Source organism: Orcinus orca, chromosome 3 (genome assembly GCF_937001465.1).
Source record: "Orcinus orca chromosome 3, mOrcOrc1.1, whole genome shotgun sequence".
In the NCBI taxonomy this organism is placed as follows: Eukaryota; Metazoa; Chordata; class Mammalia; order Artiodactyla; family Delphinidae; genus Orcinus; species Orcinus orca.
In genome coordinates, this window is record NC_064561.1 from 151,228,632 (window position 1) to 151,372,810 (window position 144,179).

A 144,179-nucleotide genomic window follows, 5' to 3' on the forward strand; every position below is an offset into this window, starting at 1 on the left:
ACGAATCATCCCAAACTGAGGAGGTGGACTTTGAGAGCAAGATTTATGATTTTTTCCCCTTTTCCTCTTTTTGTGAGTGTGTATGTGTATGCTTCTGTGTGAGATTTTGTGTGTATAGCTTTGCTTCCACCATTTGTCCTACGGTCCTATCCATCCATTTTGGGGGGGGGGGTTGTTTTTTTTTTTATTATTTTTTTCTTTTTTCTCTTAATAATTATTTTTTTATTTTAATAACTTTATTATATTTTACCTTACTTTATTTTATTTTACTCTATCTCCTTTCTTTTTTTCCTTCCTTCCCTCCTTCCTTCCTTCGTCCCTCCCTACTAATTCTTTCTTTCTACTTTTTCTCCCTTTATTCTGAGCTGTGTAGATGAAAGGCTGTTGGTGCTGCAGCCAGGAGTCAGTACTATGCCTCTGAGGTGGGAGAGCCAACTTAAGGACACTGGTCCACAAGAGACCTCCCAGCTCCACATAATATCAAACAGTGAAAATCTCCCAGAGATCTCCATCTCAACACCAGCACCCAGCTTCACTCAACGACCAGCAAGCTACAGTGCTGGACATCCTATGCCAAACAACTAGCAAGACAGGAACGCAACCCCACCCATTAGCAGAGAGGCTGCCTAAAATCATAATAAGTCCACAGACACCCCAAAACACACCACCAGACATGGACCGGCTCAAGAGAAAGACAAAATCCAGCCTCATCCACCAGAACATAGGCACTAGTTGCCTCCACCAGGAAGCCTACACAACCCACTGAACCAACCTTAGCCACTGGGGACAGACACCATAAACAACGAGAACAACGAACCTGCAGCCTGCAAAACGGATACCCCAAACACAGTAAGATAAGCAAAATGAGAAGACAGAAAAACACAGAGCAGATGAAGGAGCAAGATAAAAACCCACCAGACCTAACAAATGAAGAGGAAATAGGCAGTCTACATGAAAAAGAATTCAGAATAATGATAGTAAAGATGATCCAAAATCTTGGAAATAGAATAGACAAAATTCAAGAAACGTTTAACAAGGACCTAGAAGAACTAAAGATGAAAAAAACAATGATGAACCACACAATAAATGAAATGAAAAATACTCTACATGGGATCAATAGCAGAATAACTGAGGCAGAAGAACGGATAAGTGACCTGGAAGATAAAATAGTGGAAATAACTACTGCAGAACAGAATAAAGAAAAAAGAATGAAAAGAACTGAGGACAGTCTCAGAGACCTCTGGGACAACATTAAGTGCACCCACATTTGAATTATAGCGGTTCCAGAAGAAGAAGATAAAAAGAAAGGGACTGAGAAAATATATGAAGAGATTATAGTTGAAAACTTCCCTAATATGGGAAAGGAAATAGTTAATCAAGTCCAGGAGCACAGAGAGTCCCATACAGGATTAATCCAAGGAGAAATATGCCAAGACACATATTAATCAAACTGTCAAAAATTAAATACAAAGAAAACATATTAAAAGCAGCAGGGAAAAACAGCAAATAACACACAAGGGAATCCCCATAAGGTTAACAGCTGATCTTTCAGCAGAAACTCTGCAAGCCAGAAGGGACTGGCAGGACATATTTAAAGTGATGAAGGAGAAAAACCTGCAACCAAGATTACTCTACCCAGCAAGGATCTCATTCAGATTTGATGGAGTAATTAAAACCTTTACAGACAAGCAAAAGCTGAGAGAGTTCAGCACGACCAAACCAGCTTTACAACAACTGCTAAATGAACTTCTCTAGGCAAGAAACACAAGAGAAGGAAAAGCCCTACAATAACAAACCCAAAACAATTTAGAAAATGGGAATAGGAACATACATATCGATAATTACCTTAAATGTAAATGGACTAAATGCTCCCACCAAAAGACACAGATTGGTTGAATGGATACAAAACAAGACCCATATATTTGCCATCTAAAAGAGACCCACTTCAGACCTAGAGACACATACAGACTGAAAGTAAGGGGATGGAAAAACATATTTCATGCAAATGGAAACCAAAAGAAAGTTGGAGTAGCAATTCTCATATCAGACAAAATAGACTCTAAAATAAAGACTATTAGAAGAGACAAAGAAGGACACTACATAATGATCAAGGGATCGATCCAAGAAGAAGATATAACAATTGTAAATATTTATGAACCCAACATAGGAGCACCTCAATTCATAAGGCAAATACTAACAGCCATAAAAGGGAAAATCGACAGTAACATGTTCATAGTAGGGGACTTTAACACCCCATTTTCACCAATGGACAGATCATCCAAAGTGAAAATAAATAAGGAAACACAAGCTTTAAATGATACATTAAACAAGATGGATTTAACTGATATTTATAGGACATTCCATCCAAAAACAACAGAATACACATTCTTCTCAAGTGCTCATGGAACATTATCCAGGATAGATCATATCTTGGGTCACAAATCAAGCCTTGGTAAATTTAAGAAAATTGAAATTCTATCAAGTATCTTTTCCAACCACAACGCTATGAGACTAGATATCACTTACAGGAAAAGATCTGTAAAAAATACAAACACATGGAGGCTAAACAATACACTACTTAATAACGAAGTGATCACTGAAGAAATCAAAGAGGAAACCAAAAAATACCTAGAAACAAATGACAATGGAGACACAACGACCCAAAATCTATGGGATGCAGCAAAAGCAGTTCTAAGAGGGAAGTTTATAGCAATACAATCCTACCTTAAAAAACAGGAAACATCTCGAATAAACAACCTAACGTGGCACCTAAAGGAATTAGAGAAAAAAGAACAAAAAAAACCCAAAGTTAGTAGAAGGAAAGAAATCATAAAGATCAGATTAGAAATAAATGAAAAAGAAATGAAGGAAAATATACCAAAGATCAATAAAACTAAAAGCTGGTTCTTTGAGAAGATAATCAAAATTGATAAACTATTAGCCAGACTCATCAAGAAAAAAAGGAAGACTCAAATCAATAGAATTAGAAATGAAAGAGAAGTAACAACTGACACTGCAGAAATAAAAAAGATCATGAGAGATTACTACAAGCAACTCTATGCCAATAAAATGGACAACCTGGAAGAAATGGACAAATTCTTAGAAATGGACAACGTGCTAAGACTGAATCAGGAGGAAATACAAAATATGAACAGACCAAACACAAGCACTGAAATTGAAACTGTGATTAAAAATCTTCCAACAAACAAAAGCCCAGGACCAGATGGCTTCACAGGTGAATTCTATCAAACATTTAGAGAAGAGCTAACACCTATCCTTCTCAAACTCTTCCAAAATATAGCAGAGAGAGGAACAGTCCTAAACTCATTCTACGAGGCCACTATCACCCTGATACCAAAACCAGACAAGGATGTCACAAAGAAATAAAACTGCAGGCCAATATCACTGATGAAGATAAATGCAAAAATCCTCAACAAAATACTAGCAAACAGAATCCAACAGCACATTAAAAGGATCATACACCATGATCAAGTGGGGTTTATTCCAGAAATGCAAGGATTCTTCAATATACGCAAATCAATCAACGTGATATACCATATTAACAAATTGAAGGAGAAAAACCATATGATCATCTCAATAGATGCAGAGAAAGCTTTCGACAAAATTCAACACCCATTTATGATAAAAACCTTGCAGAAAGTAGGCATAGAGGGAACTTTCCTCAACATAATAAAGGCCATGTATGACAAACCCACAGCCAACATTGTCCTCAATGGTGAAAAACTGAAACCATTTCCACTAAGATCAGGAACAAGACAAGGTTGCCCACTCTCACCACTCTTATTCAACATAGTTTTGGAAGTTTTAGCCACAGCAATCAGAGAAGAAAAGGAAATAAAAGGAATCCAAATCGGAAAAGAAGAAGGAAAGCTGTCACTGTTTGCAGATGACATGATGCTATACATAGAGAATCCTAAAGATTCTACCAGAAAACTACTAGAGCTAATCAATGAATTTGGTAAAGTAGCAGGATACAAAATTAATGCACAGAAATCTCTGGCATTCCTATACACTAATGATGAAAAGTCTGAAAGTGAAATCAAGAAAACACTCCCATTTACCATTGCAACAGAAAGAATAAAATATCTAGGAATAAACCTACCTAAGGAGACAAACGACCTGTATGCAGAAAATTATAAGACACTGATGAAAGAAATTAAAGATGATACAAATAGATGGAGAGATATACCATGTTCTTGGATTGGAAGAATCAACATTGTGAAAGTGACTCTATTACCCAAAGCAATCTACAGATTCAGTGCAATCCCTATCAAACTACCACTGGCATTTTTCACAGAACTAGAACAAAAAATTTCACAATTTGTATGGAAACACAAAAGACCCCGAAGAGCCAAAGCAATCTTGAGAACAAAAGACGGAGCTAGAAGAATCAGGCTCCCTGACTTCAGACTATACTACAAAGCTACAGTAATCAAGACAGTATGGTACTGGCACGAAAACAGAAAGATAGATCAATAGAACAGGATAGAAAGCCCAGAGATAAACCCACACACATATGGTCACCTTATCTTTGATAAAGGAGGCAGGAATATACAGTGGAGAAAGGACAGCCTCTTCAATAAGTGGTGGTGGGAAAACTGGACAGGTACATGTAAAAGTATGAGATTAGAACACTCCCTAACACCGTACACAAAAATAAGCTCAAAATGGATTAAAGACCTAAATGTAAGGTCAGAAACTATCAAACTCTTAGAGGAAAACATAGGCAGAACACTCTATGACATAAATCGCAGCAAGATCCTTTTTGACCCACCTCCTAGAGAAATGGAAATAAAAATAAACAAAGGGAACCTAATGAAACTTCAAACTTTTGCACAGCAAAGGAAACCATAAACAAGACCAAAAGACAACCCTCAGAATGGGAGAAAATATTTGCCAATGAAGCAACTGACAAAGGATTAATCTCCAAAATTTATAAGCAGCTCATGCAGCTCAATAACAAAAAACAAACAACCAAATCCAAAAATGGGCAGAAGACCTAAACAGACACTTCTTCAAAGAAGATATACAGACTGCCAACAAACACATGAAAGAATGCTCAACATCATTAATCATTAGAGAAATGCAAATCAAAACTACAATGAGATATCATCTCACACCAGTCAGAATGGCCATCATGAAAATATCTAGAAACAACAAATGCTGGAGAGGGTGTGGAGAAAAGGGAACCCTCTTGCACTGTTGGTGGGAATGTAAATTGATACAGTCACTATGGAGAACAGTATGGAGGTTCCTTAAAAAACTACAAATAGAACTACCATATGACCCAGCAATCCCACTACTGGGCACATACCCTGAGAAAACCATAATTCAGAAAGAGTCATGTACCAAAATGTTCTTTGCAGCTCTATTTACAATAGCACAGAGATGGAAACAACCTAAGTGCCCATCATCGGATGAATGGATAAAGAAGATGTGGCACATATATACAATGGAATATTACTCAGCCAAAAAAAAAATGAAATTGAGCTCTTTGTAATGAGGTGGATAGACCTAGAGTCTGTCATACAGAGTGAAGTAAGTCAGAAAGAGAAAGACAAATACCGTATGCTAACACATATATATGGAATTTAAGAAAAAAAAGTCATGAAGACCCTAGGGGTAAGACAGGAATAAGACACAGACCTACTAGAGAATGGACTTGAGGATATGGGGAGGGGGAAAGGTATGCTGTGACAAAGCGAGAGAGAGGCATGGACATATAAACACTAGCAAACGTAAGGTAGATAGCTAGTGGGAAGCAGCCGCATAGCACAGGGAGATCAGCTCAGTGCTTTGTGACTGCCTGGAGGGGTGGGATAGGGAGGGTGGGAGGGAGGGAGACCCAAGAGGGAAGAGATATGGGAACATATGTATATGTATAACTGATTCACTTTGTTATAAAGCAGAAACTAACACACCATTGTAAAGCAATTATACTCCAATAAAGATGTAAATATATATATATATATGCTGTCACAAAATTATATATCATGTTATATATATATATATATATATATACACACACACATTCCTTTGAATGTGTATACTTACACAGACACATACACATACGTATTATATGACTGGAAGTATTTACTCCAAATATCAATAGTGGTTTTGTTTGTTTATAAAAAATGATTTTACTTTTCCTCTTCATACTTTTCCCCATGTTCTAAATCTTTCTCAATAAATATTATATAATTAGAAAAAAATCTATATTTTTTAAATTAAATGGACAAATTCCTAAAGGGGGAAGGCAATTTTAAATAATTTATTCTAAAAGTTTTTCGAAATGAAGTCAGAAAGTTTTCAGTAGCAATACCCATTACAATATTACTTGAATGGGAAAATCATTGAAAAATCAGGACCCTGTGCAATATCTCACTCTGAAGAGTTGCAGGGTTACTGCTGATTTAAGTGATCATTTGCAAAGTCCAGAGTTTCTAGGGAATGTTTATTTTAACAGCACTCTAGGTGTTGTTAGATCTCTGGGACATGACCTTGTGTTAGTTAGCAATGGGGAAAAAAGACTTGTTTGGATTGTCTTATAAACCCTTTTCACTGTGAGTACCTATTGTTTCCTTAGCCATTGCAGATTAGTTCCCTGGATACCACAAACTCTGTTTAAGGTGAGTGACATAATGATCTCCTTTGTATTCTTAATATTTCAAAATCATATATCATGTTTCTAACAAACTTACCCTTTCATGCATGAAAAAACATAAGAGCTTACAGCCATTTGTCTTTCTTTTAATATAAGATGTAACTATTTTGCTTAATTCTCAAAAGAACCAAAATATTTATATTTCTTAAAGAAGTGTCCTTCCAGAGAGCTGCCTTGGTGAAATCAAGTTTTTCTATGAGCTAATCTACAGTTAAAAGTAAAACAAACATACCGTTTAGCCAAAGACTAGTCATGTGCCAGAACGCCCCAGCCTGCCCTAGCAGTGGTAAATATAATTTCTTGAGCTTCCAGGGCATGTGTGGAAGGAAAAAATAAGAAATAAGAGATTCAAGACATTTACAAGAAGATGGAAAGTAAGAACCTGCAGTTGGGGGCAAACTAGAGCATCCTCAGAACCTGTCGGGTAAGACGTGCTGAACTGCCTTAGGGACAAATCATTCATGTAAGTCAAGGACGTGGGAAGGTGACAGGTCAGAATAAAATGGATTTCATCCTGTGCTAGAATTCCCCAAGTGCTCACAAAAGCCATCTTCAATGGTTCAATGGGATCACTAATTTTTAGAGTTCAAGAGGGGATGACAATTATGAGAAAACTGCAGACTGCTGCTCTTCTACTATGTTACTGCAGTGGAAGATTTTTCATAACTATCTTCCTCTATTCACTGAACATTCTTTTTGTTCCATGTTTATAAGAAAATTGTATGGTAATGGGTATAATGCCTGCATGAAATTTTGGATATCTCCAAAATGCCTAGAGATGTTGAAAATTAATAAATAAGGAAGCATTTGATATTAGATGCTGGGCTATGCTAATAAAAAAATAAGAGAAATAATTCTCTTTATTTGAATGAAAATTATCATTTTAACATAAAACAATTTTTCCTTATAACAATAAAATGTTATAAAAAGAGAACCTACTAATTAGCTCTTTTATTAGCATCTCCTCAAATAAGAAGCTTTGGCATTACCATCTTCATTTTAGCATTTTCCAAATTGTCTCAGAATACTATAGCCAAAGAAGAGATCAGAATATTTTACATGAGTTCTGTTCTTGCAGTTTTTGATTATAATTGGAATAAAATCCACCTATATTTTTCAAGCTTTTGGAAGTTAAAACAGATAGCATCTGCTGAGAATTGAGAACTGGTAATCTCTTGTAATTCAACTTCTACCTATTGTTTACATGCTGATTCCAAAAAATACTTTAAGAATTTGTTTTCTCTACAATTGAATTTTTCTGGAAAATATCTATCTGTTCAAAATTTAATAAGAAAAACAAACAACAACAAAAACCCCTCTTTTACGTTTCCTTGCTGAAGCAGTTTCTATATGAGAAGATCCCAATTTGGGGGTGGGGGGATGGGGTGGTGGTCTGTCTAGTGATTAACAGGGAAACTTCACATTGTTTAGGAGCCTCAGCTCCCAAGGGCCCTGAAGACAGTTGAAAACCAATCTCAACTTGGGTCTGATGTATAGGGTATAGGACTCATACTATGTATTTGGTCTGATCACAGCCTAATTTCTGGACACTCTTGTCCCAAAGTCTATGGTTCTGTGCTGCTGAAGAAAACCAGAAAAGGTGAGTTACATACCAGTGAAATAAAATTGGCAGGCAAGTGCAGTGGTCTTTAAAGGAGCCTCTCTTTTTTATGATTGAAATAGCTTAGGGCCGTAGCAGCTTATCTATGAGTTGGATAAAAAAGCTTGGATAAAAATCATGGGGAGCATCTTCAGTTTCTCTCTACCCTCCCCAGACAATGATAATGAATTCTATTTCTTTTTATCTCACTCAATGGATACTCAAATGTGTGTCAATTCCATTTTAAATTGAAGGGTATATTCAGCCATATGTCAGGGGATTTAGTTGCTTTTATTCTAGCAGTTTTCTCTGAGCTTGTAAGACAGTTTAAAAATGCTTACTGACTTTCATACTAAGTGAAGTAAGTCAGAAAGAGAAAGACAAATACCCTATGATATCACTTATATGTGGAATCTAAAATATGATACAAATGAACTTATTTACAAAACAAAAACAAACTTACAGACATAGAAAACAAACTTATGGTTACCCAAGGGGAAAAAGGGTAGGTGAGGGATAAATTAGGAAATTGGGATTAGCAGATACAAACTACTATATATAAAGTAGATAAACAACAAGGTCATACTGTATAGCCCAGGCAACTATACTCAATATCCTGTAATAAACCATAATGGAAAAGAATCTGAAAAAGAGTAAAAAAAAAAAATATATATATATATATATTCAGTTATGTATGTATAACTGAATCACTTTGCTGTATGCCAGAAACTAACACAACATTGTAGTTCAACTATACTTCAATTAAAAATTTTAAAAAATTTTAAATTCTTACTGATTCATTATGAAGAAATGCTCTAACTTCTGAGCATATTGGAGAAAAATTTTTTTTTGTGGGGAAACAATTCTTATATCTGATCTCAAACTCTTGGCTTGAATGAAGATTTATAAAATGAGGAGACTCATTTTTTTAACTGAAGTATCCTTTCATCCAAATAAAAAAACATAAAGTAAACACATTAAAATATAATTTTAACTCATCCTCTGAGACTTTTGAGGGAGCCATATTTCAGTAGGGCAATTTGGCAAAATCTATCAACATTTAAAAATTTATATCATTTGACTGAGCCATTCTACTGCTAGGAATATTTGTTGGTCCCATGGATATACTACAAAAGTATGCTAAAATATAAAGATGTTTATTGCATTATGTATGTATACTAAAAGTCTACAGTTAGAATAATGGTTAAGTTCAGTATAATACATCTATACAGTATAAAACTATGCAGTCATTAAAAATAATGAAGTAGGGCTTCCCTGGTGGCGCAGTGGTTGAGAGTCCGCCTGCCGATGTAGGGGACACGGGTTCATGCCCCGGTCCGGGAAGATCCCACATGCCGCAGAGCAAGCTGGGCTCGTGAGCCATGGCCACTGGGCCTGCGCGTCCGGAGCCTGTGCTCCGCAACAGGAGAGGCCACAACAGTGAGAGGCCTGCGTATCGCAAAAAATAATAATAATAATAATGAAGTAGATAGGACTTCCCTGGTGGCACAGTGGTTAAGAATATGCCTGCCAGGGCTTCCCTGGTGGTGCAGTGGCTGAGAATCTGCCTGCTAATGCAGGGGACATGGGTTCGAGCCCTGGTCTGGGAGGATCCCACATGCCGTGGAGCAACTAGGCCTGTGAGCCACAACTACTGAGCCTGCGTGTCTGGAGCCTATGCTCCGCAACAAGAGAGGCCGCGATAGTGAGAGGCCCATGCACCGCGATGAAGAGTGGCCCCCGCTTGCCACAACTAGAGAAAGCCCTTGCACAGAAACGAAGACCCAACACAGCAAAAATAAATTGATTAATTAATAAACTCCTACCCCCAACATCTAAAAAAAAAAAAAGAATATGCCTGCCAATGCACGGTACATGGGTTCAATCCCTGGTCCAGGAAGATTCCCACATGCCATGGAGCAACTAAGCCCCTGCACCACAACTACTGAGCCTGTGCTCTAGAGCCTGTGAGCCACCACTACTGAGCCCATGTGCCACAACTACTGAGCCCACAAACCGCAACTACTGAAGCCCGTGCACTCTAGGGCTCACAGGCAGCAACTATTGAAGCTCGCATGCCTAGAGCCCGTGCTCTGCAACAAGAGAAGCCACCGCAATGGGAAGACCATGCACTGAAACAAAGAGTAGCCCCTGTTCGCCGCAACTAGAGAAAGCCCAAGTGCAGCAACAAAGACCCAGTACAGCCAAATAAATAAAATTTTTAAAAAAAGAATGCTAGGGGGATTCCCTGTGGCGCAGTGGTTGAGAGTCTGCCTGCCGATGCAGGGGACATGGGTTCGTGCCCCGGTCCGGGAAGATTCCACATGCCGCGGAGCGCCTGGGCCCATGAGCCATGGCCGCTGAGCCTGCGCGTCCGGAGCCTGTGCTACGCAACGGGAGCGGCCACAACAGTGAGAGGCCCGCGTACCGCAAAAAAAAAAAAAAAAAAAAGAATGCTAAGGGAAAAAATTGAAGTAGATATACATCTATTAATATGGAAATATCTTTAAAGTATACTGTGAAGTGAAAAACAAAGTACAGAGTAATATACATCATACTTCTTTTTTGTGTATATATTTAAAGAACATGCATACATGTATATGTGTAAGGGAATGTGTGGAAGAATTTTCCCTCCATTTTCTACCTATAAAAAGAGAAAAGTGATTATGTGTAGGAAGAGGTTCTGGCTATAGGTAGAAGAGACCTCAGGTGTTACATTTTTCTTTCTGTTCTTTTTAAACTTTTCAAATGCAGGCATATCTTATATGTATTTTTTAAATGTCAGCAGAATTTTTCTGGTTATATAATAAATCATCTTAATTTTCTTCTTCATGCATTTCTATATATTTTAGAACACAATAAATATTATCAAATAAATAAGAGGCAGACTAACGTAATATATTATGGTGTTCTAAAAATAAATTTGAATCTCAAGAGATCTAGTTTTTTATTTCAATCAACTATTACAACAAACTAGAAATAAACCAGTTATGCTACAAACTATCACTCTTGCTGAAACAATGGGTGACAACTGAACAGACAAATTCATTTCTAGTCTATGAAATATACTTAATCTGGCAGAAATTTTGAGAATAATATTACAGAAGTGGCTGTAATTATGGACTTAAATTACATTATTCATATTTCATCAAAACCCGTTTCTAAACTGTTTCCTAGACTCAATTCTACAACATTTATTCTTTGCGTGGTATGCTTGCTCTCATTCTTCTAAATGCTGAAATGAAAAAACAGACAAAAAAGATCAACTGTCATGGTGTTCATATTTTAGTGAAGAAGGAGAAAGGAAAGAGGAGATATTTATTTAAATTACATAGTACTTTATATATTAGGAAGGTATGAATAACAGAGAAAAATAAAGCAGTGAAGGAGGATAGGAAACACTGGTGGGAAATTGTAATTTCAAAAAAGATGGTCAGGGATCTGATTTTATTTGTAAGCTGAAAAGTAACTAAAGCCGTATTTCTAAATCATGTTAAACATGAATAGTCTTATTTAACATCAAAACATATTTTCAATTTTCACAAGATTCTTGCTGTAATTTTAGAAGCCCATTATTTTGAAAAATTCATGACCGATAGCTACAATTAACTTTGAAACACTCAAGTGTTACTACTCTTTTGAAAAACTAATATTTATTGAGTGATGATTCTATACCAAGGATTGTTCTAAGCACTTTACATGAATTTTCTTCTTACTGAATCCTAACAAAAGTCTTATGAAGAAGGTAAAAGTATTATCCCTATTTTATGGATAATAAAACTGAGACACAGAGAAATTAGGTGAATGGCATTCTATTAATATTTCTTTAAATGGAAGTTACTATACTAATTACAGCAGCATTTTCTGTACATATTTAACCATGTTGTGTGTTTTGTTAGAGATACAAAAATCAAAATGGCAATATTGGGACGGCAGATAACGGTTTTGCAATTTCCATCCAATAACACACAGATCCTCAAGGCTCCACAGCACATGAGGAACCACTGGTCCAAGTTTCGTCTGGCATTCAGCCACATCTGAATAAACCCTCTTGTGTTCTGGGTAGTGGAGTTCCAAGCATCTAGATGCTCCAGGAACACTAGTTAGCGTTATTAGAAATTCAATGAAGGAATGCATCTCATCCAAGAATGAGGAGTCTTGGGCTGTTACTTGTCATGTAGTCTCAACCTTACCGTTCCTGCTTAAGCCTCCATCTCATCATCCATAAAATGAGGGAGTTTAATCTGAAGGTTTCAAAGATCCGTTCCAGCTCTAACTTCTATGACTCTAAAACTAGAGATAGTTGGACAGTGAACTCTCTTTAACAAGCTTCCAAGGTGCCAGAAAAGTAAATAGAGCTTCAAAAAGAAGGGTTCCAAAGTCCTTCCCCAGGCCCAGAAAAGTATGAAAAACTGAAAGGTAGTACTAGGTAGTACTTGAGGGCACTGTCCACACACAATAAGCAGCTATTTTGAAAAGTATAAGACTACATAAAAATTTCCATTTAGGAATGAAATGAGATACAAATATATACTACATAGTTTGTCTTGTAGCCTATCACTGACAGTTCAGAGAAACTTACTAGTACTGGGGTTTGTAACTATGGGAATGTCCACCTTAAAAATCTTTAGAAATAACATTTATACTCATAAGCATGTGAATTTACAGGTGTTACTTTGCCTTAAGGAAGGCAAGATGTTTTCTAAGATCATATTTGAGGTTGTAACTGAGAATGACCTATAAAGTTTTACCTCACAGATGTTTGGTATGTTTTATATCATTTCTTTTCAGGGTCTGGAGGCTCTCCAGGCATGGCCAGACACTCCATCTTATATTTCATCCTGCTGAGTGCTCTGATTGACAAGGGCCAAGCCTGTTTCTGTGATCATTACCCATGGACTCAGTGGTCCAGCTGCTCAAAAACCTGCAATTCTGGAACCCAGACCAGACAGAGGTGGGTGTGGACTTTGTAGCTTTTCTTTGTGCCCTGTGAAACCTCAAGGACAGGGTTAGCAAAATCAAAAGTGCCACACTAAGTGATGGGAAAAAAATATATCTAAAAGTATAACTTTTGCAGACTATAACCCACAATTTTTTTTTTAATTCTGAAAAGAATTCATGAATTTGGATGGAATTTGAGGTCTTTTCCACATAAGGTTGAAATGGAGTCTACTTTTGTTCTCCACGAAAATTGAGGTGTTTCAAAGAAATTTAATTAAGAATCTGTGCAATATTTTCAGTTGACTAACTTACTTAGAATCACTACTCAGGCTTTTTTCCAATCAGCACATAACTCTGCTTGCCTGCAGTTAGAGAGTTAATTATAGAGAATTTTCTACTCATTCAACTGAGTCTAACAGGACCTCAATTGATCAGCACTGCTACCTATTAGCTTGATTGTTGTCATGGACCAGCAGGCAAGAAACTGTGTTTACTTGATAACATTTAATAATTCAGCCTTTTCAACAATTCAGACTACTCATCCCCCACAGTTTCTTTAAATCTGTTAGATATTTCTAGTCCATGAAGATGCACACATGACTTGGAGGAGAAAGGCATATATTTAATGTGTTTTAACTGTTATAGCACTTTTTTGAGATCTATGTTAGAAAACTATTTTTACATATGTAGTGTGAGTGTCATTAAATCACCAACTGACTGCCCCAATAAACCATCCATGAAGGATGTAAGAACAGATTTGTTTATAATACTTCTCTACTCAAGAGTCCCTCAGTAGCTCTCTACTGCCTACCAAATAAAGTACCACAATATATTCCATCCCTCTCAATTATGCAATTCTCAGGTCCGTCCCACAAGTCCCTTCACGGACGTGTCATACTCTCCACCTCTAATCTTTGCACATGATCTTCCTTCTGAATGCCCTTCCCTTTCTTGCCTGGGAAATTCACATGAATTTTTCAAAATGTATCTCTCATGTCACTTTCTCCCTTACTCTTTGGGCCCACGGCACTCTGGCTCTATCACAATCATTGTATTTATCACCCTGTGTTGTCATCTTTTAAGCAATTTGCAGAAACTTTCTTCTTCCTTTTCTTTCCCTTTCAGTCCCTTCCAGGAATTCAGTCAGGGCCAGCTTCATGGACGTGTGACCTGTGCAGTCACACAGGACCGCACACTGAGAAGGGCTCTGTGCTTGGCTTAATGCTCTGCAGTCATTTTCTTGAAATTCTTAATAAGCTTTGAACATGAGGCACCCCCCGTTTCCATTTTGCACAGCGCCCAACAAATTATGGACCCAGTGCTGAGTTCCAGTAAGTGGTAAGAATTGCACATATGCCACACTGCCTGATTTTCCATGAAAACCTTCTTTCCTTGTATTCACTGTAATTGAGTCAATGATCTTTTTCTTATGGAGCTGGAGCCACAATGAATACACTCATTCTAAGCAGCTTTTTCCTCACTGTTACAGATACATCGTTGTGAATCAGTACTATCTGGAAAACTTTTGCGACCAGCTTTGCACCAAGCAGGAGACCAGAGAATGTAACTGGCAAACTTGTCCGATCAATTGCCTCCTGGGAGATTATGGACCGTGGTCAGACTGTGACCCTTGTGTTGAAAAACAGGTAGGTGATATGTGGGTGTATTCAGGAAGTCGGAATCACAGTAAAATTCTCGAATTCCCTGACAGACTCAACAGTCATAGAAATGCTGAATTTCTTCAATATTTGAAAATGAACTGTCCCAGCTTCCACTGAAAGAAAATTCCATTTAGCAACATGTTGGGGGGGAAGGAAGATTCATTTTGCATGGTTTATTGTCATGTGAACACCAAAAACAATGTTCTACCCCCTAGAATTGGTATTGCACTCGCCCAGCTCTGAATTCCACTGCCTGTGCCCTCTGAGAGCTCACAAGGCAAAAACAAGTGCTAAAAAATGGGGATTTCAGTCCAAGGTTTAAAATCAGACAGAAATGAGGGGCATTAATTAAAATGACTCCTTGCCTTTCCTCTAACATCCCTCTCCCCGTGGGAAAGTCCCTCTATTTGTTTATTGTTCCCAGCTGCAATATTTACCCATCTCAAGCTCATTCCTGTAAGGACACTGGCCCATGTGAACCCCAGTCAGGTCAGGGGCTAAGCATTCAGACATTAGGGAAGTAGACAGAACTCATTATTGGAGCACCCGCTCTCTGAGAGAAATTGTTCTATGCCCTTTACACATATCACCTTATTCAAACTTCATATCACATTGTTTTTCTACCCATTTTATAGATGAGGAAGTGACAGCTCATTAGGGGTTAAGTAATTTGCCCAAGAATACACCACTAATGAATAGAAGACTACATTTCGAACTTGGATTTTTCTGACTTCAAAGTCAGTACTTTTTAATCCTGTCCTATTTCTTTCCCTCTCTGACTCTTTGTTTTACTACTGCCTGTTTAAAATCTTCTAAAGTGTGGAGAATGTGTCAGCCCTGGTTTCCATGGTGACTTCCTTATGCAAAAGAGCCCCCAAATCCTTTCACATTTATCACGTCACACTATCTTTGAGGAATAAAAGAGCTACTGTTATTACCTGGAAGATTTATTGCACTCAGGACACGCTCAGTAAATATGTGTGCATTTGATTTCTATTCAATTTAGAATCATATGATTTCAGAGTTAGAAATCTTAACAAATCTTTTGTCCCAGTTCCTTATTTTACAGGTTGGAAAAGTGAGACCCAAAAAGTATTGACTTCCCTAAGGACACACAATAATAGAACTGGAAAAAGTCATTATTTAATTCAGCAAACGCCACTATAGGAAAAATCACTACTGTGATTGAGAAGCCCAGTTTTCTTAGATAGTTTTTGGCTTTGACCCAGCCTCAGTTACTCACCTTTCTCTCCTTTTCTTTCAGTTTAAAGTTAGGTCCATCTTGCGCCCCAGTCAGTTTGGAGGACAACCATGTACTGAGCCCCTCATGACCTTTCAACCATGCATCCCTTCTAAGCTCTGCAAAATTGAAGAGGTTGACTGCAAGAATAAGTTCCGCTGTGACAGTGGTAATGTACTTTTGGAAAATGTTCAGTCTTCATTAAAAATGACTAAATAAATTTATTCCAATTGTCTCTCAGTGAAAGTCATGATAGAGAAGTCCCACCATATTTTAAGCCTGTGGGGACAGGGGTGTTATGCTACCAATTACATGCTATTCATGTGTAAAATTACAGCTTTCAAGCTATAATCATCTTGACCACTTACTTGATTCATTTGCTCATCAAGTACGACTCCCAGGTTCCTACACTGTGATACAGCAGTAAGAAGAGAATGAGGAGAAGGAAACGGAGGAAGAGGCAGATACTTTTAAAAATTGGCTAGGGCTTCCCTGGTGGCGCAGTGGTTGAGAATCCGCCTGCCGATGCAGGGGACACGGGTTCGTGTCCCGGTCCGGGAGGATCCCACATGCCGCGGAGCGGCTGGGACCGTGAGCCATGGCCACTGAGCCTGCACGTCCGGAGCCTGTGCTCCGCGACGGGAGAGGCCACAACAGTGAGAGGCCCGCGTGCCGCAAAAAAAAAAAAAAAAAAATTGGTTATTAAGAAGCACAAATCTAGAATAAGCAATTGAAAAGAGGTGACAGAGTTTTAAAATTTTAATATAGTTTATTAAGATAAGAATATTAAAGCTAAGATAGTATGTCAAGGGGATGACTAGAGATGATGTGACAAATTTTCTGGTGTGGTCCATTGAATGACTCCAAAGGTAATTGTCAGAAGAGGAGGTTGAAAATTATTTAAATGGTGGCAACCATTTCAAACTTCAAACTTTTTAAACTTCAAGTACAATTCTCATTCAGAAAATTGTAAATTTTTAAATTTAAGTATCATTAGATTATAATCAAATTTTGAATATACCACTTAATCTATGTATTCTCTTGCTAATTAATGGCTCTCCAAAGCTCAACACTTTGAACAGTCTAGATGAGATTTCTACACACTGTTTCAGGAAAGGTCCAGATGCCAAATATTTTAGGCTTTGCTGGCCATACGGTCTATGCAGCAGCTGTTCAACTCTGGCATCTTAGCATCAAAGCTGCCATAGACAGTAGATAAACAATTGAGCATGGCTGTGTTCCAATAGAATTTTATTTACAAGAGCAAGTGGCAGGTCAGTTTTCATCCATGGGCCATAGTTCACTGATTTCTTATATAAATAGTCAATTTAAAGTTAAAATTAGAGTTCAGATGAATAAAATCCCATCATTTCTGTGTACTCTGAGATACACTGAAAAGTATTTAGAACTAAATAGCAGATTTCAAATTCCTATAGAAAACTGACCCCAGACCTGGGTCTAATGTTTCTCTCTTTTTACTCCTTGCTTGCTGCCTTCAGCTTTGCCAATCTTTTCTGAATGTCAGGCAGGAATGCTGGTGTCAGTGTTTTCCCTCTGTACCTCATCCCCCAAGCCTGAGATGTGAGGGTGGGACATGGGTCGGGAGATAGACATTATGCCTACAAAAATAAGGTCATGTCACATATTGACAAAAGAGGGAATATAAGAAAAATCTTGATGGCAATGGCTCAGGGGAATGCAGACCTTAACATTAGAACCAGAATATTAAGATAAAAATTTAGAACTGAAGCACAACTATTTGAACCATGAAGGGTAGTTTTTAGAACAGATTACCAGGAAGAACTCTTTTATTCAATAGATGATAAATCTATGAGATTTATTACAAAAGAGCTTTGTTTAGGCCAGAAATATACACAAGTTTGAGAAGGCTTTAGATACATCCATGAGCTAACAATTCATAATGAGGGAGTTCAGGAAAGTTAGTGGTATAGGCACAGCTGATCTCTAGTTCATCAGCAATATGTCCATAACTAGTGATAGAAACTGAACTGTTGAAATACATCTGTAATAGTGGGTAAGCAGCTGCTACCCTGAGGTCTCTTAGTGACCTCTGCCCTACTGTCCAGATCCCTTGACCAAGAATCTCTAGATCTTCCTAGGATCCAACCATTAACCAGCTAATCCCTGGCACAAATATGGTTGGAATCCATTCTGACTGAGTTGTACCATGGCCTATTGGTTGTTAAATATTCCACTGAAGATGGTATACCACTGTGCTCTCCTAGAAACATCCACTAATGCCACTCTGAAAGGGAATACAATGTTGAATGGACCATTATTTGTCTGACTCAGGATATTCAGAATGATGTTTGGCTCAATTAACAACAACATCAAAAAATGTCTATCTTTCCTTTCCTCTTTCATGATTGCATCTTCAGAGTCCCCCAAGACTGAATATATTACTTTAATGTATACATGGATCTTCGAGAAGTACCCATGAGGATAATCCCCATGCACTATGCCAACTCCTCTCTCAAAGTTGTAACTTTAAGCATAAAGATGAGAATTTGCAGCTAGTTATAAAAATAATATACCATTGTAGTAACACAAATCAGTTCAAGTAAATAGGAAAATCATGTACCATTCAAATGACTACATAGTTCCAGGTGTAAGTATATATATGCATGTGCTGGCTAAAGCATGCTGACTTCTACAAATCCTGTACTATCCAAATTTCCCTTCATTTTTCCCATTCCTTCTTTGGTATAGGGTATATTTATGGCTTACAATCTCTCTCCCCTTGTGCTTCCTATTCCATTGTGTTTCCAAGGTCTGGAATCATTCTCAGCTGTGTCCCATCACAGACCTATATCACTCCTGCCACCCATTCCTAAACATCACTGAAGAGAATTCCTCTTGCTTTCATCCCTACCCTTGTTAATAAATCCTCTCTAATATCCCTGGAAGTACCAAATGAATAATTGAATTCCTAACATATCTGGTACCCTGCTCACAAACCTAGGTCAATGAGAACTGTACCTTACATGTGTACCCCTATCTCCACCTGATAAAATGGGATACTTTTTAATGTAACTGTATCAAAAATTAGCTTTTGTTCAAATTTGTGAGTGCTAGGTTCAAAACTTTTAAAAACTGTCATATTTGTCCTTTCTTTTTCTTTAGGAAAATCATCTCTATTGCATACTAAATTACCCATTCTGCTCTGCCCTAAGAAAAGCAAACAGAAAAACTAGAGATGTGCTGTTTTAAAAACAGAGCGTCTTTCAGGTTATATCTTGGGAATGACAGGAATTCAATTCCCTCTGTATTTTCAGTCTTGTATGTTTATGATGCTCAGAACTATAATAATGGTCTCGATACAAGATTCTGAATAATCAAAGGAGGACTTAATTACTTTCATTACATTCTACCTTCTTCCTGAATGTTATTAACCAAAAAACTAAGTACTTTCTGGGGAACTCCCTATTAGTACAAAAATTTAATTCAATAGAATACCCAATTTCCCCAAGCATTTCAGTTAGTCCAAATAGTCATGCATAGCTGTAGTGAGATGTTGATCACAATTTAAAATAGGTAACCAGATACTCCAGAGTAAAACATTTAATCATTGTCAGTGAGACCTGTACGTAATGGTACAGATGCCAGCATCCCTGACTATAGGCAAGAGGCTGAGGGGCAGGAGGCGGGCTATCTGTCATTGTACATAAACCATTTCAAGTTCAGTAATATATAGGCACATACTAATTCCTAGGATCCTTATGAAATTCATCAAGTTTAAAAAGGAAGGGAATTGTCTGGGTATATGGAGTTGGTACTATTATCTAAATTCACTCAAACTGCTACCTAATACTGTAGTACCTAGGCATTTAATTTGTCCAAATAAAATAATTAGATATAGTAAATTATATGCAGTGAAACAATTATTAACAGTAATCATAAACAGTGAATATCTACATTAAAATATGTAATAATTATGTATAGTAAAATACACTGATAGTAAGTGTGCAATTTGATTTTGACAAATATATACACCCATGAAAACAATCCCCAATCAAGGTACAGAAAATCTCCATAAACCCAAAAAGTTCCTGCTTTCCTCTTTCCAGTTAATCTCTCTCCTTGTTGAACATCAGATAAAGGATTCAAACGGCGTGACTCTTCTGTGTCGGGCTTATTTCACCCAACGTAAAATTTCAGACATTCAGCCACGTTGTTATGTGTACCAGTAGACGTGTGTGTGTGAAATTATAGTTTTTTTGAAAAAAACAGTGACCTTGAGTCTGTTATCCTGAATCAAAAAAAATTCTGAGCCTATTGTTAATTTTCTCCTACAGAAGATGATTTCTGCAGCAAGCTCACTGTAATGGTAATGGGATTCTAGAATTATTTCCCTTATTTAAGACAATGAGCTCAACAGTGACTAAATAATTATATCCTGACTCTTGTAATCCTAAAAAATAAGGGAAAACATCAGTTTGTCATTCCATTTCCATATTTCCTAATTTTTTATCAAAAATAATGAAAACTTGCCTTCAACCTTCCCTTGAAATTTAAAGTACTCATGTTTCAAATCACCAAATACTTTCTTAAATGATCATTTGTTGTCAATGTTGCTGTTTCTTGACTAGGTCGCTGCATTGCGAGCAAGTTGGAATGCAATGGAGAAAATGATTGTGGAGACAATTCAGATGAAAGGGATTGTGGGAGAAAAAAATCAGTATGCTCACGGCAGTATAATCCCATCCCTAGTGTACAGCTGATGGGCACTGGGTATGTATCATCTTTTTATCATTTGGGAAGTAGGACCATCTCAGAACTAATGAGTTGGAAGCAACAATGAAGCAATGAGACCCACCATTGTCTACATTCCTCATGAATGTCTTACTCCTCTCACCAGCCCTGTCCCGGACACTAGGCTACCACGCTCAAGCAGCTCACGCAGGCCATAATCCTCATTCCTAAGGAATAAAAGAATTTAGCATTTTCATATTTAGTTCATAGCGGACAATGCTGTGAGTACTTCATAAACATAGTTTGTTTTAATTCTTATATAGCCTTCTGACAGCTCTGGAGGGGATCGGGGGAAACTGGTGGGAGGCCAGCCAAGCTGGGAGGTACCAGGGTGGATTCCCGGGACTATATCTTGAAAGGGTGAGGACCCACTCAGAAATGTGCAGTCTCCACATCTGTATGTTGGAAGACTACAAACTGATTTGAGGTTAGGTCCTAAAATTTCCTAATTAGAGTTGATTTCAATGAGAGTGCTTCAACAGCATCTTCTTATCAATGTGCAGAAATCGTTTCCTTCTTCTCCATTCCCTGGAAGAAAACCTCAGCCAAAAATGCCTACTGACAATGGAGAAAAAGGGTATCAAAAAGTACGCCTGTGAGTGTACTGAAAGTGAAAACACTAAAGAAGCAAAACCATTCTTCAAGCATGAGAGGGAAGCCCTGAGCCAATAGTGGAGACAGAGCCAGAAGGAAAGGAGTCAGGCAAACACAGAAAAAATAGGGTGATCAAAAAACAATGATGTGAAAAAGTAGGGGAGTAAGAGGAGATGTGAACATGGCGAGGGCATCCAAAACTTCCTCTTACATGGACTATGTGATGTATGGGTAGGTCAGTACAGTTTAAAGGCAGAAGGTCAGACCTGCATTACCATCTGGTTCTACTTGCCCAACTTACAAACCAGGAAAAGGAGCCTCAGAGAGATTAACTAACCTGTCCAAGTTTAACAACTAGTAAATGGAGGAACAGGATTCAAACCCAGCCTCCAAGACCTGGGTTATTTCTACCATTTCATTCTGATTTGGGACAATATCCACCTTAGAGATGAGAACGTAATGGAAGAAACCTCGGTGGGCCACGCAACCCTCCTCCTGATCTTTAAATAATGCTCAGAAATTCTAATGTTCCTCTTTTAGGTCATGAGGACATTGGAGGTTTGGCAAGGGATTCTAAATTCATTAGACTGAGACAGTGTCTGAGAAAACTTGAGGAAATACAAGAAAAATTGAAAACAAGAGCTAAGCCTTAGTTGGAAGCATAAGAAAACCCAGTAATCTCTTGTACTCTCCTTTTCTCATGGTAAAGAATTCTTCTTTCAATTTTTGCCCAGAAAGCAAATAGTTTGCTACAAACTTTTATTGCTTTGTAGTGGGGTTTTTTTTGTCTTTACTTGTATGGCCAGACTTGCATAAAATGAAACCTTGAGGCACCAAAGACAAACAACAGAAATTGCAAATACAACCTCATTTGATTAGAATAAAAACTAGAAGCTATTGAAACAAACTCAAGGACAGCAGTACAATGGAACAGCCATTAGTCTGGAAATAAGGGGAGCCGTGTTCTAGACCTACTTCTGTATTAATTCACTAGATCATGACCAAGTAACTGAATATCTCTGGGCTGTAGTTCCCTCATCTGTATGTTGGATGACTACAGACTGATTTGAGGTTCTGTCCTAAGAACTCCTCATTAGAGTTGATTTCATCGAGAATGTTTCAACAGCATCTTATCAGGGTACAGAAATGGTTTCTTTTTTTCCTTTCTTTGGAAGAAAAACTCAGCCAGAAACTCCCACTGATCATCACATTTTCTAATGTTCTGATTGATTAGGGATGACATTACAAACTCACCTCTTGTTCAGTTGGTCGAGACTCTCGAGTTACAGCTGGGGAGGACCACATGCTCTGTGTACTTTGGCAGAAGGACCGTGTGGGCCCCTGCCAACCAGAGCTGTTGTCCCAAGAGTTCTCAGAAATGAGCAAAACCTACTGGCTCAGGGACAGCCAGTCCTCTCCCCGCCTCCCCAGGGATTGAGAGTTTTGAGAGCTGCTTACTGGAATCTCTCTAACCTGCTGGCCTTAGAATCTCTGCCTCCCTCCAACACATTTCTACCCAAAATAAGAAGTTTCCGGGGTAGCTATCCCTCTTTTTAAATGGCATCTCTCCAAGAAGGAATTTAATAAGACATACCAACATTGCTACTTTGTCAACATCAGTCACAAGGTCTGAAATCTGAAGCAAGAATCAGGCGATAGTAGTATGCTGTTTGTTTTTTCTCAGGCTCATCCAAAGTACAAACGCGTACACATACACACACACACACACACGTATAATACATGAACACACATGCATATTTATGTATCTGTATATATGAAAATTTTAATTAAATTCAAAAAGTTACAAAATATAACATTAAAGCCAAATTAGATAAAGCACTTTAGAAACCTAAAATATTAAAAGCCACAATGTATTTGAAACACCAAAATATTTAAAGTCAACTTAAATGCCACAGAGGGGAGGAGAAAGAATAGAGCTCAAAATGGCTGCATAGTTGGCTTCACTCCTAAAAGTTTCCTCAGACGCACTCTGACAGAGTCACCTCCACAGAAATCCTACCTTCAGGCTCTCTGCCAGCAGCTGCTACCTTCATAGATTCCTCATGACCTGGGAACCATTCTTCTCAAGCCCTTTCTTGTTTGTGACAAATTTATAGTACATGGTATAAGGCAAAGGTAAACAATTCTTTTTTCCTCATTGATCCCTCTTAACTCAGAAAATGAAAGAGTCTTAAATACGTGTGTTTGTCATGCAAATTTAAGTACTTTGGAAAGTTCTTTCCAGACCAGCTCCTCTTATTTCCTCTCTCAAATACCCATTGGTACAAATTCAATAAGGGTGAGAATTTGACTAAGAGATACAAGTTACAGAACCCACAAGGCATCACTCTTTTTTTAAAAAACAGCTTTACTGAGATCTGATTCACATATGGCTCCTCCTGCTGTGTACCTCATTTATTCTCACACGACTGCCACACTCACGACACTTCTGATGCCAGATGTGGGGTAGGTTTCCCCCAACCAAGCAATTCTCTGTGTCACCAGCCAGGAGCCCTACAGTTTAACAGAATTTTGACCCAATCTACTTGGAGATAGTGTCAGATCCCATAGGTTAGGGGCTCAGTCCTGGAAAACTCCCCCTGCCCCCTGCAATGTCAGATGCCAACTGCAAGTTCAGGTTCTCACCTGTGCCTCTGACACATCGAAGATTTCCAAGAGCTCATCCTTGGGTTTGATTAATTTGCAAAAGCTGCTCACAGAAATCAGTAAAATAACTTACTTATATTTACCAGTTTACTATAAAAGGATATGATAAAGGATACAGATGAACATCCTACTGGGAGAGATGGGTAGGGCAAGGATGTGGGAAGGGGAAGGAGCTCCCATACCCTGGTTAGGTACCACTCCCCCACACCTCCATATGCTCACCAAGCCAGAAGCTCTCTGAACCCCATACTTTGGGTATTTTTATGGCGGCTTCATTACATACGTGTGATAGATCATTACTCCTATTTCTAGCCTCTTTCCCCTCTTTGGAGAATGGAGGGTAGGGCAAAAAATTCCAAGCCTTGAATCATGGCATGATCTTTCTGGTGACCAGCCCCCATCCAGGAGCCCACCAAGAGTCACCTCATTGGAACAAAAGACACTGCTGTCACACAAGAAATTCCAAGGGATTTAGGAGCTCTGTGTCAAAAACTGGGGTCAAAGAACAAATACTAGAAGAAAAGATGCTGTTAGTGTTCTCATCATTCAGGAAATTGCAAGGGTTTTGAGAGCTCTGGTCCAGGAAATGGGGGGCAGAGACCAGTATATATATTTTCTATTATCTCATCTTATGTAATCCAGCATTATCAAATTTTTGACACAAAACTTTTTTTTTCACAGAATACATATTAATATCTATAAGAACTTGGAAAACAATCAGCATTCTGAAAAAGTTTTCATCTACCACAAAACAATTTCTTAAATACTTGATTTGTACTAAGCTAATTAAACTCTCTATGCTTCAATTTCCTCATTTGTAAAATAGGTATAATAATTATATCTATATCACATGGTTATAATAAATATTAAGTAAATATAATAATATTAAATACAGATCAAACAGTACTAGACTTATAGTAAATATTATGTAAGCATTTGTTAAACAAATTTTAAATATCATTATAGTTATTAATAAAAACAATACTAATATGATTACAATTCTATTAAAATATTGCTATTACTATTTCATTATTAGCTGTCTATAAGAATTCTTTTACTGTATCATACTGAAGGAAGTGAACCCAGATTGGCATTAATTATGTAATAATTTATTTCATAATCTACTTCCAAAGTTAGTACTGGTTCTGTAACTCATGAAATAATTATAAACGCAAATTTTATGTCATGATGAAAGCCTAGAACAATTAAATAAATGGAATAGGGAGAACCTAACAGAGCCAGAGGGGCTGAGTTTGGCTTCCAGCCCTTTTTGGATACCTCACCATAAACTATAAAAAATGGGCTTTCTTTCAAGCCATTTGTCATGGGTCAAAAACATCTAAGAGAATAATTTCTTTCATATACAGTAAATTTTAAAGATTGCTCTACATCTATTGAATTCTTAAAAATTACTTTGTTTATAGGTTTCATTTTCTGGCAGGAGAAGCCAGAGGAGAAGTCCTTGATAACTCTTTCACTGGAGGAATATGTAAAACTGTCAAAAGCAGTAGAGCAAGTAATCCATACCGTTTCCCTGCCAATCTGGAAAATGTCAACTTCGAGGTACGACAGCTTATCATGGGGCACTCCAAGTGCCAATGGTGATTATAAGCTAAATTTCCAATGAAAAATGAGTCATGAAGGAAGGGACAGAATAAAAAGGTAATGAATATTTTTCATCACCTTTTATGTGTTGGTGTTTAATCCTTCCACAACCCAGTAAGGTCAGTGTTATTATCATCAATTTACAGATGGAAAATAAGGAAACTAATTTGTTCAAAGTTAAACAGCTAGTAAGTAGTGGATTAGAGATTTAAGCACAACTTTTCCAAATTCCAGAGTTCATGCTTTCTCCCGTGAACAAATAGCTGTAACATGTCCCCACTCAGATAAATGACTTGGTTTATTCAGAATTTTCTTCTACCATAGTTAGTTCTCTCGGATAACCAAAAATTTAGACATAAAAGAGGGCCTGGCTTCCAAAAAAAAATTAAGATGAATTTAAGTGTAATGGGGGTACTTCTGCCTACCTTCCACCCCATTTTATTAGTTGGTTTGGTTTTCTGTTTGTTTTCCTGAGAGGTAACAAGCAGCATACTATATATTCTCAGAATCTAGCCCAGTGCCTTACACATGATAAGTACTCCATACTTGCTGAACTAAACAATTTGTTTCTTTTAATTTATAAGAGAAACAGGAAAGACATGACTTTAATGGCTACATCCATGCATACAAATTTGACATACTAGAGAGAATTTCAGAAAATCTAATGATTTCTGAGACCACTTTACAGATAGTATGTGTTCAGCAAAATTCATTCAATCTCTTTTAAAAAATTAAAAAAATTTTTTATATTCATATAAATACAGGCATTTGACAAACTCAATTTAAAAACCATCTAATATATGTTAATGGGTGTGGGGAAATGTCCTTGGGGTCCAACTGCCAAATTCAAACACCTTTGGGGAGACTTACCCTGAGAAGTCCCATCCCTGCCTGGAGGTAGATGCGACAAGGGTAACACGTGACTCTGACCAGGTGAAGAGAATACTCACTATCTCCCCACAGATCCAGAAGATGCTAACCCCAGAGGGTCCACCACTACCAAGGGAGGTAGAAAAGGTTTTGCTGGTATGCTGAATAGGAACTCAAAAGAGACCTTTTTCCAAAGAAAAAATAACATCAAAGTCTGTCAATGATGGAAGATGTATTCTATTCTTAACGATGTATTGAGTAGGCTTTGTAGACAGAGCTAAAACCCAGACATTTACATATAATATCATTATGTTGGAGGATGCTTTCTAACTCCTAAACAATCAATCCATAAGCTTACTTTCAAAATACAATAATTTCCAAAGAAACATACTGCCTATATTCTCTGCAAGCATCCCTTTTATACAGTTTTACAAGTGACAAATGTTAATTAAGCTCAGCACAAGAGAGCAAGCACGGGCTTAGATAACACTTTACACTTATATGATTCTATGCCCTTGAGGTTACTTACATCTATTGTATCTTAAAAATACTATATAATAATTTGCAGGACAAAACACTTAACCATCAAAGCCAACTGTCAGTCCTTGCTAAACGTTATAAACCATTAGTTGTCCCACCAAAAAATTACTAATAATTTGCTACTGTGCATCTCTTCCCAAGTTTGAATTCAGGGGCATCATATAGGTAGCTTGAAATCAGCTATAGTAGGAATATTTATGGCACAAGAAAAGGCAAACGCTGTAGTAAATCACAGATTTTTTTTTTCCCTCTCAGAGAATTGGTTGTTAAACATTTACCAGCAGAATGTTGGATCCACCCATATAATTTAGTAACCCAAGCGTGTATGGCAAGTTATATCAGGAAATACAGCCTGAAAAATCCTCATTCAGAAGAAAGTAGATTCATTTTGTTATCTGTGTAGTTCTGAAACTTGTCCAACCTTAAGAAGCTGCCTGAGCTGATCTTTAACTATACATCATTGAATTTTAGATAATATTCAATTATTGAGGAAGGTCATGGTGATATTTCTTCAAACAAAGATTTGGAAAAGAACAGACCCAAGGTCACAGCTATTGGTTTACTTTCCACTGATCTCTTTATTACTTTGTTCATACCGTTAACAGGCAGCTGTGCAAATCTAAGCTATTCCTTATTGAAAACAGTAGAAGAAGAGAAATTCAGCAGGCATCTGACTTCCTTTCTTCTACAGTATCGGAGCTTATTGAGACAGATGAAATCATGGGCTGGCTGGCACACAAAGATTAGAGGGGGCTCCTGAAAGGAAGACAATTGGACAGGAAGTCGGAATGGAAGACCATAGGAAGAATTCTGTCCCTCAGGGATCTTCCAAACGCTAAATGCAGAGCTAAATACCATAAGATCCCTGCACCAGTCCCCAGAGTTGTATCAGTGTCTCAGGAATCCTCCTCTCGTTTCTTTGGAGCTGCTGCTCGCTACTGGGTGTACGCTAAAGCACTTGCTCTCACCAGCAAACTACAGAGTGCAGTTACCACTAGACTTTTGATTCTTACCAATATACTGACCTACCTAGACAAGGTCTCTTGCTATATCCCAAAGACTCAAGCCTTCATAGATCTGCAATGCCCCCAAGGCCTCCCTAAATCCCTTGTGAAATTCACAACTTCAGGTTCTGTCTCTAACCCTCACACCACAGAAAGTAGGTGTCACCCTGTCCCCTCCATTCCCCAAGTCTCTCTTAACTCTCTTCTGCCCCTCCCTACAAACCCAGCTCCTTTCTTCAAACACAAAGGTGAAAGTGTCAACACATATCGAGAACCAGGAGGTCATCAGCCCACAAGATCCACAGGTAGTCAGGAGGGCTAAGAATAAGATGTAAAATGAGGATTAAACCTTTTCCCCAGAGTTTGCTTAACATCTCTTCCTGGGAAAAGCTAGGAAGATGGAGCTAATCAGAGCCCACCAGCTGCTCCTTACACCTCACGAAAAGAGCTCATCTTCCTTCTTTCAAATGTTGTCTTGGCTTTCCATATTCCCATTCATGAAACAGCATTCCCATTCATTCACTCATTCTCTCTCTCTCTCTCTCTCTCCCACACACACACACACACATACACATTTACTTGGTCAAAAACTTCTGTTGACTTACCTCCTAAATATCTGTCAAATCCACCACTTTCTCTCTACCCAACCACCATTCCCCTATACCTGGCCATTCTCCTGAATCACTTGGCTGATTGCAACAGTTTTTTAAACTGCTCTCCTTGCCTCTACTTTAGTTATCTGTAGTTAACATGATCTTTGCAAAACAAATGTGATGACAACATTCTCAAGTTTTCAGTCACTCAAATAATATTTTTAAAGAACTTATCAGATGCAAAATCTTGCATTTAGACGTCAATTCAAATGCTTTAGCAGGGCATACAAGGCCAGGCCCCAGTTTCCCAGTTCAATCTAATTTTCCAGCACTGCTCATCTATAAAACTGCCTTCCCACCAAGCCAATATAGGTGGTCAGATTTTCTCTGAGTTTCTGCCCAGGATACCCAATGCCCCTACCTTACGTGCAAATATTTTAGGCTGACACATCTTTTCTTGTGTGAGAGTTAATTTATAAAATAAAATATTTGTAGTCTGAATTATTTTAGGCAACTGGTAAAGCGATGTCAGCAACTACATTTAAATATGGTGGTACTGCTTTGTTAACAGATGAGCCTCATTTGTGGACATTTTAAATGCTAACTAGCAGGCCCTGCAATGTCTCAAAGGAACACTGAACTTTTGACTGTATTTTACTGTTGAGCAAGATTCTCTTACAGCTGGGTTATTTCTTCCCTTGACTAATTGTGCAAGCTATTTCATTGTGACATGTGGTTTGCCTCACAGTGCATTTTAATATTGAATATTTTAAAACAAGGGATTTTTCCATTGCACACCAGACAAGCATTTTTTTAATTAGAATATAGTTGATTTATAATGTTGTGTTAGTTTCAGATGTACAGACAAGCATTTTTAACATAAAGAAGTACTCTTCAATCAATTTACTTTGCAACTTTAAAAAATTTGTCCATTGTTCTCCTCTTACCAGCATAACCATAACAAAGATTTACCTTGGACTTGGCAAATACCTGCTCCACTCATAATTCAAGTCCCACTGGCTTTTTTTTTCTTCTTCCCAGACCCAGTCAGGTGAAAACTGATAACCACCCACCAGGCAGAACCAATGGATTATTTGATTATTTGTCCTCTGTCTTGCAGACTTAGCCAGTGGAGTGCTAATGCCCAACATATGAATGAGACTAAAGGGCTGGTGATGGAGCCAGAGCAGGGTAGGACAGGATCTGCCCTCCCCTTTTCTAGGCCTCACTTTTCTGAAAGATACCTTCCATTAGCTTGCAAATGGCATCAAATTCACAGGCAGATTAAAAATAACTCTCTATTCCTGTCACCTCACTAAATCTCAGTTATGGAGTCATTTCCTTGACAGAGGTTTCCCTGGTATTGCCTCTCTGAGTTTTATAGTTATTTGTGGCACTCCCCTTGGCAACACAACACTACCCACATTGAATTAAGTGTCTGTGATTATCTTTCTTCCTCACTAAACTTTGACTCCCTGAAGACAGGGACTAACACTATACCTCGTTCTCTAGCAAGATGGGTCTTCAACAAACCATTTACTGAATGCATAAATGAATGAATGATCATTGCATTAAGTGTTCACAAGTAACTCCAATATTTCCTAAATTATGTCTTACTTCATATGGATTTTTCTCCAGGTACAAACTGAAGAAGATGATCTGGAAACAGATTTCTATGAGGATTTAATTTCTCTTGATGATAATAAAGATCAACAAAGTTTAGCTATAGGCCAAGAGAAGAGCTCTTTTCATGTACCAATTTTTTATTCCTCAAAGAGAAAGCGAAGCAGCACCCATAATTCTGCCTTCAAACAAGCCATTCAAGCCTCCTACAAAAAGGTAAAGAAATGGTTCCTGATCTTTTTATTCTTTCCTGAAAATTAACACCAATTCCAGCAATCATTCAAGGAGAAGGAGAGAGTTTTTAATATCAAATGAATAGGATTTCTAACACAGATTTAAATAGACTTACTTTTTTGTGGTTATATCCCACTTCAAAAGTTATAGAGATAATATGTATAATAATGCTTCTTTTTTGCATGCATTTGGCTGTGTTTATGGTTATGTTCTCTTTAACATTTTTCTCATTATTTTAGGTGTATTTCTTATAAATCACATGCCACAAAATGTTCCTTTTTAAATGTGATCTGACAGTCTAGGGTCTTTGCTAGAGAAATTCAGCCAACTTATATTTAGTATATTCCCTGAAATATTTGATCATATTTCTTCCATCTTTAATTTTTTGTACTCAACTTTATTGCTGGGTTCCTATTTCTTTACTTTTGTGTTGTCTGGTCACATTTCTGTTTACTCCTTTTTGTCCTTTTGGTTATTTTGGAAGTTCTACTAAACTTTTAAATTCTGCTGGTAGTTACCTTTCTCTAGTTAACAAGCATAATTAAACATATGTTTTTCTTTTATCCCTTGAAGTAATATCTGTAGCCTCCCAAAGGATGTTTTATTTACCTATTCTCCACATCCCATTCCAAAGATCTCCTTGAAAACATATTTGCTTGTCTTTTTCCCAACACTATAATAACAGGGCTCCAAAACCTCAGTTTTATTGAGGTAGTTCAAAATCTTTGTATTTCAAGTTATTCCTAGGATTCCTAGGGATTGTTTTGTATTCATTTATATATTATATATGTTCATTTGTAATTTATTCTGGTTCTTGTCTTCCCAATGAACAATTCCTCACATAACACTTATAAATTCCAAGTTCATAATCTGTATTTTATATTTGCATTATATTTTATATATGTGTGTATATGCATGTGTATATATATATATATATGTATATGTATATATCCATCCCATATACTCATTACTGTTTCCTCTTCTTTCATCTTCCCTTTCTTGAGATCCTGTTCTCATTCAATAGCCATATTTTTAGTATTTTCTTCAGGTAGGATACATGCAAAGTATATACCCTAAATCCTTATGTATTTACAAATGCCTACCTTTTTACTGAGCAATAAAGATAAAGAACATCATGGCTGGATGAAGGAATCTTGGAACATTGTCTTCTTTTCTTGATAGTTGGTGGATGTTATTCCACTATCTTCTAATTTCTATTGTTACATAGGAAAAATTACATGTAAGTTGATCTTTCTTTTGTTTTCTCTCTGGAAATTTACAATATTTTTGTACTCTAAGTATTGGACTTTTTCCACTAATCTTGCCAGAAACTAATGGAACTCTTTCAATATATAAAAATGCATCTTCATCCATTAATTTTTCCTCATCTGTTCCTGTTTCTTTTATTATTTGCTTATAAAATCTCCTAGATATGTATTCCAACTCTTAAGTGATTTAGGGGATAGACATTTTCTATTAGACATTTTGAGACATTTACAAGTGTCTTTTAAAATGGTATCTGTTCCTCATTACAACCACCACTCTAAGTAGGATTTGTTCTTTTGAAAGAGATGAATGGGGAGACTGAGCCCTGAATCATAGAACCTGAGGGGTGAGGTGAAAAGAATAGACAGAGGTACCAACACCAGAACCAATGGCACCAAAACTGGAGAGAACCATTTTATGGCTCCTCCTGTTTTTACCGTAGTGCCCCTCATATTTTTTATTTATTAATCCATACATTTATGTAAATATAAGAACTTATAGCACTACACAGATAATCTTTCCAAGCATTTCATTTATCTTCAAAAGAACCCTAAAAGGTAATAGTGAATTTATTTTTGCTTTATTTTTATAATTGAAGTATAGTTGATTTACAATATTGTGTTAGTTTCCGGTGTACAGCAAAGTGATTCAGTTATATATATATATATATATATATACACATACATATACACATGTATATATTCTTTTTTGGATTCTTTTCCATTATAGGTTACTACAACATATTGAATATAGTTCCTTGTGCTGTATGGTAGGACCTTTTTGATTGTCTATTTTATATATAGTAGTGTGTATCTCTTAATCACAAACTCCTAATTTATCCCTCCCCCTACCTTTCCCCTTTGGCAACCATAAGTTTGTTTTCGGAGTCTGTGAATCTGTTTCTGTTCTGTAAATAAGTTCATTTGTACTGTTTTTTTTTTTAGATTCCACATATAAGCAACATCATATGATATTTGGCTTTTTCTGACTTACTTCTGTCTGACATACTTCACTTGGTATGATAATTTCTAGGTCCATCCATGTTTCTGGATAATAATTTTTTGATGTACTGTAGAGTCCAGTTGTGTCACTGGTGAAGTCAACTTGATACCAGTGTTCTTCAAATGGGAGACTGATCACTGTTTTGCTGAAATCCAAATGTACCACATCCATAGCAGAGGTTCAACCTCCAAGTGGAGGAATGCAGGACTTAGTTCCTGGCCTCTTCTCTCTAGCTGTCTCAGGCCCTTGGAGATGCCAACCAGACTCACAGCTTCAAATACTATCTATATGTTGATGAAGCCAAAATTTATGTTTCCAGCACTGTCAGTTGAACTCTATTCCAACTGCTTGTTCAACATTTCAACTTGGATTTTAATAAGCAACTCAAAGACAGCATGTCCAAAACTGGGCTCTTGACTTTTCTTCCTGCTGTAACTTGTCCTTTTCCCAGTCTTCTCCATCTTGGGAAAGGCAATTCTAACTGTGCAAGTGGCTGTGAGTAAAGACCTTGAGGACATGATTCCTTTCTTTTCTTCACATCCCTATATACAATCGATCAGCAAATCCTACTGGCTCTGCCTTAAAAATACATCCAAATTCAGACCATGTTCTATCACCTCCACAGCTATCATACATGGCTCAAGACACTATGGCCTGGATAATACCAATAGATATCCAAGGGGTCTTCTTCCTTCCTCTTTAACTGTCTTTCAGTCTATTTTCAACAGAGCAGCCAGAGTGATACTGACTGGATACTGGCTATAAATCATACCATTCCGCTGCTCAAACCCTCGAAGATTAAAAGCTTAAGTCTGTCCACTGACCTACAAGACCCCTCATTATTTTTCTGCCTTCATCCCCCATTATTCTCCCCTGTCCTCATTCAATTCAGCTCATAATGCCTCCTCACTGTTCCTCAAACACAGGCTGGCCACACTCTTACCCCAGGACCTTTGCACAAGCTGTTCCATCTACAAGCTTTCCCCCAAGATTTCTGCTTGCCTTCCTTTCATTTTTTTTTGGAACTGGAGTATAGTTGGTTTACGCTGCTATGTCAGTTTCTGCTGTACAGCAAAGTGAATCAGTCATACGTATACATATATCCCCTCTTTTTTGGATCTCCTTCCCATTTAGGTCACACAGAGCACCAAATAGAGTTTCCTATGCTATACAGTAGGTTCCCATTAGTTATCTATTTTATGCATAGTAGTGTATATATGTCAATTCCAATCTGCCAATTCATCTCACCCCCCGTTTCCCCCTTGGTATCCATACCTTTGTTCTCTACATCTCTGTCTCTATTACTGCTTTGCAAATAAGATCATCATTACCATTTTTCTAGATTCCACAAATATGCATTAATATACCATATTTGTTTTCTCTTTCTGACTTACTTCATTCTGTATGACAGTCTCTGGGTCCATCCACATGGCTGATGTAATATTTTATGGCTGAGTAATATTCCATTGTATATATGTACCATATCTTCTTTATCCATTGCTCTGTTGATGGACATTCAGGTTGCTTCCATGACCTGGCTATTGTAAATAGTGCTGCAATGAACATTGGGGTGCATGTGTCTTTTTAAATTATGGTTTTCTCTGGGTATATGCCCAGCAGTGGGATTGCTGTATCATATGGTAGTTCTATGTTTAGTTGTTTAAGGAACGATACTGTTCTCCACAGTGGCTATATCAATTTACATTCCCACCAACAGTGTAAGAGAGCTCCCTTTTCTCCACACCCTCTCCAACATTTGCTGTTTGTACGTATTTTTGATGATGGCCATCCTGACTGGCATGAGGTGATACCTCATTGTAGTTTTGATTTTCATTTCTCTAATGATTAGTGATGCTGAGCAACTTATCATGTATCTCTTGGCCATCTGTATGTCTTCTTTGGAGAAATGTCTATTTAGGTCTTCTGCCCATTTTTTGATTGGATTGTTTGTTTTTTTTGATATTGAGGTACATGAGCTTTTTCTATACATTGGAGATTAATCCCTTGTCAGTTGCTTCATTTGCAAATATTGTCTCCCATTCTGAGGGGTGTCTTTTCATCTTGCTTATGGTTTCCTTTGCTGTGCAAAAGATTTTAACTTTCATTAGGTCTCATTAGTTTATGTTTGTTTTTTATTTTCATTACTCTAGGAGGTGGGTCACAAAAGATCTTACTGTGATTTATGTCAAAAAGTGCTCTATTTTTCCTCTAAGAGTTTTACAGTGTCTGGCCTTACATTTAGGTCTTTAATCCATTTTGAGTTTATTTTTGTGTATGGTGTTGCATTCTTTTACATGTAGCTGTCCAGTTTTCCCAGCACCTCTTATTGAAGAGACTGTCTTTTCTTCCTTGTATAGTCTTGCCTCGTTTTTCATAGATTGGGTGACCATAGGTGGTGGGTTCCACAGATATATATTTCTGTTTTTGTGCCAGTGCCATACTGTCTTGATTACAGTAGCTTTTTAGTATAGTCTGAAACCAGGGAGTCTTATTCCTCCAGCTCCATTTTTCTTTCTCAAGATTGCTTTGGCTATTCAGGGTTTTTTGTGTTTCCAAACAAATAGTAAAATTTTTTGTTCTGCTTCTGTGAAAAATGCCATTGGTAATTTGATAGGGATTGCACTGAATCTGTAGATTGCTTTGGGTAGTATAGTCATTTTCACAGTATTGATTCTTCCAATCCAAGAACATGGTATATCTCTCCATCTGTTTGTGTCATCTTTAATTTCTTTCATCAGTGTCTTATAGTTTTCTGCATACAGGTCTTTTGCCTCCTTAGGTACGTTTATTCCTAGGTATTTTATTCTTTTTGTTGCAGTGGTAAATGGGAGTGTTTCCTTAATTTCTTTTTCTGATCTTTCATTGTTAGTGTATAGGAATGCAAGGGATTACTGTGTATTAATTTTGTATCCTGCAACTTTACTAAATTCATTGATTAGCTCTAGTAGTTTTCTGGTGGCATCTTTAGCATTCTCTATGTATAGTATCATGTCATCTGCAAACGGTGACAGTTTTACTTCTTCTTTTCCAATTTGGATTCCTTTTATTTCTTTTTCTTCTCTGATTGCTGTGGCTAAAACTTCCAAAACTATGTTGAATAATAGTGGTAAGAGTGGACACCCTTGTTTGTTTCTGATCTTAGAGGAAACGGTTTCAGTTTTTCACCATTGAGAATGATGTTTGCTGTGGGTTTGTTGTATATGGCCTTTATTATGTTGAGGTAGTTTCCCTCTATGCTCACTTTCTGGAGAGTTTTTTATCATAAATGGGAGTTGAATTTGTCAAAAGCTTTTTCTGCATTTATTGTGATGATCATATGGTTTTTATCCTTCAATTTGTTAATATGGTGTATCACATCGATTGATTTGCGTATATTGAAGAATTGTTGCATCCCTGGGATAAACCCTACTTGATCATGGTGTATGATCCTTTTAATGTGTTGTTGGATTCTGTTTGCTAGTATTTTGTTGAGGATTTTTGTGTCTATGTTCATCAGTGATATTGGCCTGTAATTTTCTTTTTTGTGATATCTTTGCCTGGTTTTGGTATCAGGGTGATGGCAGCCTTATAGAATGAGCTTAGGAGTGTTCCTCCCTCTGTGATTTTTTGGAAGAGTTTGAGAAGGATAGGTGTTAGCTCTTCTCTAAAAGTGTCATAGAATTTGCCTGTGAAGCCATCTGGTCCTGGACTTTTATTTGTTGGAAGATTTAACCACAGTTTCAATTTCATTACTTGTGATTGGTCTATTCATCTTTTCTATTTCTTCCTGGTTCAGTCTTGGAATGCTGTACTTTTCTAAGAATTTGTCCAATTTTTCCAGGTCATCCATTTTATTGGCATATAGTTGCTTGTAGTAGTTTTTTATGATCCTTTGTATTTCTGCAGTGTCAGTTGTAACTTCTCCTTTTTCATTCCTAATTTTATGGATTTGAGTCCTCTCCCTTTTTTTCTTGATGTGTCTGGCTAAAGACTCAATTTTGTTTGTCTTCTCAATGAAGCAGCTTTTAGTTTTATTGATCTTTACTATTGTTTTCTTCATTTCTATTTCATTTATTTCTGCTCTGATCTTTATGATTTCTTTCCTTATACTAACTTTAGGGGTTTTTGTTGTTGTTCTTCTTCTTCTTCTTCTTTCCTTAGTTGCTTTAGGTGTAAGGTTATGTTGTTTATTTGAGATATTTCTTGTTCCTTGAGGTAGGATTGTATTGCTATAAACTTCCCTCTTAGAACTTCTCTTGCTGCATCCCATAGGTTTTGGATCATCGTGTTTTCATTGTCATTTGTCTCTAGGTGTTTTTTGATTTGCTCTTTGATTTCTTCAGTGATCTTTTCATTAATTAGTAACGTATTGTTTAGCCTCCATGTGTTTGTGTTTTTTACAGTTTTTTTCTGTAATTTATTTTAATTTCATAGTGTTGTGGTTGGAAAAGATGTTTGCTATAATTGCAATTTTCTTACATTTATTGAGGCTTCATTTGTGACCCACGATATGATGTATCTCGGAGAATGTTCCATGTTCACTTGAGAAGAAAGTGTATACTTTTGTTTTTGGATGGAATGTCCTGTAAATTTAAATTAAGTCCATCTGGGCTAATGTGTCATTTAAAGCTTGTGTTTCCTTATTAATTTCCTGTCTGGATGATCTGTCCATTGTTGAAAGTGGGGTGTTAAAGTCCCCTACTATAATAGTGTTACTGTCAATTTCCCCTTTTATGGCTGTTAACATTTGCCTTATGTATTGAGGTGCTCCTAAGTTAGGTGCATAAATATTTACAATTGTTATACCTTCTTCTTGTATTGATCCCTTGATCATTATGTAGTGTCCTTCCTTGTCTCTTGTAACATTCTTTATTTTAATGTCCATTTTATCTAATATGAGTATGGCTACTCCAGCTTTCTTTTGATTTCCATTTGCATGGAATATCTTTTTCCATCCCCTCACTTTCAGTCTGTATGTGTCCCTAGGTCTGAAGTGGGTCTCTTGTAGACAGCATATATATGGGTCTTGTTTTTATATCCATTCAGCCAGTGTATGTCTTTTGGTTCGAGCACTTAATCCATTTACATTTAAGGTAATTATCAATATGTTTGTTCCTATTACCATTTTCTTAATTGTTTTGGGTTTGTTTTTGTGGGTCTTTTTCTTCTCTTGTGTTTTCCACCTAGAGAAGTTCCTTTAACATTTATTGTAAAGCTGGTTTGGTGGTGTTGAATTCTCATAGCTTTTGCTTGTCTGTAAAGCTTTTGATTTCTCTGTCAAATCTGAATGAGATCCTTGCTAGGTAGAGTAATCTTGATTGTAAGTTTTTCCTTTTCATCACTTTAAATATATCCTGCCATTCACTTCTGGCTTGCAGAGTTTCTGCTGAAGAATCTGCTGATAACCTTCTGGAGATTCTCTTGTATGTTATTTGTTGCTTTTCCCTTGCTACTCTTAATATTTTTTCTTTGTATTTAATTTTTGTTAATTTTATTAATATGTGTCTAGGCGTTTTTCTTCTTGGTTTATCCTGTATGGGACTTTCTTCACTTCCTGGACTTGGGTGACTATTTCCTCTCCCATGTTACGGAAGTTTTCAACTATAATGTCTTCAAATATTTTCTCAGACCCTTATCTTTCTCTTCTTCTGGAACCCCTATAATTCAAATGTTGGTGCATTTAATGTTGTCCCAGAGATCTCTGAGACTCTCCTCATTTCTTTTCATTCTTTTTTCTTTATTCTGCTCTGCAGCAGTGAATTTCACCATTCTGTCTTCCAGCTCACTTACCCATCTTCTGCCTCAGTTATTCTGCTACTGATTACTCTAATGTATTTTTCATCTCTGTTATTGTGTTCTTCATCACTGATTGTTCTTTAGTTCTTCTAGGTCCTTGTTAAACATTTCTTGTATCTTCTCAATCCATGCCTCCATTCTATTTCCGAGATCTTGAATCATATTTACTATCATTACTCTGAATTCTTTTTTAGGTAGATTGCCTATTTCCTCTTCATTTATTTGGTCTTGTGGGTTTTTAACTTGCTCCTTTGTCTGCAACATATTTCAATGTCATTTTGTTTTGTCTAACGTACTGTGTTTGTGGTCTCCTTTCAGCAGGCTACAGTGTTGTAGTTCCTCTTGCTTCTGTTGTCTGCTCCCTGGTGGATGAAGTTGGTCCAGGTGCTTGTGTAGGCTTCCTGGTGGGAGGGACTGGTGCCTGTGCTTTGGTGAGTGGAGCTTAGTCTTTTCCTTCTGATAGACTGGACCACATCAGTTGGTGTGTTTTGGTGTTTCTGTGAGCTTAGTACAACTTTTGGCAGCCTGTCCACTGATAGGTGGGGTTGTGTTCCTGTCTTGCTGGTTGTTTGGTGTGAGGTGTCCAGCACTGGAGCCTGCATGCAGTTTGGTGGAGCTGGGTCTTGGTGTCAAGATGGTTATCTCCAGGAGAGCACACACCGATTAATATTTCCTGGTACTAGGAATTCTCTGGTGGTCCAGCATCCTGGACTTGGCACTCCCACCCTGGATGCCTAGGCCTGATCCCTGGCAGGAAACCAAGAGCCCACAAGCTGCACAGTGTGTCCAGAGAAAAAAGGAAAAAAAGGGAAAAGAAAACAAACAGATAAACAAAACCCAATACAAATGACAAAAACAAACAACACAAAAAAAGGAAAAAAGAAAACAGACAAAACCCAAAACAAACAATAAAAACAAAAACAAACAAATAAAAAAAGACAAAGAAAACAAAAAAACAGGAGAACAAACAAAAGAGCTCAAAAATGAAAACCATCAAAGACTAATTTAACAAAAATAAAAAACTAAACAAAAAAAGAAAGCAAACTAAATAAAAGGCAAAGAAACTATAAAACAAACACACAAAATGACCAAAAAAGAACAAAAACAGAAAAATAAACACAAACCAACAAAAAAGTAAAGTAAAAATAGAAAAAAATTTTTAAATATTAAAAAATAAAAACAACAAAAACTGAACAAAATGAAACAAACAAAAAAGAATAGTGATAAGAATATTTTTCTGGGGACTCTGCTGTCAGTGTCCTTGCTCCCAGAGTGAGCCACAGCCCAAATCCACCTCCCCAGGAGGCCCTCCAATACCTCTATGTAGGTCTCAACCCTCTGTGGGCTCTGTAGGGGCAGCTCAGACTCCAACCTGGCCCGGCTTCCATGTGTACTTGCCCCCAAAGTCCACTGCTTTTAAAGCTAGACAGGTCTCTGTTGTGGGAACACTCATTGTCTATTCAGGTATTCCACAGATGCGGGATTTACCAAGCTGATAATGCGGGTTTAATCCACGGCTTGTACAGCTGCGTGGAGTGATTTCCTCCTCCTTAGTCACACCACCACTGAGGGTCAGCTTTGGCTTTGGCCCCACCTCTGCATGTGTGCCCCCCTCCAGCATCTGTTCCCTGCCAAGGCAAGAGGGAGCAAAAGCCACACTTGATTGGAGCATACTTATTCTATCAGGCCAGGGAGGAGTATGGCAGCCACAACTGGGGTGTGTGTGAAGTGTCTGTGCCAGCAGAGACCAACAGGCAGTTGCAACAGACTGGGATGCACTCACTCTGGTGGGAGTCCTTCCCAGTGCCGCAGAGGCAGGGGCTGGCATGTGGGGGCAGTGGCGGCCCTGCCCCTTGAACACCACTCAAAGATGGCACTTTGTTTCCTAGGCAGACCACAATTCCTCTAGGGGCATTCCTGGCCTCAGAGCCCCTCACTCCTGTCCCCTGTTGTATCCGTGCAGCCAACAGTGGTCCTTTCCCCAGATATTCTCTCTTAACCCCACACTTTAGCACTCAGCCCCTGCCAGCACTGGCAGATTCCCATCTCAGGCAGGAGCACCCAGGGCTGATTCCCAAGGAGGCTTTGGCATGGGCAATGCTCAGGAACCTGGAGCCTATGCAGGGAGAGGAGGCCTTGGATTGAGGGGCAGGTGAGCCTGCTCAGATGGGTGCTCCTCCCAGTGCCCATGGAGGCCAAAACAGTTGGGTGGGGAAGGAGGTTACAATGGTGGCCCCACCCCTTGTGTGCCACTCAACAATGACGTCTTGCTTCCATGGTGTCTCAGGCTTCTGCAAATTTTTCCGGTTGTGGATCTCCTTACTCCTGTCCCTTTCACAGCCAACAGCTGTCCCCTCCCTGGGTCCATGCTCCAAACCCCACTTTCCAGCACCCAGCCCCCCTCTGCACCAGGAGACACACGACTCAGGCTGGGATGTGCAGAGCTGTGTTGTAGACCATGCGCACAGCTCTTACTTTGTCCTGCCTTCCACAGACGGTCTGCTGCATTCCCCTTTGATCCTCTGAAGGTCCCTTTCTGTCCCAGCTGATTTCCCCACCATGAGGGGGTTTTACTGAGTGCAGGAACCTCTCCTCACCTTTGGCTTCCTACCAGGGGTACTGGTCCTTTTTTTGATTCCTCTTTTCTTTTGTCTTACCCAGTCGTGAGGGGATTTTTCTTGTCCTTTTAGGTGTCCGAAGTCTTCCGCTAATGTTCAGCAGGTGCTCTGTGAGAATTCTTCCATTTGTAGATGTATTCTATTTTTTTTTTAATTGGGATATAGTTGCTTTACAATGTTGTGTTAGTTTCTGCTGTACAATAAAGTGAATCAACTATATGTATACATATATCCCCTCCCTCTTGATGTACTTGTGAGGAGAGATGAATTTAGCATCCTCCTATTCTGCCATCTTGACTCCTCCCCCTCAGTAGTAGATGTTTTTAACACCATTTTGCAGATGAGTAAATTGAAGTCCATATATTTATTTTTAATTCAACAGAATTCATCAAATACCTACCATGTGTCAGGCACTACACTAAAGTCCAAGAAGTCAAGTCACTCCCATGATCTTACTATGAGTAAATGCCAGAGTTGGGAATTAAAATCAATTGTCTAATTTTTTCCCACTATCACATCTACCACATTATATCTCAAGCTACTTGCTTATTCATTCATTCCTTTATTCATCATTTCACCAAACTCTGGAAAGAGTATAGCTCTGGTGATATGAGCATGTTGAAAAAGAATAAAATAAATTCCTTTTATAACACAGATTGTTAGTTCACTTTTGAATGGACTCTGGGTCATATTGTTCCCCTCACACTTACCAAATTATATTCTTAAGACAAGTTAGTGTCAGAATTACCAGGAGGTAAAAAGACACCTCCCCAGACCCTTCTTTTAATTTATTGATTCAGCATGTCTGGGATTGGGCGTGTGAGTCTGGCTTTTTTTCAATAAGTCCCCCAGCTTGCTCTGAAGCAAATCTATTATTTATAAATATATACCAGCCTCAAAATTAAGGTTTGCTTCACAGAATTTGTTTATAAATGTTTCAAACATGCTAGAGAACACTTGTAAAACCCTTATCTGTAGGTAAACAGCTGTTATTTTATCTCTAATAGTCTGAGCCAAAGTGGAAACATTTCAGGCTATTCACAGTATCAGGGTTGAACATATGAAACTGCTGATATTCAACCATTTTTGACTTACAAGATTGTCAACTTTGTGTGGTTCAACCCAACATCTTTGATTATAGATCTGAGCAGAATAAGGATATCTCAGGTTAAGGAGAAAATGCTACTGCAACCTCTCTTAATCTTCAAATAGATAAAATAACATCCCACAAACTTGAAAATCAATCCAAGCCCTTAAGTGGAGTTTAATGCTTTATTTATCTTGTCACTAAAAGATCTGACTAAACATTTGTTGGGCAGATAGTCTGTTTCAAGTCAAAATACCAGTTATCTCAGCAAGATTCAGTGCTTTTTTGAATTTTTTTACAAAATTGAACCAACAAAAAGATGGTTAAAATAAAGCAAGCTCTCACAGAATGTTGAAATAGACCACACATGGTTAATAACATACTGTCACATAATTTTTTAGTCCAGAATAGCCAGTTCTAGCCACCAGGCACTGACAAGTGGGGCACCAAGGAGGTGCTTGTGCTAAGTCGAGTTACCAAAATTTCACTTGTATTTTCCACAATTTCATTTTTTAAAGCAACCTGGAAATTTTTAACAACCCATTTCAATGCGCATATCCAAACAGGCACGTTTCAGTTATTCAGGAAGTTAAGTGTGCTTCTTTCTAAAAGCACAATGTCCCTCTACTTTTCCAAAGCCACACCTCCATGACAAAATTCAAGTATTAAACTTAGAATTAATGGACTCTTAAAATGTAAGCTCCATAAAGACCTGAATTTTTTCTTCCTTGTTCACATCTATGTCCACTGCATATGAGATAGCTGAGAGATAAATGTATTGAAGGTAAGCAGATAGGAAAGAGTAAGGAAAGGGACAGAAGGAGGGAGGAAGAGAGAGGAAAAGAGAGAGAGAGGTAGATGAATATTGACTCTTCCTCAAGCCTTGTGAGGTTTTTCTTCTTTTGTGTTAATAGTCATTTTGTTCCATAATTATAGCACACAGAAAGATAGCTGTTTAATAATTTACAGCTATAATAATTTAATTAATAAATTTAACAATTTAACTAATAAAGACCTTTGGCTAAAATATGCCCCTCTCTCTTTTTATTAAACTTTACAATTTGCTAAAATTGAGAAATCAGTTACAGTATATAAATTTTTTTTAAAAGAACCGTATACATGGATACACACATAAAACAGTGGCTATGGAGAAGGACAGTATAATGAAATGAAATTTGGGGCATAATACCAATCACCTAATCCTAAATTAATTTGACATAACAAAAGACAATTAAAGAAAAAAGAACCTCCAAACAAATATTTCTGTTTACGGATAGAGGAGAGAGAATACAAACAATTTTGTTTAATTTTACTCCTTACATAATTTTAAGTCATAACATTTTGGAGTTGAAAAGGGTGTGAAATGTCACAGATGAAGGCTGTGCAGCAGGTGACATTTCCCAGACAACTGAGGCCCAGAGAATTGACATGCTTTTCCTGAGTCTATGACAAAGTTATGACTTGAATCTCACTGGGTAACTTCCAGTTGAAAATTTACACAATCTTTGTTCAATTATTTGCATTAGCTAGGCTTTCTAAATAATAACGTGGTAGGGGTGCACCCACAATTGACCATCAAGAAAGAAAGATTTACTTTTTGATACTTGATCTCTTTTTGGTAGAGAGCACATGCCTCAGGCACACAGTTTACATGATTGAGGTCATCTTAATCTGTTTACCATTTTGAACATCTGAGGAAGAGGTACTGGAAAAAAATAAAATGAAAATTATCATTTTGTCTGTGGGAACATGCAATGGAGAGTTAACAATTGTTGTAATGCTGTGGTTAGAATGAAGCTGATGGTAAACATTTAATGCTTGATTCCTCAAGCTTTCATTACCTTTAATAATCTTTTTTTTTAATCCTTTCTCCTCTTCCATTTAGGATTCCAGTTTTATTAGGATCCATAAAGTGATAAAAGTCTTAAATTTCACAATGAAAACTAAAGATCTGCAGCTTTCTGATGTCTTTTTGAAAGCACTTAACCATCTGCCTCTAGAATACAACTCTGCTTTATACAGCCGGATATTTGATGACTTCGGGACTCACTATTTCACCTCTGGCTCCCTGGGAGGCGTGTATGATCTCCTCTATCAGTTTAGCAAGGAAGAACTAAAGAACTCAGGTTCGCTTTCTTCAACCTTCATTTTTAACTGATAAGATAGTGTGCAATACATTTTTCTCTTTCTCTATCCTTTTAGTTCTTCTTTATTGACTTTATTTCGACCCTGCTTTATTTCCAAAATGATATGAAGAAAAACCAAAAAGTACACACTCAAGGAAATAAAATAGAAATAGAAAATTCAGACAAAAAGAAGAAGGAAAAATAAATAGGCTTCACCTCTTTGGGCATCAGATTTGACCCAGAATTTCCTGACATTAAGAATATCATAAGCTACTTAGTAGTGGTAAACTAAAGAGAGATGCATGCCATCACCTCAAGGAAAACAAAATTTTTCTTGGAACTAAACTCTAAAAGATAATTTACTTATAGCAATTTTATAGGAGATAATAATTTTATAAAACTGTAATTACAGCAAATCCACTGGCAGTCTTTTTTCTTTCTTTCTTTCTTTTCTTTTTTTTTCTTGGCCAAGCAGCTTTTGGAATCTTAGTTCCCTGACTAGGGATTGAACCCAGGCCCTCAATAGTGAAAGCGCAAAGTCCTAGCCACTGGACTAATTCTTTTTCTTTTAATGATTTTAACCGAAAGTCAAGGGCAAAGGATGAAAAGCAATTAAGGACTTGACAAGGGACTAAGTTAATATGGGCCAGATATGCACCTACTGGTGACAAAACTTGAAACCAGATGGGAAGCACTTTCATTTGAGGAAAGATTGCAATTTTATATCTTGGGATATAATCAGTGATATTTTTCTGCTTACATATAAAATAACAATATAAACCTTCGTTTAAAAAATAAATCTTGGGGCTTCCCTGGTGGTGCAGTGGTTGACAGTCCGCCTGCTGATGCAGGGGACACGGGTTCATGCCCTGGTCCGGGACGATCCCACATGCCGCGGAGCGGCTGGGCCCGTGAGCCATGGCCGCTGAGCCTGCGCGTCCGGAGTCTGTGCTCCACAACGGGAGAGGCCACAACAATGACAGGCCCGCGTACCGCAAAAAAAAAAATTAAAAAAATAAAAAATAAATCTTGCTTTCTTATTATCCTAGATTGCCAATATTAATTACTATTACTTAAGTACCTTTGTATAAATTTTTCAGGCTCCTGTGTGAAATTTTTCAGGCTCCTGTGTGAAATGACACAGCATCCTTGTGCTGCTTCTATCTTGAGAACATGGTTAGGAAATTGTATAATAACCAGAACCCAACTGACAGATTCCCCTAAATAAATCAGAATTCTTGATCATTTAACTTTTTTTTTTTTGCAGTACGCGGGCCTCTCACTGTTGTGGCCTCTCGCGTTGCGGAGCACAGGCTCCGGACGTGCAGGCTCAGCGGCCATGGCTCACGGGCCCAGCCGCTCTGCGGCATGTGGGATCTTCCCGGACCGGGGCACGAACCCGTGTCCCCTGCATCGGCAGGCGGACTCTCAACCACTGTGCCACCAGGGAAGCCCTGATCATTTAACTTTTATACAAAAGAAATTAAGAATTTATTTTAAAAAACACCAAGCCAACTCTGAGGTCAATAGAGTTTCAATCCTTCTGTTCTTATATCTCATTATGGCAAATGGTAATGTTTAATGGGGCTTCCCTGAGTCCTTCTAAACCTTAATTGATCAGATGTCCATCATGATCTGCTTTTTAAGAAAGGAAATGGGATAAATGTCTTTGAGAAAGATTTTCAGTAAGAAGGTCTTCAAAATTTTTTGCCTGACAGAGTTACTGAAATCCAAAAGACTTATGCGGTGATGGGCTTTCCACACTGCCTGCCTCTTATGTTTCCTTACAGTTATCCTTTCCACTGGAGCAATGTTTGCTTGATGAATTTAATCAACATTTATGATGAGCAAAAATCGTTTAGGGAAGTCTCTGGCCCTTGACTTGGCTTCATCTCACCCTTGGGATAAAATTATTCTGGTCACTGCTGCTGTAGCCAAGAATAATTTCTCACTTGATAAGCTATACTCATCATGCATTCACAGCAAAGCCTCTAAAGGCTTAGAGTTCAGGTCAGTTAAAGAACTATGTGAATCTTTAATCAACCATCCAGCATTTTAATAGTTGAAGCCCCATAACAAAAATGAAGAGTGATGAGCTATACTTCCTGAAATATTCTCACCTTCCATCTTTTTCTCTTTAAATAAAAATAGAGACTTCAGACACAGAGCCACACATAATAAGAGAAAGAAAGGGAGTTTGAGATATGATATAAAACTGGAAATATATAACCATACACACCTATGTGTACACACACACACACACTATATATATACATAGTATTTATAGTATGTGTATATATATTTAATATATTAAGATATATATCCTTATATTCAATATTTTTATATGTAATATATATTCTTATAGTCATTAAATATGTGCATTTCCATGTATATATATACTTCTCTGAGTCACAATAATAATATTGGAGCTCAATTTTAATTGTGGTTAAGATGAAGCTCACTCAGACAGAAACAAATCTCAATAAAATGGAATTCTCCAGTAGGTGTGCTTACCTGTTTTTGCCCACTCTTCAGATGAATACATATTCTGGCCTCCTCCCTTTTCCCTCTTTTAGTCCTTCTCCCCTTACTTCTCAATAATGTAGAGTTAGAGTTTAGGCTTAGTTTTTATTTGCTCTATTCAATAATTATTTGCTTTATTCAATAAGAATTATATCCCTTGTCATTATTTTTTTAAATGACTTGAATACTTCATAGTACTTTCTCTAGTGCAAGAAGAATAAAACAAAATTAAATTGCTTTTTATTTGCATCCCTTGATTTATTCCTCTACTGCACAGTGTCCCATAGTCAATTTAAAACCTTGAATAAAAGTTGGAATTGCTTCAGCGTGCAAGGTGAAAAGAATTTCAGGAATACAGAGACAACATTAAACAATTAAAATATCATGTTATACAAGATGGGAATTTTAAAGTCCTTTGACTGGGAAGTCATTTTCTGCTCTGAATTAGAGGAGAAAAACTATACACCCCACTATTTATCAGTATGACTTTTTTTTTTTTTTTTTTGGTACGCGGGCCTCTCACCGTTGTGGCCTCTCCCGCCGCAGAGCACAGGCTCCGGACGCGCAGGCTCAGCGGCCATGGCTCACGGGCCCAGCCGCTCCGCGGCATGTGGGATCTTCCCAGACCGGGGCACGAACCCGTGTCCCCTGCATCAGCAGGTGGACTCTCAACCACTGCGCCACCAGGGAAGCCCCTATCAGTATGACATTTTTGATTGACACTGTTGACCTTTGCCCAGTCAGAGTAGCTGAGGACATTTCTGAAATACTCATCTCTGTGTCACATCAGAGGGACACTCAGGCTTGAGAGGGCAAGTGCTTTAGCATCAAGAAACTCCTGTGTCAGTGTGGATATGGGTCAGGCACAAGCTATAGGACATCTTGTGAAGAAGAAAAGGCCGGCACAGAAATTCACTGATAAAGCCTTGATATTTTGATCACTGCATGACCAACACGATGACTCATAAGAGAGATTAATCATTCAAATCTTTAAGCATTCTCCTATAACCCTCAGCAAATGTAATTAACTTTACAGTTAATTATGTTATAATTAGTGAATTGGTCACATAAAATTTAATTTTCACTTATAAATCATAGAAACCTAATGAAAGGATAAGAGTTGTGCACCACAGACGTATTAACTTCCTCACGTGCCCTAAACATTTGCCTGACCCACTTATAAGAACAATACTACCAGAAGAAAAATGAGTTGTGTTTATTCAGTCTGACCAAAACAACCATCAAACCAAGAATTCTTTACTCCAACCTGTAATACATCTCTTTGAATGGGTCAAACTATTGAAAGAACGGTGAAGTAGGAAGCCACATCCCCATCTACTCAGCCTCATTCCTCGTTGATCTGCGCCCTCAGGTTTAAATTTCAGCATCATACTCACATGACACATCCAGCTCTGAAAACATTCTTCCCTGCCTCTTGGAACCTGCAACCCTAAGAATCAGTATCTGATAAACTACTTTGCTTTAAGTTGCTTAAGAGCTCACGTAACAGCTCTATCTCTCATGAGCTTGTATTTTTCAAGGCAATTTTTAACTAAACATCAAAAAAACTGGATTCTAGTTTAGGTGTTTTGGGTACCAGGTCAGGTGACTTGGGGGAAAAAAAAAAAAAAAAGGAAACATTTATTCTTCTCAATTACCCCAGATAAGCAGTACAACTTAGCCTCCAAACAGCCAGACCTGTTTCTCTGTGCTCTGTCCCACTCAATCCCTGACATCCCCATCGGTTTTGAAGTCATTAAGAATAATGGCTAGCATTGGGGTGGAAAAGACTGATTCAGATACCAAAATCTTTAACAAATGATGCTTTGAAGTTTGTTAAAAGATAAGAACAATGAAGACCAAAGGAATTAGAATTGGATGTCCTGAGCTTCAGAGCAACAAGACTTTTAGAAGAGTTATAAAACTGTGGAGTGTCATCCTATGAAAGCAGCACTGGGAAACTAGGAAGATATCAAGCCCAGCTCCAACTCCTAAAGAGGCTGGGAATGAGGCAGCATCAACCTCCCTTGGAGACAACGGTGGAAATATATCAAGTATAGGCTTGAATTAAGATGAGGAGAAAGAGTGAACAGTCATCGAGGACATAAAAGAAGAGTTCATGAGTCAGGAAGTCAGAATTTCTGATAGTAAAATGAAAGGGTTTTGGAGGTAGAAGTGGAGTGAGCAGCTAAGTCAGGGAGAGGAAGCATAGCCAAGTATGAGAATGAGCGTTCCGGGAAAGAGAGGTGACCAATGAGATCTACATTTTAGGTGGTGAACAGGGGAAGAAGTGATATGGACTCAGTTCTCACAGAATCAGCTGTGGTCCCAAAAGAAGGCCTGTCAGCGGGGCACCAAACAGAGCATGTGTTTATCTCTTGACTTGTGGGGCTATACAAGGTCAGTGGCCAGCAGGACAGGAAAGCTTAGAGATTTATTGTGTGTAGGCAACATGGAGACGCCAACATGATCCCCATGGGGGAGACGGCAGGGACTCATATATACCTCTTCTCTTCAGCACATCCCAGGGCCTGTGAAGGACTGCCTCTGTAGTAAAAGCCATTAATCATTTGAGCTCACGGGAACTGGAGGAGTTGTGTGCTGATATGGAGTACCTGTAGCTCCCCCAAGTGCCCAGAGCCTCATGTTCCTCTTCCCTGAATTCTCCATGGTACATTCTCAGGGTTTTTTGCTTGTATTCCATTTCCTAGGTCTAACGAAGGCAGAAGCCCAAAACTGCATCTGGGTTGAAACAAAGAAACGCTTCCTTTTTTTTACGAAAACAAAAGTGGAAGACCGGTGCACCACTAACAAGCTGTCAGAGAAATATGGAGGTAACAATGCTTTCTCTTAGCAGCTTACCCAGTGCGTCCTCCCTGGCCATAATTTAAGTACCATATTGCACATGATTGTGACTACACTATTTTTCACTTTTCATTAGTTTCATTTGTTTGCCTCAGAGCCCTATGTGTGGTGGGGGAAGGGAGCAAATCAAATATTAGTACTACTTAAAAGGGGACATGGTTAAGATTTTCTTTATCTCCTATTTAGTTTGTTTAACTGAATGCACATTTATTGATTCTTCCTATCGGCCAAACTCAGTATTAAGCATTGTAAAGTACAGATGGGCATGAACTAGGTCTTCCAGTCAAGGAACTTACAAAGTAAGGATACATATAGACAACCATTAAAAATACAGAAGATGTAGTACATATATACAATGGAATACTACTCAGCCATAAAAAAGAATGAAATAATGCCATTTGCATCAATGTGGATGGACCTAGACATTATTATACTAAGTGAAGTAAGTCAAATACCATATGATATCACTTCTATGTAGAATCTAAAATATGATACAAGTGAACTTATTATAAAACAGAAACAGACTCATAGACATATTATAGAAAACAAATTTATGGTTATCAAATGAGAAGGGGGGTAGAGATAAATTAGGAGTTTTGGATTAGAAGACACAAACTACTATATATAAAATAGATAAGCAAGGTCTTATTCTATAGCACAGGGAACTATACTCAGTATCTTGTAATAAACCATAAAGGAAAAGAATATGAAAAAGAATTATATATGTGTGTGTGTATATATATCCATATATATGAAAAATTGAATCACTCTGCTGTACACCAGAGACTAACAAAACATTGTAAATCAACTATACTTCAATTTAAAAAAAAAAAGACAAATAAGTTGTAAGAGAAGTACATTAAAAAAAGCTCAGGCAACAAAGCCAGAAACCTGAGTGCTCTCTTTGATTTCTCCCTCCCTCTTTCTAGCCTCTACATCCAATAAGTAGTCATTCCTCCTCCTTAATATTTCTCCCAGTTCTCCCCAGCTCTTCATTTCCATAGACATGCCTTCCATTCATCATTTCCAACCTGGATTACCACAGAGGCCTCCCAACTCATTCCCTTGCCTCTGGTCTTGCCTTCTTCCAATCTATTCTACACATTTTCTGTTAAAGGAATATTCTCCAAGGCAAATCTTACCATGAAACACCCATGCCTTAAACTTGTCATGGTTTCACACAGCCTTGAAGATAGGTTCCTGCCTCTCTCCCTGCCTAGCTAAACTTTATGCAGTCTCTTAAATAAGTCATGCTCTCTTCTGTGCCTTGCCATTATAAATAGCTCCTTCCTCTGTGTAAAATTTTCTTATTTCCTTACTCTTCCTGACTGATTGCTACTTCTGCTCAGAACAAAGGAAATCAGAACCACAAAAACTCCCAAAATATGAAATTTATATGGTCATGGGAGGACAGCCAAGGAACAGATAATAATATCATATTTACTATAATAATAAATAGGTAGTTTTAAATATCAGAGCCTATCAATGGTCTACATGTGGATGCCCATGTTGAGCATAAGCAAAATGAGAGCTGACATGACAACTACACATTTGTATTATACCCCCCAAAAAAGAACAGTATGCAAACAATCAACCTAGTAATATAAACCAAACAATGTACAGATTCTATACCAGTTTGTCTTGCAATAGAATAATTTAATAAGAATGTGAATTCAGTAAATCAAAAGCTCAGAGATGAAAACATTAAATATAAGAATTAATTGAAAAGGAAGATTTCAAAGCTAAGATACAAAGACAGCAAATATTGAAAAGTATTGCCATTATAGTTATAAATAGACACTGCAACTTCAAAATATAATTGTCTGAAGATAAAATTAATAAAGAAAAATCTAAAGTAATTCATAATGAATACAGAGAAAAAATCCAGATGTTAACCATTATTAAAGAATATCTAATGGAAATGGAATGACAAATGTAATTCTATAGATGGGAATTAGTGTTCCTGAAATAGAGAGCCCAAGAAATGAAACAGAAAAACTATTTTTAAAAATATATATAAATAAATATACATATATATATATATATATATATAGCCCCTGAAATAAAGGAAGAAATTTGTCTTCATTATTTGTATCAGAAATATTGTTCAAATATACAATTTCAAGACAAATTCTAGTTAATTAACTAAATACAAAGATTTTTAAAATGAATTCAAGTATCCTAGCTGAAAGAACAAGTTCCCTACAGAATAACAACAAAATCTGGCTGGCGTCAGACTTCTTGACAAAATGCAAGGCTACAAGATGATAGAGGAATGTCCACAAATTTCTAAAAGAGAAAAGAAAATGTGTTCATATGTAGAGGTAACAGAAAGATGTCTCAAAACATGAGAGAATTCTGGTAATATTCATTCTTGAATACTTACTGAAAAAAAACTACTCGACTATAAAATCCATCCAACATAGAGATGAGAAAATGTCAAATATGAATTCTAGTTTTCAGCTTGTAGGGACACTGCAAAATCAGAGACTATTGCAATAGTCTCCAAACTGGTTAATCAACTATCAATCCTGCCCAGCTGACACACTGCTAATATTCCTGAATTGTATCAACTCCCCAACCTAAGTTTTTAGTGCCTGGCTTATAGCAGATTCTCAACTAATGCTTATTAATCACACTGACAATTTGCCTAAAAACAGAGACACATTTATGTTGTTTTCTAAAAGCAAAGCACACTTAAGAACATAGATTTGGATGGACTGGTTCAAGATGGCAGAGTAGAAGGATATGTGCTCACTCCCTCTTGCGAGAGCACAGGAATCAAAACTAACTGTGAAAAATCATTGACAGGAAGACACTGGAACTCACCAAAAAAGATACCCCACATCCAAACTCAAAGGAGAAGCCACAATGAAACAGTAAGAGGGGCGCAATCACAATACAATCAAATCCCATAACTCCTAGGTGGGTGACTCACAAACTGGAGAACAATTATACCACAGAAGTCCACCCACTAGAGTGAAGGTTCTGAGCCCCATGTCAGGCTTCCCAACCTGGGGGTCTGGCAACAGGAGGAGGAATTTCCAGAGAATCAGACTTTGAAGGCTAGTGGGATTTGATTGCAGCACTTCAACAGGACTAGGAGAAACAGAGACTCCACTCTTGGAAGACACACACAAAGTAGTGTGCACATCAGGACCCAGGGGGAAGGAGAAGTGACCCCACAGGAGACTGAACCAGACCTACTTGCTAGTCTTGGAGGGTCTCCCGCAGAGGTGGGGGGCAGCTATGGCTCACCATGGGGACAAGGACACAGGTGGTGGAAGTTCTGGGAAGCACTCCTTGGTGGGAGTCCTCCCAGATTAGCCCCACCAAAGAGCCTCTAGGCTCCAGTGCTTGGTTGCCTCAGGCCAAGCAACCAACAGGGAGGGAACTCAGCTCCACCCATCAGCAGACAAGCGGATTAAAGTTTTACTGAGCTATGCCCACCAGCTCAACACCCAGCTCTACCCACCACCAGTCCCTCCCATCAGGAAGCTTGCACAAGCCTCTTAGATAGCCTCATTCAACAGAAGACAGACAGCAGAAGCAAGAAGAACAACAATCCTGCAGCCTGTGGAACAAAAACTACATGGACACAAAGATAGACAAAATGAAAGGGCAGGGGCTTCCCTGGTGGCACAGTGATTAAGAATCCACCTGCCATGATATACTTAAAGTGATGAAAGGAAAAAACCTACAACCAAGTTTACTCTACCCGGCAAGGATCTCATTCAGATTCGATGGAGAAATCAAAAGCTTTACAGACAAGCAAAAGCTAAGAGAATTCAGCAACACCAAACCAGCTCTACAACAAATGCTAAAGGAATTTCTCTAAGTGGGAAACACAGAGAAGAAAAGGACCTACAAAAACAAACCCCCCAAAAATAAGAAAATGGTAATAGGAGCATATATATCAATAATTACCTTAAACGTGAATGGATTAAATGCTCCAACCAAAAGACACAGGCTTGCTAAATGGATACAAAAACAAGACCCATATATATGCTGTCTACAGGAGACCCACTTCAGACCTAGGGACACATACAGACTGAAAGTGAGGGGATGGAAAAAGATATTCCATGCAAACAGAAATCAGAAGAAAGCTGGAGTAGCAATACTCATATCAGACAAAATAGACTTTATAATAAAGAATGTTACAAGAAGTAAGGAAGGACACTATGTAATGATCAAGGGATCAATCTAAGAAGACGATATAACAATTATAAATAAATATGCACCCAACATAGGAGCACCTCAATACATAAGGTAACTGCTAACAGCTATAAAAGAGGAAACCAACAGTAACACAATAATAGTGGAGAACTTTAACACCTCACTTACACCAATGGACAGATCATCCAAACAGAAAATTAATAAGGAAACACAAGCTTTAAATGACACAATAGACCAGGTAGATTTAATTGATATTTATAGGACATTCCACCCCAAAACAGCAGATTACATTTTCTTTTCAAGTGCACATGGAACATTCTCCAGGATAGATCACATCTTGGGTCACAAATCAAGCCTCAGTAAATTTAAGAAAATTGAAATCATATCAAGCATCTTTTCTGACCACAACACTATGAGATTAGACATCAATTACAGAGAGAAAAGCATAAAAAACACAAACACACGGAGACTAAACAGTATGCTACTAAATAACCAAGAGATCACTGAAGAAATCAAAGAGGAAATAAAAAAATACCTAGAGACAAATGTCAATGAAAACAGGATGATCCAAAACCTATGGGATGCAGCAAAAGCAGTTCTAAGAGGGAAGTTTATAGCTATACAGGTCTACCTCAAGAAACAAGAAAAATCTCAAATAAACAACCTAACGTTACACCAAAAGGAACCAGAGAAAGAAAAACAAACAAAACCCAAAGTTAGCAGAAGGAAAGAAATCATATAGATCAGAGCAGAAATAAATGAAATAGAAACAAAGAAAACAATACCAAAGATCAATAAAACTAAAAGCTGGTTCTTTGAAAGGATAAACTAAATTGATAAACCTTTAGCCAGACTCATCAAGAAAAAGAGGGAGAGTACTCAAATCAATAAAATTAGAAACGAAAAAGGAGAAGTTACAATGGACATGGCAGAAATACAAAGCATCCTATGAGACTACTACAAGCAACTCTATGACAATAAAGAGGACAGCCTGGAAGAAATGGACAAACTCTTAGAAAAGTATAACTTTCCAAGACTGAACCAGGAAGAAATAGAAAATATGAACAGACTAATCACAAAGAATGAAATTGAAACTGTGATTAAAAACCTTGCAACGAAAAAAGTCCAGGACCAGATGGCTTCACAGGTGAATTCTATCAAATATTTAGAGAAGAGCTAACACCCATCCTTCTCAAACGCTTCCAAACAATTGCAGAGGAAGGAACACTCCCAAACTCACTCTACGAGGCCACCATCACCCTGATACCAAAACCAGACAAAGATACTACAAAAAAAGAAAATTACAGACCACTGATGAATATAGATGCAAAAATCCTCAGCAAAATACTAGCAAACAGAATCTAACAATACATTAAAAGGATCATAGACCATGATCAAATGGAATTTATCCCAGGGATGCATGGATTCTTCAATATATGCAAATCAATCAATGTGATACACCATGTTAACAAATTGAAGGATAAAAACCATATGATCATCTCAGTAGACGCAGAAAAAAACTTTTGACAAAATTCAACACCCATTTATGATAGAAACTCTCCAGAAGCTGGGCATAGAGGGAAACTATCTCAACATAATAAAGGCCATATATGACAAACACACAGCAAACATCATTCTCAAGGGTGAAAAACTGAAAGCATTTCCTCTAAGATCAGGAACAAGACAAGGATGTCCACTCTTGCCACTATTATTCAACATAGGTTTGGAAGTCCTAGCCACGGCAATCAGAGAAAAAAAAGAAATAAAAGTAATACAAATTGGAAAAGAAGTAAAATTGTCACTGTTTGCAGATGACATCATACTATACATACATAGATAATCCAAATGATGCCACTAGAAAACTACTAGAGCTAATCAATGAATTTGTTAAAGTTGCAGGACACAAAATTAATGCACAGAAATCTCTTGCATTCCTATACATTAACAATGAAAGATCAGAAAGAGAAATTAAGGAAACAATCCCATTCACCATTGCAACAAAAATAATAAAAAACCTAGGAATAAACCCACTTAAGGAGACAAAAGGCCTGTACTCAGACAACTATAAGACACTGATGAAAGAAATCAAAGACGAGACATGTCCTTAGATTGGAAGAATCAATATTGTAAAAATGACTATACTACCCAAAGCAATCTACAGATTCAATGCAATCCCTATCAAATTACCAATGGCATTTTTTACAGAACTAGAACAAAAAAATCTTAAAATTTGTATGAAAACACAAAAAACCCCAAATAGCCACAGCAATCTTGAGGGGGAAAAATGGAGCTGCAGGGATCAGACTCCCTGACTTCAGACTATACTACAAAACTACAGTAATCAAGACAGTATGGTACTGGCACAAAAACAGAAATATAGATCAATGGAACAGGATAGAAAGCCCAGAGATAAACCCACTCACCTTTGGTCAACTAACCTGTGACAAAGGAGGCACGGATATACAATGGAGAAAAGACAGCCTCTTCGATAATTGGTGCTGAGAAAACTGGACAGCTACATGTAAAAGAATGAAATTAGAACACTCCCTAACAACATACACAAAAGTAAACTCAAAATGGATTAGAGACCTAAATGTAAGATCGGAAAGTATAAAACTCTTAGAGGAAATCATAGGAAGAACACTCTTTGACATAAATCACAGCAAGATCTTTTGTGACCCACCTCCTAGAGTAATGGAAATAAAAACAAAAATAAACAAATGGAACCTAATGAAACTTAAAAGCTTTGGCAAAGCAAAGGAAACTACAAACAAGATGAAAAGACAACCCTCATAATAGGAGAAAATATTTGCAAACGAATCAACAGACAAAGGATTAATCTCCAAAATATATAAACAGCTCATGCAGCTCAATATTAAAAAAAAAAACAATTAAAAAATGGGTAGAAGACCTAAATAGACATTTCTCCAAAGAAGACATACAGTTGGCCAAGAGGCACATGAAAAGATGCTCAACATCACAAATTAGTAGAGAAATGCAAATCAAAACTACAAAAAGGTATCACCTCACACCGGTTAGAATGGGCATTGTCAGCAAATGTACAAACAAATGCTGGAGAGGGTGTGGAGAAAAGGGAACACTTTTGCACTGTTGGTGGGAATGTAAATGGATACAGCCACTATGGAGAACAGTATGGAGGTTCCTTAAAAAGCTGAAAATAGGATTACCATATGACCCAGCAATCCCACTACTGGGAATATACCCAGAGAAAACCCTAATTCAAAAATACACGTGCACCCCAGTGTTCACTGCAGCACTGGTTACAATAGCCAGGTCACGGAAGCAACCTAAATGCCCATCGACAGACGAATGGATAAAGAAGATGTGGTACATATATACAATGGAATATTACTCAGCCATAAAAAGGAACAAAATTGGGGCTTTTGCAGAGATGTGAATGGACCTAGAGACTGTCATAGAGAGTGAAGTAAGTCAGAAAGAGAAAAACAAATATCGTATATTAACGCATATATGTGGAATCTAGACAAATGGTACAGATGAACCAGTTTGTAAGGCAGAAATAGAGACACAGATGTAGAGAACATACATATGGACACCAAGGGGGGAAAGCGCTGGGTGGGGGGGATGAATTGGGAGATTAGGATTGACATATATACACTAATATGTATAAAATAGGTAACTAATAAAAACCTGCTGTATAAAAGAAATAAAAATTTTTAAAAGAGCTGTGATTTGTCTATTTCTAACCCTGAGCTACTTTGATTAAATCATTTGACTCCAAACTTTTATAATCTGTAATGGTACCATTAAATTTTTTTGAGGATATATCCCTAATATATGTATACTTACTAACAAATGTTTATGAATATATTATTTCTAAAAATACATTATGGACAAAAATATATACAAGTGTGCAAACAGAAAATATCGAGATAATCTATATGAAATAAACAGATTTTTTCCTTGTCTTGCTCATATCATAATGATAATACTTCATAAAATTCCTTAAAATTTTTGATATGTTTTGAGAGTGGCTTGCTGTCAAACTCATGTTGTGATTGATGAGAAGCTTGTGGAAGAAATAGAAGTGTCTGCTCTTCCTTCTATTAGTTGTTTTCCTTATGTTTGCACTGTTGGTATCATCTTCAGTCTGCATTTTCTTTCTGGAATCCTTTTAAGCAATTTATTCACTTGTAAGCGTTCTGTTCAAAGTAGCTAATAGAATAGTAAATAGACTTAACTAGTTCTTTCTTCAGGGTCCCATTCTTAGCATATATAGCTCTTACCAGTGTCAATCCATTTATGACATATATCAATCTGCATATCAGAGTCACTGTCAATAGGTATATGATATATTGGCAAATAATAATTTCTCCCTTATTTTATTTGAAAATTAAATGCAAAAAAACTCTAAAAATTTCTTCTTATACCCCTCTTAAGCAGCTCACTTTGAAAAGGACCATACTTTTTTCATAGAGAGAGTATTTCACCCATTGTTCTAATCATCCTAGACTCTGTTACTGTAGAATTTCTAAACAGTTGGGGGCATAGCTGATCCTTACTGACACTCCAGAACAGACACCAGATTAATGCCATTAACTATTACCCATATCACTAGCATCTTTCCCATTTGATTTTATTTCTCACTATAATTTCTTATTACTCAGTTCCTACCCATATTAAAGACACCATTAGTTAAGAGGAATAGTTTTGAAAATTTATATGAAAGATCTGTGCTGTATAGAGTAAACGCCAGTACCTCTAAAGCAACATTGTGCCAACTTTTAACTTGAGATTTAATTTTTTTTTTTTGGTTAGTTGTACTTTTACTCCTGTCTTTAAGCTTAAAGGTATTCTATCAACATTTTTCTGTAATTGTAGTCAGTTATGGCATGGCAGTCAACTGACTGGGTACCAGAAACCATGTGGTTTACGTTATTCCGGGGGCCCAAGACATATGCCCATATAAGTCAAAAGTGGGAGGCTTGGCATCAAAAAGCAGGAGACAGAGTCCTCAGGCCTTGGGCTACATCTGCATCCCAGCCCCCCTCCGCCCCCTTAGTATCCATGTGTTCCAGGCCAAATTACTTCTGGCTTCAATGTCCATGTTTGTGACACCTACTGCTCCGGGTTGTTAAGAGAATTACATAAATAATGAGTGCAGAGTGCCTGGCATACATGTGTTGCTTAATAAATGGTAGCTGTTGGCACTATTATTATCATTTCTATTATTAAACTCCCTATAGGGACAAGAGACGTGTTCTCTTGCTTTTCACTTAGTTTACTTAATTGAGCTACATGACTCTGCCATCTGCTTCTTTCTCCTGTGCAAATAGGCTTTACTTTCAAGTTTGAATTTGCAATAAAATTAAACGAGTAATTTTCTTGAAATACCTTGCAGGTTCATTTATTCAGGGATCAGAGAAATCCATATCCCTGGTTCAAGGCGGGAGGAGTGAGTATGCAGCAGCTTTGGCGTGGGAGAAAGGGAGTTCTGGTCCAGAAGAGAAGACATTTTCTGAGTGGTTAGAATCAGTGAAGGAAAATCCTACTGTGATTGACTTTAAGGTAAGATTGAAAAGCATTATGGGTAAGAGCTAAGGCAGTTCTCTGGCAGCCCAAACTGTACATCACACAATTCCTTTTCCATTTTCTTCTCAGATGATAAAAGAAATGTCTTTCTTTAGTGTGTATGCACAACATACCTTTTTAAAAAACATTAAATTAAACATCTCTTGTTTATGCTGTTCAAACAAGCATTCTGTAGTACAGCATTTAGAATTCCCAGCACACATTAAATACCAGAAGAGGGAGTTTAGTGCATGAAAATGCCTAAACTTACCTGGAGTAGTGTTCTACTCCCCATGTATGGGGAGTAGAATGCCTAAACTTACCTGGAGTAGTGTTCTACTCCCCATGTATGTAATAAATTTGATTTCTGTACTTTTCCTGCAATTCTTTATTTGATGAGCCCTGATAAATCTTCATTTATAGCTCTGTGGGGTAAATGGGATTTTAGACCCATTTGATTTTCTGTTTCTATCACCATTGATTAAATTTACCAGTCTTATATTTGTTGTAATTACATTAAAGGGTGATTTTTATTAGGTATGAAATACTTTGTCCACAAATCAGTCATATGCCACTTTGAGCCAGTTTTGCCTAAAACATAAGCACATTTTAAAAAGCTCCTTAAGGAGCTATTCTGCTCATTTCATTTAAATGAAAATAAAGGAGTTCAATCATCATGAAGGCAGAATGATTTACATGTAGCATGAAGATACTTGGAGCTCTACAGGTTACGGTAGGAAAATGAGGTCCAGCTGCCCATCTGGGCACTTGTGAGTCATACACTTCACTAGAGAGTCATTCCTCTGAGGTTTTAAAATGTTAATTAAAATGAGCCCTGGAAGACCGAAACAGACATTTCTCCAAAGAAGATACACAGATTGCCAACAAACACATGAAAGGATGCTCAACATCTCTAATCATTAGAGAAATGCAAATCAAAACTACAATGAGGTATCACCTCACACCAGTTAGAATGGGCATCATAAGAAAATCTACAAACAACTAATGCTGGGGAGGGTGTGGAGAAAAGGGAACCCTCTTGCACTGTTGGTGGGAATGTAATTGATACAGACACTATGGAGGCTCCTTAAAAAACTAAAAATAGAACTACCATACGACCCAGCAACCCCACTACTGGGCATATACCCCGAGAAAACCATAATTCAAAGAGTCATGTACCACAATGTTCATTGCAGCTCTATTTACAATAGCCAGACGTGGAAGCAACCTAAGGGTCCATCGACAGATGAATGGATAAAGAAGATGTGACACACATATACAATGGACTATTACTCAGCCATAAAAAGAAACGAAATTGAGTTTGTAGTGAGGTGGATGGACCTAGGGTCTGTCGTACAGAGTGAAGTAACTCAGAAAGAGAAAAACAAATACCATATGCTAACACATATATATGGAATTTAAAAAAAAAATGGTTCTGAAGAACCTAGGGGCAGGACAGGAATAAAGACACAGACGAAGAGAATGGACTTGAGGACATGGGGAGGGAGAAGGGTAAGCTGGGACGAAGTGAGAGTGGCATGGACATATATACACTACCAAATTTAAAATAGATAGCTAGTGGGAAGCAGCCACATAGCACAGGGAGATCAGCTCGGTGCTTTATGACCACCTAGAAGGGTGGGATAGGGGATATGGGGATGTATGTATACATATAGCTGATTCACTTTGTTATAAAGCAGAAACTAACACACCATCGTAAAGCAATTATACTCCAATAAAGATGTTAAAAAAAAATGAACCCCGATTTTGTGTTAGCTCCATATTTGTTACTGTAATTCTTCTATTGATCCTACCAGCAAGTTCATTTCTCTATTTTGTCTCTCCACATTTTCTCATCTGGTTCCATCAAAAGCCAGTAGTAGTGTCCCTGGAAAAACAGAGAACACTGAAAGCCTCTCTTCGCCCTTTCCAGATTTTTCTCCTTGAGTCAAACTTGATGAGCCTTCAGCAAAGCATTCCTGAGCTGCCTAACTCTTGGTCACTTTTCTCAGTACTTTGATGCATGCATTTGATGCTTAATAAACAAGTCGATGTAAATGCAAGTAAGCAACACCTCATGTGAGGCTTCCTCCATAGTAGAATTCTGAGGAAAGTAAGCTCCAGGTACTTTATACCTGCCATGTTTTAGGGACAACAGAAGCCAGCTAACCTTGCAGATAGCTGCTCTACCCACTGTAGAAGGGAAAGAAGCTCCCCCACCCTCATGGGAAGGGCTTTTCTCCACTAGTCCAGTCGACAGATATACCATATTCTACAACAATCCCTTTGAAGTGTGGGATTTTCCATACCTTGCCTCTCATTCTATGGGAATTGGGCAATGATGGCAACATATGCCAAAGAGATGTGACTCTGACTGGACCTCCTCTCTCCCATCTGCTCTTAGCTTGCTCCCATTATAGACTTGGTAAGAAATATCCCCTGTGCGGTGACAAGACGGAACAACCTCATGAGAGCTTATCGAGAATATGCAGCCAAGTTTGACCCCTGCCAATGTGCTCGATGCCCTAATAACGGCCACCCCACGCTCTCAGGGACTGAATGTCTGTGCGTGTGCCAGAGCGGCACCTACGGTGAGAACTGTGAGAGGCGCTCTCCGGATTACAAATCTAGTAAGTGTCAGTAACTTGCTATAAGGTAGGAAGCTTTCCCCTCCCAAAGGTATTGTAGGTTGGTCAATGAAAACAACAAAACAAAACTTCTCTGCATAAGAGAACTGCATAAGCAATTTCCACCTTACGCAAACTCACAAGGAAAACAGACCTGGAGAAAGTTAGACTCAAAGGTCAAACAGTCCTGGTGTGAATCTCAGCTGTAACCTACCAGCTATGTGACCTTGGGAAAGTCACCTAACCTCTCTATGCCTCAGTCTGTTCATCCATAAAGTGGGGATAATGCCACTATATACCCCAAAATTATATATGTGTATATATATATAAAATATACAGCACAATGCCTATAACATAAAATAGATAAAATAATAAAACACACTATAAAGTAAAATATGTGATGCTCTTGTTAACCTCTCGTGCATTATAATGTAGAATGAGGGTGGCTTGTAATAAGGGATAAATTAAGACACAACCAAAGTTTTCATACAGGACCAAGCAATGTTCATACCTCTAACCCTCCTTAGAAAGAGGATATGTCATGGGAGTAAGAATATTGTCTACTACCTTTAAAAATGTAATTTTATATATATTCTATTTGGAAGAAGTTCACATGTATACATATATTTATGTATATATGCATGTGTGAGATATGTTGCTGATAGTTGAAAATGATTCATAGTTGTTGCCATTTTATTCAGGCTGTGGGAACAGGAAAGGGAAATCAGGTGATACGTCAGGCCCTTTGCACAGATAATTTCTTTTAATCCTCACAATAACCCTATGATATTCCACAAAGGCTCCCACAGCTAAACTGTGAGGAAGCCAAGTTGACCTGGCTTCAAAGCCCCAATTCTCCCAGAGGCACCATGATCGGTGGATGGGTCTTCCTGTGTTCCAGATGCTGTAGACGGGAACTGGGGCTGCTGGTCTTCCTGGAGCACGTGTGATGCTACTTACAAGAGATCGAGAACCCGAGAATGCAACAATCCTGCCCCCCAGCAAGGAGGGAAAAGCTGTGAGGGGGAGAGGTGGCAAGTGGAGCACTGCACATTTTCCATAATGCAGAACGAGTAAGGATGGATATGGGGAGAGAGCAGGGCATCTCCCCCAACACCGCTACTAAACTAGACAGTTAAGATATTTATTTTCTTACTGCTAGGTAAAGAAATGATTAGAATTTTACCTATTCCAATGCAACATATCAGTGAGGTGTTAGATCGGCTGCTACCCCTTTTTCTCTCTGTTTTCTCTCTTTTTTAAATGTATTATATACATATATATACACACATATATAATGTGTATATACGCATGCATATGTGTATACACAAACATGTAAATGTGTATATACATATACACACATATTTATTGTATTATACACACGTTTATTTTTCCCTTTTAGTGGACAACCATGCATCAGTGATGATGAGGAAGTGAAAGAAATAGACCTCCCTGAATTAGAATCAGATTCAGGGTGTCCTCAACCAGTCCCTCCAGAAAATGCATTTATCCGGGTAAGCATCCTGACCTTTACTTTAGGTTTGGAATCCAAAAAAATAGAACTTAGGAAACATGCACTTTCTTTTATTTAGAGTTATTTTTTTCTTAGTTTAATACCTGTTGACTTAAAAAGTAAAAGAGGAATATTTAGAAAGTCTCCATCACTTTTCCCTGTGAATTCCCTGGAGGTGTCCTCATACCTGGTTGCTAGACCAAACTAACACACACACTTTTGTGTGCCTTGGCACTACTAACTCGTGTGGTGGTACATTTATGTGAGTGGAGAATGGTTTGGATGACTTCTGTAGGAATCTGCAACTAAGATCTGACCGTTTATTTCTGAATCTGAGCAAAGTAACCGCCTATCTAAGGCACGTTATCAGAGAAACAAACTAGTCTTGACTGTAACATAGGAGGTGTTGAGTCTGTAATGGCTTCTTAGGTTAAAAACCTATAGAACTCTTAAGCAGTCAGTACAGTTTTAATACCTTTTAATTTTATCATTTTTCATTAAACCACTATATGTTTCTATGATTAAAAACAACTAAATACTTTTTGTTAGACAGTTCTGTGGCTTTAGATATAAACTTTCAGGAGATAGATAATATTTAAAATTGATCACAGGAGGCATGTGCCCTAATCAATTTTACCTTTTTTAAAAAAATTTTACCTTTCTTAAACCCAGTAAGGCCTTTAATCTGTTTCCAACTGTATCATATTTATGATCAAAAATCAATACCCTCAATTCTCCAGGGCCAGCAAATAAATATCCATGGAGCATAGTCTGGGCTAATGTATCTTCCCTGTTCATTCATCTTCTGTTCATGTATAAGGTACCAGGCCTAAAGTTGTGAGGGGGAGGAAATATTTTGGAGGGGGAGTAATGTCGATTAGTCTTTACTCTAGAACCAGAGATTCTCACACTCCAGATGCACTAGAGGCTAATCTTGAGCAGGGCCCAGAAACTTCCATAACTAACAAGATCCCTGGTAATACCGATGCTGCTAGTTCAGAAGTCACACTTTGGAAACGAATCCTTTAGAATAGGAGTTAACAAATTATGGCCCACAGACCAAATCTGACCTGCCCTCTGTATTCTTTTCTTTTCTTTTTTTAATGAAATTTATTGGAACACAACCACATTCCTTTGTTTACATAATGACCATAGCTGTTTTGTGCAACTGTGACACAAGGTGACAGACACTGCCTGACCTGCAATTGATGATCAAGGCCCTTTATAGAAAAAGTTTTCCAGTCCCTGCCCTACAACAGTATCCTCAGAATTACATTTTATCAGATCCAGATACCTAAATAATTTTTAATCTGTTTGTGCCAGCTGCTTAAATAAAGTATTAAAATGATTGACATTCTAATTTTAAAAACACACAAAGGGTTTAAACAGTGATTCATTCTTCTAATGACTCTTTACAAAATTAGATTATATGTTTCCATTTCCATGAATAAGTTCACTCCTTGTTTTAATTTGTTCTTTATTAAAGGCCTAATTCCTACCTGATGATAGTTTTTGCACAAAAGTAATACAATTTTAACTTTTCCTAATGAGTATCTTCTAGATTCCTAGTAGCAAAATGCTCCTTATATGGAGTCAAACAGAGGCAGGTATGCCTCATTTCAGGCTAGAGCAATCATGTCATTGCACGTGAAGATATCTTTTCAGTGACCAAGACACAAGTCCTACCCCCATTGGCAAGTGACAGTGACTAAGGGTTCTTGTTTAGTTGGTCTAGCAGATATGTCAGACAAAGCTTGATGGTTGCAACATACACTTATACGTTATAGCTTCATAAAAGAAATGGAAGCAGAAGTTTATGACAATAATTTATTTCAGGATGAACGTGCAGGAAAAATGTGCAGCCTTTGAATAAAACATCTAGATCATTAATACTACTCATCATGCCATTTCCCTTGGAAACACAGCCATACCCATAATAACCAAAGATGGAATGCTCTTTTTTGTATTTAGGAAATTAATCATCTTCTAGGAGAAAAGTTGAATCACATGGCCAAGTAATAACAAATGTTGACAATTGAGCTTTCACCTCCCTCAAAATTCCCAACTTCGATTCTCAGAGAATAATTTCCTAGTCAATTCTCTGTACTTGTCTCCCACTAGGTAAGGAAAGAGTTACATTACTGTTACATTACTGTCTTCCTAAGAAGGAGAGTGCTTTGCATTTTTTCAGCAAAGAGTTATTAAGCCCCGTGTAAAGGTTTGTGAGGGGAGACCTGGTAATAGAAGTGCCACTCAAGTGTAGGGGTGGGGATGATAAATGTGATAAACATAAATTAGAGCTTTGTACAAGTTTCCCCCCAAAACTGAAAGAGGATGGTACACCTGATGAAGCTGGGGAAATGAAAGAGATTCTCCACAGAGGAAGTTCTATTTTAGTTGGGTCTTGAGAGAACGGAAGAGAGAAGATGTTGAGGATAGAGGGAACAGCCAGGTAAAGACAGGGAGGCATGAAAGAGAGTATTATGTGCAAAGAATAGCAGATGGCTTTGTTTTGCTAGATGATAGGTTCTATTGGAAGAAATGGCAAGAGGTGAGGATGGGAAAGTGGGTTAAATCTCATATTCCAAGCTAAGAATATAAAACCCATCTTATCTTTAAAATCTTTTAGTGAACCCCAAATGCCAGGAGTTGTACTTTAATTACACATTAACTGGGAAAGTATATGATGATAAATAGGTTATTAGGAACACTTTCAAATGATTTGTAGTCAGTGTGTTACCATAGCATCTGCATATATTTGCTGCGTATGCAGGATACATTTTTTATTCCATTTATAGCCACTACAGGATTCATATATAGTTTTCTTTTTCTTGCAATAGTAAGCCATCTCATATACAGAGGGGAGCAAGTTATTAATTAAAGTAAATATATATATTCTAATCAATTTAAGCAGCAATATAGAAGATGGATTAGAAGAGGGACCGATTAGATAGTTGTCCTGGTAAGAGATAATACATGCTGTAAGCAAAGACAATGATGATGGCAAAAGAAAGGAGAGAATTTTGAGACATATTTAGAAGTAGAAATTGAGCAGACTCTGAGTAGATACAAGAGTGAAGGAATAGAAAGAATCCAGGAGGACCCCGAGGTGTTTGAAGGTATTATTCATAACATTAGTAATGTGCTGATTTCTGTTTTAATTCTAGAATGAAAGGAAACTGTACTCCGTTGGGGAAGAAGTTGAAATCATATGCCTTACTGGTTTCAAACCTGTTGGATACCAGTACTTCAGCTGCTTACCAGACAGAACCTGGAGGCGAGGAGATGTGGAATGCCAACGTGAGAACTGGGCAGGCCTTCCACATGACTCTGCTAGAGAATGGATGTGCCCCAAATAGAGCAAAGTCACACCCTTAGATTAGTACACTTTACTATTTTTTTAGTAACTCTAGTGAAAAGGTTTAGTAAGACAGAAAGTAGGATTCATCTGCTCAAATTAGATTTCAAACTATCTTCATATTAGTTTTCCTGCCCCTGAGTATTAGCAGGACTGTGAGGCATGTGTTTAAGAAGAAATTTGGGAAGTCTGCTAACTGCATCTAACCACAGGCATCTGCCTTGCCCGATGTACAAAGAGATGCAAAATAAGGAGTCCCAGGAAGCTGATACTTACACTCTTTGTGTATCAGAGATGGGATTTTTTTTGTGAAATGCAATTTTCTCCTTGGAGCACATCCACATCCTTTGCTCAAAGAGAGAGGAGGAGTTTGCAGGCTTCCCACATACCCATGCTTCAGGAAAGTCAAAATGCGATTAAACAAGGCTCAGATGGGGACTCCAAAGAGTTATTCTGGAATATCATGACACAGAGTTGAGACCAGTGTCAATTAGAACATCCTGTCTCTGTGTCATCCACAATGTGGTGACTTGCTTTTGGGAAAACTCACTGGGGAGAAGAGTGGAAAAGATTATTTCTTGAAAATCTCCCAAGGATATAATGAAAGGAGTATCTGAAGCCAGTTTCTTAGCAAGTTCTTCAGTTAATGGAACTAAAGACAGTTTCCCATTTTCTAAACTGGGATCCTCAACCCCCAGTCTTTCTCATCAAAAGGCAGCATTAAAGCTGAACCAATGCGGTAAATCATATTAAAATCACTTCTTGGATTGCACAAAATCTGCCTGTATCCATTGAGTATTCTGCTCCACCAAATACATCTGAAATATTTCTCTCTCTGCAGGGACAGAGTGCCTCAAGCCAGTGGTGCAGGAAGTACTGACACTGTCACCATTTCAGACATTATATAAAATTGGTGAATCCATTGAGCTAACCTGCCCCAGAGGCTTTGTTGTTGCTGGGCCATCAAGGTACACATGCAGTGGGGATTCCTGGACACCTCCCATTTCAAGCTCACTCACCTGTGAAAAAGGTGAGTAGCTGCTCAGGATACTGGGGTCTGCTAAGTTGGTGTCCTTTGTGGTTGGTCGTGTAGCATCTACAGAGGAGCTATTTCTTAAGAAGATTCACTGGCGGGCTGGGTTGTATTTTGCCCCGTGTCGATGATGAGGTCAGGCAGCACATAAGTAGCTATTGGTCAAGGGGATATCTTCAAATATTAGACAGTGAGGTCAGTTTTCTTTTCCAATTTAATACTTCACGATTTTGAGGGAGTGCAAGTGCTCTCATATGAAAAAATCAGAATTGATGGTTAACTGAAAATTTAGTTCAAGTGGAGAGCCATAGAAAAGTAGTCCACACTACTTTTTAATTAAACATTTTATTTTAACTTAGAACATAGAAATACACAAATATTCACCAATTTTCTGACATAGGACCAACCTCTTAGTTCCTAAAGGGTCTCCTGATTTGAGTTTCAAGATTTTTCTCAAATAAAACAAATACATAATTCATCATCTATGTTATCCCATATCAGTTTCTCTAAAACAATGGGTTTTTTAACTCCAAGTGGGGCACTTCTTTAAGAAACACCTCTGCTTAAGTCCCATCCCCTGGTTCTGATGTCATTGAGCTGGGAGGGCCCAATATTTTGTGTTTGTATAAAATCTCTCCGAGTTAATCCAGATACAGACAAAGTTGAGAATTATCTCTCTTTTGAAGAGAGGTGAAAGCTTAAAGGCAACTTTTGCAGCAAATTTGACTACAAAATGCTTTTATTTTTCCTTAATCTTTTATAGTAGTCTTATCCACATTAATTCAAAGGAAAATGTTTGCAAACCACTTTCAATTATTCAGCATTTTCAACTTAGTTTTTATAAAAATAACTTTTTTTCCTCCTTTATCAGTTGATATGTTTAATCAACTTACACAATTACAATAGTAACTGGCATAAATAGACTTGGAAACAAACAAAACTGACTCTTGGTAAGTCTATAGCTGGACTGGTAGGGGCAGAAGTGTGAAGCTGTGGAAGAGAGGAGCCTATAAAACTTGCAGTTCAGTGTTGGACAGGCAGCTGGCATGGAGCAGCTGAAAACCCTGGTTAGTCTGGCCTGTTGGTTACTTGGAGGACAGTTAAGGGAGCTTCTGCTAATTCATATCTTCCAAATTTCTCAACATGCTTTTTCAAATAATGTCTCATTTTTAATCAGAGAATTCTTGATGATCTCTCTGAGCTCAGACATGATTAAGCCTATTTTGTCAAGGAAAAACCAAAGGCACAGAGAGGCTAAATTAGACCCAAAGTCAGACAGTTTGGGTCAAACAAGAACTGTGCAGCAGCTCTGATAATTCCTCAAGCTCTCTGCCATCTTGCCTTCTTTATCCTCTTCTGGGCTTTTACCATGTGTGAAGGAAAAGGGGAAACTTAACCTATTACAAAAACCTTAAAACTATTGATAAAGAGACCACATGGAAATTTGTGAGAACTTCAGGTCAGTATTGTAGCTTGGTTTCACTCGACTCCTGATCATATATGTCAGAGGTATGAATGCATTTGGGGACCACAGGGTTTAGAGAGTTAAGATCCTCTGGGCATCTTAGGTAGCATCCTCCTCTTTATAAAAATAACAGCATATGTACACACACACACACACACACACACACACACACACACACACGCAAATGCACACACGTCTCTGTGTTTGGAAAAGAAATTAAAATTATAATCCAAACTGAGAGATAACAAAATGTTCTACATCGAGATAAAGGAAAGAAATATCCCATCTCATATACTTTCTCTCAACAACATTGGCAGGAAGATCAATGAAGGGAGTCACAGAAAAAGAAAGAAAATCATCAATAAAACTGAGCACGCTTTCCTGTCAACGCGGGAGGAGCTGTGTGATAAAGAGACTTCAGGTCATTTGTTGGCCAGGAAGACTTTTAATTCTTTCAATGTGAAAAAGAATTTTGCTTCCTGAAGAAATGAGATGCTGCACACCTCCACTGTTAGTTTTTTCCCTTCCTCTAAGAAATCAACACCTCCAGAAGACCCCCTTGCCCTCAGCACTTAAAAATCGCAATGTTCTCATTTCCGTGTTACTCAAAAACTGTGCAGAGCAGGCAGCATGGGCAGCTGAAGGGCAGCTTGGGCTCCACCTGACGCTTAGTGAGGGAGCAAAGAGTCCTTGCAGGTGAGTCAAATCGGTAGGGAGGAAACAATGCTCTGTGTGCTTGAGAGTTGATGCTCTTTGGAAACAATGTATAGCTTAGGGTCCCTCCTTGACCTAAGCGTGGATTTATTTACAAAAGCCAAAGGCCACACAGAAACCAAAGAAAAACGAGCCCATGTCAATGGAAATCTTAGTATCTGAGACCTTACCATCAGCTATAGGTCTCCATGTTCATGAAAATTCTGAGCCAAATTTCACCAGATGGAATGAGGGTCCTAACAGAGAGTAATAATAGGGAATGGAAATGCATAGTAGCAAAGAAGAAAACCTACCAATTTTCTAAATCTTTATTTTTGCCTCTAACATAAACTTCCTTCCCTACCAAACCTCTTGCCTGATATACCTGCCTACAGCCCTCCTTTGACAATTACTTGCTTACAGAGGCCACTGTGGTTCTGTGGATGCCTGATTAGTCAGATCCAGTCCAGGGACTAGACTGTGTTTCATCCAGGAGGCTCAGGATGTCAGCTCCAGGTTTAATTCAACCAGTCTAAAGCTTCTGTGGATGAGCCTGAACAAAAGCAAAGATAACCAAGATTTCCACTTCCATATAATATATCCAAGTGTTCTTCCTTCTATTTTAATCTCCCTTCCTCTCATACACACTATTCAATTGCTCATCTTAGGTCAAGCATCATTTCCTTATAGATCTTCCTTACATTTCTCAGTTGGATTTTTTTGGTGATATGATCTCCTGGAACTTTATTTTTTCAAAATACCTATCTCTGCCTTTAATTATAAACCCATCACTATGATTGATTAATGTCTGTTTTCCCACTATTAGGGGACTACTGCTGTTTTCATTCTATTTTTTTTCCACATAACATCCTAATATCTAGAATATCATAGGGATAAATAGCCACATTTGGGAGCTGCATTTCTTCATTGATTATTCTTATAAGAAAAATCTGACTTTCAAGCCATTATCCCCCCAAATCCATTCACACCATTGTCATCACTGACATCCATATTGCTAAACAGAATAGACAATATTTTGGTCCTCATCTGCCTTGCCCTCTCAGCAGCATTCAACAGTGTTGACCTTCTTCTGCACATTCGTTCTTTCCCTGGCTTCCAAGACACAGTGCTGTCTGGTTTAGCTTCTACCTCTCTGGCTGCTGCCCTCTATTTTTGGCAGGCTCCTGCCTTTGCATGGACTTTAAATGTAGTTCCTCAAGGCTCAGATCTGTCCCCTCACCTCATGCTACACTCTCCTGCTGGGGAATCTCACCCATACCCATAGCATCAATGATTCCCCCATAGGCTAATAACAAATTTAAATCTTTATCACAGACTTCTCCACTGAGTTTTAGACTTGAATATTCAAATTCCTATGTGTCTATTTTGTTTGGCTGTCTTAAAGAGACTATAAATTCAACATATGCAGAGAGAAATTCTTGAGTCATCACCATAGCTTCCCTACAACTAACATCTTCTAGTATTTTCTATTTCAGTTAAGGTGCCAATATCTATTCTCTCATGCAAACTATAAACCTAAGAATTATACTTGGCAGTTCTCATAACTTACCCACAATATGCAATATCATCCATTTTATGTGCTTAAAATGTCTCAAGTTCATCCACATCTCTCCATTTCTACCTCTAGCACTTCAGTCAAAATTCCCATTCTCTTTCACCCAAACTACTATAATAACCTCATAAATTGTCTATTCTCTTGACCACCATGCCTCTCCAAATTCATTCTCCACAGAGAAACCAAAATTAACTTCTTTTCCAAATCCAGACCTGATTTTGTCACACCACCCCCTGCTAAAACCTATCAAAGACTTGCCACTGCTTATAAAATAAGACAAAAATCCTTTGAAAGCCCTTTATGACCCTACACAGTCTACCACACAGCCATCTCTCTGGCTGTACCTTTTCCATGCCCTTGTTTCCCTGGCTTTCTTACAGTTCCAAGAAAGTCACACATTACCTCTCTTTTGACCATGTTTATGCCTGCTATTGCCTTTGCTTCAAATACACTCCCTTTTCTCTTCCCATTTTACTGTTCATAACCTTCCTGGCTACATCAATTTTCTTGATTATATGCTTTCTCTTCAATAGCACTAATAACAGCAGCAATTCTATGTGTACAGTGTGTTTTTTTGATTAATGTCTGTCTGCTCCACAAGACTAGAAGCTCTGAGAGCATGGGATCTGGGTCAAATTTTTCTCAACCCACTATCCCCAGAACCTATGGCGGTGCTGGGAAATCATAGTCGCTCAATAAATGTTTGAATAACAAATGAGCAAAAATTTCACCAATTCCATTTTCTTTAGTTCTCTGAACTTAGCAGCAGTTCTAGGTTGGAAAACGACAGCTCCTAGAGCTAGAAAGGACCTTTCAGATGGACTATTTCATGACAACATATTTGGAAAAGCCAAAATGAATGCTCTAACTCCAAAAGATAAATGAGAACTTTTCACCACTGCCTTTTCTCCTAAATTCAAACTTATCACTTGAAATCCATGGTGTGCATTGTTCTTATCTTCATTTTCTTTTGTTTCAGATACCTTGGAACTCTTAAAAGGCAATTGTCAACCAGGACAAAAACAGTTGGGATCTGAATGCATTTGCATGTCTCCAGAAGAAGACTGTGGGTAAGAGATACTCTATGGACTCTGTTTAGAAATGGAAAACCAGTCTAGTGTAACCAACTTAATGGAGGAGCTAGGCTTCTTGAACCATGAACACAAAGCATATTAATTCTTCACATAACCGATACTCCCTATGCTCTGTTGAATTCTTCCTTCCCCACTTGGTAGCAAGCTTTCTTAATTGCCTCTCACCCTTGTCCACTAAGTTTGCATGGCTTTTGTTACTAAAACAGTCTCATTCTGCGGGCACGAGCTGCAACTATCAGTGCGGACACCAGAGATGGGCATGAAGCGCTAAGGCTGCTGCTGCACCCACCAAGAATCCTGTGTGCAAGCACAGGTCACTATGCACATCTCCTGTCCTGGGAGCCTGTGCAGCCCGCCACTGCCAGGGTCCCATGATCGAGGGACAACTTCCCCGAGAGAATACAAGGTGTGCCTCAGGCTGGTGCAACATCATGCCAGCCTCTGCCACCACAGGCTCGCCCCTCATTCTGTACCCCCCCGTCGCCCCAGCCTGAGTGAGCCAGAGCACCATAATCAGCCACTCGTTTAACTCCGTCCTGTCTGGGTGAAGAACAGATGCCAGAAGGCAACATACATGAAGAGGTGGGGCCAAATCCAAAGCTGAACCCCAGGAGCTGTGCAAACAAATGAGAGAAAGGGAAATTTCTCCCAGCAGCTTAAGGAGCAGCAGATTAAATCTCCACAATCAACTTGATGTACTCTACATCTATGGAATACCTGAATAGACAAGGAATCATCCCAAAATTGAGGAGGTGGACTTTGGGAACAACTGTAGACTTGGGGATTGCTGTATGTGACTGACTAGTTTCTGATTTTTATGTTTATCCTAGTATAATTTTTAGTGCTTGTTATCATTGGTGGATTTGTTTATTGGTTTGGTTGCTCCCTTTTTTTATTACTTTTTAAATTTTATTAATATTTTTATTTTAAAAACATTTTTATTTTATTTTATTTTTTTCTTTGTTTCCTTTTTTTCTCCCTTTTCTTCTGAGCCATGTGGCTGACAGGGTCTTGCTGCTCCAGCCGGGGGTAAGGCCTGAGCCTCAGAGATGAGAGAGCTGAGTTCAGGACATTGAACCACCAGACACCTCCCGGCACCATGTAATATCAATAGGTGAGAGCTCTCCCAGAGATCTCCGCCTCAGTCCTAAGACCCAGCTCCACCCAACGGCCAGCAAGCTCCAGTGCTGGACACCTCATGCCAAACAACTAGCAAGACAGGAACACAACCCCACCCATTAGCAAAGAGGCTGCCTAAAATCATACTAAGTTCACAGACACCCTAAAACACACTGCTGGAAGCAGCCCTGCCCACCAGAAAGACAAGATCCAGCCTCATCCACCAGAACACAGGCACCAGTCCCCTCCATCAGGAAGCCTACACAACCCACTGAACCAACCTCACCCAATGGTGGCAGATACCAAAAAGAACGGGAACTACAAACCTGCAGCCTGGGAAAAAGAGACCCCAAACACAGTAAGTTAAACAAAATGAGAAGACAGAGAAATATGCAGCAGATGAAGTAGCAAGGTAAAAACCCAGCAGACCAAACAAATGAAGAGGACATAGACAGTATACCTGAAAAAGAATTCAGAGTAATAATAGTAAAGATGATCCAAAATCTTGGAAATATAATGGAGAAAATACAAAACATTTAACAAGGATCTAGAAAAATTAAAGAGCAAACAAGCAATGATGAACAACACAATAAATGAAATTAAAAATACTATAGAAGGAATCAATAGCAGAATAACTGAGGTAGAAGAATGGATAAGTGACCTGGAAGATAAAATAGTGGAAATAACTACCACAGAGCAGAATAAAGAAAAAAAGAATGAAAAGAACTGAAGACAGTCTCAGGGACCTCTGGGACAACATTAAATGCACCAGCATTTGAATTATATGTGTCCCAGAAGAAGAAGAGAAAAAGAAAGGGTCTGAGAAAACATTTGAAGGGATTATAGTTGAAAACTTCCCTAACATGGCAAAGGAAATAAAGTCCAGGAAGCACAGAGAGTCCCATACAGAATAAATCCAAGGAGAAACATGCCAAGACACATATTAACAAACTATCGAAAATTAAATACAAAGAAAAAATAATAAAAGCAGTAAGGGAAAAGCAACAAATAACATACAAGGTATCCCCATAAGGTTAAGAGCTAAATTTTCAGCAGAAATTCTGCAAGCCAGAAGTGGCAGGACATTTTTAAGGGATAAAAGGGAAAAACCTACAACCAAGATTACTCTACCGAGCAAGGATCTCATTCAGATTGGATGGAGAAATTAAAACCTTTACAGACAAGCAAAAGCTAAGATAATTCAGCACCACCAAATCACCTTTACAACAAATGCTAAAGGAACTTCTCTGGGCAGGAGACACAAGAAAAGGAAAAGACCTACAATAACAAACTCCAAACAGTTAGGAAAATGATAATAGGAACATATATATTGATAACTACCTTAAATGTAAATGGATTAAATGATCCAAACAAAAGACATAGACTGGCTGAATGGATAAAAAACAAGACCCATATATATGCTGTCTACAAGAGACCCACTTCACCCCTTGGGACACATACAGACAAAGTGAGGGGATGGAAAGAGATATTACATGCAAATGGAAATCAAAAGAAAGCTGGAGTACCAATTCTCATATTAGACAAAATAGACTTTAAAATGAAGACTATTACAAGAGACAAAGAAGGACACTACATAATGATCAAGGGATCACTCCAAGAAGAAGATATAACAATTGTAAATATTTATGCACTCAACAGAGGAACACCTCAATACATAAGGCAAATGCTAACAGCCATAAAAGGGGAAATAGACAGTAACACAATCATAGTAGGGGATTTTAACATCCCACTTTCACCAATGGACAGATGATCCAAAATGAAAATAAATAAGGAAAAACAAGATTTAAATGACACATTAAACAAAATGGACTTAATTTATATTTATAGGATATTCTTTCCAAACACAATAGAATACACTTTCTTCTCAAGTGCTCATGGAATATTTTCCAAGATAGACCATACCTTGGGTCACAAAACAAGCCATGGTAAATTTAAGAAAATTGAAAACATATCAAGTATCTTTTCCGACCACAATGTTATGAGACTAGATATCAATTACAGGAAAAAAAAAAATCTGTAAAAAATACAAACACATGGAGGCTAAACAATACACTACTAAATAATCAAGAGATCACTGAAGAAATCAAAGAGGAAATCAAAAAATACATAGAAACAAATGACGATGAAAACATGATGATCCAAAACCTACAGGATGCAGCAAAAGCAGTTCTAAGAGGGAAGTTTATAGCAATACAAGCCTACCTCAAGAAACAAGAAACAACTCAAATAAACAACATAACCTTACACCAAAAGCAATTACAGAAAGAAGAACAAAAAAAACAGTTAGCAGAAGGAAAGAAATCATAAAGAATACATCAGAAATAAATGAAATAGACATGAAGGAAACAATAACAAAGATCAATAAAACTAAAAGCTGGTTATTTGAGAAGATAAACAAAAGTGATAAACCATTAGCCAGACTCATCAAGAAAAAAAGGGAGAAAACTCAAGTCAAAAGAATTAGAAATGAAAAAGGAGAGATAACAACTGACACTGCAGAAATACAAAGGATCATGAGAGATTATGACAAGCAGCTATATGCCAATAAAATGGACAACCTGGAAGAAATGGACAAATTCTTAGGAAAGCACAACATCCCAAAACTGAACAAGGAAGAAATAGAAAATATAAACAGACCAATCACAGGCACTGAAACTGAAACTGTGATTAAAAATCTTCCAACAAACAAAAGTCCAGGACCAGATGGCTTCACAGGCAAATTCTATCAAACATTTACAGAAGAGCTAACACTTATCCTTCTCAAACTGGTCCAAAATATAGCAGAGGGACGAACACTCCCAAACTCACTCTACGAGGCCACCATCACCCTGATACCAAAACCAGACAAAGATGTCACAAAATAAGAAAACTACAGGCCAATATCACTGATGAACATACATGCAAAAATCCTCAATGTAATACTAGCAAACAGAATACAGTAGCACATTAAAAGGATCATACCCCATGATCAAGTGGGGTTTATCCCAGGAATGCAAGGATTCTTCAATATACGCAAATCAGTCAATGTGATACACCATATTAACAAAATGAAAGATAAAACAACACGATAATCTCAATAGATGCAGGAAAAGCTTTCGACAAAATTCAACACCCATTTATGACCAAAAAACAAAACCCTCCAGAAAGTAGGCATAGAGGGAACTTACCTCAACATAATAAAGGTCATATATGACAAATCCATAGCCAATATCATTCTCAATCATGAAAAACTGAAACCATTTCCTCTAAGATCAGGAACAAGTCAAGTTTGCCCACTCTCACCACTATTATTCAACATAGTTTTGGAAGTTTTAGCCACAGCAATCAGAGAAGAAAAAGAAATAAAAGGAATCCAAATCGGAAAAGAAGAAGCAAAACTGTCACTATTTGCAGATGAAATGATACTATACTTACAGAATCCTAAAGATGCTACTAGAAAATGACTAGAGCTAATCAATGAATTTGGTAAAGTAGCAGGATACTACTTTAATGCACAGAAATCTTTTGCATTCCTATACACTAATGATGAAAAATCTGAAAGAGAAATTAAGGAAACACTCCCATTTACCATTGCAACAAAAAGAATAAAATACATAGGAATAAACCTACCTAAGGAGACAAAACACCTGTATGCAGAAAACTATAAGACACTGATGAAAGAAATTAAAGATGATACAAACAGATGGAGAGGTTTACCATGTTCCTGGATTGGGAGAATCAACATTGTGAAAATAACTCTACTACCCAAAGCAATCTACAGATTCAATGCAATCACTATCAAACCACCAACGGCATTTTTCACAGAACAAGAATAAAAAATTTCACAATTTGTATGAAAACACAAAAGACCTTGAATAGACAAAGCAAACTTGAGAAAGAAAAATGGAGCTGGAGGAATCAGACTCCCTGACTTCAGATTATACTACAAAGTTACAGTAATCAATACAGTATAGTACTGGCACAAAAACAGAAATATAGATCAATGGAACAGGATAGAAAGCCCAGAGATAAACCCACGCACATATGGTCACCTTATCTTTGGTAAAGGAGGCAAGAATATACAGTGGAGAAAAGACAGCCTCTTCAATAAGCGGTGCTGGGAAAATTGGACAGCTACATGTAAAAGAATGAAATTAGAACACTCCCTAACACCATACACAAAAATAAACTCAAAATGGATTAAAGACCTAAATGTAAGGCCAGACACTGTAAAACTCTTGGAGGAAAACATAGGCAGAACACCCTATGACATAAATCACAGCAAGATGCTTTTTGACCCACCTCCTAGAGAAATGGAAATAAAAACAAAAGTAAACAAATGGGTCCTAATGAAACTTCAAAGCTTTTGCACAGCAAAGGAAACTATAAACAAGATGAAAAGACAACCGTCAGAATGCGAGAAAATATTTGCAAATGAAGCAGCTGACAAAGGATTAATCTCCAGAATTTACAAGGAGCTCAAAAAAACAAACAACCTAATCCAAAAATGGGCAGAAGACCTAAATAGACATTTCTCCAAAGAAGATATACAGATTGCCAACAAGCACATGAAAGGATGCTCAACATCACTGATCATCAGAGAAATGTAAATCAAAACTACAATGAGGCCTTACCTCACACGGGTCAGAATGGTCATCATCAAGAAATTTACAAACAATAAATCCTGGAGAGGGTGTGGAGAAAAGGGAGCCCTCTTGCACTGTTGGTGGGAATATAAATTGATACAGCCTCTATGGAGAACAGTATAGAGGGTCCTAAAACACTAAAATAGAACTACCATATGACCCAGCTATCCCACTACTGAGCATATACCCTGAGAAAACCATAATTCAAAAAGAGTCATGTACCACAATGTTCATTGCAGCTCTCTTTACAATAGCCAGGAAAAGGAAGCAACCTAAGTTTCCATCAACAGATGAATGGATAAAGAAGATGTGGCACATATATACCATGGAATATTACTCAGCCATAAAAAGAAATGAAATTGAGTTTTTTGTAGTGAGGTGGATGGACCTAGAGGCTGTCATACAGAGTGAAGTAAGTCAGAAAGTGAAAGATACCGCATGCTGACACATATATATGGAATAAAAAAAAAAGGTTCTAAAGAATCTAGGGACAGAACAGGAATAAAGACGCAGACGTAGAGAATGTAATTGAGGACACGGGGAGGGGGAAGGGTAAGCTGGGACGAAGTGAGAGAGAGGCATGGACATATATACACTACCAAATGTAAAACAGATAGCTAGTGGGAAGCAGCTGCATAGCCCAAGGAGATCAGCTCTGTGCTCTGTGACCATCTAGAAGGGTGGGATAGGGAGGGTGCGAGGGAGAGGCACGAGAGGGGGTATGGGGGTATACGTATACGTATAGCTGATTCACCCTGTTATACGGCAGAAACTAACACAACATTGTAACGCCATTATACTCCAATAAAGATGTTTAAAAAACAAATAGTCTCATTCTGATGTTAAAGACTCATTCCTGTCCAGTTTAAAATCAAACTCATGTATATCAAAGGCTTTCTCTTCCCCCTAAATATAGGGCAAGTTTGTGCCTCCAAAAGCTTGGAGTAGAGAAAGAGGTGTGAGCATGGACTTCACACACACACACACACACACACACACACACACACACACACACACATCCCTTTGTGAGATTAGTCTTTCATGTGGTGGCAGAGAGCTTGATGAAAAATGATATATCCTTATATGGCTGCCACGACTCTCTGCTGTTATAACTGCCTTTTTTTACATGAACTAACCCTGGCATGTCAAGGGTGCTTATTAATTTAAGGGATGCTTTCAGGGGAATTTAATCCGAAATAACATTAGCTTAAGGTAAAGTTTTGTTTCTCTATCTCACAAAATAAATGCGGGGGAAGGCAGTCTAGGGATGGTCTGGTGATTCTCTCATTTCAGATAGGACTGCTTCTCTTTCCTGCTTTCTGTTCTGCCATTCATTTTTTTAAAATCTAATATTCATAATTTATTTTTTATTGAAGTATAACTGATACTTTACTTATTTATTTATTTTTATCAAAGTACAGTTTTCTTTTCTGACATTCTTAAATTTATTTCATGATCCAAGACTTCCCTGCTGGAGTACAAAGGAAGGAAGACCAGAAATGGACACAGTCTCTCTTTTTAAGGAGAGTTCCTGGGAAAATTATCATGGCGTCCATCTCATTACTCTTCTCTTATTCACGTGGCCCGATGGACCTGCAAGGGAGGCTATGAAATGCAGTTCTTTGGCTAGAAGCAAAAGCGTTTTTGAATAAAATTAGAGTTACATGACTGAGGGAGAGAATGAATAACGGAGTAGGAAGCCAACAGACTGTGCCCAGCTGTGATATTTCACTTTTTTTTACTTTGAAATATATATTTTAAACAATGCAGACTGTTCTAAGGCAATTTTCATCTTTAAAACTGTGTGTCCATAATTGTTACTTTTAAATTTTTCTTCTATTTCTTTGCACCAACTTTTTTTTTTCACTTTTAACACTGATTCGCTCCCACATTCCTCTGAGCTACAAGTGAACAAACACTTGTAGGGACACATTAATTTGTTTGTTTATTTATTTATGAGAACACTACAGGGTCTTTTTCTGTAACATTCCACTGACAGAATTCAACCCAAGGATGGCTCTATCTACCCTCCTCAGTATTAACCACAAGTGGTCCACTTTGTATGAGTTTCTTGCAGCTGGGGTCCCCTCACCCAGCAAATGGCCTTTTAAGGGAGTACTTAAAATGTTCCCATTGTCCATTTAACCCAGAGGAAACTTCTATCCTTATCTTTGCAATACCCAACCATGAGAATACAGACTGTCCTCTGGAACTGTCTGAATTTCAGCTCAGTCTTACCTCTCTAGCCCCTTTCTATACTCCTCAGTCCTCTTTTATATGGCATTGAGGATGAGAGTGACTGACCCCACAGCTTAAGTTCTCAGAAAGTGGCCTTTTGTTCTCAGCTATGGGCTTCAGTTCCTGGAAACAATTTTACATACTGGTGCACTGATTGTTAACTCTAAAGTTGACATTAGAGAAGAAACTCATATTTGGAGTAATCAAGGCGTTCTTGTCCTCTCAGCAAGAGAAGGACTATGGCTAACCTTTTGTTAGCAGGACCCATCCATTTACTTAGATTTAGCAAGTTACCCAGGGATTAATTGACTTAAAAGCTCATGTTCTTAACCACAATACAAATACACTTACAAAGCTATATAATTATATATATATATATATATAAAATTATATATATATAAAATTATATATAAGACTCTTGTATTACAATTAATAAGTGTTAAAAAAGTGTTCAGAGGAGGTACAGGCTACCATCGGCTAGGTCGATCAGGATTAGCTTCAAAATGTAGCCAGGAATTGATCTGGATGCAGATAGGCAGAGAGGAGAGACAATACGACATTGATTGAGTAGGGCTTGGCATGGTAGCAAAGGAACAATAATCTTATTAGTTTAGAAAATTGTCAAATTTTCAGATGATAAAGAGGGATTAAGGAGGATGGAAAAATGATTCTAGAAAGAAAAGTTGATTGGGTCAAAATATGGAAGATTTTGATCATCAGAATTTAATAATTCAGACTTTAATTTGAAGGCAATTGGGAGTAGTACCATGCTTAAAGTGAAATTTTAGAAAGAGGAATCCCAATGCATGCCAGATAAAATGAAAGCCTGAAAGGAGAGAAATTGGGGGAAAGAATAGCTGGGTGGTAAGTTAACATATGAGTTGGCTGCACGCCATCTCTTCTTTTCTAGTCTTCATATATAAATGCTTGCTTTCCTCTCTTGGACAGCCTTTATTCAGAAGATATCTGTGTGCTTGATACTCGCTCCAGTCATCACTTTACTTCAACCGCTTGTAAGTTTTTGGCCGAGAACTGTTTAAACAATCAGCAACTCCATTTTCTACATATTGGTTCATGCCAAGACGGTCCACAACTAGAATGGGGTCTTGAAAGGACAAAACTTTCATCCAGTAGCACAAAGAAAGAATCCTGTGGCTATGACACCTGCTACGATTGGGAAAAATGTTCAGGTAAGCTCCAGCAGTGACCCATACTGCAAAAGCTCTCACTTAACCTTCATCTCAACTAGTATATCTTACTTGCATTTATACATTCTTTCTTTAAAATAACTTTCCTTAATCAAAAATAATTCTTTTCATTGTAAAAAAAATTTATGAATTGATTGAAATAGAAGGGAAAAGTAGAACCCAGCCCATCCACAATTTTGGTGTAAATCTCTCCAATCTTTTTCTGCACATACATAATCAGTCCCACCCTTAGACCCCAGTAAGAAGAACACCCATCCTGATCTATGCTTTAGGTACTCTTCTTCCCCACCCCCAGCTTTGGAGGGCCTTTATCAAAATTGTCTAAGTTTCCTCTGGCAGTTGGAACCAGCTGGGGCCAGCACAGGTACAGTGCCCTGAGCCTAGACATGGACACCAATTACCAGAAGCACCTGCCTCAAATTTTTTGAAGTCCTCTTGCAGTGCCTGGAATCACCCCAGGTTGGCAGGGTTATATAGGCAGGATGTCTTGAGCCCACACATAGACCCTCATGGGCCAAGGCCCTGTTTCTTCCTTGTGGGACATTCTCCTACCCTCTCCTGCTTTTCTCCCCCACCAGGCATGGGGTCAACCAGATGTTCCAAGGAGCTCTGGGACTCCACCTGTAGAGTCATCCCTCACTCACAGCTAGACCTCATTCCCAGAGAGAAGCCTGGTGAGCCACTGGCCAGCAAGGTAGTCTTTCTCCAAATTGCTTGAGATCAGACAGCTAGGATGGTGCTGACACTAATTTGAAGTGACTTTAATCATTTCTATAAAGAGGCACCCCATTAAAAAATGTCCCTGGGGCCTCACACCTCAGAGGTGGCATTGATTATATTACAAGTTTTTTAAAAAATAGGATCATCTACTACATCTTACTTTATATATTGTTGTTTTTCACTAAATATATCATGAAACTATTTCCATGTCATAATATGTTATTTTGCCACACAATTTTCTTTTTTAAATTTAATTTTAATTATTTTTTTATACAGCAGGTTCTTATTAGCAATCCATTTCATACATATTAGTGTATATAAGTCAATCCCAATCTCCAAATTCATCACACCACCACCCCCAACACCGCTTTCCCCCCTTGGTGTACATATGTTTGTTCTCTACATCTGTGTCTCAATTTCTGCCCTGCAAACCAGTTCATCTGTACCATTTTTCTACGTTCCACATATATGCGTTAATATACGACATTTGTTTTTCTCTTTCTGACTTACTTCACTCTGTATGACAGTCTCTAGATTCATCCACATCTCTACAAATGACACAATTTCGTTCCTTTTTATGGCTGAGTAATATTCCATTGTATATATGTACCACTTGTCTTTATTGATTCATCTGTCAATGGGCATTTAGGTTGCTTCCATGACCTGGCTCTTGTAAATAGTGCTGCAATGAACATTGGGGTGCATGTGTCTTTTTGAATTATGGTTTTCTCTGGGTATATGCCCAGTAATGGGATTGCTGGGTCATATGATGATTCTCTTTTTAGTTTTTTAAGGAACCTCCATACTGTTCTCCATAGTGGCTGTATCAATTTACATTCCCACCAACAATGCAAGAGGGTTCCCTTTTCTCCACACCCTCTCCAGCATTTCTTGTTTGTAGATTTTCTGATGATGGTGTGAGGTGTGAGGTGACACCTCATTGTACTTTTGATTTGCATTTGTCTACTAATTAGTGATGCTGAGCAGCTTTTCATGTGCTTATTGGCCATCTGTATGTCTTCTTTGGAGAAATGTCTATTTAGGTCTTCTGCCCATTTTTGGATTGGGTTATTTGTTGTTTGAATATTGAGCTGCATGAGCTCTTTATATATTTTAGAGATTAATCCTTTGTCCATTGATTCGATGGCAAATATTTTCTCCCATTCTAAGGGTTGTCTTTTCATCTTGTTTGTAGTTTGCTTTGCAAAAGCTTTTAAGTTTCATTACGTCCCATTTGCTTATTTTTGTTTTTATTTCCATTACTCTAGGAGGTGGATCAAAAAAGATCATGCTGTGATTTATGTCAAAGAGTGCTCTGCCTATGTTTTCCTCTAAGAGTTTTATACTGTCCGGTCTTACATATAGGTCTCTAATCCATTTCGTGTTTATTTTTGTGTATGGTGATAGGGAGTGTTCTAATTTCATTCTTTTACATGTAGCTCTCCAGTTTTCCCAGCACAATTTATTGAAGAGGCTGTCTTTTCTCCATTGTCTATCCTTTCCTCTTTTTCATAGATTAGTTGATCATAGGTGAGTGGGTTTATCTCTGGGCTTTCTATCCTGTTCCATTGATCTATATTTCTGTTTTTGTGCCAGTAGCATATTGGCTTGGTTACTTTAGCTTTGTAGTATAGTCTGAAGTCAGGGAGTCTGATTCCTCCAGCTCCATTTGTTTCCCTCAAGACTGCTTTGGTTATTCGGGGTCTTTATTGTCTCCATACAAATTTTAAGATTTTTTGTTCTAGTTCTGTAAAAAATGCCATTGGTAATTTGATAGGGATTGCACTGAATCTGTAGATTGCTTTGGGTAGTATAGTCATTTTCATAATATTGATTATTCCAATCCAAGAACATGGTATATCTCTCCATCTGTTTGTATCATCTTTAATTTCTTTCATCAGTGTCTTATAGTTTTCTGCATACAGGTGTTTTGTCTCCCTAGGTAGGTTTATTCCTAGGTATTTTATTCTTTTTGTTGCAATGGTAAATTGGAGTGTTTCCTTAATTTCTCTTTCAGATTTTTCATCATTAGTGTATAGGAATGCAAGAGATTTCTGTGCATTAATTTTGTATCCCGCTACTTTTCCAAATTCATTGATTAGCTCTAGTAGTTTTCTGGTAGCATCTTTATGATTCTCTATGTATAGTATCATGTCATTGGCAAACAGTGACAGTTTATGTCTTTTTTCCAATTTGGATTCATTATATTTCTTTTTATTCTCTGATTGCCGTGGATAGGACTTCCAAAACTATGTTGAATAATAGCGGTGAGAGTGGACATCCTTGTCTTGTTCCTGATTTCAGATGAAATGCTTTCAGTTTTTCACCATTGAGAATAACGTTTGTTGTGGGTTTTTTGTATATATCCTTTAATATGTTGAGGTAGGTTCCCTCTATGCCCACTTTCTGGAGAGTTTTATCATAAATGGGTGTTGAATTTTGTCAAAAGCATTTCCTGCATCTACTGAGATGATCATATGGTTTTTATTCTTCAATTTGTCAATATGGTGTATCACATTGATTGATTTGCATATATTGAAGAATCCTTACACCCCCGGGATAAATCCCACTTGATCATGGTGTATGATCCTTTTAATGTGTTGTTGTATTCTGTTCGCTAGTATTTTGTTGAGGATTTTTGCATCTATATTCATCAGTGATATTGGTCTGTAATTTTCTTTTTTTCTAGTATCCTTGTCTGGTTCTGGTATCAGGGTGATGGTGGCCTCATAGAATGAGTTTGGGAGTGTTCCTTCCTCTGAAACTTTTTGAAAGAGTTTGAGAAGGATGGGTGTTACCTCTTCTCTAAATGTTCGATAGAATTCACCTGTGAAGCCATCTGGTCCTGGACTTTTGTTTGTTGGAAGATTTTTAATCAGAGTTTCAATTTCAGTGCTTGTGATTGGTCTGTTCATATTTTCTATTTCTTCCTGGTTAAGTCTTCGGAAGTATACCTTTCTAAGAATTTGTCCAGTTCTGCCAGGTTGTCCATTTTATTGGCATGGAGTTGCTTACAGTAGTCTCTTAGGATGCTTTGTATTTCTGCGGTGTCTGTTAAGACTTCTTTTTCATTTTCTAATTTTATTGATTTCAGTCCTCTCCCTCTTATTCTTGATGACTCTGGCTAATGGTTTATCAATTTTGTTTATCTTCTCAAAGAACCAGCTTTTAGTTTTATTGATCTTTGCTATTGTTTTCTTTGTTTCTATTTCATTTATTTCTGCTCTGATGTTTATGATTTCTTTCCTTCTGCTAACTTTGGTTTTGTTTGTTCTTCTTTCTCTAGGTATTTTAGGTGTAACATTAGATTTTTTATTTGAGATTTTTCTTGTTTCTTGAGGTAGGCTTGTATAGCTATAAACTTCCCTCTTAGAACTGCTTTTGCTGCATCCCATAGGTTTTGGATCGTCATATTTTCATTGTCATTTGGCTCTAGGTATTTTTTGATTTCTTCAGTGAACTCTTGGTTATTTAGTAACGTATTGCTTAGACTCCATGTGTTTGTGTTTTTTACGTTCTGTTCTCTGTAATTGATTTCTAATCTCATAGCGTTGTGGTAAGAAAAGATGCCTGATATGATTTCATTTTTCTTAAATTTACTGAGGCTTGATTTGTGACCAAAAATGTGATCTATCCTGGAGAATGTTCCATGTGCACTTGAGAAGAAAGTGTAATCTGCTGTTTTTGGATGGAATTTCTTCTAAATGTCAATTAAATCTACCTGGTCTATTGTATCATTTAAAGCCCTTGCTTTCTTATTAATTTTCTGTTTGGATGATCTGTCCATTGGTGTAAATGAGGTGTTAAAGTCCCCCACTATTATTGTGTTACTGTCGATTTCCTCTTTTACAGCTGTTAGCAGTTGCCATATGTATTGAGGTTCTCCTGTGTTGGGTGCATGTATAATAGTTATATCTTCTTCTTGAATTGATCCCTTGATCATTATGTAGTGTCCTTCCTTGTCTCTTGTAACATTCTTTATTTTAAAGTCTATTTTATCTGATAGGAGTAGCACTACTCCAGCTTTCTTTTGATATCCATTTGCATGGAATATCTTTTTCCATCCCCTCAGTTTCAGTCTGTATGTATCCCTAGGTCTGAAGTGGGTCTATTGTAGACAGCACATATATGGGTCTTGTGTTTGTATCCATTCAGTGAGCCTCTGTCTTTTGGTTGGAGCATTTAATCCATTCACGTTTAAGGTAATTATCAACACATATGTTGCTATTACCATTTTCTTAATTGTTTTGGGTTTTTTTTGTAGGTCATTTTCTTCTCTTTTATTTCCCACTTAGAGAAGTTCCTTTAGCCTTTGTTCTAGAGCTGGTTTCGTGGTGCTGATTTCCCTTAGCTTTTGCTTGTCTGTAAAGCTTTTGATTTCTCCATTGAATCCTAATGGGATCCTTGCTGGGTAGAGTAATCTTGGTTGTAGGTTCTTCCCTTTCATCACTTTAAATATGTCATGCCACTCCCTTCTGGCTTGTAGAGTTTCTGCTGAGAAATCAGCTCTTAACCTTATGGGAGTTACCTTCTATGTTATTTGTCATTTTTCCCTTGCTGCTTTCAATAATTTTTCTTTGTCTTTAAGTTTTGCCAGTTTGATTAGTATGTGTCTCAGTGTGTTTCTCCTTGGGTTTATCCTGTATGGGACTCATTGCGCTTCCTGGACTTGGGTGGCTATTTCCTTTCCCATGTTAGGGAAGTTTTCAACTATAATCTCTTCAAATATTTTCTCGGGTCCTTTCTCTCTCTCTTCTCCTTCTGAGACCCTATGATGTGAATGTTGTTGCGTTTAATGTTGTCCCAGAGGTCTCTTAGGCTGTCTTCATTTCTTTTCATTCTTTTTTTTTATTCTGCTCCACAACTGTGAATTCCACCTTTCTGTCTTCCAGGTCACTTATCCGTTCTTCTGCCTCAGTTATTCTGCTATTCTGATTCCTTCTAGTGTAGTTTTCATTTCAGTTATTGTATTCTTCATCTCTGTTTGTTTGTTCTTTAATTCTTCTAGGTCTTTGTTAAATATTTCTTGCATCTTCCCGTTCTTTGCCTCCATTCTTTTTTGGAGGTCCTGGATCATCTTCACTAACATTGTTCTGAATTCTTTTTCTGGAAAGTTGCTTATCTCCACTTCATTTAGTTGTTTTCCTGGGGTGTTATCTTATTCCTTCATCTGGTGCATAGCCCTCTGCCTTTTCATCTTGTCTATCTTTCTGTGAATGTGGTTTTTGTTCCACAAGCTGCAGGATTGTAGTTCTTCTTGCTTCTGCTGTCTTCCCTCTGGTGGATGAGGCCATCTAAGAGGCTTGTGCAAGTTTCCTGATGGAAGGGACTGGTGGTGGGTACAGCTGGCTGTTGGTCTGGTGGGCAGAGCTCAGTAAAGCTTTAATTCGCTTGTCTGCTGATGGGTGGGGCTGGATTCCCTCTGTGTTGGTTGTTTGGCCTGAGGCAACTCAACACTGGAGCCTACCCGGGCTCTTTGTTGGTGCCAATGGCGGACTCTGGTAGGGGTCACGCCAAGGAGTATTTCCCTGAATTTCTGCTGCCAGTGTCCTGTCCTTATGGTGAGACACAGCCACCCCCCACCTCTGCAGGAGACCCTCCAACACTAGCAGGTAGATCTGCTTCAGTTTCCTAAGGAGTCACTGCTCCTTCCCCTGGGTCCCGATGTGCACACTACTTTGTGTGTGCCCTCCAAGAGTAGAGTCTCTCTTTCCCCCAGTCCTGTCAAAGTCCTGAAGTCAAATCCTGCTAGCCTTCAATGTCTGATTCTCTAGGAATTTCTCCTCCTTTCCTAGGTTAGGAAGACTGACGTGGGACTCAGAACCTTCACTCCAGTGGGTTGATTTCTGTGGTATAAGTGTTCTCCAGTTTGTGAGTCACCCACCCTGCAGTTACGGGATTTGATTTTATTGTGATTGCGCCCCTCCTACCATCTCACTGTGGCTTCTCCTTTTGTCTTTGGATGTGGGGTATCTTTTTTGGTGAGTTGCAGTGTCTTCCTGTTGAAGATTGTTCAGCAGTTAGTTGTGATTCCAGTGCTCTCACAAGAGGGAGTGAGAGCACGTCCTTCTACTTCGCCATCTTGAACAAACCTGTGACTGGCCTCTTTCCACATAATTTTCAATGTCTGCAAAAGCCTATATGGACATTCTGTGATTTATTTAATCAATCTCCTGTTAGTCCTTCAGATTTTTCCCAAGATTTTGCTATTATAAGCAGTGTTGTAATAGACAAATCTATCACAGATAGATCTATACTCTAAGACCATTTCTTTAGGCTATACCTTAGAAAATGGAATTTCTAGATAAATATTATTTTAAAATATAAAGTCTTTCTTGGTACAATGTATCAACTTGCTTTCTAGAAACGTTTTTATCATATTAAATTCATATTGACCATGTGTCATAAAGACTGCCTTCCATATCCTCACCAAAACTTGGAACTGTTACCCCTTTATAGCTCTGCCTATTTGATACTTAAGAGGTAGCATTACCTTTCCATTTTCTGTAAGTGTATTGCCTATAGGCATTTCATTTGTGAATTGCTTAAAAACAGAAACTTCACAGCAGTACATCTGTCTAAGATGAAATTGGAACCTGAAATAGTACAATTAAGCTTCATATAATACATAAATATGGGTTGAAGATTAGGATTTAACAGAACTCAAATAAGCAGCTAGATTTCCCTTATGGCACATCTTCAAAAACTCATCTGAAATCAAGGCATAAATTAAGCAATGGAAAATTATTGAATTGCTAACATCCAACTTTTGCCTAAACCACGTTACTTTTCAAAAACAAAGACAAAAACCTTATTATTACCCTTAGCTTCTCTTTCACTTTCAAACCAATATTCTTCAACTCAGTCCTTGAAAAGGGGAGAGACCTTATAACCCACATCTAGGTTCTTCCTGATCCACTTAAAACTGATTATCAAGACCCAGCTCCCTTGACGGGTGGTGGGATTGAATCCATGACAGAGGGTCACCATGAGTGGCACAGTCAGCAGGCCATCTGATGGTGGCAACTCAGCAGGTCAGTGTCTGGGGGTTCTGACCTTCAACCATACCAAAACAAGGCACTTTCATATAGGAGACTGCAAACTAGGGCCAGACATGTACAGTGCCCAACTCTAATCATTATTAAATCATCACGTAGGTAAACATTACTACTCATTTTTTTGCTGCCTGACCCACACCATTATCCAACTGACATCTCTCTCAGAGAAAATAATTTGCAGTAGACAAGAGCTGAAAATACTATGCAACTATGTATTTATTTAAATAGTGTATTTAAAATATAACTTTTTCTCTAAAAATTATAATGTACAAACACTATTGTCAAATATACATACAGAAAATAAAAGGGATTTGGACAGCAGGGAGGATAAATGGTTCCTGTCTGTACCACAATAGGTAGTACAGGTATTTGGGGACGTGTTTAGTGTTAGCATCTGTTTTCCTTAATTATCATGGAGAAAGAACTTCATGGAACTCTTCTACTGCAAAGAGTTTCTTTTTTTTTTTTTTCCTTTTCCCACAAATAATTCCTTCCAAGCCTGTCTAACAATATGTGGCTTATGATTTAGTCAAAATCTATCTTTACCATTAGCCCTTTGCGGGACGTATATCTAAATACCACAATTCCTAGGAGTCTAAGTTTGCCTTTAAAAAAGAACATAAAGAGAGAAACACCCAGCTCTACCCACCGCCAGTCCCTCCTGTCAGGAAATTTGCACAAGCCTCTTAGATAGCCTCATCCACCAGAGGGAAGACAGCAGAAGCAAGAAGAACTACAATCCTGCAGCCTGTGAAACAAAAACCACATTTGCAGAAAGATAAGATGAAAAGGCGGAGGGCTATGTACCAGATGAAGGAAGAAAATAAAACCCCAGAAAAACAACTAAATGAAGTGGAGGTACACAACCTTCCAGAAAAAGAATTCAGAATAATGATAGTGAAGATGATCCGGGACCTCGAAAAAACAATGGAGGCAAAGATCGAGAAGATGCAAGAAATGATTAACAAAGGCCTAGAAGAATTAAAGAACAAACAAACAGAGATGAACCCATAACTGAAATGAAAAATACACTAGACGGAATCAATAGCAGAATAATTGAGGCAGAAGAACAGATAAGTGACCTGAAAGACAGAATGGTGGAATTCACTGCTGTAGAACAGAATAAAGAAAAAAGAATGAAAAGAAATGAAGACAGCCTAAGAGGCCTCTGGGACAACATTAAACGCAACAACATTCACATCATAGGGTCCCAGAAGGAGAAGAGAGAGAGAAAGGACCCGAGAAAATATTTGAAGAGATTATAGTTGAAAACTTCCCTAACATGGGAAAGGAAATAGCCACCCAAGTCCAGGAGGTGCAGTGAGTCCCATACAGGATAAACCCAAGGGGAAACACACCGAGACACATACTAATCAAACTGGCAAAACTTAAAGACAAAGAAAAATTATTGAAAGCAGCAAGGGAAAAATGACAAATAACATAGGCAACTCCCATAAGGTTAAGAGCTGATTTCTCAGCAGAAACTCTACAAGCCAGAAGGGAGTGGCATGACATATTTAAAGTGATGAAAGGGAAGAATCTACAACCAAGATTACCCTACGCGTCAAGGATCCCATTAGGATTCGACGGAGAAATCAAAAGCTTTACAGACAAGCAAAAGCTAAGGGAAATCAGCACCACGAAACCAGCTCTAGAACAAAGGCTAAAGGAACTTCTCTAAGTGGGAAACAAAAGAGAAGAAAAGGACCTACAAAAGCAAACCCAAAACAATTAAGAAAATGGTCATAGGTACATACATATCAATAATTACCTTAAACGTGAATGGATTAAATGCTCCAACCAAAAGACACAGGCTTGCTGAATGGATGCAAAAAGAAGACCCATATATATGCTGTCTACAACAGACCCACTCCAGACCTAGGGACACATACAGACTGAAACTGGGATGGAAAAAGATATTCCATGCAAATGGATATCAAAAAAAGGCTGGAGTAGCGCTACTCCTATCGGATAAAATAGACTATAAAATAAAGAATGTTACAAGAGACATGGTAGAGCACTACATAATGATCAAGGGTTCAATTCAAGAAGAAGATATAACACTTATATATGCAACCAACACAGGAGCATCTCAATACATAAGGCAACTGCTAACAGCTGTAAAAGAGGAAATCGACAGTAACACAATAATAGTGAGGGATTTTAAACCTCATTTTCACCAATGGACAGATCATCCTAAATGAAAATAAAAAAGGAAACAGAAGCTTTAAATGACACAATAGGCCAGATACATTTAATTGATATTTATAGGACATTCCATCCAAAAACAGCAGATTACACTTTCTTCTCAAGTGCGCACGGAATGTTCTCCAGGATAGATGACATCTTGGGTCACAAATCAAGCCTCAGTAAATTTAAGAAAACTGAAATCATATCAGGCATCTTTTCTGACCACGACGCTATGAGATTAGAAATTAATTACAGGGGAAAAAACGTAAAAAAGACAAACACATAGAGGCTAAACACTAAGTTACCTAATAAACAAGAGATCACTGAAGAAATCAAAGAGGAAATCAAAAGTACCTAGAGGCAAATGACAATGAAAACACGATGATCCAAAACCTATGGGATGCAGCAAAAGCAGTTCTAAGAGGGAAGTTTATAGCTATACAAGCCTACCTCAAGAAACAAGAAAAATCTCAAATAAAAAATCTAACCTTACACCTAAAGGAACAAGAGAAGGAAGAACAAACAAAACCCAAAGTTAGCAGAAGGAAAGAAATCATAAACATCAGAGCAGAAATAAATGAAATAGAAACAAAGAAAACAATAGCAAAGATCAATAAAACTAAAAGCTGGTTCTTTGAGAAGATAAACAAAATTGATAAACCATTAGCCAGACTCATCAAGATAAAGAGGGAGAGGACTCAAATCAGTAAAATTAGAAATGACAAAGGAGAGTTACAACAGACACCACAGAAATACAAAGCATCCTAAGAGACTACTAAAAGCAACTCTTTGCCAATAAAATGGACAACCTGGAAGAAATGGAAAAATTCTTAGAAAGCAATAACCTTCGAAGACATAATCAGGAAGAAATAGAAAATATGAACAGACCAATCACAAGTAATGAAATTGAAACTCTGATTAAAAATCTTCCAACAAACAAAAGTCCAGTACCAGATTGCTTCACAGGTGAATTCTATCAAACATTTAGAGAAGAGGTAACACCCATCCTTCTCAAACTCTTCCAAAAAATTGTAGAGGAAGGAACACTCCCAAACTCATTCTATGAGGCCACCATCACCCTGATACCAAAACCAGACAAAGATACTACAAAAAAAGAAAATTACAGACCAATGTCACTGATGAATATAGATGCAAAAATCCTCAACAAAATACTAGCAAACAGAATACAACAACACATTAAAAGGATCATACACCATGACCAAGTGGGATGTATCGCAGGGATGCAAGGATTCTTCAATATACGCAAATCAATCAATGTGATACACCATATTAACAAATTGAAGAATAAAAACCATATGATCATCTCAATAGATGCAGAAAAAGCTTTTGACAAAATTCAACACCGGTTTATGATAAAAACTCTCCAGAAAGTGGGCATAGAGGGAACCTACCTCAACATAATAAAGGCCATATATGACAAACCCACAGCAAACATCATTCTCAATGGTAAAAAACTGAAAGCATTTCCTCCAAGATCAGGAACAAGACAAGGATGTCCACTCTCACCACTATTATTCAACATATGTTTGGAAGTCCTAGCCTCGTCAGAGAAGAAAAAGAAATAAAAGGAATACAAATTGGAAAAGAAGAAGTAAAACTGTCACTGTTCGCAGATGACATGATACATAGAGAATGCTAAAGATGCCACCAGAAAACTACTAGAGCTAATCAATGAATTTGGTAAAGTAGCAGGATACAAAATTAATGGACAGAAATCTCTTGCATTCCTATACATTAATGATGAAAAATCTTAGAGAGAAATTAAGAAAACACTCCCATTTACCACTGCAACAAAAAGAATAAAATACCTAGGAATAAACCTAGCTAAGGAGACAAAAGACCTGTATGCAGAAAACTATAAGACACTGATGAAAGAAGTTAACAATGATACTAACAGATGGAGAGATATACCATGTTCTTGGATTGGAAGAATCAATATTGTGAAAATGAATCTACTACCCAAAGCAATCTACACATTCAGTTCAATCCCTATCAAATTACCAATGGCACTTTTTACGGAACTAGAACAAAAAATCCTAAAATTTGTATGGACACACAAAAGACCCCGAATAGCCAAAGCAATCTTGAGAACGAAAAACGGAGCTGGAGGAATCAGACTCCCTGACTTCAGGCTATACTACAAAGCTACAGAAATCAAGACAATATGGTACTGGCACAAAAACAGAAATATAGATCAATGGAAAAGGATAGAAAGCCCAGAGGTAAACCCATGCACCGATGGTCAACTAATCTATGACAAAGGATGCAAGGATATACAATGGAGAAAAGACAGTCTCTTCCATAAGTGGTGCTGGGAAAACTGGATGGCTACATGTAAAAGAATGAAATTAGAACACTCCCTAACACCATACACAAAAATAAACTCACAATGGATTAGAGGTCTAAATGCAAGACCGAACACTATAAAACTCTTAAAGGAAAACATATGAAGAACACTCTTTGACATAAATCAAAGAAAGATCTTTTTTAATCCACCTCCTAGAGTGATGGAAATAGAAACAAAAATAAACAAATGGGACCTAATGAAACTTAAAAGCTTTTGCACAGCAAAGGAAACCATAAACAAGACAAAAGGACAACCCTCAGAATGGGAGAAAATATTTGCAAACGAATCAACGGACAAAGGATTAGTCTCCAAAATACATAAACAGCTCATGCAGCTCAATATTAAAAAAAAAACAACCCAATCAAAAAATGGGCAGAAGACCTAAATAGACATTTCTCCAAAGAAGACATACAGATGGCCAAGAAGCACATGAAAAGCTGCTCAACATCACTAATTATTAGAGAAATGCAAATCAAAACTACAAAGAGGTATCACCTCACACCAGTTAGAATGGGTTTCATCAGAAAATCTACAAACAACAAATGCTGGAGAGGGTGTGGAGAAAAGGGAACCCTCTTGCACTGTTGGTGGGAATGTAAATTGATACATCCACTGTGGAGAACAGTATGTAGGTTCCTTAAAAAACTAAAAATAGAATTACCATATGACCCTGCAATCTCACTACTGGGCATATACCCAGAGAAAACCATAATTCAAAAAGACACATGCACCCCAATGTTCATTGCAGCACTGTTTACAATAGCCCTGTCATGGAAACAACCTAAATGCCCATCGACAGACGAATGGATAAAGAAGATGTGGTACATATATACAATGGAATATTACACAGCCATAAAAAGGAAAGAAACTGGGTCCTTTGTTGAGACATGGATGGATCTAGAGATTGTCATACAGAGTGAAGTAAGTCAGAACGAGAAAAACAAATATCGTATATTAACGCATATATGTGGAACCTAGAAAAATGGTACTGATGAACCAGTTTGCAGGGCAGAAATTGAGACTCAGATGTAGAGAACAAACGTATGGACACCAAGGGCTGAAAGCCGTGGGGGGGTGGGGGTGTGATGTGATGAGCTGGGTGATTGGGATTGACATGTATACACTGATGTGTATAAAATTGATGACTAATAAGAACCTACTATATAAAAAAAAAATAGGGCTTCCCTGGTGGCACAGTAGTTGAGAGTCAGCCTGCCAATGCAGGGGACACGGGTTCGTGCCCCAGTCCAGGAAGACCCCACATGCCGCAGAGCGGCTGGGCCCGTGAGCCATGGCCGCTGAGCCTGCGCGTCCGGAGCCTGTGCTCCACAATGGGAGAGGCCCCAACAGTGAGAGGCCCGCATACCGCAAAAAAAAAAAAAAAAAAAAAGATAAAACCTATTTATTAGGTTTATAGACATGTGTGCAATTAAAAAACAAAAACTACTGTTACCTTCAGAAAAAAAAATAAAAGAACATAAAAAGTTTGAATACTTACCAATACTGGTCAAGTTAGCAGAATGTCTTGGGGTAATCATACTAAAACATGAACATTTCTTAATGAGAGATTTAAGTCATTTAAAATATCCTTTGGGGGGCTTCCCTGGTGGCGCAGTGATTGGGAGTCCGCCTGCCGATGCAGGGGATACGGGTTCGTGCCCCGGTCCGGGAGGATCCCACATGCCGCGGAGCGGCTGTGCCCGTGGGCCGTGGCCGCTGAGCCTGCGCGTCCGGAGCCTGTGCTCCGCAACGGGAGAGGCCACAACAGGGAGAGGCCCACATACCGCAAAAAAAAAAAAAAAAAAAAAAAAAATATCCTTTGGGACTTCCCTGGTGGCACAGCGGTTGAGAGTCCGCCCGCCGATGCAGGGGACACGGGTTCGTGCCCCGGTCCGGGAAGATCCCACATGCCATGGAGGGGCTAGGCCCGTGAGCCATGGCCGCTGAGCCTGCACGTCCGGAGCCTGTGCTCTGCAACGGGAGAGGCCACAACAGTGAGAGGCCCGTGTACGGCAAAATAAATAAATATATAAATAAATAAAATATCCTTTGATCCTACACACAGTTAGAAAACTGAAAGCCTTTTCCCCCCTAAAGATATGGTCTGCCTGTGCCAGCCTTCTTAGTTGGTGAGCAAAAGTCAGTGTCACAGAGATTTCTGTTCCTGTAGCACTACAGAACAGTCAATGTACAAACCACATCATTTATAAAGAGAGGAAACTAAAAATGTATTTTATACCCAACCCACTCATGGCAAATTGGGATATTACTAATTTTGGATTGAATTGAATGTCACCTTGATTAAATTGTGTTCTTGATTACATTTTGTACTACTTTGTTACTCTTTTCCTTCTCTATCAAAAATGAAATGATAAAAAGTTTAAAATGGAACTCCAAAGTGACATGAAGTTCACTTTGCAAAACTTAGAACACAGAAGCCTCCCCAAGGAGCCTACTTTTATAGCTATGAAATGTTTTATCTAAATTTCAAAAATATCCAGGATCAACCAACAGGAGGGGAAAATGTATTCAGTAAACATCCATTTAGTATCCAATACGCCAAAGTCACTGTACATAGTAAGGTGAGAGGTGTGATGATAAAGGAGCTTTGTACCCTCGAATTGTTCAGTTTGGGGAGTTAATTTTCACAGCTTTTCAAATGATTACATGAATAACTTTAATATAAGACAGTATGTGACAAGAGCGGTAAGAGAGGTAAATACCTTCTGGCCAGGAAGGGTTTCATAAGGACGGAAACAAGAATTAGTGGAGGTGACAGGAAGGGCCTTTTCATGCTAATAATCTGAAAATCATCTTGCTAAAAGTATTTAAGCTATAACCATACTACAAGAGTGGTGACCATGGCCTTTCCACAAGCCTGGGGAACTGACATCCTCTCTAGAGGTAGAACAGTCTCCTGTCCTTCACCAAACCCTATAGTTTCCAACAACAAACAAGACTCTCCCCATCTAGAAGTTCTCTAGCTGGTTGGCAAAGGTGTAAAAGGGAAATTCACGCCTGTTCATGAACTATTTCCTACTGAGGACAGGAAGCTTATACGCTTAATGATCACCTCCCCATTCCCTTTCCCTATTTTCTCCCATCAGTTGAGACACGTGGGAAAGAACTGATACCTGCCCCAAAGAGACTAGAGCCTGATTCTCAGGCTGACTCAGATATTTTGGCAACATAAATTATCACAGATCCGCCAAATACATTTCTTTTTGAATACTTATACCTGCACCCTCAAATTCAGAATTGAAATCAATTGATGAAGCAGAATTAATTGAGCACCTTGTTAACAACTGAATGGGAAAAACAGATGGAGGAACCACAGTTACTGCTCTCTAACAAAGCACTTATAGCTGTCTTGGGAGAAAGACATATGAAAAGCTAACTAACAAGAAAGTATAAAAACATCAGAGGTAGTGCTGACAAATTTACACCATTAAAGTTTATTTAAAGGAAACATCAGTCGGGGTATGTGCCTATAAAATGCTTCATGAAAGAGGTGAGGCTTGTAGACATCACACATGTGCGGAACTGGAAAGAGCACATCAGTCCGGCAAAGGAAGGGGCTAGTGTGGGCAAAGGACACAACCTGGAACACCTTCGGGGTCTTGCTTGGGAAAGAGAGAGGGAGTCACTCTACCTGGGACAGAGAAAGCAGAAAAGATAATGTTGTGCAGGGATGTTGAGACCATCTGTGGAGGACCTTGAACTTTGACTAAAACATGTGTATGTATAAATGAGCCTATATCCATTTACTTAAAACTGGTTTAATATGCTTGGCTTTGGTAACTTTACCCCTAAATGATCATTTTAAAACTCTTTCATGAACACAAGATTTATATGAATTATGAAGTGTTGGGGTGGTTTTGAAACCAGGCCTTATAAAAGTATCACCCAATTTAACTGCTTATTAAAAATCCAGATCCCTAGTCATAACCCAGGAATATTCTAGAAAGAAATTTAAAATGTGACACAGAGTTATGTTAAAGGAGTTCAGGCTTGCGAGTCATTCATGATTTAAAATATGCCTCTACCACTTACTAATTGTGGGACCATAGGCATATCACTTAGCCTCTCTGAGCTGAGTTTCTTCATCTGTAGAATTAGTATAATGCCATATAGTTCATATGTTTATTGTGAGAATTAAATGAAATAAATCACACAAAGCACTTGGCCTAGTGTGTGGTTTCATGGTGCAGGCTCAATAAATGATACCTTATATAACTGTTCCCAGGTGGTGCCCATGAGAAAAGAACATGAAGGACAGACTGAAGACATTGTGTAAATGGATTGATTGGCTGTGGGCAGTGAGTGAGAGGGAGGTGTCAGAGGTAGCCCAGCTCTTGCACCTTACTGACTTACCAGTGCCCTCTCCTCTCTTATACCCAGATCACTCCATTCAGCCACAGTTGGGTCATTGCCTTTGTTCCAGCATTCTCACTCATTGCTACCAAAGTGCTCACTGCTCTGGGGACAAGTTAGGTAAAATCAAACCTTAAAGCACTGTGGTGAGTCACACTGTCTCTCTCATTGCAGCTGCCACCTCCAAGTGTGTCTGCCTATTGCCCTCCCAGTGCTTCAAGAGTGGAAACCAGCTCTTCTGCGTCAAAATGGGATCATCAATGAGCCAGAGAACAGTGAACATCTGTGAAGTAGGAGCTGTCAGGTGTGCCAACAGGAAAGTGGAAATACTGCATCCCGGGAGGTGTTAGACCTAACACAGTTACTGATAAACAGATTTACTGCCCCAAAATAATCCCTACAAAAGGACACTCTTGAACCAACAGCAGACTGTCATACCCAGGAGTTACCAACATAAATCCTTTTGTGTTCATTTCACATTATTGTTCTCCCTGCCTCCCGTGTCTTCTCCCCTGTCCAGTTCCCATCCATGATGCTCTGTAGCATACCCCTAGGTAATAACGTCCACATCAATCTAATAAATTCTTCTGTTCATGTTGCACTAAAATGATGGGACTTCTGAGGACCTTATGAAGCCTGTGGTATTAAGCATCCTGACAAGTAGAAATCAGAACAAAAACTGTAACTTTCTTCAGTGAATCAATAAGCATAGAAATCTACAACAACTTGTATAACACATTCTTGAAAACCAACCTTCATGCATTCACTCAACAAATAATTGTGAATGTCTACAATGTTCCCAGTACTGTTCAAGGTGCTGGGGAATCAGCAGTGACTAAAACATACAAAAGCCCTTGCCTTCATAAAGCTCACATTCATGTGGAGGAGGACATACAGAACATAAAATAAGCAAATAAAATATATGGTATGTTTGATGATGATAATTGCTATGGAGAAGATAATGCAAGGAAAGGTGAGTCCCATCCTTAATCCTCGTCTTACACGAGGAAATATTCTATAGTTAATAAGCATCACAGTAAGGATGATTGGACTCAAGTGGAAGTTGCCTTGCTTGAAGTAGTTAATAAACTTCTGGAGTTTTCTCCTTAGGAGACTCTCTTTGCCTCAGCTAAAGTGCATCAGAAAGCTTTTAAGCTAAAGTGTGTGATGGATGGAAAATCATAAGAGAACTTCAAAGGAATAATTTTTAAGGTAAGGCATATCTTTCGTATTAGGCCATACCAAGTAGACACCCACTTCTTAGAGTACCATTTTGAATTGGGGAAGAGAAACATCTTTGGAACAGCAGTTCTCAAACACGAGTGCACAGTGGAATCGCTTGGAGCATTTGCTAATATAGATGCCTGCGACCTAGCCCCAGTTTCTGGTTCAATAGTTCTGGGGTGGGGCCTGAGAATCTGTATTTCTAACAACTTTCCATGTGGGACTGCTCATGATGATCAGGGGTGTCGCATTGTGAGAACACTTAGCCTAGAAATGGAGTCATCAAACAGCTAATACAACTACTGAAATAATGATCTCGAAACTTCAGCCAGCCAATCTCCAAGCAGGTGAGTGGAAGCAGATTCCCTTCCTCTAAAACTCACTGGGATGCCCAGCTAATGGAAGGGGTCTATGAGTCACAGCCACCTGGCAGCACCCTCTTTAGACCTTATACATAAATCTCACTCCTCCGTCTCATTAATCATAAGATCTTGGCAAAAATATAAAACATCTTGGAATATCAAAGGCTAAGTATGAGGAAGGGAAAAACCAAGAAAGAGAAAACACATTTTCCTGGTGTAACGGCAATTGAGTGGGAATTGATCTTTGCCCAGGAGTCAGTGACGCAGCTTTTCCCCAGTCATGCCACCCTACACCCCTCTCACTACAAAAATGGTGCAGGCCACTCTTGTAAGCTTCGCGCCTTCAGCACTCCCAAGACGCCAAAGTGAGGGCAAAGTTTAGGCATGAAATATTCCCACATTCAAAGGAGAACCACCAACAACTGAGTCAAGACACTTTGCTCAGGACTGACGATTCTCACACCAGCTCCACACCTTTCCGGGCTGTACAGCAAGACTAGGGGTGGGAGGGGAGCCATAGGGAGCTGCAGGCGCAGGAAGGCAGTGCTCATAGTAAGAGTCCTGTTATCTCCCTCAAGTCCTTTTCTTCTCCTTGCCGAGGAGGAGGATGCTGTAAGTATCCACTGAAGCCAGGCAACCAAAGCCTTGAAAGAATCATTTGTTAGGGCACCGACATCCAGGATATACAGTGCTGCCCTCGACGGCTGGAGGCTGTGGAATCAGAGCTGCCACTGGTGAGCAGGTTGCTGGAGGAGTTTCTGGGAGGCATGGATTCACACCGGGAGAGTTCTCTCTTACAGGAGCACAAGACCACTTCCTGCCTAGGGCATGCTGAAGGCAGGATGATGACAGAGTGGTCTGCACTGTTTCCATAGTGACAAGGGAGTGCTGTGGCATGACTGGGAAAAAGATGGATGCAGCCCTTTCTCCGTCTCAGTCCCAGGGTGTAAGGAAAGAATGGAGAACTTTGGTGGTTCCCATGGCTCCCTAGGAAGGAGCAGAGAGAAGAGGAAAAGCAGGCGCTCTGAGGCCACCCTGCATCTTGGACATGAACCTACGGGAAGCACCAAATGGAGACTTAGCTGTCTCTCTCACAGGAAGTTCTGGGGGACAGTGTTGGTAGGAGAAAAGCAAACACCACCCCAGGGAGACACAGGGGCCACCAATAACACAGGACCAGATTCATTGAGAACAAGACCAAAGGGGACACCCCATCACTGACTCCTGCCGTCTCTCTGAGTCCACTTCCTTCCAACACCAGATCCAGCAGATGCAGGGGACAAGGTGTCCTAGAATGAGACATGCCTCTCCATCACTTCTATGAGGGGTAGGAAATTTGCGAGAACAATCCTCATCAAGACCCCGTGTCCTCTGACCCAGAAGCCTGGCTGACACTGGAGGTGGGGAAAGAGATGAGATGTAAATTGGATATAAGATTAGAGGCTTAAACTGGGCTGACTTTTTAAAATAGTGACTGACCAGCAATCCATGTGATCTGTCTCAGACTTAATTGAGGCAAGAGAAGACAGGGATTTGGCAGAACCTAGAGAAAACCATGACTATTATTAGCTTGCTGGGGCTACCATAACAAAGTACCACAACCTGTGTGGCTTAAAATAACAGAAACATATTGTCTCATGGTTCTGGAGGCCAGAAATCTGAAATCAATCTGTCCACCAGGCCACGTTCCTTCTGAAGCCTCTAGGAGAGGATTCTTCCCTGCCCCTCTGGCTTTTGGTGTTTGCCGGAAATCCTTGCCATTCCTTGGTTTGTAGATGCATCACTCCAGTCTTTGCCTCCATTACCTCATGGCCACCTTCACTGCCTTCCTTCTGTGCGTGTCTGTCTGCCCAAATGTGCATCATCTTATGAGGAGAGCAGCCTTGTTGGAGTAGCGTCCACTCTAATGACCTCATCGTAATTAGATTACATCTGCAAAGACCCTATTTCTAAACAGGTTTACATTCGCAGGTACCAGGGGTTTGGACTTCAACTTATCTTTTACTGCAGACACAATTCAACTCACAGCACTGTGACTGGGAAAAAAATGTTTCCTGTTTATACCCCATAATATAATCGAAGGTTTATACCAGCTATTGCATTCATATTGTTTGATTAAAATCAGTCAAGCTTGCTTGTTTGCTTTAAAGTATTTTATTCTTTAACTTGTAGCAATCTTCCCTTTTAATGGTCATTGGTTGGTCTTTTTTACCACTTTAGTTACCTTTGTTTCAAAGGATTTTTTTAGTGCAGGAATCCATTGAAGTTTGCAATAGGCTAATTTGCATACCATTTACCCACTGAATTTTTCACACTTTGACATTAATATTTTTTAACGTTTTTATTGGAGTATAATTGCTTTACAACCTTGTGTTAGTTTTTGTATAACAAAGTGAATCAGCTATATGACATTAATATTAATATAGCAATTTAGTACAGTGTTAAGAGCTAGTGATAAAATTGTCATCATGAAGCAGAGCGCAAAACTGAAACATATTAAATACCTGGAATTTGGACCTAGAATCTCCTGCACTGTCCTAGAAGATTAAACAAATTCTAGATCAAAGGTAAAATCTTCATCCTCTTAGGCTATTAGAGATGAATGCTAAGCTTTGGTGCCTGTAGCTTAAATAACTGGAAACCAACTCAGGTCTTTTTTTTAACATGGATTTTAATTTTTGTTGATTTTGCAAGATATTGACAAAATAAATGAGACCCCAGTTTAAAGAACTTTATAAATAGATGCGCTATATATCTCAGATGTCCTAGAAGCACAGAGTTCTAAGACTGTGCTTTTTTCCAGTCTTCTGGTGGGGTGATATTCAAGTTTAAATGATGATTTCCTCTTTTTGGCGGTCTTCAGTAAAGCTCACTAAATTTTAGACTAAATTGTTACTCTTTCTACAAAAGCCTGCAACTCCCACAACCAACATTCCTTAGAGTTAAAGACTGAGATCTTCTGTTGTTTCCAGAAGAGCACCCACAAGCTAAACAGAACCCACATCCCTTCCTAAATCCTAAGTAACAAGAATCTGACATATCATGATGGCTCTGGTTGGTGTTGGGAACCAAATACCCTGAGGCTTGATTAACTGGATTCTGAATGATTGGCTGTCTCCAAGGTCACCTTCATTCTTTTGGGATATATTGTGTATGGAATCAATGAGGCATCCAGTTTTTAACCAAATAAATGGCCTGCAAAATTATACTTGTATCCATTTTATTTTATGAGCATGAGACAGGCCACTGCTACACTATTTGTCTTCTTAATAAGTTCTAGCTACACAGCTTCAGCCCCATGTGTCAAATATCAGTTAGCAGAGGTACGTGTCACCAGTCAAGGGACTCCAAAGGACGGATGGTACATTGAAAATCATGCTCACAAAGATTTATATAGAAGATGTTCATCACATTATTTATAATAGCAAAAAAATGACAGAGCCTAAACGTCCAATAATAAATTATGCCCCCTTTATATGATGGAACAGTATGAGACCACTGACAAGCATCTTTTAAAAAAGATTTTAAAGGACATAATAAAGTGAAAAGTCAGGCTGCAATACTATATATACTGAGAGTTGTGTAAACTGTGTGTATACACATGCCTTTAAAAACAATGACTGGGAGAACGAATCTCTGGAATTTGGAGTTATTTTTATTTTCTTATTTATGTTTTTCTGCATTTGCTAGATTTTCTACAGTCAGCATGCATTTTTTTAAAAATCTTTTTTGTTTTTATTCCAGTCATGAAGGTAACACAAGCTTATTGCAAAAACTTTAGAAAATACAGTACAAAATTTATTCTTTAATAAGTTATTTTCATTTTGATTTGTTCTCGCGCTCACACATTTGTTATTTGTTGTTGTTTGTTGTTAAATATATTATTCAGCATGCATTTTTTTAATATAATCAGTCATGAAAATCATTCTTAAATCTTCTCTTCTACTTAGGTAGAAAAAACACATAGCTAATTCTGCTTGTTTAGAAAATTGATAGCAAATAGGCCTTGGAGTTCAAGCCAGCTCAACTGGTCTGGATTGGCATGCGTAAAGCAGGTAGTAGCTTTCAGCCAGACATGTGAACCTCACACGGATGCATTCATTCATTCAAAGCATTGTCTGAATACCTGCTAAGTCACAGGGTTAGACCTATAATTGTGCAAAGATTTTGGACGTACTTACAGTACACTGGGAAGATTTTAAAGATATAATTAAATCAGTATTATACAAAATAGAAAGCTATTTAAAAATTACAGGTACAAATAACATCTTTAGGGAATTAAAAAAAACTGGACAGTTAATAAAATAAAATCAAGCCTAAATTCTCAAAGTTTTGTTACAGTTGGAGACACTGAGTAGCTGTTTGAACTTGGACAAACATCTGAGACTGTTTCCTCATATGAAAACCAGACGATACCAGCCAACTCACTCTATTTGTGCTGAGGATTGGCTAGAGTGTACTATATATTTGTATATATATATACACACACACATACATACACACAGCAACTACTAAAGAGCCTAGAATGAAATGTGCATTCAACTATTCAAATACTATTATTATTATTACTATTATTATTTAACACCAATGGAGAAGAGTGGCTGGACTTCTCCCTTTATTTCCTGTCACATGAGACACTTCCCCTATTGCCATTCTTGCCATTGAAGCTTGATTTATTAAAGAGTCCATGGACTGACTTAGATTGTTCAGGGGCGAGAAATGGCTGGAGTATTCAGACTAAGTTTTCAGACTAAGTTGATTAAATGTACTTGTTCACTGTGCTTGCACAGGCATGACCACAATTATCAAAATCAGCAATAAAGGTTTTAAGTTCTCTTTAGAATGAATCACCCTTTATACCAAATAAATGGAGATGGCCCAACATTTACAATCAAAAACCTAACAATCTATGATATCAAGCAATGTGGACAGAAGACCCATGATTAGAAAGTGAAGAGGAAATTAGACTGGGCAGCTGGAAATACACTCCAAGGATTACTTGCTTGATACCACCCTTCCAGTATGCAGTGACACACAGATTTGAAAAAGGCTACATTTTTACCTAACATGAGGGAAAAGCCATACCGCAGTTCAAGTCATGAGATGAGATTTTCTGTCCTTGCTGAAGCTGTATTTGTAGTCATACCAGGGTATAGAGCACCACCCTAACTGAAGCATTTCCATTTTGGTTATAACAACTGAGGACTAATTGTTCCTTAGGGCATGTCTCCCCTCCCGTTGAAAGACAGTGATACACACTGGTACATTGTTGCAGTTGTCAAAAATACTGCTCACCAGTGTTGCTGGCTCTCCATCTCCCAGGGACTTGGCAGGAACATACTTCTTGGCCCCCATGGGTTAGGGGGTCATGTAATTGGTTCTGACAAATAAAATGACTAGAAGTACATGTGTAGCTTCTGGACAAAACGTGTAATTGCTGGCGTGAAGTTTCCCCCAAGCCCCCTTTTCCCTGTGGCACATTTGAAATGCTGGCTCTCCCGTCAACCTGAGTCCCTGAGTCAGGAACATGAGCAGAGTCCTCTATACTCCATTCAACTTCTATGGGTATATGGCATGAACAAAATATAAACGTTTCTGAGATTGGGGTTGGGGGGGTACATTTGTTACACTGTTATCTAGCCTACTTGTCTGATATTAACTGTAACAGATGACATGATGACCTGGGAAGCTGATCTCTTTCACTTGTGCAAATTTCGGTTTTCCTATGGGCATTACTGAGTAAATAGGAATTGTACTGCTGTGAACATGGCCTATAATCACTAGTATGCTTGGGACAAAAATACAGAAGAAATTAAAATTAGGAAAAGGGAGTGATTATACTTAGTTCTTAAATACATTCTTTTTTTTTTTTTTTTTTTTTTGCGGTACACGGGCCTCTCACTGTTGTGCCCTCTCCCGTTGCAGAGCACAGGCTCCAGACGCACAGGCTCAGCGGCCATGGCTCACGGGCCCAGCTGCTCCGCGGCATATGGGATCTTCCCGGACTGGGGCACGAACCCATGTCCCCTAGCATCGACAGGCGGACTCTCAACCACTGCGCCACCAGGGAAGCCCCTTAAATACATTCTTAATTGCATCCATCATTTTATAGAGAAATTGATTAGTGGAAAATTAAAATTGAAAGAAAATAAATCCTTACATAGAGAGTTTACCTGCTAAGACTATAAAGAAACATAAATGCAAAAATGGTGAACACACTTTTAACAAACTCCTTACTATACTTGGGAAGTTTTTTAGACTCTTAGAAACACTTATTATTTTAAAAAGCATTTCAAAGTTAATTATATCTACTTCATCTTTCTTGATTACCAAATCATTACTATTATGTTTCATGTCAATTGCTTATCAAAACTACATTCTAAAGAACTTCAGGCATTTGCTAATGATGCAGATATACAAAAATGGATTTTTCATTCTAATTTCTAATGCTTGGATATAACAAAATCTAACTAGTATACTGTAGCACAGGGGTCCCCAACCTGTCCGCAGCCTGTTAGGAACCGGGCCACACAGCAGGAGGTAAGTGGCAGGCAAGGGAGCATAGGTAGCTTCATCTGCCGCTCCCCATGGCTCCCCATCGCTCACATTACTGCCTGAACTGTCACTCACATTACCACCTGAACCATTCCCTGCCCGCCAACCCCGTGGAAAAATTGTCTTCCATGAAACCAGTTCCTGGTGTCAAAAAGGTTGGGGACCGCTGCTGTAGCAGGTAGTATTTATTGCCCCTCCTCCCACATTTTTTCAGCTCCCGGCCAATGGCCAGTATTTCAGGAGAGGCTGGTGCCAGTCCCAACACCAGACCCAAGAAGTTAACCACAATTGGTTTAAGTCAGTTAATGGGGGTTCCATTTCCCTTCCACAGGTGGTTTGGACATGGGCAAGTGATGCAAATCTGATGAATGAGCGGTGAGGAGAATCTTCTGGAGGGCTTCTTAGAAGGAGTTCTCACTCTCCAAGAGTTCACAGGAAAAGATGGTCTCTTCTGAATGTTGCCATGTCTGAATGTGATGCTGGAAACTACTGCAGCCATCTTGCCACCATGAGAAGGTTTCCATTTGTGGTCTAGGCCAACCTATGGAAGAGGCTCCAATAGAGGTTTTTGTGGTCTCTTAGACCAAAACTTTTGTGGACCCTTGTGGGATCACTGAGCCACTGAATTACCCAACTCTGGAGCATCCATGCTGCTGGTCTTCCTCTTATAAAATAATACAATTTCTCTATAGCTTAAGCTATTTTTGAGTTGGGTGTTCTACTACTTGTAGCCAAAGGTATCCTGATTCAGAAATTAGGTTTGCTGTACCTTCATGATGCTGGTAGATTGATAATACGTTTTTCTTTTAAATGACTATAACTTGTTTTTAATAAATGGAGAATTCTCTCTCTTGGTTGATGATGCTTAACCTGCATCTAACAAAAAGAAGATGAACCTTCAGAAATGGGAACTCATAAGGCAACAATTTAAGTGTATAATAAATTTCTTCATTATTTCTTAGAAAACCAAAGTCGCCTCTAAAGCTTCCCAGCCAACCAGTAATTAATTGTAGGCCTGTTGAGCGCTCAGTGACATGTTTAATTCTCTGAGGTGAAAGGGAGACCTAAAGCTTACTCAGCCACTACTGGGTGCCAGAATCATCGCGTAAGTATTTTATTAGGCCTCACAGCCACCCTAAGACATAGGTAGTTAGAGATGAGGAGACTAAAGATCAGAGGCCAGAGCTACTTACCAAAAGTCTACACCTCATACAAAGCAGAGACAGACTCCAAACTTGGCCAGTCTAACTCAAGAACCAGGGGCCAACGGTACTGTATCAGTGCTAAATGTATTGATTTTATAATTATACTGTGGTTATTGTAGTGGTTATAGAGATTGCTGCAAATCTTCGACACTCTTCCATTAAGATATGGGTTCTACAATTGTCCATCAGCAGATGAGTGGATGAACAAACTGTAGTATATACTACATACAACGGAATATTATTCAGCTTTTTTTTTTTTTTTTTTGCGGTACGCGGGCCTCTCACTGTTGTGGCCTCTCCCATTGCGGAGCACAGGCTCCGGACACGCAGGCTCAGCAGCCATGGCTCACGGGCCCAGCCACTCCACTGCATGTGGGGTCTTCCCGGACTGGGGCATGAACCCGTGTCCCCTGCATCGGCAGGCGGACTCTCAACCACTGCACCACCAGGGAAGCCCTTATTCAGCTTTTAAAAGGAAAGAAATTCTGACTATATGCTACAACTTGGATTAACCTTGAAGACATTATGCTAAGTGAAATAAAACAAACATTGTATGATTCTGCTTATATGAGTTTCTTCAAATAGTCAAATTCATTGGGACAGAAAGTAAAATAGTGGTTGCCAAGGGCTGGGAAGAGGAAGGAATAAGGAGTTATTTGTTTTACAGGTACATAGTTTGAGATGGGAAAATGGAAAATTTCTGGAGATGGATGGTGGTGACGGTTGCACAAAAATGTGAATGTATTTAATGCCACTAAACCATACACTTAAAAATAGTTAAAATGGTAAACTGTATGTTTTGCATATCTTACCCCAAAAATTAATAAATAAACATAAATTAAAAAGATGTGGGTTCTAATCTCCCTACGCTTGAATTTTGGCAGACTTCTGACTACTTTCATTAAGGAAGTAGAGCAAAAGTGACGTTATGTGACTCTGAGGCTGTCCAAAAAAGGCCTTGACGTTTTCACATTGTTCACAGAAACATTCATTCTTAGTGCCCTGAACTGCCATCGCAGACGCCCAACAGCACTGAGGCAACCCAAGTAAGGAAACCCAGTGAGGAAACCAAGACACAAAGAGGCCACATGTAGGGGTCCTGGTCAGCAGTCACAACTTAACCCAGATGTTGAGATAACCAGTCCAGACACCAGACATGTGAATGAAGAAAGTTCTAGGTAGTTCCAGATTCCAGTGTTTAAGACATCTCCAGAGGTCTGAGTCTTCCCACTTGAGGCTCCAGACAGCATAAAGCAGAGGCAAGCCATCCCCACTGTTCTCACTCCAAATTCCTGACCCACAGAATCCATAAGCAATACAAAATAGCTGTTGTTTTACACCATTAAGTTGGAACTGGTTTGTCATATAGCAGTAGATAACTAGAATAATTATGCACGAGAATGTCTCTGTCTCAGGAAATATACATTGAAGTACATAAGAATAAAGGATTTGATGTCCACGTCTTACTTTCAAATGGTTCAGGGGTGCGAAATATATATATGACTATAGAATATATATATTCTCTCATATATGTATTAAAGAATTATAAAAGTGGCAAAATGTTAACAATTGGTGAATCTGGTTGGTGAAATGTGTATCGAGTTCTTAGTGTTATTCCTGAGATGTTTTGTAAGTTTGAAACTGTTTAAAAATAAATGTAAAAAGAGAGAAGCCATGGGCTTCCCACCATTACACGTATGAGACATCATACCTTATAAAATCATAGTAAAAACCCAAAGCAATATCTAATTTTTTGTTGTCACATGATACAAACCACTTCATTCCATTTCTGCACATCAATCTCAGTCTGGAAGGGAGATATTCAGAAGTAAAACAGAGCTTCTTTTTCACCTCAGAGTAAGAGACAACCACGTAAGCAGAACACAGCATTGTGGTCTGATCTGGAACATAGGACGTATTTTAACATGTACCCATTTTCTATCCAAAATATGGCTTTGTAAAACTGTAACATGCAATTATGGTGTGCTCTCCAAAATGTTTGTTTGAATAAGTGTTTAAAAGATAATAGGCACCTAAGAAACTGAGTAGGGTCTCCCACTCTCCAAAGGAGAGTTGGGTGCTCTTATAAAGCCAAAAACCTAGGTGAGAGCAGATTAAAAAAGCAAACAAAAAGAGCTCGATTCTATTTAACTATAAACAAGAATCAGTTAGTACTCTTTGCCTGGCTGATGGCAGCTAATCATTCCACACTGAGCATTAGCGATCACAGCCCTGATTGCTCACAAGCCTCTCATTATGGGGCCTGAGTAGACAGAGGGAAAGAGCAGAGCTCTGGGGTTGAATTTCACTTTGTGGACGCTGTCTTCTTCATCTGATCAATATGCCCATTTTACTCAAGACCAGAGATCTCATTTTTCAGATTGTTGTGACTTTCTGCTCTTCTGTCTAAACAATGGCTATAGTCTTTGGAGGACTTTACTGCTTGCCTCCCTCCCCAAAGAGAGTGGCTGGGCAGGAGCAAAGAAGGAGGATCGGGTCCAAGCCCAGTATCTTCTGTCTGTTAATGCAAGGGTACCAGAATCAATGACCATAAGACATGTTTTCGTGGAGCTATGGGCAACTGAACTGAGAGTAACTCAGGAGTGTGGCTTCTGGGTCCTCAGTCACTGGAAGCCATCCCCTTAGCACCACAGGATTGGCCAATAACACTAAGAAAGTCTCAATTGTGCCTTTGTTTTCACCGGGTGCTGCCTCTATAACAAATTAGCATAAACTTGGTGGCTTAAAATAACATACATTTATTATTTTATGGTCTGAGAGTCAGAAGACCAAAATGGATCTCAGCTAAGAGCAAGTCTGCATTCCTTCTTGTGGCTCTAGGGGCAAACCCCTTTCCTTGTCATTTACAGCTTCTAGAGATCATCTGCCTTCCTAGGCATGTGGTTCCCTTCCACCACCTTTAAACCCAGAAATCTCATCACTCCAACCTCTGCTTCTGTCATCACATTCTCCTCCTTATCTCTCTTTTCTCTTCTCACTTTCTCTTATCAGAACCCTTGTAATTACATTAGTCCCACCCAAATAATCCAGGATCATCTCCCCATTTCAAGATACTTAACCTAATCACATCTGCAAAGTCCCTTTGTACATGTAAGGTAACACAGTCAGAGGTTCTGGAGATCGGGACAGACAGCTTTGGGGAGTCATAGTTCTGTCTGCCACATCTGGTATACCCCACATGTCATTAGCCATAACAGATCAGAGTTCTCCATGAACTTGGAAGTTGTTTTTTTTTTTTTTAATTAAAAAAATCATTTTACAAAGCAGAAGACCAACATCATTCCTGCAAATAGTAAGGATACCCTGCCCTCTTTGCTCCTGACCCCATAACAAGGGACCACAGTTGCTAGAACCTTCCAAAATACTTGGATTTGAATATTATCAAGACTGTCTCCCTATCTCATATTTAAGTTTCTATAAGCATTCTGCTTTATTCTCTATCTCCACAGATGAGCTCTATCCCATAGTAGAAAACATGATAGCCAGATTTTAAGGAAATAATGAGTAGATAAAACTTGGCTCTCTGAGTCTCAAGTTAAAACCCCAAGAAAGACTCTCATTAATCCTGCTTCAGGGAACTTCCCTGGTAGCGCAGTGGTTAAGACTCCACCCTCCCAATGCAGGGGGCCCAGGTTCGATTACTGGTCAGGGAACTAAATCCCACATGCATGCCATAACTAAGGTGCCTGCCTGCCGTAACTAAGACCTGGCACAACCAAATAATAAATAAATAAATAAATCCTGCTTCAGTAAGATGGCTACCTCTAGACCAATCAACTGTGATCAAAGAGCAAGGTCATGTAGAGCAAAGCAGCTCTGGCACTAGCACTCTGGAAGAGAGAGAGAGAGAGAGAGGTGGGGGGGTAGGGGCGCAATCCCCTTGAGATTGGATACCATAACTAATACAGCAGTGCAATGTCACAACAAGCTTCGAAAACGATACCTCCCTCAGAAAGTGGAGACACTGTTACCACAATAAGAAATCTCCTAGCAGTGGTTCCCCAACCTGGTAATCATCAAAATCATTTGGAGAGCTTTTTAAAAATATTGACTCCCAGGACTTCCCTGGTGGCGCAATGGTTAAGAATCTGCCCGCCAATGCAGGGGCCACCAGTTCGATCCCTGGTCCGGGAAGATCTCACATGCCATGGAGCAACTAAGCCCATGCCCCACAACTACTGAGTCTGTGCTCTAGAGCCTGCAAGCCACAACTACTGAGCCCACGTGCCACAACTACTGACGTCCACGTGCCTAGAGCCCGTGCTCTGCAACAAGAGAAGCCACCGCAATGAGAAGCCCGTGCACTGCAACAAAGAGTAGTCCCCACTCACCACAACTAGAGAAAGCCCACACACAGCAATGAAGACCCATCCCAACCAACAATAAATAAATTAATTAAAAAATATATATATTGACTCCCAAGTCCCACCTCCATCTACTAAAATAGAATCTCCAGAACTTAAATAAAAGCACACATTCAATTAAAAGCCCAATCAGGAAAACTCTTTCAGATCTGGGCTGAGGCAGGCAATTTATAACAGGAATCATATTACCTACCTGTTCTGAGTCCTTGGACACTGGTGCTAATCCAAACTCTATCCCTCACCCACTTTCTTACACCCACTTTAAAGCCTCCACACCTTTCCCAGGTTTGTACCAGTGCAATAAGATCACTTGGCTACCTGAACCTTTCTCTGAAAGTTTGTTCCCTTACAGATTGTGCTCAAGTCCTCCACCTTGGCTGGATGCACTGGCTGACTCTAGCTTTAAGCTCAGGAATCACAGAAATCCACACCCACTGGTTAAGGGAACTATTTCATTCCTACCCATTACCTCTAGAATGTTTACTGCTCTAAAATAGCAAGGAATGGAGGAAAAATGAGGAGAGAAAAATGGTGGAGAGTAAAATGAAAGTACTATGACAGTCTGAGATGAAAGAGAAAAGAATGTGTCATTGTAGGCAATTTAGGCACAAAAACAGAGATACAGACCAACGGAACAGGACAGAAAGCCCTGAGATAAACCCATGCATATATGGTCACCTTATCTTTGGTAAAGGAGGCAAGAATATACAATGGAGAAAAGACAGCCTCTTCAATAAGTGGTGCTGGGAAAACTGGACAGCTACATGTAAAAGAATGAAGTTAGAACACTCCCTAACACCATACACAAAAATAAACTCAAAATGGATTAAAGACCTAAATGTAAGGCCAGACACTATAAAACTCTTAGAGAAAAACATAGGCAGAACACTCTATGACATAAATCACAGCAAGATCCTTTTTGACCCACCTCCTAGAGAAATGGAAATAAAAACAAAAATAAACAAATGGGACCTAATGAAACTTAAAAGCTTTTGCACAGCAAAGGAAACCATAAGTAAGATGAAAAGACGACCATCAGAATCGGAGAAAATATTTGCAAATGAAGAAACTGACGAAGGATTAATCTCCAAAATATATAAGCAGCTCATGTAGCTCAATATCAAAAAAACAAACAGGGTTTCCCTGGTGGCGCAGTGGTTGAGAGTTCGCCTGCCGATGCAAGGGACATGGGTTTGTGCCCCGGTCCGGGAAGATCCCACATGCCACGGAGCGGCCAGGCCCGTGAGCCATGGCCGCTGAGCCTGCGTGTCCAGAGCCTGTGCTCCGCAACGGGAGAGGCCACAACAGTGAGAGGCCCGCGTACCGCAAAAAAACCCAAACAGACAAACAAGCCAATCCAAAAGTGGGCAGAAGGCCTAAACAGACATTTCTCCAAAGAAGATATACAGATTGTCAACAAACACATGAAAGAATGTTCAACAACACTAATCATTAGAGAAATGCAAATCAAAACTACAATAGGGTATCACCTCACACCAGTCAGAATGGCCATAATCAAAAAATCTACAAACAATAAATGCTGGAGAGGGTGTGGAGAAAAGGGAACCCTCTTGCACTGTTGGTGGGAATGTAAATTGATATAGCCACTATGGAGAACAGTATGGAGGTTCCTTAAAAAACTAAAAATAGAGCTACCATATGATCCTGCAATCCCACTACTGGGCATATATGCTGAGAAAACCATAATTCAAAAAGAGTCATGTACCACAATGTTCATTGCAGCTCTATTTACCAATAGCCAGGACATGGAAGCAACCTAATTGTCCATCGACAGATGAATGGATAAAGAAGATGTGGCACATATATACAATGGAAGAAACGAAATTGAGTTATTTGTAGTGAGGTGGATGGACCTAGAGTCTGTCATGCAGAGTGAAGTAAGTCAGAAAGAGAAAAACAAATACCATATGCTAACACATATATATGGGATCTTAAAAAAAAAAAAAAAACTGGTTCTGAAGAAGCTAGGGGCAGGACAGGAATAAAGACACAGATGTAGAGAATGGACTTGAGGGCACAGGGAGGGGGAAGGGTAAGCTGGGACGAAGTGAGAGAGTGGCATAGACATATATACACTACCAAATGTAAAATAAATCATGGGAAGAAGCCACATAGCACAGGGAGATCATCCTGGTGTTTTGTGACCACCTAGAGGGGTGGGATAGGGAGGGTGGGAGGGAGACGCAAGGGGGAAGGGATATGGGGATATGTGTATAGTATAGCTGATTCACTTTGTTATAAAGCAGAAACTAACACACCATTGTAAAGCAATTATACTCCAATAAAGATGTTAAATAAGAAAAAAGAGCAGCCACAAAAAAGGCATTGCTAACTTCCACACTATCAGTAATAAGAAAGACTAGTAACCAAGTGTGAAGACAGTTGTTTGTCTTTTTAAAATATATTATGGCAAGAAAAATCATAAGTATAATGTAAGTTCTCAAATTAAATAAAATGTTGATTCACGCTGCTACTAAAAAAAAAAAAAATTAATGGTTTTACAGTTAATGGAGATTTAGAATCAAGGAAATACTTTGACCCCCCAGGCCATTCATTCCTCAGCAACAGGAGTTTTAGAAGGCTTAAGGCCTATTCCTGGCCTCCCACTTGGATAGTAAAATTTAGTTTTCCTTAGATCCATTTTGTGAAGTCCTTGCGAAATCGGCAGTTTCTCTCTCTCCCTCCCCCGCTCTTTTGCTCTCTCCAGCCTGTAAAAATCTTTTTGAAAGTCAGGTGTGCTTGTCAGCGTCACTCTAGCTTCTGGCTTTGTAAAAAGATGAAATGTTCCTTTTTTTCACTATTCCCTGGAACTGTCTCAATAGTTTAGGAATATTTAAAACTTAAGATATGAAAAAAATGTACCTTTGAAAACTTTTTTTTTCAGTGTCTCCTATGCTTACTGAGCTATTTAAACATTTCACTTCTTTCTGCATCATCTTTTTACAACTATGTAGTCCTAGAATTATTTCCTTTTTATCTAAATTTTAAAAGTTATTAACATAGAAGTCTGTAGAATATTTGTATAATTCTTTTCTGTTCCTCTGTATATATAATGCTCCTGGTGTATTCCTAATTTTGTTTGCTGAGTTTCACCTTTTTTTCTTAATTAGACCAGTTAATGGATCATCTATTCTTTCTCATTTTTTAGGAAAACACAATTTTTTTCTGCATTTTCATTTACTAATGTCTTTCTATACTTATGAATGAATTTCTTCTGCTTTCCTTTGGTTTATATTTCTTATTATTTGCTTCTTGAGTTGACTGCTGGATTCATTTATTTCATTTTTTTCTTGTCTAGTAAATGGCTGGTAATCTGGGGAAAAAAAAAAAAAAAGGTAGGCAATTTCTCCTCTAACTCAAAAGTTGGTGCCAAGATCACCTGTACTGAAATCATCTCAAGTAGTGCTACTCAAAATGCTTGTCTGTGAATTATTTATTGTGGTCTCCAAGAAGATAATGAGCTAGCACCAAATGTAAATCAACAAACTGCTTCCTTTATCCACAAAGTCTTGCTTAAAAAAAAAAAATAAAAAAGTAGGCTAAACTAAGCAGTGTAATTAGTAATAAAGTTCACATGCATTCTGTCGTAGACTCCTTGTCCCATGAAAACCAGCAAAAATCGGTTCTCAGAAGGCACTTCAAGTATACTTGACTTAGGGTACTTGTTTAAATAATAACAGCAACAACAACAATAATAATATACTGACTGTTTACTATATGTTTCAGTGTTATATATATTGTAAGTTTTATGAGTTGTCTACTAAAATTGATAGCACTATATATGAGGAAAGGAGCTATACTAAAATTCTTCGTAGTAAACCTCAAAATAACTGGCACAGAGCTACTGATACAGCAAGTGATCAAAATATACTTAATTGAATAAAGTAAAAGCATAAGAGAAATAAAGAAAATGTTGGACTAGAAATATAAATTTAGAAGTTATCTACCAGTGACACAAAAAAACCATATAAGTAAATAATTTCCCTAAGAGAATAAAGCCCAATTTTCTTTTTTGAATTATTCATCCACTAATTCTTTTTAGTATTTATTCATTCAATTGAGAGCTTACTAGAAGCATTATTAGGGACAAACATGACTCTTACTCATGGAGCATAAATTATTATGGAAAAAACAGAAAATAAATGATTAAGTATTAATAAGTAAGTTATTACAAACTGCGATGAGATCCAAAGAACTGGAAGAAGCCAGACAGCACGTGAAGTCTGAGGGCAAGTGGAGCAGACAATGAGAACAGCCCAGGTAAAGACCCTGAGACAAGAAAGGCACTGGGGCCTTTCCAAGAAGTGAGGCTAATTTAACTATTGCTTTCAAGTAGGTTGGAGGCCAATATGCTGTTGAAAACAAAAGAAAAGCCAGACAAATTTTAAATTATATATTAAGGCGTAAGAAAGCTGTAGAAGCAACAAGGACCAAACGGGATAACATTTCAGAGAAGGAACTTTCAAGAGGTGAGCTGAGGATTTGCTTCTGTCCCCGGGGACACATGCTGATCCTGACATTGGCTACATGCCAAAAATCAGGGCGCGGACAGGCAGGGGGCCAATGCTGGGAGACAGAGAAACCAGTGGGATCTTTTGGTTGTGCAGGATGGAGTGATAAAACTGGAGAAGTGAACGGCCTCAGGCACATGGCCACTTTCTCCGTCAAAACACTGACATTCCAAAGATACAGAACAGGAGGCTAAAACATTAAACTGAGACCTTAGAAAAGCAGAGGGATTTCTTGCAGTCTCCCAGTGCTTAGGAGCAAAAGACCTGGGAGGAAAAGAACAAGTAAGAGTCAGGAGCCCTTGAGGGAATGATGAGATGACCCTGGCAATATCTTACCACATTTTACATGAGGGCATGTGCCAATACGGAAACATCAGCACTTCTAGAAACTGAAAATCCAGGCTGGCTCCTGGCAGTGTCACAGGTGGGGTATGGAAAAGCCAGCAGAACTTTCAGCAGTCCTGTAGGCTAGGAGAGTGACAAAAATGGACATTTACGGGCTTCAGCACAGAGTAAGTCTCTCCCTCAAGACATCTGTCAATTCTGAAGCTTCATGGGGTAGGAGGCTAAAGAGCTAAGCCCAAAACCTCTCAAAATAGCCTAAAATTAGATTGTAGTGATGGCTGCACAACTCTGTAAATACACTGAATTCCACTGTACACTTAATGTGGGTGAATTTTATAGCTCAAAAAAGCTATTAAATAAAAAACTCTCAAAATCAGAGTAGAAATTCCACACCATATCTCTCCACTGAGAAGATGCAGTTCCACAAGACACTCATTAAGAAGCCCCAGAAGACCAAGTCCTAAGAACAGGGGTGACCTGGGATAAACTGTAATCCAACCTCAACCAAGCTCAGTCAATGAGTAGACTAAGGCCATCAGTGCTGCCCTCTATCTCCCTAGCAAAGAAAAGAGGGAAAGTTCCTTGATGAGTTATAGCATTAACTGGAGCCTCTACATTTTTTAAAATATATATATACTGGGCTTCCCTGGTGGCGCAGTGGTTGGGAGTCCACCTACCAGCGCAAGGAACACAGGTTCGTGCCCCAGTCCGGGAGGATCCCACATGCCATGGAGCGGCTGGGCCCGTGAGCCATGGCCACTGAGCCTGCGTGTCCGGAGCCTGTGCTCCGCGAGAGGCCACAACAGTGAGAGGCCCGTGTACTGCCAAAATAAAAAAAAAAAAAATATATATATATATATATATATATATATATATACTGTCTAATATTTAACTAAAAATTACTAGACAGTATCATATAATGGTTATAAAACCAATAACCAAGAGAAAAAAGTAGACAATAAATACAGACTGTCATGTAACCCAGATATTGAAGTTAGGACATAGGACATTTAAATAAGTATGATCATTATGTTCAACAAAATACTTTTAAAATAGAGAAATAAGGCCAATGTGGCTGGACCATACAAGAGAATGAAATATAAGATTGAAGATACAAGCAGGGGCTGATCATTCAGGGTCTTTTAGGCCATGGTAGAAAGTCTTAATTTCATTCTAAGTCATAGTTTTAAGTAAGAAAGGAAAACAACCCAATTTGCATTTTAAAAAGAAGAATCAAGGTAATCATCTAAAAAGCTATAGCTCTAACCCAGCTAAGAGATGATGGTAGCTTGGACTGGGATTGCTGTAGAAGATCTGGAGAGAAGGAGCTAGATTCAAGATATATTTTGGAGGTAGAAGCTACAGGCCTTGCTCATGGTTTGAATGTAATGGATCAAAGAAAGAAAGATAGCAAAGATCTCTCAGGTTTCTGACTTGAGCAAGATGGAGTAGAATGATAGTAGAATAGGTTAGGGAGCGGAGGGAAGTTCCATAGAAGTTGGGAGGCTTTCCTAAGATTACCAACTAGTTAGTAGCAAAACAAGGACTAGAATCCAAGTCTCTTGATTCTTACTCCAGTACTTTCTACCATAGTGAACTTACTTTCCTCTAGGAATTCTTTTCAGTACTATGATGTCTGTCTGTTTTACATAGACAGTGAAGAGTGTGTTTAGAAGTCTAGTGTCCAAGAGTAGTCAAATATTAATTTTGAAGCTTTAAACATGGGTGGAAAATGCCAGTGCTTTCAGAGCCAGGACATAAGATGGGTAAAGATTGGGTTTTGTGCTAATAGAGAATGGGGGAGGGCTCTTTTGATGAACCTGCAGCATATACACCACCTACAGCCATTCAAATTCAATTTTCAAAATATTTTTAATTACTCTCATGCCAATGAAAACATATTTATATGCAGTTTACCAACTCCCGCTAATTAGATGCAAATATTTTTGGTAACACCTTATTTTGCCTTTGAACATGAGCAAAAGATAGGAGAGTTCCGTTCAAGGACTTTACTCTTGTCTAGCCACTTATTGGAAATGACAATGTGTTTCTAATTGCATGAATATTTATATGTAAAATAGAAGTCTAAGGTTTATTCCATAAACAAACAAAGAACTAAAAGAAGGCCATGCCTAAACCAGTGATGAAAATGTATTGTGATCCAGCGACCATGATTAATCCAACCTTTTACAACCAAAATCCAAAAATCAATTAACTGGATTATCTTGCCTGATGCACTTATTGTTCTCCTGAGATATGATACCGGGAACCCTCAACCTCATCACTTAGGAACAGACAACAGAAAGAGGAAGAAAAGCATGATTACAAAATGGAAGCTGCCAGTGATGTACTAACATATGGGTATTCAATAAGAAAGCAATGGGAAAAAATTGTGACATAAAAAAACCTAGTTTGCACCTATTTCATGAAATTGTTTAATGCCTCAAGAAAATGTTTAATTTTTGTATGTTTCAACTGGGAAGACATTCAGCTTAAATGTTTCTAGCCAGTTTTATAATTTCTAAACTCATTCATATAGAACCAAATTTGGCAGGATATCAGTGTAGTGTGTTTTTCACAAAATTCCTGAATGTCTTTTATATGTTTAATTTTTGAAAATGTATTTAATGAAAGGACAAAAATTCAATTCATTATATAATCCACAAAGCGAAATAATTAAATAAAAATGAAACATCTTGAAAGCATATGACCCACAGGATTGTCATTATCAAGTTAATATTTTAGAATTTTTATTATCACTTTTGCATCTGTTTTTTCATAACATTTTATCTTTTGGGGGGGAGCTCTCAATATATCTGTTGTGACTTGATGAATTTATTTCCTTCCACTCATTAATAAAAGTGAGCAATTTGATTGATCTATTTCTTCTGCTGTTTTGTTATAAACAGTAACTTTAGTGTGATTATATAAACATGACTGTTTCCCTTCATCTGCTTCCAAAAATATATGAATGAACATCAAAAGTATTGTTGTGGGGCTTCCCTGGTGGCGCAGTGGTTGAGGGTCCGCCTGCCGATGCGGGGGGCGCGGGTTCGTGCCCCGGTCCGGGAGGATCCCGCGTGCCGCGGAGCGGCTGGGCCCATGAGCCATGGCCGCTGGGCCTGCGCGTCCGGAGCCTGTGCTCCGCGGCGGGAGAGGCCGCGGCGGTGAGAGGCCCACGTACCGCAAAAAAACAAAACAAAACAAAACAAAACAAACAAACAAACAAAAAAGTATTGTTGTGCATGTAGAAAATCAAAAGCTGTCTTGCCAACAGTTTGTATGAAAATAATCTAAGAATTTTAGGTGATGACAATCTTAATGGGAGCCTACACAGCACTAATTACTAGTATTATTTCCGTTACTATTACTACCACTGATAATAACAGCAATACTTTACTCTAGTCAAGGTAGTATATAAGATTTTCCATTAAATAAACAACTTTAAAATAAACACATAACAATGATAAATAAAATATTTGCATATGTTTTAAAAGTTGCATTTGTGCTTAAAATGATATTAACCAGGTATTCATGAACCAGAAAGAGAATTACACTGGGTTAGGACCCCAGACCTACTAAACTTGACGATGGAACCAAACCAAACATCTACATCAATTTCTGGCTGATTAGAAATTATAATGTCACATACATTGTAGACAACCAGGGTTAGTTTTGTGGCATGAATTCAAAGACCAGCAGAGGCTTCTTGTCTCAACAAAGTCTTTTTTTTTTTTTTTTTTTAAAAGCCCATCCTATCTGGAGAGAGTAGTAGCATTTGAGACCCCAAACTTGGGTCAAGCTAGCCTGTTGGCTTACAAAATGGGTCTTTGATATTCTCCCAGCATAGTGGATCCATGTTACCAAAGTAAGGTCTGGTTCCACAATGAGGATCCAGCATACTGGGTAAAGCCAACTGGAAAATATTAATATAGAGATATGTGTGAGGCAAGGAAGAAAGAAAACACATACAAGTGCACACACACATACACATATATCCTATACAAGTTAAACCTGCAAGTAAAAATGTCAAAGCACATGAGAATAATAAACATCATAAAGCTCAACAAAACAAGAAATTACTCTAAAATAATAGCAAATATTAAAACATTCTTCTAAGGAATTTAAAATCTCCATAAAGAGGAGGGGAGTGGGGAGAGGAGAATAATAATAAAGTCAACAACAAAATAATAGCAGCTAAAATGAATTGAGTACCTCTGCCACAATTCTCAAGTGGACTGATTCATTTACTATAACAAATCAATGAGGAAAATAAAGGAAAAAATACAATTTTTACCTGGACCCCATTCTTCCACTAAAAGTAATGCTTAACTTCTCAACTTCTTGACTTTGGAATCAGCAAACACCTCAAGGAAAACAAAAATGTTGCCAAATACTGAACACTCCTTTGTGAACTTTCTCCTCTGAATCTCACTCTCACCTCTATAAGACAAAATCAATCATCATGAAACAATGACCAGAAGACAGGAATCAAGATTTAGTAGAGCAAGAGGAAAACAAATCACAAAAATGAAAAATACAATTACTGAAATAAGAAAAGACAGAATAAGGATCTAACTGACGGGATAACTGGGGAACTGGAGGATAACAGTCAAGAATTTTCCTGGAATGAAATGTAGAGCATAAATAAAGATAAAAACTTAGAAGATGTGAGAGAAGGAGAATAGATGAGAAGCTCCAACATATACCTGACCATTTTTCCAAAATTAAAGACTAGAGAATATGGCTAATAATTTTCCTGAATTAAAGGAAGACAGAAATTATCAGAAAGAAAACTCTTGGTGCACAACAGAACAAATCATAACAAGCCTACGCCTATGAGTTTGATTATAATGAGTGACATTTCTATAGCACTGCACACTGCACTGTCTGACATAGGAGGTCTGCTTCTAGCAATGGCAATGAGGACAGCTGGGAAATCTGGATAATTTGTTAACAAGATTTATATGAAAGCATCAGAGAGCTACCAAGGGGATGAGGATCTGTGGTATCAAGATCCATGCAAAGAGCAGAGGCACAGAAGCCAGCGCCTCCCGTTAAGATAACTGCCAACTCTGAAAATGGCAGCTGAGGGGTTGAGAAGCTGAGCAAAACTTTAGAGCAATTTGTGATGTTACTGCAGTTGAGTTCAGGGATCACAAAAAAAGAGAGCACTGCTAAATATGCCAGGCTTTTGATTGAGCCTGTGAAGAGCTACACCCTAAGAACAATGCTGAATTAGACCACATGTAGTTCCTCATGGTCCAACTGCTAAAAACTAAAGACAGAAAAAATCTTTAATGTCATTATGAAAGAAAAAAAGACCCTCAAAGTAGTAACAATTAACCTTACGGCTTAATTCTAAACAGAAATAATGGAAGTCAAAGACAAGAGAATTGTGAAAGGACAGAAAGAAAACATCTATTAATATAGAATTCTATATACAAAAAATACCTTTTGAAAATAAAATGATGTAATTATATTTTCTAAGAAACAAACTGAGAGAATTCATCATTAGCAGACTACACTAAAAGAAATAACAAAAGCTGTTCTTTAGATAGAAGGAAAATGATTGAGGTGGAAAAGCTAATATGTGGGTAAGTGAATACAGACTACATAACATGTGTGAGGATTGAATAAAACATGAAGAAAAATAAAGAGAAAATATATGAAAACAACACTACATAATTGGAGAAAAGGGTAAATAAGGTTAAAATGTTCTAAGGTCCTTGTACTGTCTAGAAAGTGGTAAAAGTATTAATTTATAATATAATTTAATAACTTGAAGATGCAGATTGTAATCTCTAAACCCATATTTACTACATAATAGTAAAAACATATATAACTAACAAGGTAATAAGTGGTATCATGATTAAAACTACAATTTTAAAAAAGTCAAAAGGAGCAAAAGGAATTAAGAATAGTTAAGACAAGGAGAAAGATAATAACACGATAAATTTAAAAGTATATCAGTAATTACATTAAATTTCAAACAACTATATTGTGTCAGTTTGAGTCTTCCTGGAAGCAGGCACCAAGATGGAATGAGAGGTACAAAGATTCATTGACAAAAATAAAAGAGGAGAGGAAACAGTATGCAGAGAGAATCTCAGATCACAATGCAGATCTGACACCTGTGAAAACAGTAGGGGGAAGGAAGGATTGCAGAGGAAGCTCCTCAGACTGCAATGCAGCTCGGCGAGAGTCTCAGCCAGGCTGACGTGGAGCCCACAGCAAAGATTGCCCGTTATATGGACAGAAAGTCTTGGCTCCTTTACCCTTGCCATGCTTACTCATTGCTGGGAGCTGCCCAAGTAAGGATGACTTTGGGCTGAAGGCAGGGAATTGGATCTACCCAAAGTAGTTGGAGGCTGTCAGCTAATTACACTCCTTGTGGCAGCTTCTCTTTTAAAGACAGATCCGACAACATACCTCTCAGATGCCACAGTCCCCCATCTGTCCTGTGCAGATCCACTTCCACACTTATTCAAAGACCACCTTCTTCTCGTGGGCCTTTCGTCCTGAGGTAAACACGGAAGAAGACGAACTACAGCCCCTGTCATTACTTTTGATCTGGGGGTGACAACTGGCACTCATTGTCTCTCTGCTCTGCTTTGCATTTTCAATTCCCCTCACCCTCAGCCATCACCTGCAGGTTTTAGTGCTATGTAGTACTATTACCCAAAGCCTCATTCTGGAAAGGTCTGAGACCCTGGTAATCATCACCTTTCCTGTTCAGGATTGCTGCTTTTGTCAATTCACAATTACAGCTGGGTAAGGGAGTAACAAAATGGACCCAATTGGATCACTTGGATTCTATACATACCCTTTCCTGCCCACACTGTGTATAAGCAGCCCTACCTACTGGATCCCAGCTGTATCATTTTGATCCCTACAGTCTCGATCCTGGATGTATCATTCCCATCTTATGATGGACTGCTTCTGGGTCTCTCTGGCTTTAGATTTGACAGAACCTAGATCATAACAGCAAATAAGGGATGGTCACCCGGTACCCATGGTCAAGTGTTCTACCAGGACTCATTAACACTCCAGGAGCTGTTTCTCAAAAAGTATAATTCTCCACCACACATGACTTTGTCTTTCTCTAGAACACCAGAGTCCTGGATTGTAATTCTTCCAGTGGGGCTTGTCATAAACTCCATAATGAATCGTTTTTACCTTAGACTCTTCAATACCATAGTGTTGACTAGATCATATGGCCCAATGGACAAAGGTGTTTGTGTCAAGGCTATCAGCCTTCCATGTTACTGTATGTGAGCTAGAGCACAATTCCTAGGTACTGAATGTGCACCTCCAGAGCCTGAAAATGACCATCAGGTAGTGTCCAGCAACTTGTCTTTTACTTTGGATATTCTGACACATCTCTGACTACATCCTCTAAAAACTTCACTGAAGTGTCAAGTCCCTGAATCTCTATAAGATTTATCTCTCATCCTCTGAAGTACCAAGGCTTCAAGCATGCTAGTTACCGCTTGCTCATCTTGCTCAATCAGCGTGGCATCATCAGTGTGGTGTTCTGTGGGATATTCAGATGATACAGGTGGTCCAGATCTCTCTGAAGGATGTTGTGACAGAAGATGAGAGAATTACATAGCCCTGAGGCAAAACTTTAAATGAATTGTCTACATGGATGCAAATTGTTTCTATTCCATTGAAAATGGAAAAGAACACATTCACCCAATAAAAGGCCACATAGTATGTACCTGAGACTTTATTATTCTGGTCTACAAATGATGTCATGTCTGGCACGGCAGATGCAATTGGGACTACTACAAGGATAAGAGTGCAGTAGTCTATACTCACCAGCATCCATCAGATTTCTTCAGGGGCTGGACTGGCTAATTAGAGGGATAGGTTAGGTACAACCACCCATGCATCTTTTAGATCTTTATGTCCAACATGAATATCCATCCCCCCTTCCAGGATTTTATATTTAACAGCTTGTTCAAGGTTTAACACAATTCAGAGTCTTAAACTTGTCCTTCCCTATCATAGTAGCTGTCAACCCACAGGCCAAAATCTCAATGTGAGGATTACTCTAACTGCCAAGTGTGTCGATTCCAATCAGTGACAAGGGATGGACCTGTTGTAAGGCAGGCTTTGGCCAGGACTCCATTTATTACTTAGCTCCCGCGTGTCTCCACTCTAACAAGAACGATTCAATGATGCTTTGAGTCTCCGTATCAACTCAGACCCTGTGTCCTACGGTCCTCAAAATATTTGACATCCCTATTTTCACAGTGTATAGTGACCTGAATAAATGGCTGTAAGTCCTTTGGAGAAGGACTAGAGGTACTTTTATAGTATGCATTTGCCATGGCTTTGTAAGTTCCTTCCTTTTGACCTGACCACCCCTTGATTCATCGAGTTCTGGATCTGAAAATGGGCTCATCAAGGAAAAGTTGGCTGAGCAAAGGGATCATGACATTTTATTGGGCAACTGTCCCCACCCTCTTGCTCCTCTATTGTTTTTTAGTTTTTTATGTGCATCTCAAACTTCTTTAAACATAGGATTACTTCATGAAAGAATAAAGCAAACTCAAAACCCATTGATAAAACCTGAAGTAAATAAAGAAGGGAGGATTTTTTTTTTTTCTCTTGAGACAACAGATTACAGGTCAAAAAAAGTTCATGCTCCAGAAGATTCAGAGAAAGAAGAGAGGTGAGGACACATATCAGCTTTTACTTGCTGCATGAGAAGCCATTCCAAAACTTAGTGACTTCAAACAATAATCACTTGTATTTTTCCCACAAAGATATAGTTTGGCTTGATGGTTTCCACATTGGTCTTGCCTGGGCTCACACATGTGGCTACATTCATCATGTGAGCATATTCCACATGGATCAAATTTCCCCTCCTTTGCTAGAAGTACTCCTCTGTTCTTGCCTTCTTCTGATAGTAGAATGAAGCAGCACCCTCACTGGCTGCCCCTCTTGGGCAGATGGTCTTAATGAGTGGAGTGTCCTCTGGGTCCACCTATGCAATGCAATCTTCTGGTGGATCTGCTGACCTCACATAATACATCTCCTCCAGCAGGCATAACTCCCTCAGCCTTTTTGCTTCCTCTACAATCTGCCTCAGCAACTCAAGCATTTCGGTTTCACTCAGCGTGAGCCACTACTTTCTCCAGGCTTTTAATAACCAATCCAGCAGTTAACTTGCCCCCATTTTCTGGGGTCCTTAGCAGGGTGTTAAATCCCATGTTTGAGAAAGTGCTCCTAAAACACTGAATTCTTGCTTATGTTGTCTTACATTCCAACACCTAGTTCAAAAACCCTAAGGGATAACACTTTAAAACCTTTAAAAATATATCAGCTACAAAATAAAGTACTTACAACTGAAATGGTTTGACACCTGTGAATTTTTTTAAAACACTCAATAGAAAAGTAAAGGAAATAAAATGCGCGTGTGGAAAGTGATAGATGAAATTAGAATACCAAAATGTTGATAAGTACTGAAGCTGGTTGATAGACTTATGAAGGCCTATGTGTGGTCCTTATTACATGTTTTCTTTTTTTGTGAGTATGTTTGAAATTTTCCAAAATAAAAAGATAAACAGCAACAAGGAATTTGAGAGCTTCAGATTTTTTATTTTCCTATGGAGTTTCAAGGTGAAAACATCTTTGGATTTTTTTATAGAAGGCAGGAAGGAAGGTTTAAATATAATGGAAGTGGGCAACATGAGAGAGAAGGAGAAAGCCAAGGAAGAGAAGGGGAGAAGGAAGAGACAGAGAGGGAGGAAGGGAAATCTGACATATAATAGGGGATGGAGATCCAAAACTTAAATGTAACTTAAACACTGCCCATTGGACATTCCTTTTTCACAGAGCTGCAGTCTCTGGGAATTATATGCCTTGAGAAGATGCTGTGTGTAAGGGCTCTTCTCAGTCTCATAGGTGACCACACGGCCTTTGGAAGATGAGAAACTGGTGTTCTGAAATCTCCAAGAGCCTCAGGCATGCCACCTTGAGGTACTATGTCTATGTTTAACGTGTGAAATAACTCGCTTTGCATAAGGGATTCTAATTTGGAGTCAGGGTTGAGAACCACTGGATTAAGGGATAAAGGTGTAGGCATTGCCCTTCACAGGGAAGCTATGTTGAATAATGATTAGGAGCATTATTTTGGAGTCAGACAGGCTTGTGTTTGGATATAATCCTGCTATTCTTAGCAAGTCATGTAACTTCTCTGGGCCTCACTTTTCTTGGTTGTCAGGTATAAATAGCGATACCTACTTCATAAAGTTGTGAGCAGTGAATATAATACGATGTGCTATTGTTTGAAAAACATCTAACTCTACTTCCTAGATAAGTGTTCAATGAAGGGTAGCATTGTTACTTTACAAAAGGTTGCTGAAGCCAGAAAAGCCTTCAAATTTCCAGAGGAAAAAGTCTCTAATTATGAAATAGCATTACAGATGAGTAGGGGAGATTTGGGTTGTTTTTTTTTTTTTAAATAAATCTATTTATTTATTTATTTTTGGCTGAGTTGGGTCTTCATTGCTGCACGCGGGTTTTCTCTAGTTGTGGCGAGCGGGGGTTACTCCTCGATGCTGTGCAAGGGCTTCTCATTGCAGTGGCTTCTCTTGTTGTGGATCATGAGCTCTAGGTTCGTGGGCTTCAGTATTTGTGGCTCACAGGCTCTAGAGCGCAGGCTCAGTAGTTGTGGCGCACCGGCTTAGTTGCTCCGTGGCATCTGGGATCTTCTCAGACCAGGGCTCGAATCCATTGGCAGGCAGATTCTTAACCACTGCGCCAGCAGGGAAGTCCTTTGAGGGGTTTTCATAGGAACCCTCAAATTACACAGGCGGCGGCATTAATCCCCATGGTTCTAAGTCTGACATCCTCCTCTTTTCACACATGCCTATATAAGGTTACAGAAAGGGGCATTTCAAAAATGTATGAGAGGGACTTCCCTGGTGGTGCAGTGGTTAAGAATCCACCTGTCAATGCTGGGGACATGGGTTCAAGCCCTAGTCCGGGAAGATCCCACATGCCTTGGGGCAACTATGCCTTGGGGCAACTAAGCCCTGTGCGCTCTAGAGCCCGCGAGCCAAAACTACTGAGCCCGCATGCCACAACTACTGAAGCCTGCGCGCCTAGAGCCCATGCTCCGCAACAAGAGAAGCCACCGTAATGAGAAGCCCGTGCACCGCAACGAAGAGTAGCCCCTGCTCGCCGCAACTAGAGAAAGCCTGCATGCAGCAACGAAGACCCAACGCAGCCAAAAATAAATTTTTTTAAAAAAATGTATGAGAAAATGCAAATCAAGAGCACAATGATAAACAAATGTACCTCATATTGTTAGGAAAAATTACTCTGACAATACTGAATGTGAAAGAATAGCTATATCATTGGGATTGTTTATCTACTGCTGATGCGGTATAATTGTGACACTTGGGAAAATACATTGGTATTATATTGGGTAGCTGAGCAGCCATATACCTTACTATCTAGCAATTCCACTCCTAGGGTTGTAACCAGGAGAAATTCCTGCACGTTTTACCTAAAGACATGAAAAAAGTTCATATCATTTCTAGGTTGTAATTAAAAACAACAACAACAAAAAACCTGGAAATAGCCAGGGTGCTAAAAAAAAAATTGTAAAAGATTTAGAAAATATGGGCAAAAATAAAGAAAAATCATAATTACATTGTCTTCAGTATTTTTCCTATGTATAAATACAATTTAATGGGATAATACTACACATAGTTTTAGGTCCTGTCCTTCTGAGTTCACATATGAGTTGATATTAAGCTGGAATGCACAGTACAAACATTTCAGTTACTAAAATATTGAAATATTTCCATAGTGGTTGGAAATAGTTGCTACCCCGAGGCTTCCATATGCCCCTCTTGAATTTGGTGTGGCTCCACCCGAGAACTTACTCAGACTCCCTCACATTTCAGAAACTAGAGGAATGTGTCCGACACTGCCAGAGGGTTCCAGAACTCTACTGCAGCACAAATACATTAGTACTTGTGCCGTACCAGTAGCATTTGTGCCATACTATACTTCTACCATGCCATGTAGGATTTTAAAATTTAAAAAATGTTTATAATGTCCATGCTGTGGTCATGCCATAATTTATTCAATTTTTCCCTTATTTATTAACAATTTTTAAATATTTTTATTTTGTAAATATTACCGTGATAAACATCTTTGTTTCATTGCTTCTTTGGGAGATTGTGACTAGGTCACACAAGGATGAACAATGCTGAAGCCCTTGGTATATGCTTTCTAACCTTGGTGATGCTATTTAAATATGGCACTGGGTTGACTTGAAAAGAAACTTATATAACAAAGGAACCTCAAAGGCTAAAAGATCCTGAAAATGTGAGACTCCCGAATGAGGGTTTTCCTGACATAGATACAGCACTTTAACCTTTAAAAAGAACTTTCTCATTATATATTGTTTCATCTCATACTCAAAACAATTCTGTAGAAGATATTACCATTGGTAATGTGTTCCAAACGTATCAGTTAATAATCTATATAGCTGAGATTAAAACAGGCCTTGTGAATGAATGCATGTGCACTCTCCTTATTCCACAGCTTTCAACTTGATATAATATTGTATATATATATGTGGATCAATACTAACCCTTTTTAAATGAATGTTGCCGAAGTTTTACTCTCATACTTGTGCTTAAGTTTGATATTACCGAAAAAAAGCCACTAAGAACAAGTTCTGACTTTAACCAGATAATGGCCTTACCATCCTTAAAGTCAGATGACTTTTCTTCCATACACATAAATAATTTCCAAGTGCTGATGAGTTTAGACAAAATGTCACGGATAATTTTCACCTCTAATATAATAAAAGTGATTGTGTTACTCCTGCTCAGCACTGGAATAAAAATTGCAGTGCTCCAGGAAAGGAAAGTATGATAACAGATCTAACGATTCTAGTAGAGAGGATGTATGTCCCCAGAGTTATTTTTTCACTTTGAGCAGAACTTTCATTTGGGCTCATCCTTCTATTCTGCCTCAACTGTACAAACTGGCATCCTTTCATAGCCAAAGCCCGTTTTCCTAGCACTGAAAATATTCCTGCTAGAAACTAATATATTTTTTTGTTTGTTTCTTTGATGGGAATTTGATACGGCCCGTGACAATTCTGCCATGACAACAAATTTGATTCCATCCTGTTCTGTAATGTCAGTTTGGTTGCAAGCATACCACCTCATGCACTCCCAGCATGCAGCATCTCTCTGTTATTTCAGTCTGCTGCAGGATCAGAGAACACTGTGGTGTGTCTGTAATTCATGTTTATTTTTAGGGTTATATGGCTTTCATTAGAAATCACAAATCTATCTTAACCCAGTTTAGACTTGTGTTCTGACAAAAAAATGTTCTTTGTCAGGAGAGTTTTCAGTGAGCAGGCTTTGAAAAATAGTTGAAGGAATTATTCTTGGGGAGATATGATGATGGTAGAATATGTTCATCTGCATCCCTCTTGTAAGATTATAAGAGTCCTTCTAGGTAGTTAATTCATGCCACCAAACAATATCAGGTGAGGGTTTCATTAAAGATAGAGATTATAAAGTGAATCTGATAAATAAACCACAGTTCCATAAAGCAAGATGAAGAGATATTTGAAAGAAAGCATGTTTGAAGAGGGAGGAACTAGCACTTATTAAGTGCCTACCAGGTTCCAAGCGCTTTCTACAGCATAAGTAGATATTGTTACCATCCCCATTTTAAAGTTAACAAAACTGAGCAAATAAAGAGCAGAGCCAATGTGTGAATCCAAGTCTGTTTAAATTCCAAAACCATTTATTTTTTCAGCCTTGAGAACTGTAGTGCACCTGTTGAATGACAGTGTGATCTATCTCTTAGTGATAGATTGCCTTAATGCTCCCAAATTTTCACCACTTCCTGTACAACCACCCTTTGCCATGTAGCTCCCAGTTTTTTACTACTTCCTGCATATACACCCTCTGCCAGGTAACTTTATAGGGCCCTCTCACTATAGATGGAGAGTAAACTCTACATCTCAAGTCTGGTCTCAGCCATGTGACTTGCTTTGGCCCATGGGATATTACTAGACATAATGCAAGCAGGCACTTTAAAGCATTTGCAAGATTGGGTTTGCCTTCTTGTACCTCTGCTAGAACCATGAGAAAGACTCACTGGTCCAGAGGGAGGATGAGAAAAACATGAAACAAATCCACCCAGCCTGGATCAGCTGAACCCAGCAAACTGCAGACACATAAGTAAATGTAGCCAAGACAAGCAGAACCACCCAGTCATACTCTGCCTAACTCAGCCACCCTCAGCCAACCTATAGACCTGTGAAAATAAATCCCATTGTTTTAAACCACTGAGCTTTGGGGTGATTTGTTACACAGCAGTTTTGTGGCAATAGCTGACTAATCTACCCCCCAAAACTGTCCCAACATAGCACAGGAATTGGGTTGTATTTTTCTTTTTAATCCTGCAGGTTGCAAAACCTACAAAAGAGTGAATGTTGCTTCTATGCACAATGAAGGAAAATCCTTCAGTCAAACAATTATTCCTAGAAATATTCCCTAAGAGTTCTTAAAATATTAAAATGTTAGCCACACTACACAGTTAAGCAATTATGAAATAATAAGTATCAAGATCAGCAGTCGTTTGACTTCACAGAATATAATCAACATTCCAGGGATAAGGGTGATGTGTTTCTAAGAGACACTGGCCAGCTATGACTCTGAAAGCAGGGGTTATGTAAAAATTTCAACCTATGAAAATCACACTTTAAATACAATAACTGTAGGGAAAGTTTAACTAGTTTTTATCTTTTATTCCTACAGTTTCATAGAGTCTCTCTTCCTCCAAAGAACTTACTTAATGTAAGTAAGAGAAAAATGACTTTATGTAAGAGAAAAATGACTTTATGTAAGAGAAAAATGACTATGTGAAGATAAACAGATTAGTTATATTTTCTCTTTTTGCTTATTATTGCCCCTTATACTAACACCCAGGGCATGCTTTTATTTTGCATATTCTTTAGTGTCTGAAGGCCACTTATTCGGATAAGACTTTTTACCCATGATTTGAGACTCAACTCCAATTTTTGCTCTTTAATAAAGAGTTCCATAGATTGTTCTCTTTCTAGCCTAATGACTTGCCAACTAGCCAAAAATAATCTCTGTCCCAGAGTTCTCCCCTGGAAATTTATTTGCATTTTTTTTAGTAGTTTTTTGATACCTTCCAGTTGGATTTTGAGGTATTTTTGTGCATTTTGACCCATCTGCAATACAACAGGTCATAAATTGAATCGCCTCCAAACACCAGAAGGGTAATGATGAGTAAAGAGAGTTGACAAATGGCAATTCAGGGTGGTGGAGTTCCTGGCTATCTGAAAGAGCACATCTCTTCTGAAGGGTGGAAGCTATACTCGGGTCCACTTAATTTTTGCCAATAGGGAAATATAGGCTCAGAAGAAAAATCTATCAAATTTAAGATTTGAGAATCCAGATTTTTCTATAAATTTGTCCACTTTTATGTGAAAATCACCGACTTTAAATGTTGTGGTAGAGATTTCATTATGGTTCTGAATTACACACCCACTGCCTTGTGGTGTAGTGTAATTCCTATCCCCACTGAGGAAGGGCTTGGCCATGTGGCTTGCTCCAATTAGTGATCATTGTATTCCATGTCTAACCAGAGCTGTAAACATGCCACTGTAGCCCCTGATCTTAAAATGAAAGACACATGGAAGAAACCCCTGACCTGCCACCTAAAGCAGAACCACCCCAGCTGACCTGCAGACTCAGGAGCAGGAAACATAGATGTTTGCGGTTGCACGTCCATGAGATTTCCAGGTTGTATTCTACCCAACATTATTGTACCTGAAATATCACTGAAACATTTGGCCATAAATTTAAAGAAGACAAAAAGCTTCTCCTTTAATACTCAAGCACCAACCCTAGCTCTCTTTGTGTATCTTTTGTTTTGAGGGAAACACTAAGGGATTTCCGAAGAATATGCCACTCGGAAATGTAGCTTATTAGCTTCCTGGCATCACAGTTATGACTTTTAGGCCTGCTCTATTAATATACCAATTAATCTTTACACCAGGCTAGCTCTCTACCAAAAAAGCTGTGTAGTCCATATGAATAGAAAATAGCTCAGGGATGTGTCTGTCCCAAGCCATACTCTCTGCTTCTTTCATGGAAGTCTTGTTGAGCTGCCAAAATGATAATAGACCTCATCAAGAGCATCCCAACAGTCAGTGCTCAGCAGAAATTGAACAGGAGGATGCTGGGAAATTACCACTGCTGTGCCAAGATGCTGGGTGTAAATTAAAAGAAGCAGGTTTTTCCTGAAGGAGAGTAAGGTCCAAAATAAAGTAGCACTTCTGGATTATACATGAGCCAGGATATTTTAGTGAACTATGGTTTCTATTTTTAGGGTTTCCATTCTGAACCCTAATTTTTTTCTTATTTTCTTATTAATACTATTAATATCTTATGGCTATTGCTCTCACAAAACCTCACTCAGTCCCCTGCCTCCTGGGCTAATTGCTCCCTTTCTACACTGCTGCCTCCTCCATGACACCCATAAATATCAATTAAGTCCATCTTGTTTAATGTATCATTTAAAGCTTGTGTTTCCTTATTTATTTTCATTTTGGATGATCTCTCCATTGGTGAAAGTGGGATGTTAAAGTCCCCTACTATTATTGTGCTACTGTCAATTTCCCCTTTTATGGCTGTTAGCATTTGCCTTATATATTGAGGTGCTCCGCTGCTGGGTGCATTAATATTTACAATTGTTATATCTTCTTCTTGGATTGATCCCTTGATCATTATGTAGTGTCCTTCTTTGTCTTTTGCAATAGTCTTTATTTTAAAGTCTATTTTTTTCTGATATGAGAATTGCTACTCCACATTTCTTTTTTTCTTTTTTTTTTAAGCAGAGGTCTTCTTAGAGGCCCATATGATTTAAATTTATTTATTTATTTATTTATGGCTGTGTTGGGTCTTCATTTCTGTGCGAGGGCTTTCTCTAGTTGTGGCAAGCGGGGGCCACTCTTCATCGCGGTGTGCGGGCCTCTCACTATCGCGGCCTTTGTTGTTGCAGAGCACAGGCTCCAGACGTGCAGGCTCAGTAATTGTGGCTCACGGGCCCAGCTGCTCCACGGCATGTGGGATCTTCCCAGACCAGGGCTCGAACTCGTGTCCCCTGCATTAGCAGGTAGACTCTCAACAACTGCGCCACCAGTGAAGCCCTCCACCTTTCTTCTGATTTCCATTTGCATGGAATATCTTTTTCCATCCCCTCACTTTCAATCTGTATGTGTCTCTAGGTCTGAAGTGGGTCTCTTGTAGACAGCAAATATATGGGTCTTGTTTTTGTGTCCATTCAGCCAGTCTATGTCTTTTGGTGGGAACATTTAATCCATTTACATTTAAGGTAATTATCAATATCTATGTTCCTATTACCATTTTCTTAATTGTTTTATGTTTGTTATTGTAAGTCTTCCCTTCTCTTATGTTTCCTGCCTAGAGAAATTCCTTTAGCATTTGTTGTAGAGCTGGTTTGGTGATGCTGAATTCTCTTAACTCTTGTTTCTCTGTAAAGTTTTTAATTTCTCCATCGAATTTGAATGAGATCCTTTCTGGGTAGAGTAATCTTCTTTGTAGGTTTTTCCCTTCCATCACTTTAAATATGTCCTGCCACTCCCTCCTGGCTTGCAAAGTTTCTGCTGAAAGGTCAGTTGTTAACCTTATGGGGATTCCCTTGTATGTTATCTGTTGCTTTTCCCTTGCTGCTTTTAATATTTTTTCTTTGTACTTACTTTTTGATAGTTTGATTAATGTGTGTCTTGGCCTGTTTCTCCTTGAATTTATCCTGTATGGGACTCTCTGTGCTTCCTAGACTTGATTGACTATTTCCTTACCCATATTAGGGAAGTTTTCAACTATAATCTCTTCAAATATTTTCTCAGTCCCCTTTTTTTCTCTTCTTCTTCTGGGACCCCTATAATTCAGATGTTGGTGCGTTTAATGTTGTCCCAGAGGTCTCTGAGATTCTCCTCAGTTCTATTCATTCTTTTCTTTATTCTGCTCTGTGGTAGTTATTTCCACTATTTTATCTTCCAGGTCATTTATCTGTTCTTCTGTCTCAGTTATTCTGCTATTGATTCCTTCTAGAGAATTTTTAATTTCACTTATTGTGTTGCTCATCATTGTTTGTTTTCTCTTTAGTTCTTCTAGGTCTCTGTTATATGTTTCTTGTATTTTCTCCATTCTATATCCAAAATTTTGGATCATCTCTACTATCATTACTCTGAATTCTTTTTCAGGTAGACTGCCTATTTCCTCTTCATTTGTTTGGTCTGGTGGGTTTTTACCTTGCTCCTTCATCTGCTGCATATTTCTCTGTCTTCTCATTTTGCTTAACTTACTGTGTTTGGGGTCTCCTTTTCACAGGCTGCAGGTTCATAGTTCCCGTTGTTTTTGGTGTCTGCTCCTAGTGGGTAAGATTGGTTCAGTGGATTGTGTAGGCTTCCTTTTGGAGGGGACTGGTGCCTGTTTTTCCTGTAGATGAGGCTGGATCTTGTCTTTCTCGTGCGCAGAACTATGTCTGGTGATGTGTTTTGGGGTGTCTGTAAACTTATTATGATTTTAGGCAGCCTCTCTGCTAATGGGTGGGATTGTTTTCCTGTCTTGCTAGTTATTTGGCATGGGGGTCCAGCACTGTAGCTTGCTGGTCATTGAGTGGAGTTGGGTCTTAGCATTAAGATGAGATCTCTGGGAGAGCTTTCACCGTTTGATAGTACATGGGGCTGTGTGGTCTCTGGTGGACCAATGTCCCAAACTCCACTCTCCCACCTCAGAGGCTCAGGCCTGACACCTGGCCGGAGCACCAAGACCCTGTCAGCCACACAGCTCAGAAGAAAGGGGAGAAAAAAAGAAAGAAAGAAAGAAAGAAAGAAAGAAAGAATAAAATAAAGTTATTAAAATGGAAAAAATTATAAAAATTTTAAAAAGTAATTAAAAAAAGAAAGAGAGAAAGAAAGAAGAGAGCAACCAAACCAAAAAACAAATCCACCAATGATAACAGGCACTAAAAACTATACTAAAAAAAAAAAAAAAGGACAGGGCCCTAGGATGAATGGCAAAAGCAAAGCTATACACTCAAAATCACAGAAAGAAGCATACACATACACACTCACAAAAAGAGAAAAAGGAAAAATATATATAAAAAGGAAGAGAGCAACCAAATCAATAAACAAATCTACCAATGATAATAAGCTCTAAATTCTAAACTCAGATAAACATAAAACCAGAAACAAATTAGATGCAGAAAGCAAACCCCAAGTCTACAGTTGCTCCCAAAGTCCGCCACCTCAGTTTTGGGATGATTCGTTGTCTAGTCATGTATTCCAGAGATGCAGGGTACATCAAGTCGATTGCAGAGATTTAATCCTCTGCTCCTGAGACTGCTGGGAGATATTTCCCTTTCTCTTCTTTGTTCGCACAGCTCCTGGGGTTCAGCTTTAGATTTTGCCCCGCCTCTGTGTGTAGCTCGCTTGAGGGTGTCTGTTCTTCATTGAGATGGGACAGGGTTAAAGTAGCAGCTGACTGGGGGCTCTGGCTCACTCAGGCCGGAGGAGGGAGAGGTATGGAATGCAGGGCGAGCCGGCGGGGTGGCAGAGTCCAGCGTGACGTTGCAATAGCCTGAGGCGTGTCATGTTTTCTCCTAGGGAAGTTGTCCCTGGATTATGGGACACGGGCAGTGGCAGGCTGCAAAGGTTCTCGGGAGGGGAGGTGTGGATAGTGACCTGTGCTTGCACACAGGCTTCTTGGTGGCTGCAGCAGCAGCCTTAGCATCTCATGCAGTCTCTGGGGTCTGCACTGATAGCCGCAGCTTGCATTCGTCTCTGGAGCTCGTTTAGGCAGTGCTCTGAATCCCCTCTCCTTGCACACCCCAAAACAATGGTCTCTTGCCTCTTAGGCATTTCCAGGCTTTTTCCCGGACTCCCTCCCGGCTAGCTGTGGCGCATTAGCCCCCTTCAAGCTGTGTTCACGCAGCCAACCCCAGTCCTCTCCCTGGGATCTGACCTCCAAAGCTGGAGCCTCAGCTCCCAGCCCCCACCTGCACCAGCAGATGAGCATACAAGCCTCTCAGGCTGGTGAGTGCTGGTCAGCACCCATCCTCTCTGAGGGAATCTGTTTTGCCCTGTGCATCCCTGTTGCAGTGCTCTCCTCCCCGGCTCCGAAGCTTTCCCCCCTCCACCACCTGCAGTTTCCGCCCGCGAAGGGGATTCCTAGTGTGTGGAAACTCTTCCTACTTCAAAGCTCCCTCCCAGAGGTGCAGGTCCCATCTATATTCTTTTGTCTCTGTTTTTCCTTTTTTCTTTTACCCTACCCAGGTACTTGGGAAGTTTCTTGCCTTTTGGGAAGTCTGAGGTCTTCTGCCAGCATTCAATAGGTGTTCTGTAGGAGTTGTTCCACATGTAGATGTAGTTTTGATGTATTTGTTTGGAGGAAGGTGATCTCCACATCTTACTCCCCCACCATCTTGAAGGCGCCCAGTCAACAAAATTTTTAAACACTCAATCAATCCATTTTCCAACTCATGTTGAGCACCTGCTGGTTTCACTAAAGAAATTAAGGAAGGGAATTTTTCCTGAAGTCAGGAGATGTGAGCAAGTTACCATGTCAGTGGAAGCCTTGGCCTCCTCAACAGTAAAATGTAGTTAAAAATAGATGCCCTTCTTTACCTTGTGGGGCTTTGATGAGATGAGGTATGTGTAAGCATTGGAAAGATGACAACGTACACTATATAAGCCAAAGACATGAGAAGCAAGGTATCCCCTGAACACACTGGGCATGGGATGTTTTAAAGACTCTGAAAGTCTTGCTGTCTTCATGACTTTACTCCTGCCTCAAATCTCAGAATAATCCAGCTTATCATGATACCTGAAATTTGCACACTTGTCATTTTCAGGGGTCTCAAGAAGTCCCCCTGAAAATACACAGATCTACCCTGTATCGGTAACATCTGAACCTCGAGGGCAGATGCAGAGAGAAATTTATTGGATTATTCCATTCTGATCTTGCCAAGTGGAAGGTATACCTTAGAGAATTGGATATGACATAAGTAAATTTGGACTGAATTCAAGCTTGAACTACTTATGTGCTTGGGTAGGACACAAGGAGGATAGACATTAGAATCGGTCCCAAAAGGAAAATGTGAAGGCAGTACTATAGAGAAACTTCCTCTACTTAACCACTTGACTCAATTCTAGATCATAAAGACCAAGTTTGCCTTTGAAATTTAATTATCTTTCTTTCCAAGTCCCTTTCATTATATCCTCTGTCAGCCTTGGTTTCCTCATTCGTGAAATAAGAATAGTAATGCCCACTTTATAGTTCTGTTGGAGGATTAGACATTAAAATAATTAAATACACCAAGATAGTGTATCTAGCATCTAGTATGTGCTCAATAAACCTACTTTCCTCCCCTTGTACGCTGTGTGAAATTTTACTGTCTGATGTTTTGATTAGGGGTGCAGAAGGAAGAATGAGCATAAAGGGGAAAAGAAAAAGTGAAAATGAGAACTAGGCTCATAGAGAATCACTTTGATAGATATGGACAGTCATAAATAAATGTACAATCTTTATAAAACAAAACAAAAGCATTAGGAGTGCCTTAAAGAGCATAGTTTTATTTCAACTGAGCAATTAACAAAAACTCTCACAACCATATAGTCAAGAGAGAAAACTATGTAATGGATATATACAGGGAGAAAAATTCATAGAATTATTGAGAATCAATCCTCAAATAGGTGGTTCATCAATGTCAATAAAGACAGAATAATCTAGGGTCCAGCCTCAAATTTCAATTCCTGCGTGATTTTCCTTGCTCCATCTGTCCCATTTCTAGAAAGTGACTCTCCAAATTCTCCCTATAGGCAGTCCAGAACCAGACCCCTTTCCCAAGCCAATCTTGACAGCAGAACATACACCAGCTTCTTGTTGTAACCTCACGTGGCAGAAAGAGGGCTAGAGACCTCTCTGGGGTCTCTTTTATAAGGGCCCTTATACCATTTATGAGGGTTCCACCCTCATGACCTAATTACCTCCCAAAGGTTCCACTACCTAATACTACCACATTGGGGGTTAGAATTTCAACATATGAATTTTTTTAATTTATTTTACTGAAGTATAGTTGATTTACAATGTTGTGTTAATTTCTGCTGTACAGCAAAGTGATTCAGATATATATATATATATATATATATTCTTTTTCATATTCTTTTCCATTATGGTTTACCACAAGATATTGAATATAGTTCCCTGTGCTATGTAGTAAGACCTTGTTGTTTATCCATTCTATATATAATAGTTTGCATCTTAATCCCAAACTCCCAATCCATCTTCCTCCCATCTCCCTCCCCCTTGGCAACCACAAGTCTGTTTTCTATTTCTGCTTTGTAAATAAGTTCATTTGTGTCATATTCTAGATTCCACATATAAGTGATATCATACAGTATTTTTCTTTCCCTTCCTGACTTATTTCACTTAGTAAGATAATCTCTAGGTCCATCCTCAACATATGAATTTTGAAGGAACACAAATATTCAGTCCATAACACTGACACTCTTATCCCTCAAGGTCTTCTTCCAATTAGACCCAGATCTCAAGAACTAGGAGTAAATCTTGGGCACCAGGGTAGCAGTCCTCAAAATGCAGTGCTAGACCCACTCCCTTCCCTATGCAGTCCATCTGTAAACCTATATGACCCTGTTTTCCATTAATTATTATTCTGCTCTCTTCCTTCTAGTAGCTGGGTTTTGTCCATTGGGTTGGGGTTGTTGAGGCCTTCAGGCTCCTGCTGTGCTCCTCTCTGGGACAGTCCCTGGTCCTCACAAACTCAATTCTCCTTCCTGCCGACAAGTATGTCTCTCCTTGTATCATATGTAGCTATGATTTGTTCTATATTTGTATGTCACCTGAAATCCCAGGATCCAGAAGTCAGCTCACCTACCTGGGTAAGTGTAAGCTTATTTTCTTAGTTCTCTAAAAATATTTATCCTTCATCTCAACAAATATGTCTCTGGTCCCTTAATATTCTCTCCCTAGTGGCTGGCCAGCGTTATCAATTCCTAAATATTCCTGTGGGGGAGATACCCAATTTATAGGCTCTAAAATATTTTTAAATGTTTATTTTAATTTATTCATTCAACAAATATTTATTGAGCCCTTATTATATGCCTAGCACTATTTTAGGAACTAGAAACAGAGAAATGAATAAGCAAGTAGAATTCCTTGCCCTCATTTAAGGTAGATATACTTAATTTAATTTTTTTCTAAAAACTAGGAGGTATATTCAGTAAGTTAGGAGACAAAATGATCAAAGTAAATTATAATGATAAACCAAAATAAATAAGATTATATTTAACAAAGTAATACATTTGGGGATTGGCTTTTAAAACTCCTTTGCACAAATGTAAGTTGGGGGAGATCTGGTATGCTGGCAGTTCAAGTGAAAAAGCTTCTGTGAGTTAATTACAGCATAGAAACCCAATGTAATGGAGCTGCTAACAACTACCAAAAAACAAAACAAAACAAAAAATCCTTAAATCTTATGCTGAAGTAAGAGAAATTCAATGTCCACATCAATATGAAATATTGTTATCAGTTACAGACAGTAAAGAGGGGCTTTTAAACACTAGAAAGTATTCAGAAGAAAATGAGAAGGACGGTAAGAAAGGTGGAAACCATGTTATTGGAAGAACTATTTAAGAGAACATTTAGAGAATTTCCTAGAAAACAGAAAATCTGTGAGGTGTAGAATGGTTCTGGAAACCTTTCCAAATATTTGATGTACTATCATATGGAAGCAAGAACAGAATTTTCCTACTACAAAGGACAGATCTGCAGCAAACATAGGCTTTCCAAAACCAAAGAAATGGACTCATCAGATGGGCTTTCTAATGATTTGGAGTTGTGTCAAAATGGTATAGTCTAGCTGTGTGGAAGCAGTAAATTTCCTGTCCCTGGACGTTTCCCAGCAGAGGCCAAGTTGCCACCTGATAAGAACTGAAAGAGTGAGGAGGAGAGTAGGAGTCCTGCAGTAGACGTAGGTGAGCTTGTACAACCACCTAACATCCCTTCCAATTATAAGGTTCTCTCATACATACATGCTATTCCACCATATGCCAAAGGAAGGAGAGATATTCCCAGACAATAGCAAAATACGCAGCGAAGCCTGATGATCCTCCTGCAGTGGAGAAAGCTAAATCTAACAACAATGCAGTCAGCACAAATTGAGGCAAAATGGCCCTTGTGAGAATTTCTAGTTCAGTCGCTTAAATAAAACTGTCTAAATTTAGATGTGCATATGGTACTCATTTAATAAATCTTGTAAGTGACATTTCTTGACAAGCAAGGGAAATATTTAAGTTCCAACTTCAGAGCTACAAATATGTCTAAATACTGTAACTTGTGAATGAGATACTTTGCCAATTTTTAATGCAAATAAGGTATATACATACACACACAGACACAGACACAAACATGTAGACATACACACATGCTTTTAAAAGTATGCCTTCTTATGTTGTATAGTTTATCTTTATAAAGCAAATGTTTATAGTTTAAATTGTACAGTTTACAGTTGCTGTCTTTAAGCTTATTTTCTCTTCTTTTCCTTAGTATTGTCTTTTCTACTGCACTAATGTTTTGTAAATTGGGAGAAACAATTATTCTGATATAGCCCACATGTTGTTAAGTTACAGTAGGCAGTAGCAGATTTTGATTCATGTTGGCCTTAAAATCATATGCAATATTGTTATATATAAAAATATATATTTTTATCGTTCAGATAACCAAAACATATTTGTCATATATATCTGTTTTCCACCCAGGTTCCTGGCTCAGGGCTTCTAAAACCCTTGGAATTTCCTAAGTATTAAGAGTGATAAAGAAGTTTTTGTTATGTTAATAAGGTGACTTTTGGAAAGCATCAAAGGATGGGACTAGTTGCCAATAGAGCCAGTTTAAGATCGGAACTTTCAGGCCATGACCTCTGCAGATGGGAGAGGGGTTGGAGATTGAATTCAATCACCATTGGTCAACAATTTAATCAATGAAGCGTAAGCAATAAAGCCTCCATAAAAACCCAAGAGGGCAGGGTTCAGTAAGTTTCCGGGTGGGTGAACACTGGGAGATGTGGGCAGAATGATGCACTTGGGGAGGGCATGGAAGTTCCGTGCCCTTTCCCCATACCTTGCCCTATGCATCTGTTTCATATGGCTGTTCCTGAGTTATAGCTTTTTGTAATAAACTGGTGATCCAGTAATAAAATGTTTCACTAAGTTTCCGTGAGCTGCTCTAGTAAATTAGCGGAACCCGAGGAGGGGTTCATGGGAACCTCCAATCTATAGCTCGTAGGTCAGAAGCACAGGTGATAACCTGGGCTTGTGACTGGCATGTAAAGTGGGGAGTGGGGTGTGGGGCAGTCTTTTGGGACTGAACCCTTTACCTGTGGAATCTGATGCTATCTTTGGGTAGGTATTGTTAGAGATGGATTGAACTCTTGAACAGAGAATCCAGCCAAAGGGGAAAACTTCATAATTCATGGGACTCAGTACTCAGAAAGGCATCACCTCAGTAATGGGGCCAAATTAAACATATATTAAGGTTGCCTGGTCCCCACACCTTATAAAACTTAAAAGCAAGCTCAGAAAGGATCAAATTGTTTCCAAGTGACTTAGCTGTGTCACAGGACAAAGTTCAAAAATATTCAACACTTGACAAGAAAAAAATTAATAATGCCCATCATCTAATGGGAAAAATACACATTCAAAGAAGCGGGAAAATATGACCGATAAGAGAAATAAAAATAATCAATAAAGAGAAACAGACTTAGAAATCACATAGTTTAGGTTGTAAAATGATCTGTGTATTTACTTTTGTTGAATTAATATCCTATCAGGAAGCAGTGAGGATTTAAGGAATATTATTTGACAAAATATAATATAAATGAGAAATGCTTAAGAAGTAACTACTATTGAGTAGCAATTAGATTGATTATATCATGAGTATGATTATTTCATAAAGAGTCCTGGAAAAACACATTTTCTTAAAATCAGAAACCATACTCTTAAAACTTCAATAAGCATAATGCTGCTGGAATAATGTGGCCTGATTAGTCTGTTTTCTGTTTACGTTATAAATTGAAGAACAACACAAACAAAATAACAATAACTTAATGAAAACTTGGTGCCATGCCTTTCCCTTGCATTACCCATTTAATCTTCTCACTTAACCATTTTATAGAAGATAAAAGTGAACCTTGGGTAGATCAAGTAACTTTATTGCTAAACACCTCCCATATTTATTAATGAATATATCTACTTTTCTATTTTAGTCAGCACAAAATGCTGTCATGGGCTCCAGTTTCCTCTACTTGAACTGTGTGTTCATCTCTGTGCACTACAGAAGCAGAGGAAGAATTACTTACATCAACACAAGGACCAGCCATGAAAGTTAGGTTTGTTTCTCAATCCTGGATCCAGAGTATGGTCTTGGGATTTGCCTTCTTTCCAGCAAAAATTCCTACTCATATTTGAGTGTGACTTGTAACCAGAAATTTTATTATTTGAAATTTTACCTAACAGTTTACTATCACTTGATTAAA

The 144,179-nt window shown here is 38.5% G+C and overlaps 1 protein-coding gene across 3 annotated transcripts; it reads left to right on the top strand.

Annotated features, from left to right (window-relative positions):
* The first annotated feature begins 6,523 nt into the window (after positions 1 to 6,523).
* C6 (complement C6) lies at positions 6,524 to 100,873 on the top strand. 3 transcript variants are annotated; one of them, XM_033421204.2, is made up of 19 exons: positions 6,797 to 7,109; positions 8,221 to 8,285; positions 13,077 to 13,239; positions 14,716 to 14,872; positions 16,152 to 16,296; positions 20,738 to 20,879; positions 25,586 to 25,724; positions 30,412 to 30,612; positions 44,264 to 44,504; positions 49,739 to 49,861; positions 59,452 to 59,618; positions 62,026 to 62,251; positions 63,150 to 63,321; positions 63,651 to 63,762; positions 66,929 to 67,061; positions 67,961 to 68,149; positions 72,866 to 72,956; positions 81,932 to 82,173; positions 99,076 to 100,873. In XM_033421204.2, the coding sequence occupies exons 3-19, from the start codon at positions 13,097 to 13,099 to the stop codon at positions 99,249 to 99,251; spliced, it is 2,799 nt and encodes a 932-aa protein (XP_033277095.1). In that variant the 5' UTR covers positions 6,797 to 7,109; positions 8,221 to 8,285; positions 13,077 to 13,096; the 3' UTR covers positions 99,252 to 100,873. The 3 variants fall into 3 exon arrangements, with proteins under 3 accessions (XP_033277094.1, XP_033277095.1, XP_004266011.1); XM_033421203.2 differs by lacking the exons at positions 6,797 to 7,109; positions 8,221 to 8,285 and adding an exon at positions 6,524 to 6,650; XM_004265963.3 differs by lacking the exon at positions 8,221 to 8,285 and having other exon boundaries at positions 6,801 to 7,109; positions 99,076 to 100,872.
* Positions 100,874 to 144,179: the final 43,306 nt, after the last annotated feature.

What these genes read in the sequence shown, in the direction of transcription:
- C6 (XM_033421203.2), top strand. Translation starts at nt 13,097, where the DNA reads ATGGCCAGACACTCCATCTTATATTTCATCCTGCTGAGTGCTCTGATT. An exon ending in TTCAAGCCTCCTACAAAAAG is followed by an intron (nt 30,613 to 44,263) that starts GTAAAGAAATGG and finishes TCTTCCATTTAG; the next exon opens with GATTCCAGTTTTATTAGGAT. An exon ending in TCTCCAGAAGAAGACTGTGG is followed by an intron (nt 72,957 to 81,931) that starts GTAAGAGATACT and finishes TCTCTTGGACAG; the next exon opens with CCTTTATTCAGAAGATATCT.